This window comes from Lepidochelys kempii, chromosome 2 (genome assembly GCF_965140265.1).
Source record: "Lepidochelys kempii isolate rLepKem1 chromosome 2, rLepKem1.hap2, whole genome shotgun sequence".
NCBI classification, from domain to species: domain Eukaryota; kingdom Metazoa; phylum Chordata; order Testudines; family Cheloniidae; genus Lepidochelys; species Lepidochelys kempii.
This window is the reverse complement of record NC_133257.1, coordinates 265,282,494-265,404,389: the sequence shown is the minus strand read 5'-3', so window position 1 is coordinate 265,404,389 and position 121,896 is coordinate 265,282,494. Positions and strand designations below refer to the sequence as shown.

The 121,896-nt window shown below is 47.7% G+C and overlaps 1 protein-coding gene across 1 annotated transcript; it reads left to right on the top strand.

Moving 5' to 3' along the window:
* Positions 1-1,953: 1,953 nt before the first annotated feature.
* On the top strand, positions 1,954-87,709 carry CCDC12 (coiled-coil domain containing 12). Its single transcript, XM_073334852.1, has 8 exons — positions 1,954-2,143; positions 49,976-50,046; positions 76,123-76,202; positions 82,835-82,896; positions 83,020-83,054; positions 84,575-84,651; positions 86,321-86,404; positions 87,084-87,709. The coding sequence occupies exons 1-7, from the start codon at positions 1,991-1,993 to the stop codon at positions 86,398-86,400; spliced, it is 558 nt and encodes a 185-aa protein (XP_073190953.1). The 5' UTR covers positions 1,954-1,990; the 3' UTR covers positions 86,401-86,404; positions 87,084-87,709.
* Positions 87,710-121,896: the final 34,187 nt, after the last annotated feature.

Genomic DNA, 121,896 nt, shown 5'->3' with positions numbered 1-121,896 from the left:
AATCCATCTGAGCCAATTATACTCACGCCCCCTAAATCCACCTGTCGTTTCAATTGGACGTGGGACTCTTCCCTCTTTCTGCACTAACCTGCTGTCTAGCGCTGTCCATGTGCTGCAGCCTCCTACCCCAGGAGAGGGTGAAATGAACCCATGGTCCCGTTTGTGTCTCCGTTCGCACAGAGCTTTGGGAGAGATGGGGCGAGAGATTCCTAGGGCCAGACTGTCATCCTGTGGATGAAGAAAAGGAGTACTTGTGGCACCTTAGAGACTAACCAATTTATTTGAGCATAAGCTTTAGCTCACGAAAGCTTATGCTCAAATAAATTGGTTAGTCTCTAAGGTGCCACAAGTACTCCTTTTCTTTTTGCGAATACAGACTAACACGGCTGTTACTCTGAAACCTGTCCTGTGGATAGAGAGATCTAGGGGCAAGGTGGAGTTTCCCAGTGACAGGAATCCTAGGTAGCATGCGGGGAGCCAGGGACAGGAGCCTACCAACCCCGGCAAGCCTAGAGACTAGCAGGGAAAGGGAGGCCTACTCCTGAGGGCAGCTGCTGCTGTCCTGTCCCTGATTCTCCCCTGCCTTCTCCTCTCCCCCTCCCTTCTACTTCCCCACTCTCCCCTAGTCCCTTCCTCCTTCTCAGTCCTGTTACCCCCTCTCCCAGCCTGCTCCCCTTCCCCACCCTGCTCAATCCTCCTGCCCCATCCCTACTGCTCCCCTCCCCCATCAGCTCCCTCTTCCTGCCCCATCCCCTCTGCTCTCCTCCCCTCTACCCTGCTCCCACACCTGCTCCCATCCCTCTGCTCCCCTCCCCCACCCCACTCCCTCTTCCTGCCCCATCCCCTCTGCTCCCCTCCCCCACCCCACTCACTCCTCCTGCCCATCCCCTCTGCTCCCCTCCCCCACCCCGCCCCCCTCCTCCTGCCCCATCCCTCTGCTCCCCTCCCCCACCCCGCCCCCTCCTCCTGCCCCATCCCCTCTGCTCCCCTCCCCCACCCCGCCCCCTCCTCCTGCCCCATCCCCTCTGCTCTCCTCCCCCACCCCGCCCCCTCCTCCTGCCCCATCCCCTCTGCTCCCCTCCCCCACCCCGCCCCCTCCTCCTGCCCCATCCCCTCTGCTCCCCTCCCCCACCCCGCCCCCTCCTCCTGCCCCATCCCTCTGCTCCCCTTCCCCACCCCACCCCACCCCGCCCCCTCCTCCTGCCCCATCCCCTCTGCTCCCCTCCCCCACCCCGCCCCCTCCTCCTGCCCCATCCCTCTGCTCCCCACCCCACCCCGCCCCCTCCTCCTGCCCCATCCCCTCTGCTCTCCTCCCCTTTATCCCTCCCCTCTGCTCCCCTTCCCTTCCCCACCCCGCCCCCTCCTCCTGCCCCATCCCTCTGCTCCCCTTCCCTTCCCCACCCCGCCCCCTCCTCCTGCCCCATCCCCTCTGCTCCCCTCCCCCACCCCGCCCCCTCCTCCTGCCCCATCCCTCTGCTCCCCTTCCCCTCCCCACCCCGCCCCGCCCCCTCCTCCTGCCCCATCCCTCTGCTCCCCTTCCCCACCCCGCCCCGCCCCCTCCTCCTGCCCCATCCCTCTGCTCCCCTTCCCCTCCCCACCCCGCCCCCTCCTCCTGCCCCATCCCCTCTGCTCCCCTCCCCCACCCCCGCCCCCTCCTCCTGCCCCATCCCTCTGCTCCCCTTCCCCTCCCCACCCCGCCCCCTCCTCCTGCCCCATCCCCTCTGCTCCCCGCCCCCTCCTCCTGCCCCATCCCCTCTGCTCCCCTCCCCCACCCCGCCCCCCTCCTCCTGCCCCATCCCCTCTGCTCCCCTCCCCCACCCCGTTCCCTCCTCCTGCCCCCCGCCCCGGATCCCCGCCCCCACCCTGGCTCCCGCCCGAAGCGCTCAGGCTCCGATCGATGCGCTCGGGGCTCCCCCTGGCCCCGCGGAGGCCGCTCGATTGGCCGGGCCTGTCCCCTCCCCCGCGCGGTGTCTGCCGGGCGTTGGGGAAAATGGCGGCCCCCGTTGCCAACTCAGGTCCCGGCCCCGACCCCGGCATCGGCCCTGGCCCCGGCCCCGGCCCCGGCGTGGGGCGGCTGCAGGAGGCGGCGCTGCGGCGGAGGGAGCGGCTCAAGGTCTTGCGGAGCCGGACAGCGGCGCATAAGGTGACCCGGCCGGACCCCGGGGTGGGAGCGCGGGGGGGGTCGTCCTGTGGGGGAGGGGCATTGGGAGTGGGGGGGATGGCTGCAGGAGCTGGGGGGGGGCCTGTGGGGGAGGGGGATGGGAGCGGGGGGGATGGCTGGAGGAGCGGGGGGAGGGGGATGGGAGCGGGGGGGATGGCTGGAGGAGCGGGGGGAGGGGGATGGGAGCGGGGGGGATGGCTGGAGGAGCGGGGGGAGGGGGATGGGAGCGGGGGGGATGGCTGGAGGAGCGGGGGGAGGGGGATGGGAGCGGGGGGGATGGCTGGAGGAGCGGGGGGAGGGGGATGGGAGCGGGGGGGATGGCTGGAGGAGCGGGGGGAGGGGGATGGGAGCGGGGGGGATGGCTGGAGGAGCGGGGGGAGGGGGATGGGAGCGGGGGGGATGGCTGGAGGAGCGGGGGGAGGGGGATGGGAGCGGGGGGGATGGCTGGAGGAGCGGGGGGAGGGGGATGGGAGCGGGGGGGATGGCTGGAGGAGCGGGGGGAGGGGGATGGGAGCGGGGGGGATGGCTGGAGGAGCGGGGGGAGGGGGATGGGAGCGGGGGGGATGGCTGGAGGAGCGGGGGGAGGGGGATGGGAGCGGGGGGGATGGCTGGAGGAGCGGGGGGAGGGGGATGGGAGCGGGGGGGATGGCTGGAGGAGCGGGGGGAGGGGGATGGGAGCGGGGGGGATGGCTGGAGGAGCGGGGGGAGGGGGATGGGAGCGGGGGGGATGGCTGGAGGAGCGGGGGGAGGGGGATGGGAGCGGGGGGGATGGCTGGAGGAGCGGGGGGAGGGGGGATGGGAGCGGGGGGGATGGCTGGAGGAGCGGGGGGAGGGGGATGGGAGCGGGGGGGATGGCTGGAGGAGCGGGGGGAGGGGGATGGGAGCGGGGGGGATGGCTGGAGGAGCGGGGGGAGGGGGATGGGAGCGGGGGGGGATGGCTGGAGGAGCGGGGGGAGGGGGATGGGAGCGGGGGGGGGATGGCTGGAGGAGCGGGGGGAGGGGGATGGGAGCGGGGGGGGATGGCTGGAGGAGCGGGGGGAGGGGGATGGGAGCGGGGGGGGGATGGCTGGAGGAGCGGGGGGAGGGGGATGGGAGCGGGGGGGGGATGGCTGGAGGAGCGGGGGGAGGGGGATGGGAGCGGGGGGGGATGGCTGGGGGAGCGGGGGGGGATGGCTGGGGGAGCGGGGGGAGGGGGATGGGAGCGGGGGGGGATGGCTGGGGGAGCGGGGGGGGATGGCTGGGGGAGCGGGGGGGGATGGCTGGGGGAGCGGGGGGAGGGGGATGGGAGCGGGGGGGGGATGGCTGGGGGAGCGGGGGGGGGGATGGCTGGGGGAGCGGGGGGAGGGGGATGGCTGGGGGAGCGGGGGGAGGGGGATGGGAGCGGGGGGGATGGCTGGAGGAGCGGGGGGAGGGGGATGGGAGCGGGGGGGATGGCTGGAGGAGCGGGGGGAGGGGGATGGGAGCGGGGGGGATGGCTGGAGGAGCGGGGGGGAGGGGGATGGGAGCGGGGGGGATGGCTGGAGGAGCGGGGGGGAGGGGGATGGGAGCGGGGGGGGGGATGGCTGGAGGAGCGGGGGGAGGGGGATGGAGCGGGGGGATGGCTGGAGGAGCGGGGGGAGGGGGATGGGAGCGGGGGGGGGATGGCTGGAGGAGCGGGGGGAGGGGGATGGGAGCGGGGGGGATGGCTGGAGGAGCGGGGGGAGGGGGATGGGAGCGGGGGGGATGGCTGGGGTGAGCGGGGGGAGGGGGATGGGAGCGGGGGGGGATGGCTGGGGAAGCGGGGGGAGGGGGATGGGAGCGGGGGGGGATGGCTGGGGGAGCGGGGGGGGATGGCTGGGGGAGCGGGGGGAGGGGGATGGGAGCGGGGGGGGGGATGGCTGGGGGAGCGGGGGGAGGGGGATGGCTGGGGGAGCGGGGGGAGGGGGATGGGAGCGGGGGGAGGGGGATGGCTGGAGGAGCGGGGGGAGGGGGATGGCTGGAGGAGCGGGGGGAGGGGGATGGCTGGAGGAGCGGGGGGAGGGGGATGGGAGCGGGGGGAGGGGGATGGCTGGAGGAGCGGGGGGGAGGGGGATGGCTGGAGGAGGGGGGAATGGGAGTGGGGGCGGATGGCTGGAGGAGCAGGGGGAGGGGGATGGGAGCGGGGGGGATGGCTGGAGGAGCGAGGGCGAGAGGGGAGCTGTGGGTGTAACAGAATTGGGGAGCTCCAAGGGTCACCCAGGGGTGGGTTGCGTGGGGAGGTCTGGGAGCTGCTGGTGTTGGGGGAATGGGGGGGATCTTGTGTGGTGTGAGTGTACACAGTCGGGGGGGAATTAAAGGTGTTTTTGGGGTTGGGGGAGCAAGGGCAGCTGAGGGCAACCAGGGTGAGAGGAGCTGAGGGAGACAGGTGCACTCAGTATTTGTGTGGGGCACAAGGACAGTGGGGGGCACTGAAGAATTGGAGGGGGGCCACAGAGGAGCAGGGTAGTAGGGAGGTGTGCATGGGAGTTGGGAGAAGACTGGGGGATGTCTGGGGGAACCTTTCAAAAGTGGCAGGAAGGGCGTGCGCCCCAATGGACCTGCCTGTGGTATTTAGCTAACCAGTAACCTGCTGATTGAGCCCCGATCCGTAATTGGATATCTGTGGGCAGTCGCCTCCATCTGTGTAGGGTTCCTACTGACTTCATAAAAGCTCTGTAAGGGTTGCAGGGGATCCCCTGTGTGGGTCCAATTGCAGAACCAGAGCCCATCTCTGCTACTTATTAATTCATTGTTATCTTTGCTCCATGGTGCTGTATATTCGCCTTTGCTGAATAACCATGTGCTGATGTACAATTCCATTCCTGCTCTTGGCTGTTGTCATCCACCTTGTTTGTCTTGTGTCTGTTTTAGCTTGTAAGATCCATGGGATCGTGTCTGCTGTCTGTATTGAATGGCACTTAGCTCATTTAGTTTGAGGTGGTGTTAAAATAATAAATAAGCCCCAATATGAAGTGCACAGATGGGAATCGGTGGTCAGAGTTAAGTATAAACTGGGGATTAATTCTGTCATGTTCAAATATTTTGTATTTTTTATAGCAGTTTCTGATTTATTGGGGTGGGGGGAGAGGCTTACAAATCTTAATTAATCCCCCAAACAATCTATCAGAAGGGTGTTACCTGCATGGTACTTCTGGGGAAACTGAGACACGGGATCTGTGATTTACTCAGACCATGCACGTGTCAGTCCCATGATTATGACTTGGGAGTTTCATGGCTCTCAGTCCTGTGTTCATTGCCTGTCACCTTGGTTTCCTAACTTTGTGTTTTGTGATGGTAAATTTGCAATGATAAATGATAGAATACCAGCCCCAGATCAGCTGTGTGGAAACACATAGCATGAGTACAGTAAGTGAAAGAAGGGGTTGGGTTGGGTGAGCGGGGAAAGAGTCCCTTGAAGAAGGAGGAAAGATGGGCATGACTCCTGTGGAGAGGTGAGAAGTTACTCAACAATCACTGGGGAGAAGGCAATGAATGACTCAGATAGCTTGATCTTCATTACAGTGCCTGAACTCTGTGTGTAAAGTAGACCGAGTTACCACCTCGTGGATTTTGTCCTTCAGGGAAAAACCACTTACTGCATGATGCTGAGATATGATATTGTCATATTGTGAGTTTCATTGTGATGTGACTGTACAGCGCTGTAAGTGTACTTATTGCTGTACAGTAGGTGATCTGTACCAAATGGATAACGGATCTCAGCTACAAAAATCAGCCTAAAATCAGTAGCAGGAACATTACAGGGCAGTGCAAAACACAACAGAAAATAGTATATAGTCAACCTACGTGGAACCTTAGATTGTATGCCCTTTGGAATAGGAACTGCCTCTTTGTATAGTACCTAGCACAATGGGTTTCTGGTCCATGACTGCACCTTCTAGACCTTTTTTACTGTATTAATAATAATAATAATGTGGTGTTTTTCTAGGCTGAAATTATTTCTGGGATAGTTAAAAGTGGCTTTGCAATCACTGCTTGCTGAATCACTCTGGATTGAAGTTTAGGTACTAAGGTGGTGGGGTTTGTATAAGTAGCTTGGCAGGTAAATTCAGGGTGACCTTACAAAATGACTTAAGTCAGTTTTGGTCAGGGCATTCTCTTTTCTCCCTCAAAGGTGGAATTGGAAGATTGTTGGAAGGAGGGTTGCAATTGTTAGTCTCATCAGGACAGTTTTATAGTCATTTTGAAGACACATACAGAGTTTGTTTAGCTGCGGCTTCTTGAAAACTATTAGTTCCACTTCTTTTATTATCCTTGGTCTTTAATGGGGGTTGCAGAACATACAACTCTAGTTTGTGTCCTGTATGGACCGGCACACAAGATAAGGAACCAGGTAGCACAGAGCCTTTGTACTTTTTCTAGGTACTTTCAAAAAAGTTGATATATATTTTCCTTCCCTCTATTAAATCCCCTTCCTGTACATGGTACCGTGTGTTGCCATGTTCTTTTGTCTCTTTGCTTTTGGAAGACAGATGAGGCTCAGGCATTCCTTTGTTAGTGGGAGACATTGCTTACACTATGGGAGTCTTGTCACGTCTCTTGGACAGGGGCGGCCAACCTGAGCCTGAGAAGGAACCAGAATTTGAAATGTACATTGCCAAAGAACCACAGTAATACGTCAGCAGCCCCCCATCTGCTCCCCAGTGCCTCTGCCTGCCGGCAGCCCCCTCCAATCAGTGCCTACTCCATCCCACGCCCACCACAATCAGCTATTTCACCTGCGCAGGAGGCTATGGGGAGAGAGGGGAGGAGCGAGGGCATGCAAGGCTTAGGGGAAGGGGCAAGGGCCTTGGGGGGGGGGGGTGGAGTGGGGGCAGAGCAGGGGGTTGAGCAGTGAGAACCCCCAGCAAATTGGCAAGTAATCATCTATTGCTCCTGCCCCGGAATCAGTGCCTCGGTAAGGAGCCGCGTATTAACCTCTGAAGAACCGCATGTGGCTCCGAAGCCACAGGTTGGGCACCCCGCTCTAGGAGTTGTCAGCTACACCTGTAGTGTCCACCTAGTGAGAAAGAGGCTAATTCTGAGACTTCCACTCTGTTTCCTCAGGGGTATCAAGTCACTTCAGGCTGGTTAGAGTCTTTGGAAATTCAGAAGAAATCCATGCAGTTAAGAATTTGGGCTTTTCTTGGAAAACCTGTATTACACTACACATCTGTAGTGCCTTTGATACTGTACACCAGGCGTGAACGTGGCCCACTTTTTCATTCAGTTGCTGGCTTAGACTTCATGATGTAAATCCTTTTCTCGAGCAAACTAAAGAGTGAAAGCCTCCATTGTTGTGCTGCTCAGGAACATGCAAAATAAATGTGTTGACCTCTTTCTGGGTAGGAAACCGTTGCTTCATGCTGGGTAAGTGTAATGTGTAGCTTACTTTGTTTCTTCATTTGGGTAGTTTTCAAAATTAGGTAAACAAATGCAATGTGCGGCAGATAATTTTTTGAGTTCCTGTTGGATGCCACTTAATCATAGTGCTACACCTCAACAAGAGATCAAATAAAGGTGTGCTCTTAAATTTGCCTGTGTTGGTGTCCTTAAGAATTCCTGTAAGTTGGGTTGTATCAGTGCTTGACTTAGTTTCTGCAGTATGTTTATAATAGGTGTGAACCAAATGATGACTTATCACTGTCTTCATTATTGGGGCTTGACCAACTGAGTGTAAATGGTGGATGTTTCTGAAGTAGCTCATAGGAGCATCAAAGTCATCAGCCAGAGCTTGAAACACTTATTGTTATTTGCCACTTTAAATAGCAAAATTGGAAAACATATTCACGTTCTCTATATGTGTATATATCTATCTTCTTACTATATGTTCCATTCTATGCATCCGATGAAGTGGGCTGTGGCCCACGAAAGCTTAAGCTCAAATTTGTTAGTCTCTAAGGTGCCACAAGTACTCCTGTTCATATTCCAAAACAAACTCCCTCTTAAAGAAAGGGATAACATTTGTTGAGATACACAATAGAGACGTGATTGGTGCAATGCACACCGTGATTACCTTATCTGAACTTGGCCTGTACAACATTTGAAAAGCCCATAGTCGTTGCTATGCAATCTGAATTTTGGTTTGAGCTCTTCTTACTCAATTTGTGCCACTGCCAAAGCTGATGTTATTCCCTGTGTGATACCATCAGCTGTCCCAGATTCCAAGTGTACTCTATCACAGAGATAGTACAAGGTTTCCATCCTACACAAAACTGATGTATGCAGACTCTTGGTTCAGCTACAGACCTGTCAGTGGATCCAACAGCACGTATGGTAATAAAACCTAGCTTTCTGATTGTATTTCTGAGAAACTTTTCTAAGACCCTGTATTTGTCTTTGTAAAGCATTTCCCTGTGGATGTTAAATATAGCTTGCTCCAAGAGTAAGGCCATCTGTGGCTTGCAAGTTGCAATGTATTTCAAAATCTCAAACTGAAGTCATGTTTAACTGCTCTATAACCGGTGTTCAACAAGCTCGGCAAGTTTAAGATCTTCTCATGGAGCATTTTATGGAGCAGTCGGTAATGGGAGCTTCTTGGGGACAAAGTGATGCGTTTCCTGCTTCCATGCATTTCACATGAGCAACAGAGTGGTTGTGTATGTTTAGGAACCCAATTCTAATGGTCTTATACCCAGTTACAAGCAGAGTGTCCTGATGACCAAGCTTTTCATGCTTTCGGCAAAGTACACAAGATTTTATCTTTCTGACGTGAAAATGATAGCCACTTTCCGACCGTAACCTTTAGCGTGCAAGCTTTATTCTCCCTCTTAAAATCAAATCAAAGTCTGCCTGGCCAAAGCTTCTGCTGCTAAACTTACATGGCTTTAGAAGTTGCTTTGTAGCCTATTTCAGCTTGGCTGGAATATTAAACATTTGCTTGCCTTTGAATTACCTGAGTGTAACTGAAAAGCCTAAACCACATCTCTTGGTTCTCCACTCACCATAGACTCCTGATCAGTGCACTAAAAAACACATTCAAGCTGAGGCCCAGCAGACGTTCTTTCCAGGATGCTATCACCTTCTCCCAAAGCATTGTATGTAGTTGGCACCAACGAGGCCCATTCATCACCCCTCTGACTAGCAGCTCAGTAGTTCTGCTCTGCTCAGCCCCTACTCCCCTTACCACTAAATTCTTTGGTTCGCTACCACTCAGCCCTCCTGGTCACCCTCACCTCTAACTGACAGCTCAGTTTGCTGCTGTTCAGATCCTGCACCCATCCTCCCCTGTTCTCATCCAATGGGCAGGAAACCTGACCCTCTTATTTACTCAGAGGGTGCTATGTCTTGCCTTGGGCTCCTAGGCAAAGGGGGTTTCCCTAGCTGGGTTGGAAGATCACTTCAAGCTAAGTGACTAGCATGCATGGAAGGTGCTTTTAACCCTGTATGATTATTTGTGTTATGCTGGTACCTAAGGGAGCCCCGGTCATGGACCAGCACCTGATTGTGCCACACCAATTTCCTAAAAGCTGATATATTTGCGAGTAACTGGGGAAGATGTAAAACTGACAAAAGTTCAAATAGTCTTTTATCTAGTATCCAACAGAAATCCATATGAAGGGACAACATGGGAGCAATGCTTTCTGAAGAATAAACTTCCCCTCTTTTTGTTTCTTTGTAGAAGAGGAAACGTGCCGGACAGTGTCTTAATGTTTAATATGGCCTTGCACATTTTTCTGCAGGCTTAGGATATTTAAATATCTTTGATAGAGGTTGGTTATATAATTGGCACTTAGCTGATGTTTTTGGTGCCACGTCCAATTAAGAGGAAAGCAGCACCGGGTTTTCTGATGCCAGCCTTGGTAACGCTCACATGATGATGTCGATCAGTCTTTTTAACTTTTAAGAATTTTAATTTTGAAACAGAGTGAGAAGTGCTTCCAGCTTTTGGGGGAAAAACGGGGGTGGTTGTTCTAAGTAACTGAGTGTGCGTCATATCTATAAGAGCAAGCCTCTCTCAAATGGAGAGCATAAGAGAGAATGCTTGGGGGGCAGTTTATCACTTAGTCATTCGGCACAGCAGTGGGGCGGAAGAATCTGACACTGCATGCGTTTTATACAAAAGTGTAAAACCGCATAATAAGTACTAGAAGCAGCAGCTGTATTTGTACTGTAGGTGCATCATAATGTTCTCAGCTTGCTTGAATCTTCTTACGTTAATTCTAATTAACATAGTAACGTTTTTCTTATCGTACCATGTAGTCCAGCCCACTTATTGTCTGCTGCTTTCACATGACCTATCTTTTTTCCATTAAATAGCTGAAAATCAAATAATTAAACAGAATGCTGCTTTTCACACATTAACAGTTATTATTGCTAAAGAATTAAGTTAGGCTCATTTTAAAGCTTAATACTACATGCCTGGTTGTTTTTAGTGCCCATCACTTAGCTACCAAGTGCAGCATCACTATCTGATTATAAATTTTGGAACACAGAGAATGTGGTCTCTTAGATTTATTTAAAGCTTTTAGGCACGTGATTACCTGACTTCTCATGACTCCTAGCTTGCTTAGGCTCCGGTCCTTCCAACATTTAAACACATACTTAACTTCATGCACTTCAGCAGTCTCATTGTCAATGGGACTACTCTCATGTAAGTGTTTGCAGGATTGGGGCAGTAAAGCATAACCTCAACATCATTCATTTACAGTAAATGAAAATAAGATGGAGGGTAGTTGTATCATTCCTCGTGGAAAATTGAAAACCCACTTGTACTACAGGCCTCAGTTGACTCTTAGATCCCAGCACTGCAGTTCCTAATTGAAATTATTGGTGAGCTTTGCCTACATAAGAAATGCAGGATTGGGTCCAAAGGGCTCTTTGGAGCAGGGAAAACTGTTTTACAATTAACCCCAAATCAGAAATTGGCCACTGGTATTAAATGGGCACACTTGCATGGAATCAACATCAAAACATTTAGGGTTGGACTTCCTAAGTGACTTAAGAGCACAAGCTGTGTTGAATGTCAATGGGACTTGTAAATCTACATCATGTAAGCACTTAAAAATTCCACCCTTAGTACATAGAGAATCTTATTCCCGTTTACCACAATTTTCCATTAAGCTAGTTGACATTACAAACTGTTAGCTTTATCTTTTTCTGTTGCAAATGTTTGTTTAAGAGTTTTTATGTAGTGATGTTATAACCATTTTGGTCCTGGGATATTAGAGAGACAAGGTGGGTGAAGTAATATCTTTAAATGGACCAAATTCTATTGATGAGAGAGACAAACACAAAGCTCTTCTTGAGGCCTGGGAAATGGAATATGTCAGAGCTAAATACAAGGTGGAACAGATTGTTTAGCGCAAGTAGTTAACACATATTTCAAGGGACCATTCAAGGTGAAGTGGCCTGTTAACTCCCGTCCAATCATAGGGGGAAAGGAAGGGTGGGAGGGAGGAAAAAGGCAGTTTGGGGGGTGATCGCTAGTGGGTTACAGATTGTTGTAATAAGATGGAAATCCAGTGTCTCTCTCTATTAGTCCATGATTTTTAATATCTAACTGAGTTAAGAATTTAAGCTCCCAGGCTCGTGTTTTGAAGGCATTGTGCTGGTTTCCTTGGAGAACAAGGACTGAGTGGTCAGCTATAGAGTGATCATTTTGTGAAAAGTGTTCACCCACAGGTGACTGGGTGGTTTTGTCTTTTATCATTTTTCTGTGAGAGTTTATTCAAGGGTGTAGCGATTGTCTAGTTTCATTGACATAGTTGTTACTGGGGCATTTAGTGCACTGGGTGAGGTCTCATCTTTGGCTGTCCCTCGATGCGAGGATGATGTCTGCCAAGGGGGTTCATTGGTGGCTTTTTAAGTGGTTGAGGAGCCCAGTTCGTGCCCTGCAAATTTTCCCACAGAAGTGACAGATGTAATCTTGGAGGAGACAGAGTTGCTGGCTGGACTTTTGTGTCCTTTCTTTCCTCCTTTGTCCCTAGCCTCTGTTTGCCAGAAGCTGGGATTGGGTGACAGGGTACGGATCACTTGATGATAACCTGTCTGTTCATTCCCTTTGGGGCACCTGGCATTGGCCACTGTCAGAGGACAGGATACTGGGCTTGATGAACCTTTGGTCTGACCCAGTATGACCGTTCTTATGTTCTCTGTCTCATGAGCACATCTGTTCTCCTCAAAGTGAGCTGTGGCTTGGTGTATGGTGTGACGCCACCGTGTTCTCCCAGTTTGTTGCATTGATGCCTCACTTTTTAAGATGTACTTTCAGTATGTCTTTGAAATGCTTCTGCTGCCCTCCTTCCCTGATTTAACTGAGAGAAGAGTACTTGCTTTGGGAGGCGAGCGTCAGGCATACGTACAAAGCGTCCAGCTCAGTGGAGTTGGTGTTTCATGGCCTGTGCTTCTATACTGCTGCTGATGGCTGCAGAGACAACCCTGATGTTACTACGTCAGTCTTCCCAGCTGATCCTGAGAATCCTCCTGAGGCAGCGCTACTGGAATGCTAGAGATGTTGTCGATAGGTTACCCAGGTCTCTCACTCCTAGAGAAAGGTGTGGATAACAACTGTCTTGTAAACCAAGATCTTGGTGCCAGTTTGCAGACCCCTGTCATTGAAGATTTGTTTGAGTAGTCTTCCAAAGGATGTGCTGGCACAGCGGATCCTGTATTCAATTTCTGTATTAATGCTGACTGTTTGGGAGAGGTGGCTGCCAAGGTAAGGAAAATGGTCCACGTTTTCCAGGGGTTCTCCACTGATGGTGGTTTGTAGAGTATGAAGAGTAGTTTGTGCAGGTGAGGGCTGATAGAATACCTTGGTTTTCCTGATGTTGAGATAGTGACCCAGGCTGTGATAGGCATCTGCAAAAAGGTTTAGGGTACTTTGCATGTTGGCCTCTGTGTGTGTGAGAGAATGACGCTGTCATCTTCATACTGAAGTCAGTGATGCCAATTCTCGTGATCTTAGATTTTGTTTGGAGACGTTGAAGATTGAAGAGTTGACCATCCATACGATATTCAGTCCTGATTCCATCAGGAATATGGTCATGGATGAGAGTTAGGATCACGGCAAGGTAAGTGGAGAAGAGTGTTGGAGCAATGATGCTTGACACCAGTGTGAATGATGAATGGTTCGGTCTCTGAGCCGTTACACAGCATGGTGGCAGTCATCCCATCATGGAGTAGTCTGATGATGGAAATGAATATTTGTGGCCAGCCAAACCTGCACAGCACCTTCCATAGGGCATCACGTTTGATAGCCAAAGGCCTTGGTTAGATCGATGAATGCTATGAACAGTTCCTGGTGTTGCTGTCTGCACTTCTCCTGAATCTGTTGTGCCACGAAGATCATGTCAGTTGTGCCTCGGGATGGCCTGAATCCACAATGTGATTCAGGGAGGAGTTCCTCGGCAAGGGGGAGGAGACGGTTTAGTAGGATCTGGGCAAGGGTCTTCCCTGTGATGGAGAGGAAGGCAATACCTCGGTAGTTCCCGCACAAAGATTTGTCCCCTTTCTTAAATATTGTAACAATGTTGGCCTTCTTAAAGTCAGGTGGAATTTCTTCACAGGTCAAGATTTTGTCAAGGAGTTGGCAAAGTTTGTGCTGGAGCATTGTTTCACTGGCTTTAAAAACCTCAGCTGGGAAGCTGTCTGGGCCTGATGTCTTGTGTTTTTTTTTTGTTTGGGTGATAGCACACCCAGACTTCCTCAGAAGATGGGGGGGATCAGCAAGGGGTTCCATTGCAGAGCCTTGTGGAATGGTGTCTTTAGAGACTGTGGATTCGCGGTTTAGTAGGCTCTCAAAGCGCTCCTTCCAGCGTTGTTTAGTGGCCGCATTGTTCTTGAGGAGGGTGGAGCCATCCTGGGAACTTAAGGGGGTTGGGCCTTTGGAGCTTGGCCCATACGTAGCTTTTGTTGCTCGAAAGAAGCTTCTCATGTCATCCTGATCTACGAAACCCTGGATCTCAGAGGCCTTCTCGTGCCACCACTTATTTTTGATGTCACGTAACCTCCTTTGGACTTTGAGCAAGTGGTAGGCCTCATGTTATCGTTGGTTAGAGGAATCATTTTGCCAATTACAGAATGCAGTTCTTTTCTGTTGAATTAATACTAGGATTTCCTTGTTGTTTTTGTTAAACCAGTCATGGTGCGGATAAGTGGAATATTCTATAGTTTCAGCACATGCACTGTGAATGGTATTTTTTAAGCTCTTGAATGTCACTGATGTTATCAGGCAAGTTAGAGTTTCTCAGATAGCTGTTGCTGGAACGTCTCGCAGCTAGCTTGGTCTTGAAGTGCTTTGACGTTCTACTGTTTTTGCTTAGTCTTTGGGTGTTTGTGGTGTGGTGGAGCGAGCTGCAGGTACATGAGTGATCTTACCAATCGATGGTCTGTCCAACAGTGATCTGTACCTCTAATGGCTCATCTTATATGGAGTCAAATCTCAGGCTCTGACTATAACATAGTCAAGGAGGTGCCGGTGTTTGGACTGAGGCTGTTTCTAGGTGGTCTTAAATTTGTTACTCTGCCTAACGATGGTATTTGTGATGAGCAGGTCATGCTCCACACATTTGCTGAAGAGGAGAATACCATTGGGGCTTACATTTCCCACCCCTTCTTTGCCTATTGTGCTGCTCCAGAGTTGGGAGTCCCATCTGATTCTGGCATTGAAATTTCCCAGGAGGATGAATTTGTCTGCTTTAGGTGTGGCTGTGAAGACTGCATTGAGAGCACTATAAAACTGCTCCTTGTTGTCTTCCTCATCATCAAGTGTTGGGGCGTATACACTGATGACTGTGGCATATTGGTTGTTGCTGAGCTTGAGCCGAAGTGTCATGAGATGCTCCTTGATCCCCACAGGAAGCTCCAAAAGCTGACTGGTGATCTTATTTTTGATGGCAAAGCCAATCCCGTGAAAGCCTCTCTTCAGGTGGTGAATGAAGAAGGTGAGTGAGGTACATCATATGTTGTAATAGGCATGTGTAGGCCCCATGGATATTGAAAGGTGTGTTGTGCGGGGTGTTGGTCATCGTAGCAGTGGAGATATGTCTACAGGTTTTGCATCTGTTGTTCTGGCAGAGTCTGGTGCTGTTCTGAGTTGGTATGTCCTGATCTGTGTGGAGCTTGCTTCTAACAATGAGCTTGGAGAGGTTGGGGATTGTTTGAAGGCCGGAAGAGGGGGTTCAGGAAAGATTTCTTTCAGGATGTGGTCCCCATTAAGTATGGATTGCAGTTATTTAATGATACTCCGTGTAGATTCCAGTGTGGGGTGGTATGTGACAACTAGGGGTGTGCGTTCGGAGGTGGTTTCATTTCTGTATTGAAGCAGGTTCTCTCAGGGTGTTTGGGTGGCTTCTTTCGTGATGCAGTCTACTTCTCTGGTGAAGTATCCTTGTTTGGTAAAGGCAGTTTTAAGTGTGTTAAGGTGTATATATCCTGGACTTTTTACTCCGAGCATAGTTTGTGGTATCTGAGTGCCTGGCTGTAGATAACAAATGTCTTGATGTGTTTTGGGTGGTTATTGGATCTGTCCAAATAGGTGTGGTGGTCTGTGCGTTTCTTGTTTATATTTGTCTGTAGGGTTCCATTGTTAAAGCTGATTGTGGTGTCCAGGAAGTTGATGCTAGTGTGGGAGTGTTCTAGAGTGAGTTTAACGGACGAGTGATGGTTTCTGAAGTTGGGTGGAAATCTATGAGGGAATTAAGGTCATCTATCCAGAGCATGAAAATATAATTGATGTATCTCAGGTATTTCATGGGTTTTGTGGTGCATTTATCCAGAAATTCTTCTTCAAGGTGACCCATGAAGAGGTTGGCATACTGGGGAGCCATTGTAGTACCCACCGCTATTATCATGGTTTGGACAAAATGTTTGCTGAATGTAAAATTGTTGTGGTGAGGATGAAATGGATGAGTTTGATGTGTTTTAGGGAGTATAGCTGAGGGTTGCCCATTATCTTGTACATATCTGAGGCAGGCAATACTTGTTGGTGTATAGGGAGGTGAAATCCATGGTCGCGAGGATGGTGTCTAAGAGATTGGCTCTTGAGAAAAGACCTTATTTGTACATCTGCATCTGTCTACTTTAGGGTTTTGACCTTCTGCCGGTCACTGGAGTATTTGAGTGCTTTCTCTGTAGGAAATGTATAGGGTTTCAAAACCAGAAAAATGTCATGTGATACGGATTCTTCAAAGGGCTACTTTGTGGGCGTGTACTGGGGTACATCCGTAAGTAGACGAAAACACCGTGTACACTGGAGTGTGCATTCATTAGAATTGCTGATGCCTCAATGTATTTTAAGCAGAGATTTTGGAATCCATCTACCATAGACTGTTTTGAAAACCGAGCATGTAAAATGGGGAAAACCTAGTTTTTCTTAGTTGCTGTTGGATACCACAGATGTGTCAATGTGTGACCCAAATAGTTAGTTTCACTGTAGGGTGGTATGAAGTTTCCTTCCCCACTCTGAACTCTAGGGTACAGATGTGGGGACCTGCATGAAAGACCCCCTAAGCTTATTTTTACCAGCTTAGGTTAAAACTTCCCCAAGGTACAAACTTTGCCTTGTCCTTGAACCCTATGCTGCCACCACCAAGCGTGTTAACAAAGAACAGGGAAAGAGCCCACTTGGAGACGTCTTCCCCCAAAATATCCCCCCCCCAAGCCCTACACCCCCTTTCATGGGAAAGGCTTCATAATAATCCTCACCAATTGGTACAGGTGAACACAGACCCAAACCCTTGGATCTTAAGAACAATGAAAAAGCAATCAGGTTCTTAAAAGAAGAATTTTATTTAAACAAAAGGTAAAAGAATCACCTCTGTAAAATCAGAATGGTAAATACCTTACAGGGTAATCAGATTCAAAACATAGAGAATCCCTCTAGGCAAAACCTTAAGTTACAAAAAGACACAAAAACAGGAATATATATTCCATTCAGCACAGCTTATTTTACCAGCCATTAAACAGATGGAAATCTAATGCATTTCTAGCTAGATTACTTGCTAACAGAAGTTCTGAGACTGCATTCCTGATCTGTTCCCGGCAAAAGCATCACACAGACCTACGAACCCTTTGTTCCTCCCTTCCTTCCTCCTCCTCTTCCCCCCCCCCCCCCGCATATGAAAGTATCTTGTCTCCTCATTGGTCATTTTGGTCAGGTGCCAGCGAGGTTATTTTAGCTTCTTAATCCTTTACAGGTTTTGCCTCTGGCCAGGAGGGATTTTATAGCACTGTATACAGACAGGTGGTTACCCTTCCCTTTATTTTTATGACAGGAGGCATTTTGATTGTAATTACAATACATAGCAAAGTATTCTTTAGCTCTTTCCTCGCGGCTAGTGCTGTAATGAAGCTGTGGGTCTGTGAATTATCCATATAAAAGAATCAACTGAGCTGTTTTGCCTTTCTTGCCAGCTGAGCCCTTTTCACACAACCAGTTACTTAGTAATGTTGTTAGCAATATATTTTCGAACAGTGCAGTTGCCTTAAACACTGCTTTGTCACCTGGGGTTTGCTTTTTAATCTCTAATGTGGAAATAATTGTGTGTGTAACCTTTAGATTTTGAAATGGGGGAGGAAATGTTCATTGGCCACTGCTGGTGTGATAGTCTGTGGCTTGCTCTTGCTAGGGGAGGAAGCTGCTACTGTATTGTTAATTCAGAGTACATGAGAGCGGGAGGATGTTTATTTAACAAGAAAATTTGAGCATTAAAATCAAGTGTTGAAAATTGTGAGGCCTCACTGTGTGGTGAATTACTGAGTATTTGCATCTGCTTACTACTTGTTGGTTCCTTCTAAAAGATTTGGAGGACAGGAGGGTTGGAATAGAGAGAAAAAGCTTTGAGTGCAGAGATCAAACTCTCCATACGAATATACAGATACAAGGCTTGGGCAGTGCAGCACAAATGATGAGCACAAAAGTAGTAATCTGTTTTGAAGGGTGCTGTTAACTTGTAAGATCAGTTTAAAACAAAGTTAAAACCAGTTTTAGGTTCTACACTTGTCCTGTTTCCCCTGCCAGTCTTTATGGTTTTTAATTTTTTTCTTCCATTTTCTAAAATGTTATTCTCTGCCATTGCTGTATGAAAGACCCACACAAATGGGGAAAAAGACTATATAGGGGAAACAGTGAAAATGACTGGACACGGTGCTCCTAAATGCACAAAGTAAATAAATGGGGGATATTTTCCAGTGGTCTGTCAATTTACAGTAGTCTGGGGTGTTACTTTAACAAAAGTAGGTAAAATTTCAGGCAGAAGTGGTTGTTTTTACGTACTTGTTTCTTTGTCTTTGAATCATATCTAGCTTGTATGTTGTGTTTTCCACTTAGGAAGACATAGTCAAACTAGACCGAGGAACAGTGGGTCTTCCATCACTTCCTTTGAGAGACAAATGCAGTGTAGAGCAGTGGCTCTCAACCTTTCCAGACTACTGCACCCCTTTCAGGAGTCTGGTTTGTCTTGCGTACCCCCAAGTTTCACCTCACTTAAAAACTACTTGCTAACACAATCAGACATAAAAATACAAAAGTGTCACAGCACACTGTTACTGAAAAATTGCTGATTTTCTCATTTTTACAATGTAATTATAAAATAAATCAATTGGAATATAAATATTGCACTTACATTTCAGTGTATAGTATATAGAGCAGTATAAACAAGTCACTGTATGAAATTTTAGCTTGTGCTGACTTTGCTAGTGCTGTTTTATGTAACAGTGTTGTAAACTAGGTAAATATCTAGATGAGTTGATGTACCCCCTGGAAGACCTCTGCATAACCCCAGAGGTATGCATACCCCTGGTTGAGAACCACTGGTGCAGAGCACAGGAAAACCAAGGAGAGGCTGGTTCACATCCTCATTTCCTACTGATGAGCAAACTGAAGCTGAGAGGTTGTCACCTGCCTGTGGTCACATGACAAGTGAATGTCAAACTCAGAAGTCCCTGGCTCCTAGTTCTACGTTTAGACTACAAGTCCATACCTCTCCAAGGTGGCTGTCTCCTTCCTTATGTATGGCAGCACGTGACCACATTTCATTCCTATTTCTTGCTATCTAGGTGTTTTCACGCTCTTTGCTTTTTAATTTTTAAAGCAGCTTTGTTGTTGGTTGAGGTGAATATTTAACAGAACTTGGCTGGTACAAATAGATGCTAACTGCAAACTAAACATGACTAGCACTTTTTCTGTGTTGTTGCTTTTTTGCAATTTCCGTAAGATGCTGCTTTCCATTTTTGCATAAAAGCAGCAAAGCAATCTAACACACTGGCATTTAGAGGCAAATCTTTGAAAACTGCTGCAAACTCACTTGGACATCTTCCTCTCCCCAGTATAAAAACATTGTAATATAATAAAACCCGGTGAGATCTCATATTTATGTTGTAAATGAGGATTAATTTTCACATGAGAAACTGGCAATAAGTTTATGGGATCTGATTGTCATGATGCTCATTATCTTGACTTATTTTTGCATTGCCATGGTAATGGGCAGAGAGTTTTTACTTTTTCCTTTTTTCTATTTGTACCCATAAAAAAGATTAACTGCTCCTTTTCAACACAAACTGTGCTGTGCTAAACCCGTGGCTCCTTTAATCTGCCGCTCAGTGGTCCCAGCTGTGCAGTCTGACTCTTCTTTCTGCTGGAGCTTTTGAGTGGGCTCCATGGAAATAGATGACTGACAGGCATCTTTTCATCGGTAGCTGGTGGTATGCACGCAGTGAATGGATACAAGCTCTAGACGGTAGTGCAAAGGCAGACAAGTTATGATACTAATACTGCACATGGGGGGTGGGAGGGGAAGAGAGCATGACAGCTCTCCTGTGGTATACATCCTCTACCCCTTTGCTTCAAATGAAACTTCCGATGTCACCTTCTTCCGGCCCATCAGAAATTTTTGTTCAGTTTGTTTAAATAGCCCACAATGGGAGAATCAGGGCACCTTTTTTCCACTGGAATTTGAGCTACCATCTATTGTTTTTGAAGGAAGTGAGCAATAAATTTGGGGGCAGCATCAACGTGGTCTTGAGCTCTTGCTCTTAATGGCCTGAAGTTGACTCACTTGAATAGCTTGCTGTCTGTTGGAAAATAATGTGGCTAGAACTTGATCCGAGCCCCTCCCGCCCACACACTTGTTTGACTCTCTTTTTCTAACACCTTCTTTGAAACTTGAAAATGTGTTTGCCTTCAGATTTGGTTGGGTTCCATTTAACAACCCACTATCTCTTTTTAATGGGGCTTGACATTTGTTTTCTTTAAAATCTTAGTTCCCTAAATATAGCCAACGCACATCATTCTGCTATTCGAAATGTCTCGCACACAGCATGAATGTTTCAAAGGTGATGTATTTACAGCCATAGAAAAAAAAATATGAAACACAGATATTCAGTGGCTGGAAGGTGTGTGTGTGTACTTTCAAAAGCCTCCTTCAGTTTGAAAGTGGTACTGAAAATTGGGAACCAAAACTGATTATCCTAAGCGGTGAATACCATCTAAATGGATTTAGGAAACTTACAGTGGGTGTTCCATAGAAGAATTACCCTCCTTGGATAGAGCAATATGAGGGATGTCATGGGCGGGCAAAGCAATATAATGAAGAGGTGCAATGGAGTGCCCATAGAGAGACTCCATGAGCATGACATGAGATGCCTGACGTGACAGGCTGGGTCTGAGACGTACCGCTTTGTAAAGGGTCATAGCGGAAGGGACAAACTGGATGGAATAGGAGGTCCCATTGTCCAGAAATATAAGATTTTGTTTATTCACTGTAACCAGTGGTGAGCTGGAGCTGGTTCGCATGAACTGGTTGTTAAATTTTAAACAGTTTTAGAACAGTTTGTTGACCCGCTTCCCTGCAGGGGACGCTGAGGCTTTGATGGGCTCCGGCTGGGAAGTGATGTAATTCCTCCTCCGGCCACCGGGGGCGCTGCACTGGGGGAGCCATGTGGGCTGTCGCCTGGCCCTGGGCACGAGGCCTGGTGGTGCTGCTGCTGCTGCTCCCCTGGCCCTGAGGCTCCCGCTGTTGCCTGGTGGGTCCCCAGCTGCTCTGCTGGGCCTGGGCTGCATCCTGCTGCTCCCCCCGTGAGCACCCACCACCCTGCCCGCAGCCAGCCCGTGCCTCCAGCCACCCCCTCACCCCCTGCCTTGCCTGCAGCCAGCCCCTGCCGCACCCCCTTCCCTGCCTCCAGCCACCCCCGCACCACTTGCCTGCAGCCAGCCCCCATCTCCAGCCAGCCCCTGCCCTGCCTCCAGCCAGCCCCACACCTCCTGCCTGCAGCCAGCCCCTGCCACACCCCCTGCCCTGTCTCCAGCCAGCCCCTGCCACACCCCCTGCCCTGCCCGCAGCCAGCCCCTGTCTCCAGCCAGCCCCGCACCCCCCTGCCACACGCTCCTGTCTGCAGCTGGCCCCACGTCCACTGGTGCCCTGCAGTTCCCAGGGCAGTAACCCTGCACACCTGCTTCAATGAGGGGGGCAGGGAGCACCTGGGACCCACACATGTGCACACCCTAGGGTGACCAGACAGCAAGTGTGAAAAATCACACGGGGGTGGGGGGTAATAGGAGCCTATATAAGAAAAAGACCCCAAAATCGGGACTGTCCCTATAAAATCAGGCCATCTGGTCACCCTAGCACTCCCCCAGGGAGTGGCGGGGACCCACACATGTGAAACGGAGCCCATTTCTAGTTCAGGCCCATTTTTTTAAAAAAGAACTTTAGGCAGGGTTAACACACACCCGTATTTTCCTGGACAGGTCAGGCTTTTTGGTTTTTAAATCGCCGTCCAGGGAAAATACGGACGTAGGGTAACCCTGTTGGTACAAAAAATACATACTGGGGCACATCCCTTAAATCAGAACTTTTTATAGGGAACCGGTTGTTAAGATTTTGGCAGCTCATCACTGACTGTAACACAAATGGTACCTGTCTAGATCAGCTTTTGCAGCAGTTAAAATGAGGTGTGTGTACTGGTTCTTTTGTTTTATCTACCATTGCTGTCGTTCCTTTGTGCATCATGGGCACGAATGGATTTATTCTTGCAACTCCTCTGTGAGGCATTACCCTGTTGTATAGAGGGGGACTTGAGGCACAGAGGAAAGTCACACAAGAAGTCTATGGCAGAGCTGGTAAGAAAACTGGGACCTTCTGAGTCCCAATTAGTGCCTTAGCCACCAGACCTTCCTTCCTTCTAATAAGATTTTCTCTTATTAAATAAATCTTGTCTTATTAGCCCCAAACCACTCAGAGTTTATCTGGGAATTTCATAGTTGCTGTCTGAGATGAAACAACTGTCAAAGCCTCTAAGAAAAGGTCGGGAAATAAGGCTGTTTGGCCCCAGCCCTTTTGGGATTCTCTGTCAAAGGGCACAGACTAAGGATTCCGCTCCAGTAATGTGTCACTTTCATGGTCCTCTTCCACATGCACAGAGGATGTACTCAGTGACCACAGACTAGAGTTGCATTTAAGGAAGTAAGGTGACGGGGTACAGACAACTAGGGGAAAGCGGGGCTTAATATTGGGGAAAATTTTTTCCGTACAATGCACTATTTTAAGTATTAGAGACTCATTGCTTTGGTATCTAATCACATCTCCACTGGCTGTGGAATACTCTTCCAAGAGAATGGTGGAAGCCCCATTATTCATCCAGTCTAGTTTTAAACGTACCGTAACAGTAGCAAATAGTGCAAAAGGGAACAATTCTGCACTGGCAGCGCAAAGGACTACATAACTTATTAGATCCCTTCCATCTCCAGCATCTGATTCAGTTTCTGAGTTAGTGTGAGTGAGAGTATATAAAATGTGCATATATAAGCATAATATTGTAAGTCTTAAGAGACATGATCTAGTGAACTATGCATGTGAGCTGGGAATTTGTGGGTTCAAATTCCAGCTCTGGCTTGCTGCATGGCCTTAAAGCAAACTGCCCAGCTCCAGTTTCCCCACCTGTAAAATGGAGATGAGAATGCTTTTTTCATAGTTATTGAGGGTATAGTTGTATGGAAAATGCTGTGTAAGTGCTATGTATTACTGACACAACAGGATAGTGTATTATAGACAGACACTTCTTGTGCAGGGATATTCCAAATGTAGTGTTTCTTATTTGGGCACCAGCATTGCTCCCATCCAACCCTCTGGGAGCAGTGTTAAACTGCAGTTACAGAGCCAGCTGAATACTAGAGAGGGACTTTTTCCACATTGTGTACAGTAAATAAATCCCATGCTCTGAACCTGTTCAGGGGAGAAGGAGCTGGTTTGCTGGGAGGGGAAGTCTCCCAGCTCCAGTCCAAAAGCAGCTGCCACTGGTATCACAGACAGAGGTTGTGAAATCAAGGTGGGGAGAGAGTAGCAGGAACGTGTATGCTCTTTAACCGCTACTCATACCATGGCGATGGGCGGGGTGTTACAACCTGAGTAGAACAGAACCAAATTCCCAGCACTGAGTGCAAGTAACGGAAGAATGCAAAGAGCACACATGGTAGGAACATGATGCTAGCTTGTTTTTGTCTAGAAAATATCAACCGGCAAAGGGAACTAGGAGCTGTCCATGTGCTGTGACAGGTTCCCAGCTGAGTTCTCTTTCTCCGGCCACTTTATTTGCTACATCGCACTTTCACTGCAGTTCTAAACAGACAGGAAATCTGCAGTAGTTGAAAACTCTAACTAAACCAACCTAAGCTCTAACCAGGGGATCTCTCCACATTGAAGAGAGATGCACAGCATGGTGACTGGGCAGCATGCCTTCTTCAAATGTGTTTTTTCCCTTAGTTTTATTTTAGAAGAAAGAGAGTATCAGCAGCTTGTGTTCTTGAAAGCAGAGAACAAAGTGGCTGAGAACATAGTTGCTGTGGTAACAACACAGCATAGGAAAGTTACATTACATGGAGACAAAAATGTACACTTCAGGGCTAGCCAAGGCTCTTTCTATTTAGGGCTTATCAAGAAAATAATATGCTATCACCGCAAAGCTCAAGTGTTTGGATGTGGAAACCTGCAGACAAAATTATTTCCCCAGCAATGTACAAGACAATTCGCAATGAAAAATTATTAGTCATCTAATCCATGAAGAAATGTTACTTAGCTGTTCTATCTCACTGGTCAATTTAGATAGTGCCATTTGCAGGCAGAGTGTTTATAGTAGTTAATCCTTTCAAGACTGGGCATGTCTGCCAAAGCATTTATTTGACAGTTAAGCAAATGTCCATATTCCAAGAGTTCATACACAGCAAAAGCAACCTGGCAAAAGAGCTAACATAAAAAGTAAAAAGGTCTATTCTAAGTAAAACATATTTTGCATCTCTGTAGCGCCTTTGACCTAAGGCTTTCAAAGTGCTTTATAAATATTAAATTTCACGACTTCCCTGTGATGTAAGTAAGTAGCAGTCCCATTTATAGACTGGTAAACTGAGGCATAGGCAAGTTCTTTGGTCTCTCTAAGGTCACGCTATATCAGTGGCAGAATTGGAGGTAGAACCTAGGACTCCTAACTCCAAGTCCCTTGGAGTAACCGCTAGACCAGTGACTCTCTGTACCCCTTTCAGGAGTCTTGTCCGTCTTGCCTACTCCCAAATTTCACATTACTTAAAAACTATTGTATTTTTATGTCTGATTTTGTAAGCAAAAAGTGTCCCAGCACACGATTAATGAAAATTTGTTTACTTTCTCATTTTTACCATATAATTATAAAATAAATCAATTGGAATATAAATATTGTACTTACAGTTCAGTGTATAGTATACAGAGCAGTATAAATAAGTCACTGTATGAAAATTTAGTTTGTACTGACTTTGCTAGTGCTTTTTATGTAGCCAGTAGTAAAACTAGGCAAATATTCGATGAGTTGATGTACCCCCTGGAAGACCTCTGTGTACCCCCAGGCATATGACCCCTGGCTGAGAACCACTGCACTAGACTCACTCCAGTAGTGATGGCTGCCCAGCCATGCAGGGCAAATTCTACTAAATGGAGCCAGATGAATAGAAGTGCACTACTTGGAGAGAGGTTTCCAAGTGGCAGCCGTGTTAGTCTGTATCAGCAAAAACAACGAGGAGTCCTTGTGGCACCTCAGAGACTAACAAATTTATTTGGGCACAAGCTTTTGTGGGCTTGAACCCACTTCGTCAGATGCATGGAGTGGAAAATACAGTAAGCGGGTATAAATACACGGCACATGAGAAGATGGGAGTTGTCTTACCGAGTGGGGGGGTCAGTGCTAACGAGACCAATTCAATTAGGGTGGATGTGGCCCATTTCCAACAGTTGATAAGGTGTGAGTATCAACAGAGGGAAAATAATTTTTTGTAGTGACCCAGCCACTCCCATTCTTTATTCAGGCCTAATTTGATGGTGTTAAGTTTGCAAATTAATTCCAGTTTTGCAGTTTCTCTTTGAAGTCTGTTTTTGAAGTTTTTTTGTTGAAGAGTGACCACTTTTAAGTTTGTTATTGAGTGTCCAGGGAGATTGAAGTGCTTTCCTACTGGTTTTTGAATATTACAGTTCTTGATGTCTGATTTGTGTCCATTTATTCTTTTGTGTAGAGGCTGTTTCGTTTGTCCAATGTACATGGCAGAGGGGCATTGCTGGCACATGATGGCATATATCACATTGGTAGATGTGCAGGTGAACTAGCCTCTGATGGTGTGGCTGATGTGGTTAGGTCCTATGATGGTGTCCCTTGAATAGATATGCGGACACAGTTGGCAACGCGGTTTGTTGCAGGGATTGCCTCCTGTACCAGCAATGCCCCTCTGCCATGTACAACAGAGGAAATGTTCTCCTTCTGAATCGGGCAATTCTGTGCCTAGCTACCAACTAACAAGATTTGCACAAAAGTAATTAAATCTTTAACCAGATGTTCTGGCCTCTCCAGAAGACAGCAGTAAGTGGATGGCATAATTGTTCTCTTATGCAAAACTTAAATATTCCAGAATTTAAAATAACTAAAAAGAAAAGGAGTACTTGTGGCACCTTAGAGACTAACCAATTTATTTGAGCATGAGCTTTCGTGAGCTACAGCTCACTTCATCAGATGTTTACCGTGGAAACTGCAGCAGACTTTATATACACACAGAAATCATGAAACAATACCTCCTCCCACCCCACTGTCCTGCTGGTTACCATCATGTAACCTGCTGGTAACCTGCTGGTTACCAGCAGGACAGTGGGGTGGGAGGAGGTATTGTTTCATGATTTCTGTGTGTATATAAAGTCTGCTGCAGTTTCCACGGTAAACATCTGATGAAGTGAGCTGTAGCTCACGAAAGCTCATGCTCAAATAAATTGGTTAGTCTCTAAGGTGCCACAAGTACTCCTTTTCTTTTTGCGAATACAGACTAACACGGCTGTTCCTCTGAAACCTGTTAAAATAACTAGTGATGGAAGCTGGATTCTTGGTTAATATGTCAGATACTGTAAATAATGGTCTTTTTTTAAAAGTTTCTTTTAAATCAGCATAACAATTGCAGTGGATGCGTTAGAGAAATATCAGTCAAATCTACTGCCACTTCCTTTTGAGAATACACACATACTGTTTACCAGTTCTTTCCCCTAAAATTCACAGATTCCTTTCCCATCTGCTTTAACATTTATAAAAATACAGCTATAAATCCTTTCTACATTCCTTCCTATTGTAACTCTATTTCTCTGGCTGGTTCATGAGTTTTGACTAAAGATTTTTTTCTGGATTAGCCCTGTCTTATTACCTAATTATTTCTTTTCAAATGGAACATGCAGTACTTCATCTGCATTCAGAACAAAGCTACGTTCACACCTTCCCTCCTCAAGACTTACAACATGTGGAAATTGTCCCCTGTTCTGAGGAAATATGCTTAGTAAGGTCAAAACTGCAGAGCCTTCATCCAAACCTTGGTTTCTGCAGTCAGAGCCCTTCACAGTGTGAATTCATCCAGCTTCATAAGATAAGGTAGCATTGATATGTACTTGATTAGGAGACCTAGAAAAAACCCAAATGCTGTAAGCAATGGTGTTGGGGATTCGCAGAGGACCCACTTCCCCTAGAAGTATCATAGCTGTGCCCCAGCATGTCAGGGAGTGCTGTGTTCCTGAGGGCTGGTCTTTCTGATGAGATGAAAAGCCTAATGTTCTTGCAGACCTCTTGTGGTCTTTGCAGATCCCATGACTCTCTCTTTGCAAGACAAGGAGTGCTAATTTCAGTATGTGAGCCAAATTCTGTGTTGTATAATTATACTCTGCCTCCCTAATGCTGCGTTTGTTCTATGCACAATTCATTTTTGTCCTTAAACTTGTGTGCTGTTGCCACCAGGTCACTACTGATATGTAGCTGGCAAAGTAATGCTATCATGTGATGTTTGAATATTTATTTGATCATCTGTTAAGGATGTTAAGCTCTTTAGAGAATCACATCCAAATTTAGGAGAGTTCTCATTTTGGGCATTTTTTTTTTTTTTTTTTTACAAATAAGTAGCTTTGTAACTCTGAACTTTGAACTTCAGCCCAAATTGTGCAATTTTATATTTTTATATATAGCTCCTTTCATTTAATACTGTTGCATTGCGGTTATGTAGCAGCTTTCATCAGTAAATCTCAAAGCACTTTGCAAAGGTGAGTAAGTATTATCCCTGTGTTTTATAGATTTGTAAACTGCAGCACAGAAAGCAACTTGTCCGAAGTCACAGAGCGAGGAATAGAACCCAGGTCTCCGGACTCCTTTGCCCTCCCCGTTACACTATGCTCACCTCAAGTTTTATTCGCTGCTGGGGTTGACCGAAGATTTTCCATCTATACTATTTTTTTGACAGAAAGTTGGGCTTTTGATGCAATGAAATGTTTCATAAAAAGCATCTGGTTTCTGTGGAAGTGTTCTGGTTTTTTTTTTTCCACTGAAAAACTGCAAAGTGAAGTTTTCAACCAAAATTCTAAATATTTTTGATTTAGATTGGCCTCGTGGGAGGTGGTGTTCAGTTCCCTCATTTCCCCATTCTCCTTAGTTAGTGAGCTAGGCTTCCGCTCCCACGGTGCACTGTCCTATAAAGGAGAATGGGATCATGAGGCACTGCGGCGGTATTTCTGAATTTAACTATTTTGGTTTTTCATTTTTTCCTGAAAAGTAGAAATTTTCTGCTGGGACAGGGAACCCCATTTTCCAAACAGCTGTATTTCCTACCCTATTGCTGACTTGCACAGTGGCTTTGGGCAAGTCACTTAACACTCAAGAGATGTACAGAGAGGCTGTATAATTAAAACATTGTTCTTCAGTAACATCCAGTTACTAAAACGATTTAATCTTTCTAAACACATTGGATAAATGTCAGGCCTTCCATCCAAACACTTGACTTGCTTTTCAGGCATGGTGCTCATTTAATATCCAAACATTTCTGTTAGGTAGATATGTACTATCCCTATTTCACATACGGGACACTGAGCAATCCTATTACTACTGTCATAGGAGTGCTAGATGAACAGATCCCCATGTACAAAGATGAGTTATGGTTGCAGACCTCTGGGCCCAAGATGAGTTTCTCCCATTGATTTGTATGATGGGATGATGATTGATATGACAATATTTCGCTATTTCCTATCCCCTTCGCTAAAGCTACGTCTACACTGCAGACCATACGGTGGCACAGCTGTACCGCTACAGTTGTGTCGCTGGAAGGTCTCCTGTGTAGCTGCTCTTTGCCTGTAGGAGAGAGTTCTCCTGTCGGCATAGCACTGTCCACACCAGCACTTCTGTTGGTGAAATTTACATCAGTCAGGGATGTGTGTTTTTTTTCTTTTCTTTTTTTTTTGAGCCCTGTCCTACAAAAGTGCTAGTGTAGACAAAGCCTAAGCATTCAATTGGTAAAGTGATTTGAGATCCATTTAGCTAGATAACTGCTAGATGATTCTTACTGTAGGCTTTTCGATTTAAGTTTAGTTCCTGTATTGCTTCAGAGCTCAGAGTTATGTGTAGATCATGACCACATGAGAAGATCTTAACTCTCTTTTTGTGAACAAACAGGTTTCTCCAGAAATGTTCTGCCTGGAAGAACAAGGTTGAATGCATACGAGTGTGTTAAGGGAAAGAAAAACCCATGTGTGCGTAGCTGGGGAAGTAGGCTCCTGTTCTTGCATGGCTGACTGGCACTGCCTTTCAACAGGCTTTTTTGTTTAATTTGTGAAGGGAAAAAAAAACCCTCCAGAAAATAGGTTAATCATCAGCTGCAAAAATGCAGAATTAGATCTGTCTTGCACCCAAGTGCAATACTTAATTAGTGTGTGCAAAGCTGTGAAATTCTCCCCGTATGGTTTGAGACTAACCTGTTTTGTAAATATAGGGGTGGGGAGGGGAAAGTTCATCTGCCGAGAGAAGTTTCTGCTTGGTTCTAGCTAAAATGTTTATCTTTTAACAGGTCCTTGCATGTAAAACCAAACCTCCCTGGTTTTTTTTCTGATGGAGAAGTGAAACCGGCTATGTGTGGCTTTTATTTTTGTTTGTGTCCTAAGACAGCAAAGGTACCAGTCTAGCTGAAATGTTTCTAAAAACTGAACAAGCCACCTTTCCCAACCCTCGGAAAGAGAACAGTTCTCATCATCAAAGATCATTTAAAAACGGTCCTGGGTTTAGTAAAATTTGCCCTGGGGTTCTTGGCAACTAACAGTTTCTTGTTGCTTGTTTGCTCAGTGTGAAGCGTGAGGGACAGTTTCTGTTCTGGGTGATGGAAAGGAAGTGTGCAATCTGGATGGTGGTGATCTGGGACCACAGCAATCAAATTGTTTCCAAGTTCTTTAAAATACAGCACTGAGGATTATTTCTTGGTTTTATAAATTTTGTTGAACGATGCAGAGATTGTCGTAGAGCATGATGTACTGTAAATTGGTTACCATATATTGGAAGGAATGCATCTTGCAAGCTATTAGTTTCATAGAATCATAGAATATCAGGGTTGGAAGGGACCCCAGAAGGTCATCTAGTCCAACCCCCTGCTCGAAGCAGGACCAATTCCCAGTTAAATCATCCCAGCCAGGGCTTTGTCAAGCCTGACCTTAAAAACCTCTAAGGAAGGAGATTCTACCACCTCCCCAGGGTAACGCATTCCAGTGTTTCACCACCCTCTTAGTGAAAAAGTTTTTCCTAATATCCAATCTAAACCTCCCCCACTGCAACTTGAGACCATTACTCCTCGTTCTGTCATCTGCTACCATTGAGAACAGTCTAGAGCCATCCTCTTTGGAACCCCCTTTCAGGTAGTTGAAAGCAGCTATCAAATCCCCCCTCATTCTTCTCTTCTGCAGGCTAAACAATCCCAGCTCCCTCAGCCTCTCCTCATAACTCATGTGTTCCAGTCCCCTAATCATTTTTGTTGCCCTTCGCTGGACTCTCTCCAATTTATCCACATCCTGCTTGAAGTGTGGGGCCCAAAACTGGACACAGTACTCCAGATGAGGCCTCACCAATGTCGAATAGAGGGGAACGATCACGTCCCTCGATCTGCTCGCTATGCCCCTACTTATACATCCCAAAATGCCATTGGCCTTCTTGGCAACAAGGGCACACTGCTGACTCATATCCAGCTTCTCGTCCACTGTCACCCCTAGGTCCTTTTCCGCAGAACTGCTGCCTAGCCATTCGGTCCCTAGTCTGTAGCTGTGCATTGGGTTCTTCCGTCCTAAGTGCAGGACCCTGCACTTATCCTTATTGAACCTCATCAGATTCCTTTTGGCCCAATCTTCCAATTGGTCTAGGTCCTTCTGTATCCTATCCCTCCCCTCCAGCGTATCTACCACTCCTCCCAGTTTAGTATCATCCGCAAATTTGCTGAGAGTGCAATCCACACCATCCTCCAGATCATTTATGAAGATATTGAATAAAACCGGCCCCAGGACCGACCCTTGGGGCACTCCACTTGATACCGGCTGCCAACTAGACATGGAGCCATTGATCATTACCCGTTGAGCCCGACAATCTAGCCAGCTTTCTACCCACCTTATAGTGCATTCATCCAGCCCATACTTCCTTAACTTGCTGACGGAGTTTGTCAAACTCCGAAGATAAGTCTTCACTGTCTATTTAACGAGTTACTTTAGTTTTGTCCTCCCACGGTGTCTATGCGCCACTGCCCGATTGGATGGAAGGTCAGGCCCACTCAAATGTGGGAACCCGTTTCTATTTAGTGGCTGCACCCTATAGAGAATATATGCTATGCTAGAATGAATGTATTTCAGGAACCGATACTGATTTACGTTTTAAGAGAGCTGATGCATGTTCTTAATTGCATAAATCATTTTGAGATGATTGTACGTGCCAGGTTCTACTATTCATCCAGGTTGAGTCATGGGATGTGGAATGGTTTTCTGCTATCTGCAGATGTCAAGAGCATTAGGTAGTCCCTTATGGGTGCTTGTTTCATTTAAGGCATAAGCCATGGTAGAGGGGATTTCCTCAGGGAAAGTATCCAGACTCAGATGCAAGAAAACACTAGTTTACCTCTGACATACTACACATTTGTTTTTTGATGCTCTTGCAAATTGGCAGCTGTGTCCATGTTCATGTGAGAGTACTTTCCTAACAGCAAAGACAAATCTCCCTGCTGGCTCCTGCTGTGAAGGGTGCATCACATTTCTCAGCAGCATTCTGGGTCGACCTAAACAAGGCTGTTTCATTATGGGATCACGATCCTGAAGGTGTTGGAAAAACCTCATGGGAACACTTGCAGTAATAAGAAAAGAGAATATTAAAAACACCTGCAAAAGAGATTCTGTTAATGGAAGTCCCCTCTCAACACATTTGAAGGAAGTGCCAGCTTCTAATGCCACAGAATAGTACACTAGCATTGATCAATACAAGTGAAATCTATACAAATCACTTGCTGGGAAAGGGAACTGTGTTAGAGTAGTGTCCCACACACTCAGGAACCCTAGTTGTTCCGTAATGACTGGATCTGGAGGCTTGGCATTTGGAAAAACATTTTGAAAAATTAAGTACTTAAAATAAAACGATAACCTATCGAGGGATCATTAAGGACTTTACTTAAGATGACAGCGCAAGTTTGGAATTAAAATTGTGGATTGGTTCTTGGCTAACTCATTGTACCAAAGTCTTGGACTATTACAGAGAGATTCTTGCCTCTGCATAGTTAAGGTTGAACCATTGTAATGTGCTATTTTTACACCTTCCACCCCCTTATAACTTTGGTCTGGCCTAGATAATGCCACACTTTCTTGGATGGTAAAGGGTAATGTTTCTGAAGCATTGGTGGAAAGTTCACTAATCTATTTAAAAACAATAAAAGAACCCTGATTTTAAATCTTCATTTTTGTTTATCTCCCTCTGGCTCAAAAGTGGCTTGTTTCTGCCCCTTCACATGTTTCATGTAGTTAAATCTCATTGAAAGCTCATGTGACTGCACCCTGGTTTCTGCAGCTGTAGCTAGTAAATAAAACTATTAAGCTCTGTGTATAGCTTTGGTTTCCGTGGAATTTCTGTGCCATTAATTTCAGTTGTGATAGCAACTGTACTGTCAGTTGCAAAATATATCCACTGATACTTCACCTTTAACAGTAGTTGCTGAAAGAAAATACTCAGGCACTGACATTTGGATAATGCAAGTATATTTAAAATAGCAAACCCACTATTTCATGAATTTAAGGTTATTGTGATGAAAAAATGTATTTCTTTATACGTGAATGATAAGTGTGTTCATGCTGATTAGGTAGGACATGTAAAAATTGGTGCCTGTAGTTATTGGCTTAGGATTTTTAGAGGCATTGATGGGAAAACAGGATATTTAGTTTTCAGAGCCTGTTCCGTTCCTTCTGATTGTTCCTTATGTGAAGTCACAATGTTTTGTCTGTGATTTAATCATTTCCATAGCAACCAACTGTGATTGAACAGGGTTTATGACTTCAGTAAGAAATAAGCACCAGGAACACAGAGGTTCTTAAAAACAATCACGTTTTCATACTCTAATAAATAGGGTGGCTATAAGAAAATTGTTTCTAAATAGTGGTTTGTCACAAAGTACCAATGGATCTTTAAGACCTGAATATGTATTTATGAATTTTTATGTTTTCCTGGCTCTCCTCTGTAAATGTTAAAATGAAGCTTTTTTACTGCTTGCTTTTATTCATATTAACTACCCAGTCAGGGAATTAAAACTGCTTGATCCTTTGGAATTTGTGTAAAAATTTGGTAATGGAAACTCAGCTACCCAATGATGTTGTAAAGTGGATGGCACTTAATGATGCTCTTGTGTTTTCCATTCGTGGTACTAAGATAATTAAATGTCCCAAAACTTGTGTTAACACAGAATTAAGGTTACCTAGTGGTGCCTCGTGCCCTTCCCGAATGTGGAGAGTGACTATGTTTCTGAAAACCAGGCAATACAGAGTTAGGGTACAGGCCACCTCCTTCAATACAACCTTACCTCTGCCTTCTCTAAGTGAAGACCCACCATGCCAATAACACACAGACTAGTACGCTACCCTCACAGATGCTACAGAAGACTCCAGGAACAGAGCATATAAGCACTGTAGGACATGGTCTAACTGTGACACCTTCTCTTTGTGAAGGCAAAACTTGGAGTGTAGCAAACAGGAGCTACCTTTACCTGGCCTGCACTCAAACTCTGGCCTACTCCATACAAACCACCCAAGTCCTGCTAATTGTTACCAAATCTTCAACCTTGGCTAGAGGATTTTGTCCGAGACATTGCCTTCACTTACCCCTCACTGTGCCCCACAGACCTCTGTCATCTGTGCCACCAGAATGCTATGGCAAGAAGACACCCCTTCATGCACCTCTACTGAGACAGCCTACAAAATTCGGCCCTGAAATGAGGCATACCTGCTCTCTCAAGGTACACATGCCCCTCTTCTCATCTCATGGAGACAGCTCTGCCAAGCTGTTACAACTAATCCCTCCACTATTCAGTACAGCTTCAGCTACCACAGGGGACGCAGCTGGACCACATGCAGAGAAAAGCTGAAATTCAAATCTGTGGAATACCAACAACGGGACAGTCTGAGTCCTTCCTCGTAGCTACTTACTATAGATTCATATATTTAATACCAGAAGGGACCACTAGATCATGTCGTTTGACCTCTTGTATAACACAAACCAGAGAATTTTATCTAGTTCCTCCTGTATTGAGCCTAATAATTTGTGATTGACTAAAGCATCTTCTAATAAGGCATCTAGTCTTGATTTGAAGATGACAAGAAATGGAGAACCTGCCACTTTTCTTGGCTGTTTAATATTTGCACCACCCTTGCTGAACAATTCCCAACTCGGGGGGCTGTGTGGGGGCAGTGTTAAGGTTGCATTGAGGAGCTGGCTTGTTCTTTAACTTTTTATCTCTTAATTTTTAGAGATTTAAAAGTTAGGCATGCTTCACATTAGGGAAGAGCACGAGGCACCACTGGGCAACCATAACTTCATATTAACGAAGTTTTAGAGCATTTAATTTCCTTTGTTTAAAAAAAAAATTTCTTCATCCGCATGTACTATAGCTCTGTTCCCCCCCCCCCCACTGCTTGTGGGAAGTGTCAGGCAGCACGTCCCTGCAGCCCACACCACTTCCCCCAGCTCCCATTGACCGGGAATGGTGAACCATGGCCACTGGGAGCTGCGGGCGGCTGTGTCTGCGGACGGTCAATGTAAACAAATTGTCTCGCAGCCTGCCAGCAGATTACCCTGACGGGCCACAGGTTGCCCACCACTGTTGTTGATAGAACAGTCTTAGACTTTTGTAAGGCATTTGACTTAATACTTTACAACATTCTCATTAGAAAATTAGCACAATACAATATCAAAAAATCGCACATTAAATGGATTAAAAACTGGCTAACTGACAGATCTCAAAGTAGTTGTCAATGGGGAGTTGTCGAATGGGGATGTTTCTAGTGGGGTTCTGCAACAGTCAGTATTAGGTCTGACACCATTCAATATTGTTGCAGTGATATGGAAGTAAATATAAAATCACTGCTGATATTAAAAATTTTCTGGATGACACAGAGATCGGTGGAGTGGTAAATGAAGAGGGCAGGGCAGTCATACAGAGTAATCTGGATTGCTTGGTAAAATGGGCCATTGAAACAAAATTAATACAGCCAAATACAAGTTACACATCCGGGAAAAAGGGATGCAGGCCATACTTACAGAATGTTGGAATGTATCCTGGAAAGCAGGGACTCAAAGGATTTAGGGGTTGTAGTAGACAAGAACGTAGTAGACGACGTTACCTTGCATTGGCAAAAAGGGCCAGTTTGATCCTTTGATGTATAAGGAAGAGGAGAGAGGTGAGTTTTCCTCTGGGTATGGCATTGGTGAGATCAGTAATGCAGTACTCCATCTGGTTCTGGTGGCCATCTTTTAAAATGGAAGTTGAAAAATTGGACAGGGTGCAGAAAACAGCACCACAAAAATGATTCGAAGACTGGAGAAAAAGCTTCACAGTGAGAGACTTAGAGCTGTATGAGCTTCGTTTATCAGAAGGAAGATTGAGAGGTGACTTGACTGCAGAGCATGAATACCTTTGTGGGGAGAAAGTACTGGGCACTAAAGGGCTCTTTAAACTAACCAAGAAAGGCATATCAAGAAGTGATGGCTGGAAGTTTAAACCAGACAAATTCAGATTAAAAATGAGGCACAAATTTTTAACAGAGAGGGTGATTAACCACTGGAACAAAGAGAAGTGGTGGATTCTTCATTTCCTTATATCTTCATGTCAAGAGTAGATGTCTTTCTGGAAGATCTGCTTTAGTCAGACACAAGTTATTGGACTTAATACAGGGGTGTCTGGATGAAATTCTGTGTCCTGTGACCGACAGGTGGTCAGGCTAGATGACTTAAGTTCCTCTTGGCTTTATTGTATTTATCTATAAATGAAAATGCAAAGAGATGGCTCTTCTCTAGTTCTTAAGGGGATAGGATTGTATAGTTAATTGATTAGGTCCTGCTGTTGAAAAAGCCTTATAGCCTTGCCTTAGTTCTATTCATTTTGTATTTCTCATGACCGTGCTGGTCTGTACTCATGATGACAAGCACAATATCCTCAGGTAGTCGAGGCCTGCTCCACTGAGGCCTTTGTAGATTGGTACCAGGACACTGAAGTACCTTGGTACTGAACTGTGGCCCAGAGAAACATGTGGAGTCCTGGGGTGATGTGCTCCTGTTACTCTGCTCTAGTTGGAAGGTGCACGGCTGCACGCTGAACTAAATGGAGGTGCTTTGCAACCTTCACCTTCCCCCAGTTTTAGGACCTTACAGTAATCCATCTGGGAGGTGATAAACCCACAGTTTACTGCTGCATCTGACAGGATCAAGCTCAGTCTGCTGATCAGCTGATACCTGTGAAAGATACCTGTGTTGCATGGCGCACGATCTCAGATGTAATACTAAACTGTATAAAGGGGAAAACCAGGAGGTTGAAATGCCTTCTGTGACAACATTCCCTCCTGCTGACCAACAGGGCGTACTCTCCCTTACTGTTCATGCTTGAGCTCAGGAAGCTGCTATCGTACATAACCTGGTGGTTTCCTCAGTAATGCTGCAGGTATTTGGGAGCATTGATACTGCGATGGAGCGTACAGACCTTGTGATCTGAGCAAAGTCCTTTAGATGCTACCAATAATCCTGAGCATGGAAAGGCAGCTCTTTGGGTGTACATGGTGAGTGCTGGGACAGCAATGGCTGGAAGAAAAGTAGGGGGTGGTTTCTTGCTGACAGTTGACTACACCCACCAGATGTATTTTTCTGCAGTGTCGCCATCTGGCATTTGCTTACTGTACTGCGGCCAAATGTATCTTTATCACCATCTGGCACTTGCTAAGAGAATAAGAAGATAACACATGGACACTGACTATACCCTAAGTTGCATCAAAGGTTCTTGCAGGGCCCAGATTCTGCAGTCTTATGTGTCCACATATATGCTGTTAAGTTGGGCTATTACCAGTTTGTTCTTTGTGAATCTTTGCCACTGGCATTGTTTAACATTGGGATGCTAGTCCTCTTTGAATAATTCAGTGTCAGCCTTCTGGGGGATTTTGTGTCTATATCAGGAAATGCTTTAAAGTCCCCTTTAGCGTTTTTGTAAAACAAAGTCCTTTTTATCTTAAACCTCTTTGCTTTATTAACTCCCTACCTTATCCACCCGGAAGTAATTTTCATTCTGATGGCTTCAAGCCAAAAGTAGTGGATGAGGATTGCGATGTTTGAGACCTAAGTAACCACCAGATTGTAAATGAGCAGCATATATATATATTTTATCCTGGCAGTTCATCCAAGGGCTGTCTATGCCCAGCAGACTGAGATATGGGAAAGACTTTCATTTGCAGGCAGCTAGCATGCAGTTTTGTAGGCTTTAGCAATACAGCTACCTCCAGTGGTGTGACTTACTGTTGCTAATAACCAGCATTGTTGGAGTCTCACCACAGGGCATATCAGAAAGAGGATGTGCTAGAAATAAGAGCAGGGCAGAGCAATACAAGGGTTGTTTTCAGCTCCCCCTGTTGCTTTCAGTTTAAATAGAAGAAAACAAAATTGAAGCCTATTTGGCTAGTGCCTTGAACTGACTTATTGCTCTGTAGACCTGTGGAAATTGACCACCTCCAAGGAGGGAAGATGACGGAAGCATTTGAAATGTGGAGCTGTTACTGGAAATAGAAGCCAATAGCTGGGCAATGCAGTATTGTGAAGAGAAATGTTTCCTCTCCTGGAGCTTGAGAAATGAAAGATACAGTATTGCACATGACCACTAAGCAGAAGTGGAGACCATCTGGAGAAGATGATGGTGGAAGGCAGCTTGCCAAGGAAGAAGCTGAAGGGAAGGCCGAGGGGGGAAGTAGCCGACAACAGGGCTACAATGAATTATACTGTATTAATTGTATGGTCGCTGTGTTAGAAAATGCACATGTTCAGATAGGAATCCCAGATGGTTGGCAGAACTTAGAGTATGCTGGAAAGGACAGAGAGGTGGCTGCACAAAACAGAACAGAACCATAAGCTGGGCTAAAATGGCACAACGAAGGGCCGCTTTCCCCGTCTCAGTAAATGATCAGGATAGTCAGTGCTGTCTGGTGATTCCAGCACAGCACTGCTGGCAGCGAAGAGAGGTGTTCTGCTTCTCACGCCATCTCGCTGCGTGGCCTTGGGTTCTCTGTGCCCTAGTTTCCTTACCTGTAGAATGGCGCTATTGCCACCTGCTCCAGCGCTTGAGAACCTCAGACAGACAAGTTTCAGAGTAGCAGCCGTGTTAGTCTGTATCCGCAAAAAGAAAAGGAGGACTTGTGGCACCTTAATGTAATAACCCATCCACTCCCAGTCTTTATTCAAGCCTAAGTTAATTGTATCCAGTTTGCAAATTAATTCCAATTCAGCAGTCTCTCGTTGGAGTCTGTTTGTGAAGTTTTTTTGTTGAAGAATTGCAACTTTTAGGTCTCTAATCTAGTGACCAGAGAGATTGAAGTGTTCTCTGACTGGTTTTTGAATGTTATAATTCTTGACATCTGATTTGTGTCCATTTATTCTTTGACGTATGGACTGTCCAGTTTGACCAATGTACATGGCAGAGGGGCATTGCTGGCACATGATGGCATATATCACATTGGTAGATGTGCAGGTGAACGAGCCTCTGATAGTGTGGCTGATGTGATTAGGCCCTATGATGGTGTCCCCTGAATAGATATGTGGACACAGTTGGCAACGGGCTTTGTTGCAAGGATAGGTTCCTGGGTTAGTGGTTCTGTTGTGTGGTGTTTGGTTGCTGTTGAGTATTTGCTTCAGGTTGGGGCGCTGTCTGTAGGCAAGGACTGGCCTGTCTCCCAAGATCTGTGTACCTACTACAGGACAGGCCCAACAAAGAAAATAACAGAACGCCACTAGCCATCACCTTCAGCCCCCAACTAAACCTTCAGCTCTCCAACGCATCATCAAGGATCTACAACCTATCCTGAAGGATGACCCATCAGTCTTACAGATCAAATACATGTTGGGAGTGGATGGGTCATTACACAAAATAAAACTATTTCCCTATGTTTATTCCCCCCCGCGCCCACCGTTCCTCAGATGTTCTTGTAAACTGCTGGAAATGGGCCCACCTTGATTATCACTACAAAAGGTTGTCCCCTCTCCTCCGCCCCCCCACCGCTCTCCTGCTAGTAATAGCTCACGTTACCTGATCACTTTCCTTACAGTGTGTATGGTAACACCCATTGTTTCATGGTCTCTGTGTATATAAATCTCCACACTGTATTTTCCACTGAATGCATCCGATGAAGTAAGCTGTAGCTCACGAAAGCTTATGCTCAAATAAATTTGTTAGTCTCTAAGGTGCCACAAGTCCTCCTTTTTCTTTTTTCAGATAGACAAAGTATCACTGCAAGCTCTCCGACTTACATACAGGTTCTGTCTTACTGTGCATCTTAGCCCTGTTGGAATAGCTCAACGGAAAACTCTCCTACTAGTCTCATAGTCTGCAGTAGACTCTAGCAATGCTAACTAGAAATGCTGATCAGGTAGCTTCTGCTAGTACACAAGCAACAGCCCAATGGGTTACAGGTTTAACTGGCCCAAGGAAGAATATTTCAGAAACAAACATTGCCTTTGTTTGAAAGGACAGCAGCTAACACCTTCAGAAATGAAAAGGAGTACTTGTGGCACCTTAGAGACTAACCAATTTATTTGAGCATGAGCTTTCGTGAGCTACAGCTCACTTCATCGGATGCATACCGTGGAAACTGCAGCAGACTTTATATACACACAGAGAATATGAAACAATACCTCCTCCCACCCCACTGTCCTGCTGGTAATAGCTTATCTAAAGTGATCATCAAGTTGGGCCATTTCCAGCACAAATCCAGGTTTTCTCACCCTCCACCCCCCCCCCCCCCCACACACAAATTCACTCTCCTGCTGGTGATAGCCCATCCGAAGTGACAACTCTCCACACAATGTGCATGATAATCAAGTTGGGCCATTTCCTGCACAAATCCAGGTTCTCTCACCCCCTCACCCCCCTCCCAAAAACCACACACACAAACTCACTATCCTGCTGGTAATAGCTCATCCAAAGTGACCACTCTCCCTACAATGTGCATGATAATCAAGGTGGGCCATTTCCAGCACAAATCCAGGTAGTCTCTAAGGTGCCACAAGTACTCCTTTTCTTTTTGCGAATACAGACTAACACGGCTGTTACTCTGAAACCTTCAGAAATGTGAAAGACTCTTGGAATTCCTGCAAGAATCTGCTGGTGTTTCACCTTCTGACCTAAGCTGTTGTGTAGGTAGATCCCAGCTTGTACTGTGTGTCTGAAGTGATTTTCTGTTTTGGGGAGTATGTGTAAAGAGCCATGGTGTGCCAAGAGGTTGCCGTCCGCAGGCAAAGATGATGGTTACTGACATAATATGCAGTGCATCCTACCTTTTTGGAGGGGGAAAACAGCTGAGGCAAACTACTGACTTACATCACACACTGCTGTGAGCGATTGTTTATCCTTCCCCTCTGTGCTGTTGTCTTTGTGGGCTATTATTCTATGGGGCTACAGGCATTTTCAGGGCCCTTTTCTGTTGCAGTGATCCAATATTTTGCTTTCCTATGCAACAGAGTCCTGAAGCTCCAGTCCTGTGGCGGTGGGAGGTGGGTGGGAAATAAATATAAAGCGTCTTCAAAGCTCAGCTTCCTAGGCATTACTCAATAGGCAGTCCTCTTGCCGTCAATCTTTTGACATGCTCTGGTATGAAATTGACGAGGAGTACTATGAATCAGCTACATGTTGGAAGACAGAGTTTATATTTTTTAGAAACACATAACCTTCTCCCAGTGCACCTCCGTAACCCACTACTAACTGGTAACTCTGCTTCTCTCAGCTAGCATGTATTGCTAAACTGTTCAAGACCAACACTGAAAGCCCTAGTTTATAATTTGCAGGGTGACTGGAAATGGAATTGAGGGAAATACAAGGATTTCTCCTTGCAGTCTAAAGGAAGTATGATCCACACATTGATCTATTGATTAAGCAGCCATGGGGCTATGAGAAAACTGACTGAACAAAGGCCCTTCTGTAAAAGGCTCAGTGACAAAAGAACACTTCACTGTAAAGCCATGACTATTTCTTACCTAGCTTGGTTTCAGAGAGGCTGTGCTGCTCAGCATTTCCTGGCTTTTCAGGCTGACTCTGGGAACTGGAAAAATTAGCACTTGGTTTGAATGATCCTGCTAATGAAACCTGAAAACTTGTTTAACAGCCATTGTTGCAAAGAAGGAACCAGCATTAATTTCTCTTGGGAGAGAGAGACCTAAATTTTAAGACACCGGTTTCAGATCTCCTCTGTTTTTGTTCTGTCTGGTGCAACCATATTAGAAGCAGATAATCAGAAGGAAGGGAATGTAGTTTACAGGTATTTATGCTAGTGATGGGCAACTTGTAGCTGCTTACGCACAGGTTCTGAGGCTTTTCTTCTGTAACCCATAACTCCATGATAGCAGTCTCTGAAATGTTTCCCGTTCCAAGCAGAGAGTCAGGAAGACCGGCAGAACTGCAGCATCTCAATGTGTGGATGACATGATGGTGTAGGGAGGAGTGTGTTACGTTTATTAGTAACTGAGGAACCTTTTGGGAAAGGAGGAGCCTATAAATAAAGGATGGGCTCCACAAAAACCAAAATGGAACCAGATTTCTGGAATTTAAAATTAAAAAGGTTGTAGAGGATTTTTTGAACTAAGCGCTGTGGGAAAGCTGACCCATGTGGAGAAGAATACAGTTTGGGTAGAGACATCCCTTAGGAATGAAATTATTAAAGGGGAAACTCTATATCCTAGTAAAGATAGGAAAGAAGTCAGTAGAGTACAGGTAGGAGGTAGTGAGGAATAGTCAAATGTAAGAGTCTCACTGAAATATAACATATGAAGGCAAGCAACTGAATATTGAGAAATTGTACAAGTGTTTATATACAAATGCTAGAAATCTAAATACTAAGATGGGTGAACTAGAGTGCCTGGCATTAAATGAGGATATTGCTATAATAGGCATCATGGAAAGTTGGTGGAAGGAGGATAATCAGTGAGACAGGGTGATACTAGGGTACAAGTTTATATAGGAATGACAGAGTAGGTTGTGCTGGATTGGAGTGGCACTGTATGTGAAAGAAAGCAGCAGGTCAAATAAAGTAAAAATCTTAAATGAATCAAACTGTGCCATGGAATCTCTATGGAGAGAAATCCCATGCTTGAATAATAGAGTATAGCATGAGGAATATATACTCTTATAAAGCTGCTGTCAGCTGGGTCATACATCACTATGCATAATTTTCCAGATACAGAGAAGTTGTCCCTCCAGAAAACATTTGGGTACAAATGGGCAACAAATTCCATAAGATACTTTGGAATTTAATCTCAAACAACCTAAAACAGCTGTAAGATGTAAAATCTTTGTTCGGGAACTATAGAGGTATTGCTCTCCTCTCCATCGCAGGGAAGATTCTTGCCTGGATGCTACTAAACCGCCTCCTCCCCCTTGCTGAGGAACTCCTCACTGAATCACAGCGTGGCTTCAGGTCATCCCGAGGCACAACTGACATGATCTTCGTGTCACGACAGATTCAGGAGTAGTGCAGAGAGCAACACCTGGAACTATTCATGGCATTCATTGACCTAACGAAGGCCTTTGTCTCTATAAACTGTGATGCCCTATGAAAGGTGCTGTGTAGGTTTGCCTGTCCACAGAAATTCATTTCCGCTATCAGACTACTCCATGATGGGATGACTGCCACCATTTTGTGCAACGGCTCAGAGACCGAATCATTCAGCATTCGCCCTGGTGTCAAGCAGGGCTTTGTCATTGCTCCAGCACTCTTCTCCATTTACGTTGTCGTGATCCTGATTCTCATTCGTGACTGCTTTCCTGATGCAATTGGGATTCAGTATTGTATGGATAGTCAACTCTTCAATCTTCAACGTCTGTCTGCAAACAAAATCTAAGATCACGAGAATTGGCATCACTGACTTCAGTATGAAAATGACTGTCATTCTTGCACACACACACAGGCCAACCTGCAAAGCACCCTAAATCTTTTTGCTGATGCCTATCACAACCTGGGTGTCTCTCTCAACATCAGGAAAACCAAGGTACTCTAGCAGCCCTCATCTGCACAAACTACTCTTCGTACTCCACAAATCACCATCAGTGGAGAACCCCTGGAAAATGTAGACCATTTTCTGTACCTTGGCAGCCATCTCTCCCAAACAGCCAGCACTGACACAGAAATTGAATATAGGATCTGCTTTGCCAGTGAATCATAGAATATCAGGGTTGGAAGGGACCTCAGGAGGTCATCTAGTCCAACCCCCTGCTCAAAGCAGGACCAATCCCCAACTAAATCATCCCAGCCAGGGCTTTCTCAAGCCTGACCTTAAAAACTTCTAAGGAAGGAGATTCCACCACCTCCCTAGGTAACGCATTCAAGTGTTTCACCACCCTCCTAGTGAAAAAGGTTTTCCTAATATCCAACGTAAACCTCCCCCACTGCAACTTGAGACCATTACTCCTTGTTCTGTCATCAGCTACCACTGAGAACAGTCTAGATCCATCCACTTTGGAACCCCCTTTCAGGTAGTTGAAAGCAGCTATCAAATCCCCCTCATTCTTCTCTTCCGTAGACTAAACAATCCCAGTTTCCTCAGCCTCTCCTCATAAGTCATGTGTTCCAGACTCCTAATCATTTTTGTTGCTCTCTGCTGGACGTTTTCCAATTTTTCCACACCCTTCTTGTAGCATGGGCCCAAAACTGGACACAGTACTCCAGATGAGGCCTCACCAATGTCGAATAGAGGGGAATGATTACGTCCCTCGATCTGCTGGCAATGCCCCTATGTATACATCCCAAAATGCCATTGGCCTTCTTGGCAACAAGGGCACGCAACAAGGGCACATCCTTTGGAAGACTATTCCAATGAGTCTTCAATGTTAGGAATCTATAGACAGGTACCAAGATCTTGGTTTATAAGGCAGTTGTCATTCCCACCCTTCTCTGTGGGTGTGAGACCTGGGTAACCTTCCGAGAACGTCTCAAGCAGCTGGAGTGGTTCCAGCAGCGCTACCTCAGGAGGATTCTCAGGATCAGCTGTGAAGACCGACGCAGTAACATCAGGGTTCTCTCTGCAGCCAACATAGTATAGAAACACAGGTATAGAAGTATACAGGCACAGTATAGAAGCATAGGTCATGAAATACCAACTCCGCTGGGCTGGCCACTGTGTACATATGCCGACACTCTACTTCCGAAGCAAGTACTCTTCTCTCAGTTAAGTCAGGGAAGAAGGGCTCGCGGAGGACAGCGGAAATGTTTCAAAGACATACTGAAAGTACATCTTAAAAAGGGAGACATCAACCCAAGAAACTGGGAGGACTTGGCGCAGAACAGAACCCAGTGGTGCCACACCATACACCAAGCCACAGCTCACTTTGAGGAGAACAGACGTGCTCATGAGACAGAGAAGCAACAAAGGAGGAAAGAAAGGGCACAACACTCTAGCCAACAACTCTGTCTCCTCCAAGATTACATCTGTCACTTCTGTGGGAAAATCTGCAGGGACGAATTGGGCTCCTCAGCCACTTAAATACTCACCAGGGAACCCCCTTGGCAGATGTCATCCTTGCATTGAGCGATAGCAGAAGAAGTCAAACCGCTACTTCAGCAAATGAACAAAGGTTGCATGCTGAGGGAAATACGCAGTTTCTTGGTGAGGAAGAATAGCTACAGTCAAATTGAATATTTTGTCAAGGATATCCTCCTTGTTTCAAAATCTTCTGGGAAAGCTCTAGCAAGAATACAAGGAATGTTAGAATTCATATAGAATAAGAAAAGAGAGAGTGCAGATACTTTACAGGTCCATTAAATAGGGTGAACTAGTTGTTCCAAATTTTACATGGTACTATCAAGCCAGCCAGCTCAAGCAAACACTGGGTCTTTATTGAACAGGAAAATTATGGCAATCTAAATATTGCTAGGATAGCACGGATTAAAACAAACCAAATCCACCTATGCATATGTCTTCGTGCAATCTGTGTAAATCAAGGGTGGCCAACCTGTGGTTCTTCAGAAGATAATATGCAGCTCCTTGTCTAGGCACCAACTCTCGGGCTGGAGCTACAGGCGCCAACTTTCCAATGTGCTGGGGGGTGCTCACTGCTCAACCCCTGGCTCTGCCACAGGCCCTGCCCCCTCCCCTGAGCCTGCTGTGCCCTCGCTCCTCCCCCTTTCCTCCAGAGTCTCCTGCACACCACGAAACAGCTGATGTGGAGGGAAGGGGAGGCAGTGATTGGTGGGGCTGCTGGTGGGTGGGAGACGCTGGGAACAGGGCAGGAGCTGATGCAGGGGCTGCTGACGTATTACTGTGGCTCTTTGGCAATGTACATTGATAAATTCTGGCTTCTTCTCAGGTTCAGGTTGGCCACACCTGATATAGATTCTTTAGCAAAGACTACTGTATGGGTTTGGGATAGAACCAGAGATAAGACGTTCCATTTCTTTGCTAATTACACCCATTGCAAATAATCCAAATCATACAGCAGAGTTTTAAACTTTTGGAGAGCAATGAAATTCATGTGTTTGGCCAGCTGTTCACCAAAGAACCTTTTCTAACTCATTTAGAAATCAAAACCTGCTTTAACTGGCCTACTCTCCTGTAGTCCCAGTACTTTCAAGTTAGGCATTATGTTTCCCAATTTCCTAGGAAACTTTTCCATAGAAAGCCAACTTTAGTAGAAATGATGGCTTCTTGTTGATTAGAAAATAAAAAATTATAACTAATTTATGTCAATCTTTGCTGATGACTTTCCTAACAAAGAAACATATTCACAAAGAAAAAAAGAATTGGATAGATAAATTACCCCAGAGGAATTAGAGTAACAGCCGTGTTAGTCTGTATTCGCAAAAAGAAAAGGAGTACTTGTGGCACCTTAGAGACTAACCAATTTATTTGAGCATGAGCTTTCGTGAGCTACTGCTCACTTCATCGGATGCATGAAGTGAGCTGTAGCTCACGAAAGCTCATGCTCAAATAAATTGGTTAGTCTCTAAGGTGCCACAAGTACTCCTTTTCTTTTTCCCAGAGGAATTGGCTTTGATCTGTGGGGGAAAAAGCCAGCAACCTCAGTCTGTAGCAAAATAAAAGAAAATTCCTTAATATCTATTTCGGTGGTACCTCACATCAGTCAGGTTTAAAAAAATATAGTGTGTGAATTGGGATAAAAGTTGGTGAAATTGTGGTGAAAGAGGTACAGTGCACCTGTCCGGTTATTAGAGAATTTTGGGATGTGCTCCATAATGAAATATTATAAATTGTTGGATATTTATTACTGTGACCAGAGTCCCAGGGGAGCCAACTGAGGTCACTCAATTAGGGTGAGCTGCAAAGAATGGGGCAGACAATCCCCAAAGCTGGTGGATATGCCAATACTTAGATTTACCAAGCCAGAACAAAACAGCTTCTATACTACCTCACTGGTTACCAAGAAGCCAACAACACAGTTCCCTTAAAGTAACCCAGCCTTAGGCCTCCACCCAGACACCCAAGTCAAATATGATGAGGATTATTGAAAATCTTGTTTATCATAAAAGAAAGTTCTACCAATCCCTAAAGATTGGACACATTACCTCCCAGCTTAACGAATATTCCAGGTCTTACCCAAATACAAGCTTACAGCCAATTCTTCTTAACTAAACTAAAATTTATTAAAAAAGAAGAGAGAGCGAGTATTGGTTAAAAGATCAGTATACATACAGGCATGAGCTCAATTCTTGAGACTGAATTCACAGCAGAGATGGTGAGCTTTGTTGTTGCAAAGAGTTCTTTCAGAAATAGTTCATAGGTTATAGTCCAAATGTTTATATTCAGGGTGGTCCAGTCAGGACTGGGATCTCAGCCTTACGGCTTAAGCTTCCCTTGCATGAAGCATCAGGCAGGTCTGAGATAAAAAGGATTGGAACCCAAGGCATCTTTATACAGTTTGGAGTCCTTAGGCAAACAGTAGGCAATCATGGATACTTTGAAGTGGACCTGTTTCCTAAGTGTCATTGGTAATTAGCTACATGGATTTACATAAGGTAATTTATTCATTAGGCAGTCTATCAAACTTTTAGTGACATATAGACAATGACATTATTTCACCCAAGTTTCATCTAAATGTTACTATTCCCCTTTGATCTCTGAATTAATAGCTATAGTGACAGACAGGAACTGTCTGTTTACATGGCTAATCATTAAACAAGATATAAGTAAACACATACAATTAGTAAAAAGAAAAGGAGTACTAGCGGCACCTTAGAGACTAACCAATTTATTTGAGCATAAGCTTTCATGAGCTACAGCTCACTTCATCGGATGCATTCAGTGGAAAATACAGTGAGGAGATGATTTATAAACACACAGAACATGAAAAAATGGGTGTTGTCATACACATTGTAAGGAGAGTGATCACTTAAGATGAGCTATTACCAGCAGGAGAGTGGGGTGGGGAGGCGGAGGGGGAACCTTTTGTAGTGATAATCAAGGTGGGTCATTGCCAGCAGTTAACAGGAACGTTTGAGGAGCGGTGGGGGGAAATAAACATGGGGAAATAGTTTTACTTTGTGTAATGACACATCCACTCCCAGTGTCTATTCAAGCCTAAGTTAATTGTATCCAATTTGCAAATTAATTCAAATTCAGCAGTCTCTCATTGGAGTCTGTTATTGAAGTCTTTTTGTTGTAATGTTGCGACCTTTAGGTCTGTAATCGAGTGACCAGAGAGATTGAAGTGTTCTCCGACTGGTTTATGAATGTTATAATTCTTGACATCTGATCTGTGTCCATTTATTCTTTTACGTAGAGACTGTCCAGTTTGACCAATGTACATGGCAGAGGGGCATTGCTGGCACATGATGGCATATATCACATTGGTAGATGTGCAGGTGAATGAGCCTCTGATAGTGTAGCTGATGTGATTAGGCCCTATGATGGTGTCCCCTGAATAGATATGTGGACACAGTTGGCAACGGGTTTTGTTGCAAGGATAGGTTCCTGGGTTAGTGGTTCTGTTGTGTGGTGTGTGGTTGCTGTTGAGTATTTGCTTCAGGTTGGGGCGCTGTCTGTAGGCAAGGACTGGCCTGTCTCCCAAGATTTGTGAGAGTGATGGACAGGCCCAACAAAGAAAATAACAGAACGCCACTAGCCATCACCTTCAGCCCCCAACTAAACCTTCAGCTCTCCAACGCATCATCAAGGATCTACAACCTATCCTGAAGGACGAGCCATCACTCTCACAAATCTTGATTTGCATGATTTCAATTAGATAATGTCACAATTACCAAATGATTACCAAAAAGCCCAGGAGGATTACCAGATGATCGTTCGATAATCCTCCTGGCGGAATTGGTCAGGTTCAAAGAATTAATTTCACATCTGCTAATAGCCGCTAGGTTACTCATAGCGCCTCATTGAAGGGGGGGGAAAGCCCCACATTAAAGGAATGGCTCCAAAAAATATGGGCATTGTTATGGAAAGAATAATGCATCAATATCATACTCAACAAAACAGAGGGGCCAATAAATACTTAGATGTTTGGTTACCATTTATTGATTTTTTAAAGTACATTCCCCTGCAAATAAATCCTAGCACACGAATCCAATTTTTTAATATTAAGGTTGATGGACATGGCTGGTTTGATAAATGAGTAGATTCAGTAGTTGCACTCGCTACAATCACCAGAAAACACAGCATGGCTAGTGGAAGGTGACTCATTCTAATATGGTAACATCCTACTAAATAGAAGCATAGAATCTCAGGGTTGGAAGGGACCTCAGGAGGTCATCTAGTCCAACCCCCTGCTCAAAGCAGGACCAATCCCCAATTTTTGCCCCAAATGGCCCCCTCAAGGATTGAACTCTCAATCCTGGGTTTAGCAGGCCAATGCTCAAACCACTGAGCTATCCCTCCACCTGCACTGAGATTTGATTATTCCATTACTGTGTGATGTTTCTCTAAAAAAGATAAGCTCAGTGTTGTAATCATTAATGCTTTGTTTCTGATTTACGTAGTAATGATTTGTAAACCTGTTGGAACTTCCTACGTTGTTATTTTAAATGATAAAGAAGTCCACAGCTGCCTGGAGCCCTGTCTAAAAGCAGTGCACTCCCATTGTTGCTTTCACTGGTGTAGCTGACCCATTGCTAGCACACGTGGGATATGTTTCAGAAAGCAGGCTAGTGTAAACACAGCCTGGTTGTATGCTAGGGAATAATCCTGCACTCACAGGGAGATGGATGTAATCAGACTCTTCCTATCAACATGTAGCTCCCTTCAGATCCAGTCACTATCACTTCACTTATTGGCCAGAATAGAATTCAGCCTTCCCTCCTAGCCAGGGGAGCTCAGGATCCAAACTCAGATCTCCTCCCCAACCTTGTGACTTGGTGAAGCCGTACACAGCTGTTACCAGTTTACTGCATTGTCCTTTGCCCTACAATGCCCTACAATCAACATTACTCTGTTGTTTGAAACAAGGTTTCTACTGCAGACCAGGTCTCTGAGCTTAGAATTTACCGTGGCTTGCTGTTCGCTCACTGAATTGGCTTGGACAGCCAGAAATAAGGAGAATATTCGTGAATTTTCCTTGTCTTTGTTGCAAACTAGACACAGTGAAAATTGCAGCTATCTTTGCCTAAAAGCAAGTCAGATTTAAATTATTGAGAACACTGTTATGCATATCTGTCCTGTGTCCTCTCTTCAATGTGGCTCTGAAGTGAGCTGTAGCTCACGAAAACTTATGCTCAAATAAATTGGTTAGTCTCTAAGGTGCCACTAGTACTCCTTTTCTTTTTACTCCATTCTTTTGTTACTGTGCATAATTCTGGAAAGTAGAAGTTTGACAGAAACTTTTTCCTTTTCCAGAATAAGGACAATGGTGAACCTGAGAATAAGCACTTGAGAGAAGATGACGAAGAGGATGCCACCAAACACAAGTAATTTGTTTATTTTTCAGAGGGATGTCTCTGACTATGTGTTCTCTTTGTGCTGCTTTCCGTGGTTTGCTAATTAGGATCTTTCCTTGGCTTCCAGTGCCCAGATATCTTAGTGTGAATTTACTCTCTCTCAGTGAAGATTATCTGACATTGAGGGACTACAGTGAAAAACCACAGACAGTGTAGCCCTAGCAAAAAAGAAATTATCAGTAAGAAATTTTCAGTTTCAGACACTTTAGGAAATGCAAACAGCCCTTCTGTTTGGGAATAACTCTCTGGGTATGTCTACACACCAAAGGAAAACCCATGGCTCGCCAGTGCCTGCTGGCTCGGGTGCTGCGCTGTTTCATGGCTGTGTAGACTTCCGGGCTCCAGCTGGAGCCCTGGGACCCTCCCGCTTCACAGGGTCCTAGAGCTTGGGTGCCACCCTGAGTCCAGACATCTGCACAGCAGTGAAACAGCCCCACCGCCCAAGCCCTGCAAGCCCAAGTCAGTTGGCACGGGCCAACCATGGGTGTCTAGTTGCTGTGTAGACATACCCTTCGGGACTGACACACAAGGGGAAGGCCATCCCAAACAGAGGATTATCAGAATCTGAACACAATGTAGCCTTCTTCCATGGTTATGTCTTTGTCTTCTCCTGACATGCCTTAAACATGGAGTTATTTTTGGCACCCATGAGTGAAGGCCCAGAGGCCAAATGGGGCTCACATTAATTGTGGCCTGCTGCTGCGCTTTCCTTGTAACTACACGGTGTAAAGACAAAGTTGATCAACTACAGGCTTTTCTTGATGGCAAAATCCACTAACTCTGTCGTTGGTTTTGCCACCAATAAGTATTTGTAGGTCCCAACAGAGGACTCGGGGAGGGGGCGCTTTGAATTTAGTGCGATCAAGGGAGTTTTACGTTCTTCCTCACCATCTGGCAGTGCAGAAATCCCCCTGCTGGGGAGCTGCATTTGAACTGCTGCCTCTGCACATGAGCACTTGCTCAATGGTGCTGACAGGAGCAGAGTGACACTACTGTGTCCCTGGTCTATTTCAATTCTGCTGCGGAAGTGCGGTGTGCAAGGACCGCCCGGGTGTCATTCTGCACTGGGGCTGAGAGCGGCTCTTGGGATGGAACATGGCGAAGAGGCAGACTTGTGTATCAAACTGTTCTTCTACCTGAAAGGGTAGAGGGGCCCTGCAGAAGGTAAGTGAGCTGACAGGCCAAGAGTTGAAGGTATAGAGCTTGGTGAATAATGAATGAGCTGCTATTACTTTCCAGCCCTCTGCCACTTGATATACTGAGTGAGCGACAAGATGATGCAGCATATTGTGACGCTGTGACTAGACGTGTCAGACCTGTGGCATCTCTGCCATACGAGATGGCATTATTGTGCCATCAGTGATGCATTCTGACATCCACTCCCTGGTTTCTAATGATATTAATGTTCTCTTTGGAGAGCCCTAACAGTGACGTAAAAACAGCCTCTCTTGACTTTCAGCCCTATGGTTCCTCCCTTTTAAATGTTGATGTCTTGTCAGGCAGCGCAATGAGGTGCCAGAAGTCACATTGTTTCATACCAAACCTTCAGCCTGTGTACTTTGGAGTTGGCAAACCACCTTCTCCTCCAGGGACTATTGGAAACTCCTGTCATCTCCTGACCTTTGGCTGGTGCCATAAAGGCCAAAGGGGTTTTCCACTTGTGTATAGTGTCCGTGAAACTTCAGAGTAGCTGTACAAGAGAAGAAAGCTTTAAGTGTGACACCAGCTGCTCCCTGTCAGAAGTCCGTTTTGTATCAATGGGCCTAACTCTGCCCCTGGGTGCATGCTTGGGGCTAGGTCAGTGGGAGTCGCATGCTTTTGAAGGCACAATTTGTTGTAAAAAGAGTAAAGTTTGCTTTCTGTAGCTATTACGATCCAATAGATTGCAAGACCCTTGTGTGTGTCTCTCCAACTACTCTCTGTGTTGTCAGGATCCAAATGTAACTTTGCAAGGCAAATTAGAACAGTCTCTTCTCTGTAGTGGATGTTTGAATCTCAAATTCAGGTTTAAGTGTTCAGCTGATAGAGATATTAGCTTTGCAATTAAACTTCTTTGATGTACTTAAGAATTTCACTATTGGCTCACTCCTTTACCAGACAAATATTCTTTGGAATTCTTAGGAAACTGATACCTTGCTTTCATTCTAGATTTGCATCTTCCAGTAGTGTCTCTGAACTACCCCAGCCCCTTGAAACAGGGACTAGTGTATGTACTGCCATAGTGCTTGTGAGTCTGGCTCGTCAAGAAAGGTAGGCTGATCAGGTTGATCCTGAACTTGAGAAGCAGTAGTCTCTAGAAATCAACGCTTATGGGACAGCTGCTAGCTGTACCATAGTTAAGGTTGTAGGAGCATTTCTGTAGCACTGTAGAGGCTATGCAGCAGGCTAAGAAAAATCCTGTTGTCTGGAGTTGAAGACAACCAAAAACTTGATCCAGGCAAGTGAATTGTAATTGTCCACTAAATAATCTTATGACCTACACTTACACCCTGGATGTATTGTCTAACCAACGTGACTGACCTGAGTCTGAAAAAAGAGAACCGAGCCACCAGCTTTGGTTTCCTTGTGAAAACCATTGGAAGAAAATGATTTAGTTGCCTGCCTCCTCACCAAGCTTTGCTAAGCTCCTTCTGGCTGTCTTTGGCCAGGCGTACCTCCGGCTGCACTTGTGGTTGAGAGAGAGGATTACGTGATGCCAGTAGTGTAGCTACTGGCATGCTATGTGGCTGAATTAATAAATGCAAAGTAATGCACGTTGGACAGCATAATCCCAACGAAGCACACAAAATGATAGTGTCTAAATTAGCTGTAAACACTCCAAGAAAGAGTGGATAATTCTCTGAAAACATCGCCTCAATGAGCAGCAGTAGTTAAAAAAAAAAAAAAAAAAAAAAAAAAAAAAGGTAACAGTGTTAGGGGCCGTTAGGAAAGGGCTACATAATAAAACAGAAAATATCATCATGCCACTGTATAAATCCATGATATACATACACCTTGAGTACTGCATACAGTTCTGGTTGCCTCATCTGAAATAAGATACTTTAGAATTGGGAAAAGTACAGAGAAGAGCAGCAAAACTGATTCGGGGTCTGGAACCGCTTCCACAGGGAGAAATTAAAAAGACGGGGACTGTTCAGATTGGCAGAGAGATGACTAAGGAGGGATGTGAGAGAGGTCTATAAAACCATGACTGGTGGGGAGAAAGTGACTAGGGAAGTGTTATTTACCCCTTCACACAACACAAGAACCAGGGATCACCTGATGAAATTACTGGGAAGCAGGTCTAAAACAAACAAAAGGCAGTACTTCTTCACACAACACACAGTCAACCTCTGGAACTCATTGCCAGGGGATATTGTGAAGGCCAAACATTGTAACTGGGTTAAAAAAAGAATTAGATAAGTTCTTGGAGGATCGGTCCATCAATGGCTATTAGCCAAGATGGTCAGGGATACAACTCAGTGCTCTGGGTGTCCCTAAGCCTCTGACTGCCAGAAGCTGGGACTTGATGACAGGGGATGGATCACTTGTTAATTGACCTGTTCAGTTCATTTCCTTTGAAGCATCTGTCATTGGCCACCGTCGGAAGACAGGATTCTGGGCTAGATGGACCATTGGTCTGACAGTATGGTCGTTTTTATATACCACAAAGAATGTGGCAATTATCTTTTTGTTGAATAACTCTGTTTAAAATCCAGGTGATCATTAGATAAGTTGCTTTAAAGAGAATTTTTCTAGCCCATTGGATAACTGTTGCACATGTGCTACAAACCTTGGAGAACCTGAACCGAGAAGATGGTTCCCGGGCTACAAGGCATTCGCCTAGGACTTGGGTGACCCAGGTTCAAGTCCCTCCTTGTTCACAGACTTCCTTCCTTGTGACCTTGGGCAAGTCATTTAGTTTCTATGCCTCAGTTCCCCATCTATAAAATTGGAGATGACAGCACTGCCCTACCCACATGGGTGCTGTGTGGATAAATACATTAAAGATACTGAGGCACTCACGTGGTACTGGGGTCAGATGAATACCAAAAGGAAAAAGATACTTCTGCGTTAGTCTACAAATCCCACCACACTGACCCTCCTGGCTGGGACCATTCTGGAGTTGTCACTGTGGTTTAAATAGCACGGAAGACTTTTTTTAAAGCTACACATACAGTGCTTCAAACCCTGGTGAATTCTTGCTGGGTTTTCTTACCGTATTAATGGGGCTACTTTCAAGGAATCTCTTCTTTGTATATCCCTCAACGCAAGGATGATGTCTGCCAAAGGGGTTTATTGGCGGATTTTTAGGTGGCTGAGGTGCCCAATTCGTGCCCTGCAGATTTTCAGGTGTGGTCTTAGAGGAGACAGAGTTGTTGGCTGGAGTGTTGGGCCCTTTCTTTCCTCCTTTGTCACTTCTCTGTCTCATGAGCACGTCTGTTCTCCTCGAAGTGGGCTGTGGCGTGGTGCATGGTGCATATTCCCAAGGACGGCTGGGATCTCAAGATTGCATCTGTAAAGCCAAAATGCAACATTTTACAGAGGCACCGTTGTTCACACTTGACAGAGCAACGATTCTGCCGATCTTGAAGACAAGCACAGTGCACACAATAGCACAAACTGCCTGTCTCAAGGCAAGTGCACATAACCCACAAGAGCCCCAAAATGGTGAGTAACCACAGGGGCAGGGGGGACTGATTGTTCCAGGGCCATATTGTCCTCTGGGATTCTGTGCCTTGGGGAGAGCCAACAGCTGCAGGGGGCCCCTATACTCACTGTCCCCACGTTTTCCACAGGCTGAGTTCGTCCTGGAAGATATCTGGCTGCTGAGGGTGACCTGGGAAGCAAGGGAGGGTCTTCTGCAACAATGCGGCTTCTGCCCTGGCCCTTATGCGGCTTGCCTGTGTGCAGCAATGGTCTCTCTCTCTCTCCCCCCATCCCCATGGCACAGTGGCGAGCATATGTTACCCTTACTGGGACAAGGAGCACAGTGGCTCTGCCAGGGAACCTACGCAAGCGGATTACCCAGCTTCTGCATGACACCTTCGATGAGATTACTGAGGCCGATTACTGCCATGTGAGAGAGCATGTCAATGGCCTATTCTGCATCTAGGCATGCACGCAGCCCTAACCCTTCCTTTTTTCTGCAACCCTTCTTGCCACAACAGCCCGCACCCAACAACTCCCTTCTCAAAATTAAAAGCTGCTTACTGGGCACCTCCTCTGCTGTTTGTTCTTCCCCAAGCACCGTCCGCTGCGACTGGCTACCTTCCTCCTACCTTCCTCCACTCCTGGCTGCATGCACCCGGCCATCCTCTGGCTCTGCCCCCCCCCACCTCCTTGGCACCCTTGCTCCTGCTTTCCTCCTCTTGCCTTGTTGCACTCTGGGCTGCCACAGCCTCTCAAGTGTCCATGGTGCTCTTTGGCATGGAGGTGGGGTCGCCCCCAGTATCTCGTCCAGCTCTTTGTAGAACTGGCAGGTCGTGGGGGCAGCACCGGAGTGGCGGTTTGCCTCCCGCACTTTGTGGTACGCTTTCTACAGCTCCTTCACTTTAACCCTGCACTGCACCTCGGTCATGGCCCCTTTCTATCACGGCCCTTGATATCTGCCCGTAGGTATTGTAATTCCTAGGGCTGGAGCGCAGCTGGGATTGGACAGTTTCCTCCCTCCAAGCGCTGATGAGGTCTAGCACCTCGCCATTACTCCATACTGGGGATCGCCTGGCGCGTGGAGGCATGGTCACATGGAAAGATGCGCTGAGAGCACTTCACGCCTGGCTGAGCAAACAGGAAGGGGACTTTCAAAATTCCCAGAGAATTTAAAGGGCAGGTCTGACGGTTGGTCCCCTGAGGGCAGGGCAGTAGACTTCAAAGTGATGGCCAGAGTGGCTAGAACAGGCATTGAGAGACACGTCCTGGAGGCCGATCAGAGCACTTTAATAGACCAAGACGTCCACACTGGCGCTGCGGCGCTCCAGCTGGGGTGCAGCAAGCTCTATGCTTCTCATGGAGGTGGATTGCCAGGGGCGCTCCAGCCCCGGAGTCCAGGCGCTCTACAAGCCTTGCCAGTGTGAACACCTCAGGAGTTAGGATGCCCGGGTCTGATTTAATGCGCGCCAACTCGCAAGTGTAGCCAAGACCTAAGAAACCTATTTCTCCTCTCTCCTCAAGCTTTTGTGCTGCAAGATACCACCACAAAAGTGAGTGCTGAATAGGCCTCTATACAAAAGTGTCAAACCCATGGCAATTCTTGCTCCCATGCATCTTTAATCACCAAACTTGACTCTGGTGATTCACCTTGAACATAGTGGCAAGGAACTTGTGTGTTTTATTTCCCACTTTCTCCAGACTGTTGATCAGGAAACAGTGAGGATCAATTGTGTGCTGTCACTCACGTGGTCAATGTCCTGCAATTGCAAAGGATGGGTGTGGGTGGGGACTTTGGCCCTTCCTATCTATCACTTTCTGTGATTTGGAGAAAGCAGAAGGTAGGGGCTGTTCTTGCAACTATTGATCTAATGCCTCAGATTTCCATAAACTATCATTCACTGATGATTTAAATCTCCACCCCATGAAGGAAATGCTCTGAGCTTGGAAATTATACTGCAGTTCTGCAAACTGGGCTTGTGGCTCGTCAGGAATGTCAAAGAATGCATGGCGGGGAGGAGAGTGAAAGGAGTGACCTGTGACTTAACCAGACATGCTAGCAATTAAACTTCACAAGGCTGTAATTAATCCGCTGCTGGCATTTCAGCACTTAGTCATCCTTAAGAATTACAACTCCCCACAGTGCTGCTTGCACAGAATTATTTCCTGGGAGGAGTTTCAGGAAGCCAGGGCTGTGAACGTGCCCTCTCCCCTGGTTTATGGCAGGATGTCATGAGTCAGGTCAAAACAACCAGTCTTCAGATTCCGTACGCAAAAAATAAGATGGCAAACCTGCCTAGCCATAGATTGGAAAGGAGGAACAACAAGGCAATACCAGGAACAACTTCTATGCAAATACGGTTCCTTTGTGCTTTGGAAGGTGGTACCTATTTCTTGACTATTGGAGTTACTTTTCTACAGGGGAGACCACTGTTACTATATGCAGGGGTAACATCTGACCGTTAATGATGGTATGTGTTTGTTACCCCTGTGGACACATTGTTAGTGATCGGTTGTCCTGGTAGTGAGAGTTGAGCCTGTTAATGTCATCCTGACGTGGCCTAGTGTGGGGTCCTTGACTGATATCTTGACATCATCTTCGTCCTTTCGTTGCCAGGGTCCGAGCATGTGCCGCCTCCACAGTGCTCCCACCTGCTGCCGTTCCTGGAAGTGAGGACAGACTCCAGTCTAAATTCCACTTACGCAGTTGTCCCAGTGCCTGAGTGGCTAGATAGGGGGATAAAAAGCAGCTGACTCTTCCCAACCTGGGTAAAACCAAAGTGAGGCTGGCAAAGAGGAGAAGCATTTTTAGGAACTGTCAGGAGCTTTGATCCCTCCCTCTGAGGATGCCTATCCTCTGGTGGTCAAGGTGGGGTTTGGCCTTCATGTCCTACAGGATTCAGTGCTACTCCTTGATGCCCCAATAGCAGTAACCAGCAGTGCTGCTTCACTTTTGAGGCTAGCCGGATGTGCCCCCTTCCCTCAGCTGAGCACCGAGTCCTAGCGATACAGGCCTCCGTCCAGGAGAGATTATTGCAACAGGCTCTACCTGGGTTTTATGGCTAAGGCCCCACAGAAGTATTAGCTGGTCCGACACACAGTATGTCACCTGCTAAACAGAGGCTGACTGCACATTGCGCTGGTTCTTCACACTGTATTAGTTCCCTGTGCAATTCCAAACCTGTCCTTGCTGTGCCAAGGCAGTCTTTCTTAGAGCCCTCTCCCCACCATGACAGCTGCGATCAGCAGGGACAATGCAGCTGTAAGACCCTAGTGTGAAAGCATTCTCGGCCAGCACTGCAAATTCTTGACAGCAGACTCTTGGCTATCGCATTCCCTAGCAGCACAGTTCATGATCTGCCGGTCTTGTCACGGCTGGGGTGCTACTCGAGTTCCACGGCAGCAGTCTCTTTGCACAGAGGTTCCCTCCATGCCTGCAGAATGGTTGGTAGCATGTGTCTGAGACAACCAAGCAACGAAGCTGTTGTAAGGGATGGAGGATATGTGATCCTTTTCAGATGTGGTCCTTTTCAGTTATGTGATTCATAACTTGGGAATATGGCCCCTAGATGCAGTGCTGATTGCATGCGTTAGTGAGGGTCAGGTTTTGGATTTTGTCTATCAGGGCAGCTCATTCTGTTGTGCCATGAAGCTGCCAGGCTGGCTCCAGTTTTTGCCATTCTTTGGATAGTTCTAAATCTGTTTGGTAATTGGTGGTTAGATTATTTGTATCCAGTTGGAATGTGCTCAGTAATCTGGCCAGGCATAATGTGGCACCTTGGTGGACACGTGGCACCTGCATGTGCTTGAAGCTCTTCTACTTCAGCCGTGTGCAGCAGCAGTATCCAGAAATGGCCATCTCCCCCTTGCTCACGTGGTCTTGAGGAGTCCCTAAACTAGACACCTCTCTAGCCTGTGGTGTTTTGGGGTCTGGCAGGCTAATGATGTGTTTTTTTTTTTTGTTGACATTCCACAGGTGCCTAAAGGAGCCCTAGGCAGAAGCTTGGGGAAGAGAGAATGTGCTTCAACACGCTCAGTTATTTTAGTGAAAGCAGCCAACCTGCAATGCATGGCAACACACTGGTTCTGAAGTTAAATTGTCTTCGAGAAGGAGGCGATGGGAAGCTACTCTTCCCTCTCTTTGTTTCTCGTTCCTTTTCTGCCCTTCGTTGATTAAGGAATCCAGGCATGACAGGAAAGAACTGCACAATTGTAAGCAGACAGTAGTTTCTGGACTTCTGTGTTAGCAGGTCCTTTAGAGATACATCTGCCTCCTGCCCCGGGAGGTGGTAATGTGGTATAGCTCTTCTCTTTGTGATTGGACAAGAGGTGATCTCAGCCAGAGGAGAGATCTTTTATTTTATTTTTAACGGTGGTGTAATATACTTTCAGAAAAAAATTCTTGGTTGCTATGTCAACAACAGAGCAAATACAGCAAATTCCCTGCATGAGAATATAAAAGGTGATAGAGTAGCTTGAAAATGTAAGAACCCTTCATTCCAAGCCAGTCCACTGAGAATGAGGGTCAAGGATGGATGGATGGCTGCTAGACCCAGAAATACCAAAGGAAGTAGATGGTGGTAGATATGAAAGTGTAATCTTGAAAACGATGTGGGAAATGGGTTATAAAATCAGGCTGAACGGGAAAGTTCAGTAACAGGTAGGGAGGAAAATCTTGGCACCTTCCATGCTACGACCTACAAACAGCACCCCAAGAGATAGTAACATAGTATTCCTATTTTATACATGGGTAAGCTGAACCACAGAGAGGTAAATTGACTTGCCCAAGATCACACAGCAGGTTAGTGTTGAAACTGTCTGTAGAAATAGACAAAAGCAGAAAAATTCAAGACTGTAAGGTTACAAATTCTTCTTTCAGAAATACAGAAATCTTTGTCCAAATGCCATTGACGTATTAAACAACTGTGCCTGTAAAGGTTCAAATCGGAAGTGTAAAAAAAAAAAAAAAAAAAAAGTGGGGTTTAAAGAGACTCCAGGAGAACCAGGTAAAGAGATCAAGGCAACTTCCATAATTTCTTTACGTGTTGAAGCAGAGAGTCTGTGTGTGTGACTGTGGGCTACCTAGACCAGGGGTTCTCAACCTTTTGCTTTCTGAGACACGCACCCCCTCTCTACCCCCCCCGCCAACATGCTATAGAAACTTCATGGCCCACCTGTGCCACAGTAGCTGGCTTTCGGCATATAAAAGCCAGGGCTGGCGTTAGGGGTAGCAAGCAGGGCAATGGCCTGGGGCCCCATGCCCCAGGGGTGACCACGAAGCTACATTGCTCAGGCTCAGGGACCTGGGCTTCAGCCCCATGCGATGGGGCTTCGGCTTTCTGCCCTGGGCCCCAGCGAGTCTAATGCTGGCCCTGCTTGGAGCCCCCCTTGAAACCTGCTTGAGGCCTGGACCCCTGGTTGAGAGCTACTGGCCTAGACCAGCCAGAGATAAGTGATCGTTGAAATACCAGAGGAGTATTCTTTTATATCAGTCTCTGTTTAGAGGACAATGAGGAGTTTCCATTTCAAGGGCACTTTTTTTAAAGCAAATTGGAGTGGCTATAACAGAAATTGAAGACTATAAAAATGAAGCTACCGAGCAGCTTGGGAAGTTAAAGTGCGGTGAATAATCAAAACCAGATGGTACTTCTCTGAGGCTTCTGACGGAAATGACCTGAAACAGCTGAGATACTTAGGAGGACATGCAGGACTTCCTTAAACATAGCAACTGTTTCCCAAGAACAGAAAGCCACTAACATGGCACTTGTGCTTCAAAATAGGAGACAGCTGGCATCTTGAGCATTATGAACCATTGAGCTTTGGCTGTGGCTTGGGGCAGCCGATGCACCATCTTGTTTGTAGTCTTTAGCTGGCACCTAGAGCAGTAAGACTTGAGGGAGTGTGTGTGTGGAAAGAATCTAGAAATGTCTAAAGTTTTGTGAGCTTTCAGAATTGGAGGAAGATGGGTGGTTGGCAGGAAGACGAGCCAGTGGGGGATGGCTTCTAAACTACGCAGGAGCAGCGCCCTTGCAATATTTAGAAGGTCGAAATAACTGCTACCTCATGGCACGCAACACTCAACGCCGTTAGAGTGAAAAGCAAACAAACTGGAGAAAGCACTTTGTAAGTATCCTCTGTTTGCATCAAGCTAGTCCTTCACATCTTATAGGAATTACTCTTCAAACTCTGTATTGGTTGCAAATGCCAACTGCGTTTTTGCGGATCAGTTCCAAGTACCAGCTGCATCACACCTGGGTGATGCTCGATTGATGCCTCAAAATGAGGTTTTGACCCCCTAAGGAAATTCTTCCCCAGTGGAGGTGCCAGTAGAACCAGTGCTAGATGTAGGGACTTGTAGTGGAAAGTTGGTCTGAGGCTTAACTGCGGTTCCATGACTCTGCTCTGTAGTGCAGATAAATGTAATGGGCATATTTGTTGCCTGTAACCAAGTGATCTAGACCTGTGCTTTCAGAAATACCATGCCATGTGCTATTGCCCCATTAATTACTGTGCTGGTCATTTGGATGCTCAATTACTGCAGTTGCGCATGCAGTCGTCGTAGCTCCCCTGTGCATTCCCAAATGTGGGGTTTATGAAGTCGTGAGGTAAGAAGCTGTGTTCTCCGGATAATGCTGTATTTCTGTTGAACTACAAAACCATTTGTACAAAAAATGGTAAAATATTAAAAACAGAGATGTAATTAAAAGGACAGTACTTCACTGTGGATTCTATTAGACCCTAGGTGACAGTCGTGCCGTAAATTCAGTAAGAGCTTGCCTTACCCAGCTGCACCTTGTTTGGTGTGAGTGATGGAGGCCCTGGGCCAGTCTTGCTGATACGCCTCCACTCTGGTACTAAGGTGTCTTATGTTGTATCTGAGAAATACGTGATCACATTTATTAAATGTATCCCAGTGCATGGGCCTATGGGGGAAGGGGTAAAGATAAGGAGATTCATTCAGTCTAAACATCCTTATTGTCTGACTTTGATTCCTTAACACTGCAGCCTTAACATTGCATTAACAGGGTTTTCTTTTTTTAGTGACTGGCAGAATGAATGATAACTTTTTTCTAGCATCTAAATGGCCATGTAGCATTGCTGGGTGCTCTTAAACCGGTGTTACCTTTTACCCCAGAAGAGGCTGCAGTTCATTGGAGTGCCTCCTAAATATAGGGCGTGATCCAAATCCCACTGACGTCAGTGGGCGTCTTTCTGTTGACTTCAGCCAGATTTGGATCAAACTCGTAGTCTGTGAAGTGCTTTGTGATCTGTTTTTGGGGATGAAAGAGTGCTAGAGAAATCAGTTACCTTGACTTTGCTCTCTCCAGCCTCTGTAAGCCTTTGCTTTTCAAGGTAGCCCATTAAATCCCACCTCTCCTAGTCTATTAATTTCCTACAATAAATTACTAGGTTTGATTTGTTTCAGAGTAACAGCCGTGTTAGTCTGTATTCGCAAAAAGAAAAGGAGTACTTGTGGCACCTTAGAGACTAACCAATTTATTAGAGCATAAGCTTTCGTGAGCTACAGCTCACTTCATCAGATGCATATCGTGGAAACTGCAGCAGACTGTATATATACAGAGAGAATGTCACCTTCAGCCCCCAACTAAAACCCCTCCAACGCATTATTAAGGATCTACAACCTATCCTAAAGGATGACCCAACACTCTCACAAATCTTGGGAGACAGGCCAGTCCTTGCTTACAGACAGCCCCGCAACCTGAAGCAAATACTCACCAACAACCACATACCACACAACAGAACCACTAACCCAGGAACTTATCCTTGCAACAAAGCCCATTGCCAATTGTGCCCACATATCTATTCAGGGGACACCATCACAGGGCCTAATAACATCAGCCACACTATCAGAGGCTCGTTCACCTGCACATCCACCAATGTGATATATGCCATCATGTGCCAGCAATGCCCCTCTGCCATGTACATTGGTCAAACTGGACAGTCTCTACGTAAAAGAATAAATGGACACAAATCAGATGTCAAGAATTATAACATTCATAAACCAGTCAGAGAACACTTCAATCTCTCTGGTCACGCAATCACAGACATGAAGGTCGCTATCTTAAAACAAAAAAAACTTCAAATCCAGACTCCAGCGAGAAACTGCTGAATTGGAATTCATTTGCAAATTGGATACTATTAATTTAGGCTTAAATAGAGACTTGGAGTGGCTAAGTCATTATGCAGGGTAGCCTGTTTCCTCTTGTTTTTTCCTTACCCCCCCCCCCCCCCCCCAGATGTTCTGGTTTAACTTGGATTTAAACTTGAAGAGTGGTCAGTTTGGATGAGCTATTACCAGCAGGAGAGTGAGTTTGTGTGTGTATGGGGGTGGGGGGGATGTGTGAGAACCTGGATTTGTGCAGGAAATAGCCCAACTTGATTGTCATGCACATTGTGTAAAGAGTTGTCACTTTGGATGGGCTATCACCAGCAGGAGAGTGAATTTGTGTGGGGGGGTGGAGGGTGAGAAAACCTGGATTTGTGCTGGAAATGGCCCACCTGATGATCACTTTAGATAAGCTATTACCAGCAGGACAGTGGGGTGGGAGGAGGTATTGGTTCATATTCTCTCTGTATATATAAAGTCTGCTGCAGTTTCCACGATATGCATCTGATGAAGTGAGCTGTAGCTCACGAAAGCTTATGCTCTAATAAATGTGTTGGTCTCTAAGGTGCCACAAGTACTCCTATTCTTTTTGCGGATACAGACTAACACGGCTGCTACTCTGAAACCTAGGTTTGATTTGGCATCACGCTACCTCTTTGCCGTAAAACATTACAGATCATCAACAAGGAGCCACGAGGTGAGGGTGGGCAAGAAGTCGGAGAGTGGGAAAGACTAACATAAACCAGCTCTGTCTCTTCCTGATGAGCGCTGGAGCCTTGGGGATTAAGTCCATAATCCATGAGCACTTCTGGGAGGCAGCTGCCAGGAACAGTGGGCACTGATAATTACAGGAGGCAGGTGCGTGGCATTGTCTTACATTGAACAATTAAAGGGATCCTTTTTTGTTTGTTTCAAACAGTTGTGAGTGAATTTAGTGAGGAACTAAAAGCCATGGCTAGAATTGGGTGTAGTACATCTAGGCACTGAATAGTTTTCTGCACCTGCAGCATCACTGCTGCCCTTATCCCAGGCCCCTTACGTGGCTCTCTCTGCTGGTGCACCTCAGTCCTGACCCACGGCGTTGTTGCTATCTCAGTCCTGAGCAGCACCAAACAAATTCTGCACTTGCTGTTTTGTCTCATGGATAAATCTCCATCGGAGGCTGACGGTGATAAAACCCCTGTGTTTTTGTTTGCAGTCTGACATGGGATTTGAATCCAGCTTAGCGTCAATGGGCAAAAAGCTGTTTTATTACTAAATTGCGTTCCTGCCTGTTGGGGAATCGGATTTAAACCTTATTATCTTTACTATGCTAGAGCCTCCTCCCTACCTGGTCCATGTGCTGCGTATCCCCAGATGGAGGGTGGGTTTAAGGCTGCCAAAGCCTTGCAACACTGAGGGCTGCAGGGGCTACTTGCCAGGAGCCCAGTTGGCTCTGCCTTGTCTGCAGATCAGTTCACTTAACACACAACCCTGCAGCCCTGGGTTGATATCAGTATTAATAGAAATGGTTTGTGTAAACTTCACCAGCAGTAAAACCCTACAGGCTGATCACTGTGGTCTTCACTCTGTGTTCACAAGGCATGGGGCAGCCAGAAGCCAGGCTGAAGTTCTCCTGGACACGGCTGGAAAAGGTCTGTTTTTCTCCAGGATCCCCCCTCTTACTTTGGGGTCTCAAACTCCTCCATTGGAGAGGGCCAAATGAGGGTTTTAACACTTTTAAGTGGGAGGTGGGGCCTACAAAATTAGGGTCACAGAGGCCTCTTGAAATCTAGCAGCGAATAGGTGGTTTGCACAAGGATCATAGAACGTGGCCTTCATGTAGCTTCTGCAAGTTGCTTTGCGTAGGTTGACCCTTTCACTTGCCTAGAGAAGCTTGCAGAATGGGGGCCTTAGGAAGTGAAGCGCAGGGGGCAAATACTATGTTGAGTGCTTTTAGGACCGCTGCTGTTTTCTGCCCTTTGTTTGGCCACTTGTCCAAGCAGTTTCCCAGTCTGAGCACCCGGCTGTGGCATCTGCATACGCAACCAGGCACAAAATTCTGCATGGTTATTTGGAAATCTGGCTTGCCAGTGTCACAGTTAGGCTTAATGGTACCACCCTATTGACTTGTTTGCTCTGAGCTATTGTTTTGGAGTGGCTGAACTCCTTAAGTCTGCAGTGGCTTACACTCAGTTAACAGGAAAACCTTCTTGACATGAACTAAAGTGACTAAAAACTTTTAAATGAATGCTTCCATTCTGCAGAGTCTGACTCTACTGGGTTAGTGAGAGAAACCCCTTCAGCGTACTAGATCCGGTCTCCCGGCCAAGTGTCTAACAGCACTGCCTGACATCCAATTACCTTCTGGAGGAATTAGTTACTGATGGTTTCTCCAGGCTGGCAACAAAATTCTGCTTAGTGGGGACTGTTAATAAAAACATAAATAAACCTGAGATGTTTGTGTGAAGAGCACTGCGGCCTTGTTCTGAAAAAAAAAAATTGATCAATCATTTGGGACCAGAAGGAATGAAAGGAGCATGCCAGCTAGCAGTTGCTGAAAGGAATTGGCTCTCCTGGTAGGACTCGATGATAGTAAATTAACCTCTATTGATTAAATTCCTCTTCCCACGCAGGCACAAAAAGATACATTGCAATGGAGAGAGATGGGGTTCAGTGGGCTGAGAATAAGATGGGAAGCTAGGTGCTCTCGATCCCTATTCCGATGTCTGACACCACCCTTGTGACCTTGGGTAATACATTTCACCTCTCTGTTTCGGTTTTCCCCACCTATACACAGTATACTCCTGTTTATCTGAAACCCGATTATCTGAACTTCTGTGTTATCTGAATCTGTTTCTTGTCTGCACTCCCCTCCCCCAAAAAACAACTGCCCATGTGCTACCCTGCCCAGCTGCTGGCGTGCAAACCCCTAGTGAAAGCCCCTGGCCAGCTGCTGGCGTGCAAACCCCACTGCCACCTATGCATGCACATCCCCACTCATTGCTCTCTGCCCTCCTCCCCACCCCTTCGCCACGGAGTTGCTCTTCACCTGGTCGGCGTTGTAGCTCTCGTCCTAGCTTATGCAGAACCGAGGTGCTCAGCTCTCTCTTCGACGCAGCCTCTGTGCTGCTCCCTGGGCGGCCCGAAGGAGCCAATGCTGGGGCATGCGTGCCCCGAGCCAAGCAGCCGCAGGAGCCTGGGTGCCGGGGAGTCTGCTGCCGTGAGGTTACTGTACATGCATAATGACAACAGCTAAGTCTGTACCCTGTCCAGCTGTTTCTGACTGAGGGAGAGGACTGGGATGAAGGGCTGCTTTCTCCATTATCCAAATGGAATCCATCTTGCCTGTGCTATTTGGATAAATAGCAGTGTATTGTAATGGGGCTAAAATTCCCCTGGCCTTGGGGGCGGGGGAGGGGGAATTAAAGATTGGAAAGCCCTCTGGGAGGTGATCAGTCAACCATGATAACTGCTGTTAGTGATTGCTACTCTGCAGCACAAAGGGCTGGTTCTTGTGGGGCGTGGGGTACCTGGCCACTCCTGCTGACTTCATTAAGTATTAAGTATCCTGACCCTCCTGGACCAGAGCAATCAGCCAGTGCTGCCTTCATTTTAACCTTAGAAATCTCGGTAAACTCACTAATCACTCCAGGCCCTGGGACTGTGGCCTTGGGAGTCCCCAAGATGCTGCCCGGGGGAGTAGTTCTTGTCGTCATAACACACCTGGCCCCGTAAGGTTGATCAGTCGCTTCCCATCCCCCCCTCAGTAAAGTCTTTCCTTCATAAAACCAGCTTAGCGAACAGTTTCTCCCCAGCAGCTCTCCCAGCGCCAACCGCATCCAGACACGTCTAAAGGTGAATCCCATAAACTCTGACCTGCATTTGACTCAAAGGGAGAAATGTTTGGCTTCCCTTTGTATTTCAGGCCCATGCCAGTCTCTGTTGGAATCTGTTTCTTTTCATCATCCTTGTTCTACCAGCGTCTGCCCAACTGTGGGAAAGTCGGTCTGGTTCTTGGTGTTATGTTGGGGGCGGGGGGGAACTTGAGATCTGGGCTCAGTTCCAGGCTCGGTCACAAACGTCTTGGCTAAGTCACTGAATCGCTCTGGGGCTTGGTTCCCTCTCCTGCTTATTTTAGATATTTCTGTGGCCCCCTCCTCGTAGTATCTGGGCACTGCAAACTTTCATTTATCTCCCCAATCCCCTTGCAAGTCCTGTGATCTCCATACAGTTGGGGAACTGAGGCATGGAAAGATCAAGTGGCACACACAAAGTCTGTGGCAGAGGTGGGAATTTAACCTAGGTCGCCTAGGTCCCAGGCTAGCACCCAAAACTCTGGACTGTCTTTCCTGTCGCTGTGGGGGAAGGGGGTAGATTCTCTCCCTTTCTCTTTCTCTGTGCAGTGCAGCTGATTTAGTGGGATCTGTTTCGGTTCTACTAAAAACACGGGAAATTGGTTCCCAGTATCAGAACTGGCAGACCAACACTGTTGCCCGCTGGCTGGGTGGAGGAATTCATACAGTAGCAAGTGAAATGCTGCCCCTTTTTGTGTGACCAGAATGATTTCAGATTAAAACTGGCAATGGTGGCTGTCATAAATATAAAGGGAAGGGTAAACACCTTTTAAAATCCCTCCTGGCCAGAGGAAAAACCTTTTCACCTGCAAAGGGTTAAGAAGCTAGGATAACCTCGCTGGCACCTGACCAAAATGACCAATGAGGAGACAAGATACTTTCAAAAGCTGGGGGGAGGGAGAAACAAAGCCCCTCTCTCTCTGTCTGTGTGATGCTTTGGCTGGGGACAGAACAGGAATGGAGTCTTAGAACTTAGTAAGTAATCTAGCTAGGTATGCGTTAGATTATGATTTCTTTAAATGGCTGAGAAAATAAGCTGTGCTGAATGGAATGGATATTCCTGTTTTTGTGTCTTTTTGTAACTTAAGGTTTTGTCTAGAGGGATTCTCTGTTTTGAATCTAATTACCCTGTAAGGAGTTTACCATCCTGATTTTACAGAGGTGATTCTTTTTCTTCTATTAAAATTCTTCTTTTAAGAAACTGAATGCTTTTTCATTTTTCTGAAGATCCAAGGGTTTGGGTCTGTGGTCACCTATGCAAGTTGGTGAGGATTTTTATCAAACCTTTCCCAGGAAAGGGGGTGTAACGTTGTCAAGGTTCCTCCCCCACTCTGAACTCTAGGGTACAGATGTGGGGACCTGCATGAAAAACCTCCTAAGCTTATCTTTACCAGCTTAGGTCAAAACTTCCCCAAGGTACAAAATATTACCCCCGTTATCCTTGGAATGGCCGCTACCACCACCAAACTAATACTGGTTACTGGGGAAGAGCTGTTTGGACGCGTCCTTCCCCCCAAAATACTTCCCAAAACCTTGCACCCTACTTCCTGGACAAGGTTTGGTAAAAAGCCTCACCAATTCGCCTAGGTGACTACAGACCCAGACCCTTGGATCTTAAGAACAATGAACAATCCTCCCAACACTTGCACCCCCCGTTTCCTGGGAAATGTTGGATAAAAAGCCTCACCAATTTGCATAGGTGACCACAGACCCAAACCCTTGGATCTGAGAACAATGAAAAAGCATTCAGTGTTTTACAAGAAGACTTTTAATAAAAAATAGAAGTAAATAGAAATAAAGAAATCCCCCCTGTAAAATCAGGATGGTAGATATCTTACAGGGTAATTAGATTCAAAAACATAGAGAACCCCTCTAGGCAAAACCTTAAGTTACAAAAAAGATACACAGACAGAAATAGTTATTCTATTCAGCACAATTCTTTTCTCAGCCATTTAAAGAAATCATAATCTAACACATACCTAGCTAGATTACTTACTAAAAGTTCTAAGGCTCCATTCCTGTTCTGTCCCTGGCCAAGACGACTACAGACAGACACACAAACCCTTTGTTTCTCTCCCTCCTCCCAGCTTTTGAAAGTATCTTGTCTCCTCATTGGTCATTTTGGTCAGGTGCCAGCGAGGTTACCTTTAGCTTCTTAACCCTTTACAGGTGAGAGGAGCTTTCCCCTGGCCAGGAGGGATTTCAAAGGGGTTTACCCTTCCCTTTATATTTATGACACGCCCCCCAAATCTCAGCTAGGGTGAAACACTGGCTGGGATTTCTTCCTGGAGCTCTAGGAAAACAGAGTTAATAAGACACATGCATCTCTAAATATACTACCAAGTACATAAAGACTAACAATATTTTCCACATCTCAAGGACGATTTTAACCAGTTGATTCTGGGAAACTTTCACGGGAGAGTGCATCAGCCACTTTGTTAGAAGCTCCTGAGATGTGTTGGATGTCGAAATCAAAATCTTGGAGAGCTAAACTCCACCGAAGAAGTTTTCTGTTAGTTTCTTTGACGGTGTGAAGCCACTTTAGTGCAGCATGGTCGGTTTGCAGGTGGAAACGCCGTCCCCAAACATATGGGCGTAGCTTTTCCAGAGCGTAGACAATGGCATAACATTCTTTTTCAGTGACTGACCAGTTGCTTTCCCTCTCAGACAGTTTTTTGCTGAGAAACACTACAGGGTGGAATTCTTGATCAGGTCCTTTCTGCATTAAAACTGCTCCCACACCACGCTCGGATGCATCTGTGGTTACTAGGAACGGTTTGTCAAAGTCTGGGGCCCTTAGTACAGGGTCAGACATGAGTGTCGCTTTAAGCTTGTTAAAGGCCTTCTGACACTTTCCGGTCCACTGAACAGCATTTGGCTGTTTCTTTTTGGTTAGGTCTGTCAGTGGGGCAGCGATTTGGCTGTAGTGCGGTACAAATCGTCTGTAATAACCGGCCAAGCCTAAGAAGGATTGAACCTGTTTCTTTGACTTTGGGACAGGCCACTTTTGGATAGCATCCACTTTGGCCTGTAGGGGGCTGATAGTTCCTTGACCCACCTGGTGTCCAAGGTAAGTCACTCTGTTTAGGCCTATTTGACACTTCTTAGCCTTAACAGTTAGTCCTGCCTCCCTTATGCGCTCAAGGACTTTTTGTAGATGTTCCAGGTGGTCTGCCCAGGAATCCGAAAATATGGCCACATCGTCAAGGTAGGCGACTGCATATTCTCCTAATCCCGCTAGGAGACCATCTACAAGTCTTTGGAAAGTGGCGGGTGCATTTCGCAGCCCGAAAGGGAGTACATTAAATTCATACAGCCCGAGATGTGTGATGAAGGCTGACCTTTCCTTGGCAGATTCATCTAGCGGTACCTGCCAGTACCCCTTGGTTAAGTCCAAGGTAGAGATGAACTGGGCCCTTCCCAGTTTCTCTAATAGTTCATCTGTGCGTGGCATGGGATAGTTGTCTGGGCGAGTTACAGCATTTAGCTTACGGTAGTCCACGCAAAAACGTATTTCCCCATCTGGTTTGGGAACTAGAACCACTGGAGATGCCCATGCACTTTCAGAGGGGCGGATTACACCCATCTGTAACATATCCTGGATCTCCCGTTCTATAGCAGTTTTAGCTTGAGGAGACACCCGGTAAGGGTGGACCCTAATTGGGTGAGCATTACCTGTGTCAATGGAGTGGTATGCCCGTTCAGTCAGTCCTGGGGTGGCTGAGAACGTTGGCGCGTAGCTAGTGCACAGCTCCTGGATCTGCTGTCGCTGCATACGCCCAAGGGTCATGGAGAGGTTCACCTCTTCCACACCACCAGCACATTTCCCTTCGTAGTAAACACCTTCAGGCCACTCAGCGTCGTCTCCTCCCTGGGCTGTAAACTGACAAACCTTTAATTCTCTGGAATAAAAGGGCTTTAGAGAATTAATATGGTACACCTTAGGCTTTCGGTTGGAGGTGGGGAATGCTATGAGATAATTAACAGCTCCCAGGCGCTCCTGGACCACGAATGGCCCTTCCCACGATGCTTCCATTTTATGGGCCTGGAGCGCCTTTAAGACCATGACCTGGTCTCCTACTTTGAAGGAACGCTCTCTGGCATGTTTATCATACCAGGCTTTTTGCTCTTTTTGAGCATCCTGTAAGTTTTCTCTAGCAAGGGCTAAAGAGGTTCGGAGGGTGTTTTGTAGGTTGGTTACAAAGTCCAGAATGTTAGTTCCTGGAGAAGGTGTAAATCCCTCCCATTGCTGCTTCACCAACTGCAATGGCCCCTTAACCTCACGGCCATATACAAGTTCAAATGGGGAAAACCCTAAACTGGGATGTGGTACAGCTCTGTAGGCAAAGAGCAACTGCTGCAATACTAGGTCCCAATCATTGGAGTGCTCATTTACGAATTTACGTATCATGGCCCCCAAAGTTCCATTAAACTTCTCCACCATGCCATTTGTTTGATGATGGTAAGGAGTGGCAACCAAGTGATTTACCCCATGAGCTTCCCAAAGGTTTTTCATAGTTCCTGCCAGGAAATTAGTCCCTGCATCTGTGAGGATGTCGGAGGGCCAACCTACCCTGGCAAAAATGTCTGCTAGTGCCTGGCACACACTTTTAGCCCTGGTGTTGCTTAGAGCTACTGCTTCCGGCCATCGGGTGGCAAAATCCATGAAAGTCAGTATGTACTGCTTTCCTCTGGGTGTCTTTTCCGGAAAAGGACCCAGAATATCCACAGCTACTCGCTGAAATGGAACTTCAATGATGGGGAGTGGCTGGAGAGGAGCTTTGACCTGGTCTTGGGGTTTTCCCACTCTTTGGCACACCTCACAAGACTGGACATAGGTAGAAACATCCTTGCCCATTCCCTCCCAGTGGAATGACCCCCCCAAACGGTCTTTGGTCCTGTTCACCCCAGCATGGCCACTAGGGTGATCATGGGCTAAGCTCAAGAGCTTGGCCCGGTATTTAGTTGGAACTACCAACTGTCTCTGAGGATGCCAGTCTTCCTGGTGTCCCCCAGAAAGAGTTTCCTTGTATAAAAGTCCTCTTTCTACAACAAACCTGGATCGATTAGAAGAGCTGAGAGGCGGTGGGTTGCTCCGTGCCGCCGTCCAAGCTCTCTGGAGGCTTTCATCTGCTTCTTGTTCGGTCTGGAACTGTTCCCTTGATGCTGGAGACATCAGTTCCTCATGGGATTGTGGACCTAGGCTTGGTCCCTCTGGAAGCGATATAGGGGATGGAGCTGTTTCTGTTGACTGTGAACCGCTCTCCGCTGGTGCACTATGTTGGGATTCAGGCTCCGGCTGAGCCTCTTGTGTAGGGTTATCGGCTGCTGCCAGTTCAGGTTTGGTGGGGCCCTCTGGTGTTGAGGTTGCAAGTACTGGATTCAGTGCTGACACGGGGTCTGGTGTTGGTTGTTCGGCTGGTTCCGGTTCTGGGACTGGTTCCGTCTGGGTCTCTGGATCCACTACTGCTGTTGCAGACATTGGCCTGGGGTCCAGGTCCATCACCTCTGACTGGGTCCTGATAGAAGTTTCCGGAACAGAGCTAGGCCTCACGGCTTGTTTAGCCTGGTTGCGGGTGACCATTCCCACCCTCTTGGCCTGCTTCACATGATTGGCCAAGTCTTCCCCCAACAGCATGGGGATGGGATAATCATCATAGACTGCAAAAGTCCACATTCCTGACCAGCCCTTGTACTGGACAGGCAACTTGGCTGTAGGCAAATTGAAAGAGTTGGACTTGAAGGGTTGAATCGTCACTTGGATCTCTGGGTTGATTAAATTGGGGTCCACTAAGGAAGCATGGATAGCTGACACTTGTGCTCCGGTGTCCCTCCACGCGGTGACCTTCTTCCCGCCCACACTCACAGTTTCCCTCCGCTCCAAGGGTATCTGGGAGGTATCTGGGCCTGTGGACCTCTGGTGTGATTCCGGTGCAATGAACTGTAATCTGTTGGGGTTCTTGGGGCAGTTGGCCTTTACATGCCCCAGCTCGTTACACTTAAAACATCGTCCAGCTGACGGGTCACTGGGACGAGGAGGGTTGCTGGAGAACGGGGTGGTGGGACGATAAGGGGTCTGGAGGGTTCTTTGGGAGGTAGGTGGGGCTTTGGGCGGCCCCCGGTAATAGGGTGTGGTCTGGGGTGGTCCCTTCTGGTCTCCGCTCCAACTGCGACCAGTTTTCTTCTTCTCTGCCACCTCCACCCATCTGGCTCCAATCTCTCCTGCCTCGATTACGGTTTTGGGTTTCCCATCTAGGATGTATCTTTCTATTTCCTCAGGAACACCCTCTAAGAATTGTTCCATTTGCATTAGGAAGGGCAAATTTACTGGAGATTCAACACTTGCTCCTGATATCCAGGCATCCCAATGTTTCACAATGTGGTAGGCATGTCGGGTAAATGACATGTCTGGTTTCCACCTTAGGGCTCTGAACCTCCGACGAGACTGCTCGGGTGTTATCCCCATTCTGACTCTCGCCTTGGATTTAAACAGTTCATACTTGTTCATGTGTTCTTTAGGCATTTCAGCTGCCACCTCAGCTAAGGGTCCACTGAGCTGCGGCCTCAGCTCTACCATGTATTGGTCAGTAGAGATGTTGTACCCAAGGCAGGCCCTTTCGAAGTTTTCTAAGAAGGTCTCAGTATCATCACCTGCCTTGTAGGTGGGGAACTTTCTGGGATGGGAAGTGGTACCTGGAGAAGGATTGCTAGGGTTTGTTGGTATATTCTGCTGGGCCTTTATCCTCTCCACCTCCTCCACATGCTTCCTCTCTTTTTCCTTCTCCTCCTCCACATGCTTCCTCTCTTTTTCCTTCTCCTCCTCCACATGCTTCCTTGCCTCCATTTCCCTCTTGTGGGCAGCCTCCTGTACCTCCTTCTCCAGCCGCATGAGTTCTATCTGTCTTTCATGTTCCCTTTGTTTTTCCTCAGCCTGAAATTTGGCTAATTCCAGCTGTAGTCGAGCTGAGGATTTGGTCATTCTAACCTCTCTGTTTTTAACTAACTTTACACTAAAAGTTCTAAGGCTCCATTCCTGTTCTGTCCCTGGCCAAGACGACTACAGACAGACACACAAACCCTTTGTTTCTCTCCCTCCTCCCAGCTTTTGAAAGTATCTTGTCTCCTCATTGGTCATTTTGGTCAGGTGCCAGCGAGGTTACCTTTAGCTTCTTAACCCTTTACAGGTGAGAGGAGCTTTCCCCTGGCCAGGAGGGATTTCAAAGGGGTTTACCCTTCCCTTTATATTTATGACAAACGTTTGGGAGGATTTTGGGGGGAAAGACATTTCCAAATGGACTCTTTCCTAGTAATATACTGGTTAGATGTTTGGTGGTGGCAGCGAAAGTCCAAGGGCAAAAGGTAAAATAGTTTGTACCTTGGGGAAGTTTTAACCTAAGATGGTAAAAATAAGCTTAAGAGGTTTTCATGCAGGTCCCCACATCTGTACCCTAGAGTTCAGAGTGGGGAAGAAACCTTGACAATGGCATACCTCACATATAACTTGCCTTTAAAGACAGAGGCCCTAGCATCCAGTGGGAAATGGCCTCTGTGTTAAAACTGGCCATTAAAAGTTGAAAAATCCCAAATTGCTCCATCACTGATTTTTTTTTTTTTTAAAGGGAAAAAAACAATTCAGTACTTACGCAGGATCTAGATGAAAAAGTGTTGTCATCCAATAAGCTGCCCAGCAGCAGTCAAATGCTCTTCCAGGGCTGTTCTGACTGATGCAAGTGCCTAACCAAAAAGTGAGTTAATTTCAAGGTTCATTACAAATAGAAGAGCCTGCAGCCCCTTAGGTATCGCAGGGTAGGTATGAATTTCTGGGTATGAATTACTCTCCAGTGCATCATTTAAGAAATGGTTTTTAGAACAGCGTGATTGGCTCCCACCCCTTGGCTTTTTCTCTAAGCCTCTTGTCCATCTCCCCTCCCCCACAATTTTTAATGCATTTTGCAGTTTAAACTGAGGGCCTTAAAGATGCATTAACAATTTAAACCAATCGAAAGCTTTAGAGCATCTTGAACAGATAAACCAATCTAAAGTGTTGGATTGTTTTAATCTTCTTAATTTGCCTTATGGGCTAAAATACTATTCTATAGCACCAGCTGTTGCTTAGCATTGTTCACAAGCACATGAGACATGGTCTTGCCTTCCAAGGCCCTGATCTTGCAAAAGCATGTGCAGATGCTTGCTTATTATTATTATTTGTCTGACTGTGGCACCAGGGACCCCTACTGTGCGAGATGATGTACAAGTAATCCCACTGAAGTAATGAGGTTACACACATGAATAAAGTTACATATGTGCAGGGTCAGGACCTCCATTAGTATTGAAACACCTAAAAAAATAGACTTAAACCGGAAAAAGATTATGAAAAGGACCAAAAAATGGACCCAATAGGAGAGGGGTTCGGCAGCATCTCTGGAACTCTTCACATCTGGGCCTGGAAAGAATTGGAAGGGTTAACGAACACACATCTCGATGCTGAGCATAGTTTCCCTCTGCCTGCCCACACAGCCCGAGTGGAAGAACTCTGCACAGAAATCCACATTGCGTTCTCTTTGCATGTTCCTTTGCGCTCACCTTCCATAAATAGCTGGGTTTAAACACTCTGGATATGAGGCAAACAAGGGCTGTTCAATTCCAATTAACCTTTAAATGATCTCTTACCTTGAAATATGCCATTATTTTCTTGCACCTTGACCTGATACCAGTTCTGTGGCTCTGTTGGCTTCAGTCACGTCAGCAATGGCATTATGCCACAGGTGAATGGACCCCATTGTGGCTTTCCTGCTGGGAGAATCAAACCCGCTTGTTTCAGTGTAATGCCATGTGTATCGAAGCAGTGAAATATGGACCCCTCCACAGCCAGGACTTCCCTATAGATGCACTGTTTGCCACAGAGAAAATGCTTGAGTAGGTGGCTGGTCTGTCGAATTTGCCTCTCTTCAAGGGGCAACCAGCCTTAATTGTGTCCATCTAGTTCAAAGTCTCTCTTCTTATTTATTGATTATAGGGATGGAGCTAGGCTGTCCTCAATGGTGGCAGATGACGGAACAAGAAGCAATGGTCTCAAGTTGCAGTGGGGGCAGTCTAGGTTGGATATTAGGAAACAGTATTTCACTAGGAGGGTGATGAAGCACTGGAATGGGTTACCTAGGGAGGTGGTGGAATCTCCATCCTTAGAGGTTTTTAAGGTCTGGCTTGACTAAGGTCTGGCTTGACAAAGCCCTGGCTGGGATGATTTAGTTGGTGTTGGCCCTGCTTTGAGCAGGGGTTGGACTAGATGACCTTCTGAGGTCTCTTCCAACTCTAATATTCTATGATTGGAGAAAGTGAGAACTTTGGCTTCTGCATTTCTGTTCTTATGCATGACAGTTAAGATGGTGGCAGCCTGGTGAGGGGGATGTGCATGTGTTTATGCTTCTCCTGCTTTCTCCCCTTCCTTTCTAGGGAGCTCAAGCTGCGAAATTACGTTCCTGAGGATGAAGATCTCAAGAAAAGGAAGGTGCCTCAGGCCAAGCCAGCCTCAGGTAGGTGCTGGAGAGGGAGTTTTTGAGAGCTTGGGAAGGTCGTAACGATGCCTTCCCCCATTCTCCCAGGCAGGATCCCCTGGGAGAATAACGTGAGGGGGAAAGGAGGGCAGGAGAGCTGGCTGTATTTTAAAGAATCCTTATTGAGGTTACAGGGACAAACCATCCCAATGTGTAGAAAGAATAGTAAATATGACAGGCGACCAGCTTGGCTTAACAGTGAAATCCTTGCTGACCTTAAACACAAAAAAGAAGCTTACAAGAAGTGGAAGACTGGACAAATGAGCAGGGAGGAATGTAAAAAATATTGCCCAGGCATGCAGGAGTGAAATCAGGAAGGTCAAATCACATTTGGAGTTGCAGCTAGCAAGAGATGTTAAGAGTAACAAGAAGGGTTTCTTCAGGTATGTTAGCAACAAGAAGAAATTCAAGGAAAGTGTGGGCCCCTTACTGAATGAAGGAGACAACCTAGTGACAGAGGATGTGGAAAAAGCTAATGTACTCAGTGCTTTTTTTGCCTCTGTCTTCACGAACAAGGTCAGCTCCCAGACTACTGCACTGGGCAGCACAGCATGGGGAGCGAGGTGACCAGCCCTTTGTGGAGAAAGAAGTGGTTCGGGACTATTTAGAAAAGCTGGACGAGCACAAGTTCATGGGGCTGGATGTGCTGCATCCGAGAGTGCTAAAGGAGTTGGCAGATGTGATTGCAGAGCCATTGGCCATTATCTTTGAAAACTCATGGTGATTAGGGGAGGTCCCAGAAGACTGGAAAAAGGCTAATGTCGTGCCCATCTTTTAAAAAAGGAAAGGAGGAGGATCCTGGGAACTACAGACCAGTCAGCTTCACCTCAGTCCCTGGAAAAATCATGGAGCAGGTCCTCAAGGAATCAATTCTGAAGCACTTAGAGGAGAGGAAAGTGATCAGGAACAGTCAGCATGGATTCACCAAGGGCAAGTCATGCCTGACTAATCTAATTGCCTTCTATGACGAGATAACTGGCTCTGTGGATGAGGGGAAAGCAGTGGACGTGTTGTTCCTTGACTTTAGCAAAGCTTTTGACACGGTCTCCCACAGTATTCTTGCCAGCAAGTTAAAGAAGTATGGGCTGGATGAATGGACTATAAGGTGGATAGAAAGCTGGCTAGATCATCCGGTTCAATGGGTAGTGATCAATGGCTCCATGTCTAGTTGGCCACGTGTATCAAGCGGAGTGCCCCAAGGGTTGGTCCTGGAGCTAGTTTTGTTCAATATCTTCATTAATGATCTGGAGGATGGTGTGGATTGCACCCTCAGCAAGTTTGCCGATGACACTAGACTGGGAGGAAAGCTAGATACGCTGGAGGGTAGGGATAGGATACAGAGGGACTTAGACAAATTGGAGGATTGGGCCAAAAGAAATCTGATGAGGTTCAACAAGGACAAGTGCAGAGTCCTGCACTTAGGATGGAAGAATCCCATGCACCGCTACAGACTAGGGACCGAATGGCTCGGCAACAGTTCTGCAGAATAGGACCTAGGAGTTACAGTGGACAAGAAGCTGGATATGAGTCAACAATGTGCCCTTGTTGCCAAGAAGGCCAGTGGCATTTTGGGGTGTATAAGTAGGGGCATTGCCAGCAGATCGAGGGATTTGATTGTTCCCCTCTGTTCGACATTGGTGAGGCCTCATCTGGAGTACTGTGTCCAGTTTTGGACCCCACGCTACAAGAAGGATGTGGAAAAATTGGAAAGCGTCCAGCGGAGGGCAACAGAAATGATTAGGGGACTGGAACGCATGACTTACGAGGAGAGGCTGAGGGAATTGGGATTGTTTAGTCTGCGGGAGAGAAGAATGAGGGGGGATTTGATAGCTGTTTTCAACTACCTGAAAGGGGGTTCCAAAGAGGATGGATCTAGACTGTTCTCCGTAGTAGCAGATGACAGAACAAGGAGTAATAGTCTCAAGTTGCAGTGGGGGAGGTTTAGGTTGGATATTAGGAAAACCTTTTTCACTAGGAGGGTGGTGAAACACTGGAATGCATTACCTAGGGAGGTGGTGGAATCTTCTTCCTTAGAAGTTTTTAAGGTCAGGCTTGACAAAGTTCTGGCTGGGATGATTTAGTTGGTGTTGGTCCTGCTTTGAGCAGGTGGTTGGACTAGATGACCTCCTGAGGTCCCTTCCAACCCTGATATTCTATGATATTTAAAAAACAAAACGTAGAAGATGTGAAAGATACTGGATTGATCACCCTGGAGAGTGAAGTCCTCTGCCTATAAGACAGGGTCAGCAGCAGGCCCAATTTCCTGCACCTTGCCCTATCTGGAGAGACCACCTCTGCTAGTGCTGTAGCAGGAATGCTTCAATCCTTGGCCTCTGCTCTACCTGCCAACAAGGGCCCCGTTACAGTTTTCATCTAGATCCTTTCCACTCGTCACTGGGAGGAGATCCACTATACTCATTTGATGCTGGCTGCCAAGCAGCTGTCCATCCGTTAAGCCACTGACCTTCGCTACCTTTGACCCTGTGACCTTGAGGGGAAAGGTTCCATATCACCAGTACTTTCTTTTTTAATTCAAACCAAGTGTTGGAAACCTGCCTAACTTTTTTTTTTCAGTCTGATTTATTATGATAAACCAGGTGGCGCTGGGCATGTGCCTACCACTCTGGGAATTTAGTACCAGCTGCACTCCCCGCTCTGAAGAGATTAGTCTAACCGAGTCTCTCTCCAGTATTTACACTGTTATTGCTCCTCCCACGTCGGTCAGTCTTAATGTCAAACTTGGTCCAACTCAGCTGTGTGGTACCCAGTGCCCGGTTGGGGAATCTCGAATGGCTCGGAGAGTGAATGAAATCATCGTTCCCAGCAGTATCTGAGAATTGAGCAAATAGTCCCTGCATCCTAGACACCATCTGAGTGTGACAGTGAATTGGCCCTACAGAGACTAGACTAGAGTGGTTCAGTTCCCATGTCTGGGTTTTTATACTTCATATAAACCTCTCCCACAGACTGTGGCGATTACTAGCGGGAAATGAGCAGGAGTTGGGACGGCATAGGCAGGAACAACAGCGTGGCTTCACCTCCCAGCAGATGTAGCTGCCACGTCATTTATGCTTATGTTTCCAAAGAATGGGCCAGAGGCTTCTCAACAGGGCAATCAATCCTTTCTTCTCTGGCTCATGGGTTTGACTCCAGCTTGGGTTAGAAGTGATGGAAAGGGCTTTCCTGCTTATCGGCAGTGTGAGATGGCCTGTGTGAAATGAGTCTGTGAGGTTCAGAACCAATTCTGTTACACCGGAGTCTGTCTCTCACTAACAGGCTCCGTTGAGCGGCTCGGCAGATGTGCCAAGGATCGAAGGAGCATGGAGGCCGCCCTCCAGTGGTGGTTCCCTTGAGGTCGGGGTTGAGGCACATCAGTGTGACCGTGTGGAGGAGATTATATTGTGACTGCCCTTGCCGAAGCTTTTCTGTGGGCCCACAGCATTGGGCCAAAGGTTCCCAACGTGGGTGCCTAAAATTAGCTATGGAAAGCCAAATTCAGGCCTGTAAAGTAGTCATTTGATTTTCAGAGGAGCAGGGCTCTCCTGGAAGTCAGTGAGAGCTGTGAGTGCCCAGCACCCTCCGAGAATCAGGCCACTTCTATTCAGGTACCTAACTTTTTAAACAACTATGTTTGAAACTATTAGCCATAACTTCAGGGATTTCAATCTGGCACCGTTCTCCAGCTTGAAAATTCATGTACCCTTAATTAATGTAAAACAAAAATCCCGATTTGTCTTGCTGCCAGCATGGTGGTGGTAAACCCTCACAGAAGAGAGCTCTTTAAAATATGTGCCAAACAATGGGAGTGGCAGGAATGAGTTCGGGGTATTCCTCTTCATCCTTTCCAGAGTGCTGAGTGCGGGAGTGGTGGCTATAATTAGAAATACTGGGGCCTCTGTGGATCTCAGCTATGGGCAGAATCTCATAGTTTGCCCTCCTGGGAAACAATAACGGCATTTTCCCACAGTCATCAGAGTGGGAAGGGGGCATAGCTGCCTCAATTGTTTCCAGGGATGTCTGAGAACCGGTCGTCTTTACCAGCCTCTCGACAGAGCTATGACCTCCTTTAAAGAGAACACCAGCGGCTTGTAATAGACCAACGCTGCCTTCAGGAGCCTTGCCTCTGAAAGCGTGTGGTGCTGTATGTCTTGGGAGAGGAGTTGCTCTGTAGCTAAAGCATGGAAATTTGGGGTTTAGGCTTGTTTAAAATCATTGATTTGGTTGCGGGGGGGGGGGGGGGGGGGGCAGAGATAAGTCAGGAATCCTGATGTGTATCAAAACAGGGTGTATTCATTTAAAACCACATAAGTAAATTAGTTTGACGTAGAGGTCAGGTAACAAAATGGAGAGGACCTCTCTACTGCAAGTCCTCCCATGTCACAGCCTGATCTTACAGTATGGAGCAGTGATTCTCGACCTATTTACTATTGTGGGCTGCATGTGCAGCTCTCTGTGTTATGTGGGCCGCATCCACACACTATATATACTTCCTGTATGGCCCTGACGATGTCACATGGGCTGCAGCTGTAGTGGGCTGCTAGGAGCCCGCGAGCCACAGGTTGAGAACCACTGGTATAGAGAGAGCTCCTTCCTGTCGCCTGAACTGAACCACGCTCTAAGCAGAGTCGGTATCTAACCATATTATAGTCCTAGCCTGAGTTTGCCAAGGGAGTAGAGCAGGTTCTGCTCTGTGACAGCCCCCTTCACTAATCCTACTTCATCTTTTCCGTGTTTCTGTGTTTTTGTTTCCATCATTCAAATCCATTTCCTCTCTGGCCAGGAGCATCCATGGAAGCACAAAACAGGCACAAATTAAACCAACAGGCTAGAGTTTCCCACTCCTCAATGGGCATCTGCAGTCTGCATTTCTAACACCCGGGGGAGGGAGCATGGGATAGAAATAGCACTCGCAAGTGCAGAGTCATGGCCACCAGTAAATATTGCTGTGCTCGGAGTGTCCGGGCCTCTCCCTCTTGCAATGTCTGAGCAGAAAGAAAGATGGAATTCTGCCGTTGGTTTCTCCCTGTCTCTTGTTCCACTTGAGGCTTTACATTAGTTTTGAAGCAGGGATTTTAATCTAGTTTGGGTACTTCTCTGAGTTCAGAGTTCTCCCGGTCGGGGTGTTTCATTCTCAGTGGTGGATGTGCCCATCACAGGAGGGAAGGAGGTATCATATGCTGTGTGTAAGTCTGAGTTCTGGGATGGATAATGTAAAGAATTACGATAAGGAGTTTAAAAGTAACTTGCCACAGAGCTGTGGAGTGGGAAGTCTCCCATGATTACTCTAAATACAGTAATAGCTGGGAATAAAGTTTGCCAATCATCTTTTCAGTGCTTCAGATTGTGGGGCTCTGTCCTTCCACTAAGACAGTGTTTCTCAGCGACCAGTGGACTGGTGCCAGTCCCTGAGATCCCCCTACCGCAGTCTAGGAAGGCAGCAAGCTGGTCCCTGTTGAGAGGGACGGCTCTAGAAAATGCTACTCCTGCAGGAAGGCTCTGTCCTGTGCATCCCTACTTGCTTTAAATTGACATAGTCAACTCAAGTCATATGTTATAAGCAAATCCATTTCCTTTCCAATGTTACAGCAGCAGAGGTTGGACTCAAACCGGGTTTTAATATAGTTGACTTCAGGACTGCTGCTGTTCACTTCTTGCATTTCTCTCGGTTCGGACGATGGACATCAGTTTCACGGTCTGTTTTGCTTCTGGAGTGCAGTGTTTGGGTTGCAAAAGTTGCAGGGGAATGTTTTTGTAGAGAAGCATGCCTGTTGGGGTTAGGTTTTGTAAAAGCTTCTTAAATACCAAAGTGAAGCATCGTCTTCATGCTGGCTTTCTTATAAGTCACTTTGTTAACATCACATCAGCCATGCTATCAGAGGCTCGTTCACCTGCACATCTACCAATGTGATATATGCCATCATGTGCCAGCAATGCCCCTCTGCCATGTACATCGGTCAAACTGGACAGTCTCTACGTAAAAGAATAAATGGACACAAATCAGACGTCAAGAATTATAACATTCAAAAACCTGTCGGAGAACACTTCAATCTCTCAGATCACTAGATTAGAGATCTAAAAGTCGCAATTCTTCAACAAAAAAACTTCAAAAACAGACTCCAATGAGAGACTGCTGAATTGGAATTAATTTGCAAACTGGACACTATTAAATTAGGCTTGAAAAAGACTGGGAGTGGATGGGTCATTACACAAAGTAAAACTATTTCCCCATGTTTAGTCCATATGTGACACCCCTCCCCCCCCCGTTCCTCACACGTTCTTGTCAACTGCTGGAAATGGCCCATCTTGATTATCATTACAAAAGGTTTCTTTTCTCTCTTCCTGGTAATAGCTCACCTTAACGGATTACTCTCGTTACAGTGTGTATGGTAACACCCATTGTTTCATGTTCTCTGTGTATATAAAATCGTCCTAATGTATTTTCCACTGCATGCATCTGATGAAGTGGGCAGTAGCCAATGAAAGCTTATGCTCAAATAAATTTGTTGGTCTCTAAGGTGCCACAAGTCCTCCTGTTCTTTTTGCGGATACAGAGTAACACGGCTGCTACTCCTGAAATTTGTTAACATTTGTTGTTCTGTTGTTCCCTCTAGTGGAAGATAAGGTGAAAGACCAACTGGAAGCAGCGAAGCCAGAGCCTATTATTGAAGAAGTGGTATGTGTCTTGGTCTTCAGTACCTGCTTTGAAATATAATTGTGCACACTTGTAAACTCACTCTTTTCCATTACATGAGTTTGGTTGATCTTAATCAGAATTCCTTTGTTCCTTTTCCCCTAGGATTTGGCAAACCTCGCCCCCAGAAAGCCAGACTGGTAAGCGCGATTTTAGGAATCAGCTTGCATAGATTCAGTCCTTTTAGTCCTAAACATCCGTGTGTGTGTTCATGGTCACAGGGACGCTCTCCAGCTATTTCCATAACTTTAACCCTGTTAAGGTTGTACCACCTGGGATTACAAAAAATTGGGAAACTTATGTTCAGTATCAAGGGAAACTTCCCAGTAGCGAGATCTGAGCATAGAACAGTCTCCTAAGGAGAGAAATAAAATCCCCATCCCTGGACATCACAAAAGTTAGACTGCAGAAAACCCTAGTAAATGTCCTGTAGAGAATGAACAAGCTCTGGCTTTTGGGATTAGCTAGATGGGACAGATAAGTGGTGCTGATCTCCACCTTCTGGGAGTTTCTAGGATGGATACAATTTGTCTTGTTTCTATTTGCCTAATGATGAAAGGATCTGGTGAAGCTTGTATTCTTTGCATTGCCGTTGCATGTGGAGGCTCGATTGGGGTCAAGGCCCTGGTGTGCTTGATACTGTACAAACACACTGTGAACGATGGTCCCACAGCATGACAGCACCCTGATTTCAGCATGTGGACAGGCACCAGGCTTCACGCACACAGCTGGAACAGCATGTGCAGGATAACAAGCTAAGGAATATGTTACTGACAGGGCCTTCCGAAGCCAAGAGCATCTGTGTTCAAAGAGTGTGGGACAGGTTTCTGATGGAAGTGAGGGGCACAGAAGGGCCTGGCCCAATGTTCTCCTCAGCTGGATTTTCACATCCTCCTGTTCTGAAGCCCGATAGATGGAGGTGGCCTGTGTGGCCGCTCAGCAGTGGGTGCGTTAGACCGTTTCTCCCCAAGGGGTCCTCACTGGTTGAGTGTTGGTGTTTTGGGCTCAGCTGGTGAGTTGGCTTCTCTTTGAGTTTGACTGTTGTTGTGCCACATGGATCGCTGGGCACGGGCGTTGAGGAGGGACTAATGTGAGTTGTGGGTCTTGCGAAGTGTCAGCAATTCAGAGACACTTGTGGCCACCAGGAATCTCATGGAATCCTCGGTCTTGTAGATGGTCTCTTCTCACACTTAGGAAGGGCAAGAATTGCCCTGTGGGGAGGGGCAGAGGCCAAAGATTTCTTCATTCCCCTTCTTCCCCCAGTGAGGTGAAACTCCCCCGCGCCCCCATGAAGCTGGCACTTTTCTTACCCTTTCCATCTAATTCCTGTTTTAAGGGAATGCCGCTGCTCCCCTGCTCTGGTGGTGGTATTTAGGGACCACCAGTGGCAGGGGTATTCCATCCGACTGGTCTGCATGGCTCTTGCATTGGCTCTGATGATGATTAAAGTGCTGGCAGCTTGCTCTGCAAGACACAGTCTCTGCCCCCAAGGAGCTTACACTGTAGATGCGGTGTTTGTGGCTGTTCTTCATTTGAGACCCCAGACTGGCTCTGAATAGACTCATGGATCCCTTCTGCTGGGCTAGCTGGTGGGCTAGCTTTGTGTCTGGGTGTGCTTGTGTGTTGGGCTTTTTTGCTAAATTACAATCCTCTCCCCCAGGGATTTAAAGCGAGACGTAGCCAAGAAACTGGAAAAACTGGAGAAGAGAACGCAAAGGGCAATTGCTGAATTGATAAGTAAGTGCACTGCTGCTGTTGAACTAACGTGGAAATGGTTATAGACTTGGAAGGACTGGGGCCAAGATTTTTCAAAGGCAGGAGACAAAAATTAGGCTCTTTAATTGATCTGTATGAATCTGTATAAGTGCTCCCAGCAGTTGCTTCTGAGCTCAGAAGGATCTCCGGGGGAGCTCAGCTCTTTGAGAAGCAGACTATTTACTTAGGTGCCTCCATATTTATCTTTGAAAATCGTGGCCTCATTTTCAGGCAGTAAATATTGTTGATGGTCCGTGACGCACTTCAGGGTGCAATTCAGACCAGTGGGAGGTTGGGTCACCACTTGTATTACAACCCTGAATGCCCCGAAGTGCTGCTTTTGCTCCCTGCCTGGATCTCCTCCAGAACCCAAAGGGCTGGTTCCTTTGTCATTTTAGGTGAGAGAGAGAATTTGGGTTTTCTGCCCCTTTCTTTTATAGTCCAGTGAACCTTTGAAATGGATTCTTCTGAAGGTTACCCTCAAAGTACGGTTCCTTCAAGCTGTGAGGAAGGCAACATTGAGTCTGGTGGAGAAGGAAGTTCCCTGCTCTTTCTTCCCTCCCAGGTGTTTGCTAAAATGCAAAGTGTTCTCTTTCCTGTGATCTCCTCCCCTTCTTAGTTTGATGGCCCCATTTACTGCTTATATGTCAATTGAGGTAAACGCCCATTCCTTTCTTTAGGACAGACCAGTTTACCAAATCCCCGGGACATGCCTGGTTTAAACACACGTTAGTCATAATTCCAGCATGTACTCAGAACTCTTTACACACTACACAAGCCTAGTAATGATCAGTGACTTATTAGTTTTCAAATCATTCTGCACAAGGTGTGTTTTGTATAAAGAGTATTACAGTTGTGTGTAGCGTGTGAACAGAGAGGTGCGTAGGGTCACAGCCAGTTTCTCACTCAGTCTAGAAAGCAACAGAAAGGACTTTACAACACGAGTGGAAATGAACAGAGAGAGTGTTTTAAACATGTTGGACTTGTAGAGAGCTGGAGCTCTCTGGACAACGCTTAGCACCGATGCTGTAACTTTATTTCCAGTTCTGCTCTGAATCTTCATGGCTGAGAACGATCTCCAGTGCAAGCTCAGTGGAACTCGGCAGAACTTTTTAAAACGAAAGGCTGTGGAATAGTGTCAGGAATGAGCCCCCCAGGTGCCCTCTCTCTAGAGGCATTGAGGTGGTCTCTGGAGTGAAGAGTAATGCTGCCTTCCTCTGGTAGTCAGCCAGCCAGATTGTGTTGGTCCTCAGACCATGTTTCCAGCCAAGCCCTCACCGGATATGTCTAAACCATTGTTAGTTCCCCTTGATTGCTTCCCTGATGGGTGGGTGGCTGGTTCGGGGAGGGGTAATACGGCTGCCCACCGTGGGCAGATAGACATGTCTATGGGATGTGCCCCGAGGCTACAGTGGTACAGGTTGCACAGTAGAATCCAGATTCGCCCAGCCAGTTGGGTGACACCCACATCCACTCCAGAAATAACTGGGACCTGAGCCAATTCAGAGTCAATGGAGCAGGGAGACTTGCTGGCAAGGTTGGTGGACATCCTGGAAGTTTGGGTAGCACAGTTCAGATCACCCCCTTAACGTGCCGTTCTAAACTCTGGTTACACAATGATTGCTGACTGGCTTTTCTGTTGCCCGCACAGGAGAGCGATTGAGAGGCCAAGAGGAAGAACTGGCATCAGCTGTTGGATCAGCAAAGCAGGAAGGAAGTGATTCTGATTAAGGAGGTCTGGTTAGCTGTCTCAGAGCACAGACGCATTGGGACTTGTCAGATTGGTCTTGTCACTCTTGCTTACAGAATCCTTAACTCCCTTGGACTTGGGTAGAGGGTAGTGTCTCTCTGAGACTTGAATGCTTTAGCCACAGCTCCTAAAGGGGCAGGTATGGGGAGCCCTGTCTAGACCCACAAGCATGTGGCTTGCTGTGTGTGAGCATTTCACACGGGAATGCTCCATGCAACGTGCATGTTGCACGCTGCGTTCTCATCCCCCGGTGAGCGTGCCTGGCTCTCTGGCTCAGCTTCACAGGGGGTGATCGTTGCAGTATGTGGTTTGGGATTGCTGGGGGGAGGGTGTCCAATGGAGCTTTTCTGGACTTTTGATGAAGGAAAAGTTCTCGGATAAAGCACTGGATCAGATTAAAGGAGCAAATGGCTCATGAGTGGCATGCGGGACACCACATAGCCCTGTGCTTAGCTATCATCCCTGGGAACTTCACCTGAGAATTGTGGCCCCTACCTACACTGGTCAGGGAATAGTGGAGCATCTTTCTAGCCCAAGCCGTGTTTAAGAGCAGTGTGCTAGAGAAGTGCGAACGCTTTCTTTGGCCAGTGCAGACACTGTGTTTCTATGCTGTGTGTGTGCATATAGAGCCAATTCCTTTGCTGACCTCTTATCTCTCCTGCAGACAGCTGAGCACATGGCATAACTGTGTAATATACAAGAGGGGCTGGTGAGCTGTCGTCACTTAAACGGATGAGGGATGAAGCCTCTCCTTGCATGGGCGACTTTGCTGAGGGCAAGAAAAGACCAATGACTGTACAAAAGAATCCCGAAATGGCCTTGCAGCTGGAAAGCTTTCTGCGTGGTCACTAAAAGCGGCCTTGCCTGCAGTCTAGAAGAGATTCATGTACGATTCATATTGTTCCCTTTTGCTTTTTACACACACCCACACCCACACCCCCCCCCCCCCAGGAGGTTGTGGAGCATGTGCCGTATCGGTGGGCTTTGTTACGGATAAAACTGGGCTGCCACATAAAAAAAAAAAAATTTTTTTATAATAAAATGATCCGGCAACGGTGCAAAATGTCCCGTTCCTGCGCTGGGCGCATCAGTTCAGCGGGGAGGGCACGAGAGCATGTGCCGCAGAGGTAGTTAATTTCACATTGGGTTTAGTCTGTGGGCCGGCTGCATCTGCTTTGTGGGGGAGGAAGTGTTCCCTGGGCAGCATCAGCTCAGGAGCGCACAGCTGAGGAGCCGCAGCTGTGAACACGCCCCATTCAGTGTCAGATTATTCCTATGACTTTCTAAAACCTGTGTTGATATTCACAGCTCTGCAGGAGCTTGGGCCTTTGGCTCTTTTTGAATAATGAATCCTTTTCAGTGGCCCTAACTTCACGGGGAGCATCAGGGTGCGTTCCTAGGTCCCCTTTGTGAGAGCGGGGTCCCCTTTGCCCTGGGATGTGGACCAGGCTAGCCAACTCCTGATTGAATCACTGTTGTGGTAGCAGCATTCCCATAAGTGTGGGATTTATTTAAAAGCTCACTTTGTGTGGTACAAATGCAAATCACTCTGAAGACATTGTAAAGGATAGACCTGTCGTAGAGAGCAGCTAGTGATGAAGGTTGTAAACACTTTGAGGAAGACGGATGTGAAAAACAGGTGGAAAAAAGGGCCAAGGATTATGCCAACTCCTCAGTGGGAGCCTGCACTTTCCTATGTGACATCAGTTCATGACCTGATCTATTCACTGATCAGACTATACAGCCACAAGAGAACAGACCAGATGCTTTGACGTCACCATGGGATATGCTGGACAGCCTATATACATTTAAAAGCTTTGGAGTTCCTGAGATGCAACATCTGATGTGTAAGAATTTGACAGGGATCTTTCGAGCAGAGTTTACACAGAATACAAATAAATGTCCCAGCTAGCAGATACATACTGCTAGTTAGCTTGTTGAAAGCTGGGGAAAGGTGTTGGGTTAAACATCTCTAGATCAGTCTTCTGTCCACAATTCAGGAGCAGAACAGGCCACAGGGATTCACGTTTCTTCTGGGCTGTCCTATGGACGTGCCTTGGCGCTGACCTGCAGCGGGGAGGAGGGGTTGCTCTCACAGCAAAGCAGTGTAAGACACCCCTGCTTGGAAAACTGAGGGAACACAGCTCGCCAGATTGTACCCTGGGGAATGTCACAGGGAGCCACCCTCAACTGGGCTGCCCTTGCTAAACAGGGGGTAGGATTACCAAATCCCACTGGAAATAAGAGGGGGTGGGAACAGGTGTTTTTATCTGGTGGCAGGGCACCATGACCTTATCACTTTTTACCTGTCTTAAGGATGAGTGAGGTGGTAGAAAGGAGTGAGTGGGGAGTGGGTCCTCGGAGGGGGGGAAGAGACGAAGCAGGGGGTGCCTTGGGGGAAGAGGAAGAGCGGGGGCAGGGCCTGGTGAAGGAGGGGCAGAGCTGCCAGTGGTCCACTGAGAGTCGTGGCTTTTATTCAGCAATTCCTAGAGCTGAAATCACAGATGACCAGGCCCAGGGGCTGGGGACAACCGTCCCACACTACCCAGTGAAATCATTCAGAGCTGGGCCGGGGGACCTCCAGACACGGCAGTGGGAGCGAGTGGCAAGCAGCGACAGCGGCAGATAGACCAATGACAGCAGCCATGGAGGCATTGTTCTTTGCCGTCCTCCCACCCCCTGCCCTGGGGTGGTGGTGGGTGGACCCATGTGAACGTACCTCTGAACTCTGGATCTTCACTAACCAGGGACAGCCAGCTGTGAGCGGGGCGCAGTGGAGGGAGCAGGGAGTGGCATGTTAAAGGGATTTTGGTTCATTGGACTTTCATGACACAAAATGGGAAACTGAGGCAAAGGACACTGCCCAACACGCTGCGGGGTGGGCGTTTGCGGGGTGGGCATGTGCTTTCAACTCATGCTTGTGGAGTTTTCCCAAATTCATGCTGGGTCCCCTTTTCCCTTCTCATCAACATTTTATTTTGTGGCACTGACTCAGTGCTTGTGCGTGGGGAAGGAAGTAGGGCTTCTGAGAGGTGGTGGTGAATTTTCCCACATTACTGGGTGGGAGCTCCAGCCAGTTCTGGGTCATATGGTTAAGAGGAACCCCTAGATATCAAACCCACCCCTGGTCGCTGCCAGCTCCATTTGGTGGAAGAGTTACACCAGAGTCATACAAAACTCAGCAAGAGCTGGTCCAGATACTTCAGTCGAAGCATTTCCCAGCTGAAATAGGGGGTTAGGCCCAAAATTGGTGAGAAAAGATCCCTTGATTTAATGGTAGGATTTTCTGACAGGAAATTTTGACTTTGTTTAGTTTCTAATTGTCAAAAACTAAAAATTCAATCAGAACGTTTTCATTTTAGGGGTTTTGTCACCCCACTTTCTCCCCTTTTTACTTTTCCACTGACAAAGGGGGAGAAAAAAAAGAAACAAACAATTTTGGGGTTTTTCTTAAAATAGACTAGAGCTAGAATTTCCTGTTCATTCCTCCTTCCCTGCCCTGAGGTGCATGCGCGCACTCCCCCGCCCCCCCCCCAGTGCCACATGTGTCTGGGTGGTGGTGGTAATTGCTCAACGGTCCTGTTGGCTGTGTCTCTGAGTGACAGATTGCGCCGTCAGAGATTTATCCACACGAATAAATCACTAAATCTCCAAAATATCGACACTGGCTGCAGTTGCCATGGGATGGAAACTGGGACTTTAGTTTCCCATGCTGGGATCCCCAGGAGCTTCTTGGGTGCATGACACATCTTTTCTTCAAACACTGATTCCCTAGTGGCCTCTATTTTTGTAGCCAATAGCCCCAGAAAGGGGCTCTCTAAGGTGGAGGGGAGACCCCCCAAGTTCTCTTACCCTCAGGCCTGACAGAGGCTGAGAACAAAAGAAGATGCTGACAAGAAACTGAGACCGACTTGCCCACCCCAAACATTCCAAAATCACGAGTCAGGCTCCAGAAAATCTTGTCACCTCATCACAGGCCTCCAGGAGCTGGCGCTTTAAGAAAAACGCCAAATATCGCAGGAGTCACGATAAAAGCGTGAGAGCTGGCGACACTGCTGAGAACTGGTGCTTTCATCTCAGGAATGGAACTGAGCCGTGTTTTCCTGCCAAAAATGGGAGAGTCTTTCCACAGATCATGGAGGCCTTTCAAGGCTCAGGCAAGGGTTTGGGCCGAGCCGAGCACTTGGGGAGCTGCAGTGACTGGGAGCATGGACAAGCCAGTGGGGATGGAGGGATCGGAGGTTAGGGGTTGGCTGAGCAGGGGGGAAGCCTGAGGCTTGTTTGGGATAGGGGTTGCAGCCTGGGGGTGCTGCTTTTGAGGTGCTGTTGTGGGTCAGATGGTTTGGACTATCTCAGGACGGTTTGGACTATCAGGGCAGAATAACTGAATAAGAAGACAGAGAGCCCCAGAGTTACTGTGTGCAGCCCTGAGAGACTTTTGGGGAAATAGCAGATGACTACCTCTCTGCTCCCCTTTGGGATTACAGATGGTGACTCACCTGTACATAGATTTTACCTGCTTTGACCTCTCAAAAACTCTCTTCTTTTTTGTAAGCTAATAAACCTTTAGTTAGATTATTACAGAATTGGCTGCCAGCTTTGTCTTTGGTCTGAGATGGAGGATGCAACTCAATGTGGGTGAGGGACTGGGCTTTTGGGCCTTGGAGTAACCTGGAATATTTGTGATTTTTGGTGTACGTGACCATTTATTACATAGTCCAGTTTGCCGGGGTTGCAAGACAGGCTGGAGTGCCAGAGGGGACTGTCTGTGACTCCGTGGTAAGACGACTGTAGTACTTTGGGAGTTCGCATTTGGCACGGGGTTGGTGAAATCTAATTACAGACCATACCACCGGGTGTGTGTGTCTGCCCTGCTTTTGACAGTCATCCCTGAGTTAGGCACTCACCGTAATGAGCTGCTCCAGACAGCATGACAAAGGCCATCTCCTCCCGCTCGCTGCCTCTCCAGGCCCAGGGGCTGAGGAAGGACAGGTGGGGAGGCTGGGTCATGCTGAGTCACATCTGGGAGGAGAGGTTTTCTGCTCGGGTGGGCTGGGCAGGGCACAGGCTATGCCATCCCCTGGAGTCCTCATCCAGCCTTACATCACCATGAGCACAGCCCCCTCCTGGCAGTGCGCCTCCTCGTGGCCTGGCTGGGAACCGGCCACTCCCTTTGCTGTTAGGGCATGGGCTAGGTCCCAGCTGTCAGAGTGGAGGCTGGGGCAGGGCCTAGTGCTACCCATGGGCAGGTGCGAGGAGACCTGGCTCCACGGGTCTTGCTCCAGGTGTGCTGGGGACGCAGCCTTGCTCCCCACTGGAGAGGAGCGGGGATGGGGTTACTGCAGCGGCTGGGAGCTCTGGGCTGCCTACGGGACCTTGCCCTGCGCCCCTTCGAGCCAGGGCTGTTAGGAATGAGGGCGACAAGTTACCGCTCCTCCGGGCTCAGAGGTTCCTGCTTTTATTGGTGCAAGTGAATAAATGCAAAACACACAGGAAACTCCAGGCTCAGCAAAGTGGGTTCATCGCCCAGCATGGAGGGAATGAGCCTCCCACAACCGACAGGGCCCAGTCATGGCCTCTGCCCGCAGCGCTCACCAGGGGCTGGGAGCTTCTATACCCAGCAGCAAGCGCACTCCTGACGTGTCACCTTGGCCGACAGCTCAGCAGTGCCGGGGAACAGGTGGGGGCAGGGAGGCCGGCTGGGCCCAGCCAGAGCGAAGGTGCCGTCCCCTCCCCAGCCATGGCGCCTGTTCAGCCTTTCTGGATTCCACATCTGAAAGGCTTGAGGAAGCCTCTGAGTCTGGTGCTGCCTGGCAACCCTGGCTTGCGCTTCCTTCTGCGGCCGTGCGGCCCGTCTCACTGAAACACACACGGGCGAGACACAGCGCTGGGGGCCGGAGGAGCTGGAGGCACCGGCCCACTCCATGGCTGCCCCCTCCAGGCTCACGCTGGGGAGGCCCTGGGTGTGGGTCGCAGCCCGCCCAGGCTGGGAGGCAGCGAGTCTGAGAGAAGCCCAGGGACGGTCAGTGTCCAGCAGCCTCAGCCCAGAATCCCCTTTGCATTGGTCCCAGCCGAGCCCCGTCCCCTCCCCACGAGACTCGTCAGCCCTCAGGGGGCCGCCCCCACTGATCTGCTGTGCCCAGGCCCTGTCTGTATTGCAGTGGGGGCGTCCAAAGCGGGCCCTGCCCTGCCTGGCTCAGCCATGGGCCCTGCTCGGCCTCTGTCCCCTGCAGGCGTGAGGGGCCCTGGGCGTTGTCTGGGCTCCCAGCATGTAGGAGCCTGGGGGCAAAGCAGGAACCTCCCAGCCAGGGCTGGGCAAGAGAGACATGAGCCGGAGCCGCCCCAGCTCCGTGCAGGGAGCGTGACGGAGGCGTTACATCGCCACGGCAAACTCTCGTTGGCCGAGCAGGCGGGGAGGCGAGCTGGGTGCTGATGCTCCACAGGGACCGAGAGCGAATTACCCCTGTGGTGGGGTGACGCTCACCGCACGTCCAGCAGGGGGTGCTCTGCAGCCGGGACATCTCACACTCCCCCTGGCTTTTCCGGGCAGGCTTCTCCCCATGTTCTCCCTCTGTCATCCCTTTGCCCCCTGCCCCCTAACGCTCAGCCCTGAATCGGAGCCAGGCCATGGGGCCCGGCTCGCATTTCCTGCTCTGAAAGGAGCCCCTTTGCCCAGAGCTGAGGAGGAGCTGGCGGCTGATCCACCGGCTCAGCCCTCCCCAGCTACAGGGTGGGGAGAAAGCAGGGTGCAGGGGCCGGGTCTGCCCCATACGGAAGGTTTGGCTGGTCAGGGCAGGGGTCAGTGAGAATCTCCCACGGGGCAGGGTCATTTCTGGGGAGCCCGTGGATCCCCTGGGTGGGGAGATGTAATTCCCACAGTCGGGACGGGGGCAGGGAGGGTCCCTGGCTCCACATGGCACATCCTGCCAGAGCGACCCGGTATCCGATACCATCCCACCCCCCAGGGATCCCCAGGAAGGGGAACGAGGCAAAGAGCCTCCCTGCAGGGACGTGCTCAGGGCCCCGGGTGCAGGACTCACCAGCGGCTGCTGTTGGGCTCCGTCCACCTGGGCTGACGCCCCATCACGTGCTGCCACCGTGCCGGGACCCTCCACGCCCAGCGGCTGCTGCAGGACGGGCCCAGCCAGGGCAGCCCCGGCCAGTGCCAGAACCAGCCACAGACGCCTCATCGTCCCCTCGGGCTGCGTCTCCTCACGGGACTGTCGAGCTCTGCTACCAATTCCCCTGGGAGAGGGGCCTCGGCCTCGTGTCGTCCTCGGCCTCTTGTGTGCACGAGAGGATTTTAACCAGCTCGTCTCTCCTCAGAAACTCCTCCCTGCCCCAGGGAAACAGAAAGGGCCTTAGTGCCATATGCTGAAATCCCTTCTGGGTTTCCTCACCCCACAGAAGCCTGAAGCAAGTCAGTTACCAGCACTGACCCTGGCCTCTGCCCAGAACAGCCCTTTGTGGGGTTTTTGTATGGCACAAGTGGGGAACGAAGGATAGCGGGACAGGAAACATTCACAAGCTGTTACACTGGATCCTGCCTTTCCAACTGGCCTATGTCTGACCCTACACCCACCCAGCACCTCTGCTCTGAGATCTTCCCTTTTTGTCCACTGAAAGGCATCAGAGTGGGCAGTCAAAACACTCGGGGCAACCATTAAGATGTAGCTTGAGAATGGGACACGGGCCTTTTATATCCACGCCACAGGCCCAAGTATGGTCAAGCTCAAGTGACCAGAAGTTTCCAGTGGATGGATAACTGTGGTAGCCTAAGCGAAGTGAGTTGGGGGGCCCAGTAGAGTTTCCCCAAGAACAGATGGCCACATCCCAATGACACTGTTGGTAATTCTGTTTGACAGGTGTCACCAGGTGGTGCTGTCACATAGTATTCTAAGATTCCTTTCTTGGTGTGTGAGCAAGTTTTCAGCCTTGGGAAGACATACTGTGTGTGAATTTTGTGTTATGTTAGGTTGTGGTGTAAAAGGGAGCTGTGAGAGCCGCAGGAGAGTTTGCTCTCTGCCTTGGACTCTGATTAGAATCAATTCTGGAGATAGAGTGGCTATCTGGCCATCTCCATTCCAGGATTGGGGGTGTGTGTGTGTGTGTGTGTGTAAATAAAGCAAGTTACACTTAGAATATACCTCGATTGTCTGATTTCTCCTTCACTGGGAAGCCAACCTGCAAAGCCCCACACAGCTGCTATTGCTCAGCTAAGGTGTTAGAAGAAGGGGCAAAAGTACTTCGAGATCCTTGGATCAAAGGCCCCAAGAAGCGCCTCAGTGTTTTACAAACATCAACCATGTAGGTAGCTAGAGCATAGTTACCAGTTTGGGAAGTTAGCCAGGATTTTGGATTCACGCATCTTTTGTACAGCGTCATGGGTATTTTAGTGGCCCCAAGTGGTCAAGAACTTGGTTTTAATCCTCATTGGAAAGGCAGCGACTCCACCAGCCTCTCACCACCAAGTGTGGCATTTCCACAACTGACGAGAGAAGGAGCCCCACGGACTGAACCAGAACCGATTTCGTGTTCCGTGGAGGTTTGCTATCCGAGCCAACGCTGGTTAGCTTGTGACCGGAGACAGGACCACAGCACAAAGTTCTGTGACTGGGCTCAGAGTAATCAGGGATCCAGTGGGCATGAATGCTGAGCCTCTTGCCAGTAAAAGTGGCCTGCTCACACTCAGCCTGCAAATCACCCCCCAGCGAGGCTGCGAGAATTAGGATCGTCGCCCATCTGGGTTTTACCCACACAGTCCTGTTTTTGGCATCTGTATCTGGGTGTCATTTAGGGTTGACAAGTTTTCGACTGGAAAATCCAGTAGAAAAGGGGACCTGACCACCCTAAATGACACCTGAACCAAAAGCCCAGTTACCGTGGAGCGGGGCAGGTGCCTAGCCATTAACCCGTGCCAGCCCCTGCTCAGCTGGGGCCACCTCCTACCAACAGGCAGGCTCCTTGGAACGATCCAGCGAGCAATTGGGTGTTGGGGGCAGGGGGCGGGGGGGGAGAAGTGAGGTGGGTGGGACCTCGAGGGGCAAGGAGGAGCCACAGCGACCAGTGCTGGAAGTTTAAGAGATTAACTTTTGGAGTCTCAATCAAGCTAGTCAAAAGAAAGAGTCTTCTTGTCTCACCAAGTGGGTCAGCTGTCGCTCATCTTCTGGGACCATCATCTCCTCGAAGTGCACAGGGGACAGGTGGTGTGAAAATAATCAGTGACCGCGGGGTGGAGAGAGACCTGGTGGACCCTCTTTGGAAAACAGGTATTGTTAATGCAGCAGAAGCTGGAGCTTGATGCAATGTAGCCGGGGAACGGATTCAAAGAGGGGGAGTAAAGCCGTTGGACCAAGGCAAAGTCCCTAGTAGCTGAGTGCTGTGTGGTTTAGAGAGGAGCAGCCTGGGTGTTGTGATTTGGATGTGATGCAGTGTGTATGTGTAACCCCTGTCTGCTCGGTGTGGCGTTCTGTCCCCCTCTAGTGGCAGCTAGACCAGCTAGAGAGGCTCATGCATTGAGGTCCCGCGGTCATAGAATCATAGACTATCAGGGTTGGAAGGGACCTCAGGAGGTCATCTAGTCCAACCCCCTGCTCAAAGCAGGACCAATCCCCAATTTTTGCCCTAGATCCCTAAATGGCCCCCTCAAGGATTGAACTCACAACCCTGGGTTTAGCAGGCCAATGCTCAAACCACTGAGCTATCCCTCCCCCCTCAGGTCTCAGGTTTGCTCCCAGCCGCTGCCACCTGGGGTCTGTCGGCGGTTGGGGGAAGAAGGCGACTCACAGTCCTGGGCATCCTGAGAACCCATCACACTCCTTAAGACTCTCACCATGAAGAGTTTAACATCCTGTTGAATGGGGAGGGTCCAGGTTGTATTTCTATCTTAAACTCGATTTAAATCCACAGATGATGTGCTTGAGAAAAGGAGATGGTAAAATGCAGAATGGCGGAGACCCTTGGGAGGAAGCGGATGTGTTTGCATTATCTATGGCAAGGGGCTTTGTCACTATATGTATTGTGTTTGGAGAATTTCATATACAGTGATGGAGCAGAGAAGACACCAACCAGTGGATATATGGATGCGTTTCAAGCACTATTTCTCACAACTTGGCACTGGACCCCTCTCTGGACAGACACCGGTCTGTTGTGAGTGGACCCAACTGCTGGATCCCACAAGCTTCTGAGCCCCTGGGCTCTGACTATTCCCTGTTCCTAGCTCTGGACCTCTCGGGCACACTCCCAGGTGCAGACCCTCTGTCTGTCTGTCACCCTTTCTGGGCCATGGGACCATGCAGTCTGGCCATCTTAGACCCCCAAACCAGTGACCCAGTCCTTCCAAGCCCACTGTTGCTATGATACTTTCCCTCAGAGTTCCACTTTGCTGTGGGGGCTCTGAGCTTTAAGATCAACCCCTTCAGGGATGACATGGTGGGCCAGCAAGGAATACAGGCTTAGCAAAGAAATTCCTTAATACTGACCCTTTACTCTTAGCAAAGCACACTGAAGAGTTACAGATATTTGGCAACCAACAAAACCCTGAACGCAGTCCCTCTATGTCTGAACTCTCCCCTCCAATGAGTCCTGGGTTTGGTCAATGTCTTTACGCTAGGCAGCCAAAACTTCATGCCTTCCTTAGCCTGGTCTTCTTGCACGTCTGATCACCATATTTGTGGTCAGGAAGGAATTTTCCCCCAGGTCAGATTGGCAGAGAGTCTCTGGGGGGTTTTCGCCTTCCTCTGCAGCATGGGACAAAGGTCACTTGCAGGTTTAAACTAGTGTAAATGGTGAATTCTCTGGAACTTGAAGTCTTTAAACTATGATTTGAGGACTTTGATAACTCAACCCAAAGTTAGGGGTCTATTACAGGAGCGGGTGGGTGAGATCGTCTGGCCTGCAGTGTGCAGGAGGTCAGACTAGATGATCACAATGGTCCCTTCTGACCTCAGAGTCTGAGTCTATGTTGTGGTGCTCTTGGTACAGAGAAACATCTTCCTTTTAAAGCAGCCTCTGTCCCCCTTTTGCCCACGTGCTTCAGCTGGGGGCGTTCCTGTCTCCAGCCCCTGTCAGTGTCCTTGTAGAGAGACATTAAAGTCAATGGCGTCCACTGGTAGAAAACCCATTTTCCAAGGAGGGGGAGCGTCATTCAGTGATGATGGCCCTTGAGGGCTCTGTCATCACTTTCCAGACACAGATAGTCTTGCCACTAGGTATCGAGACCTGCCACAAAATGGAGGCTGTAGACCACAAAGGAGGGTTCAATCCAGGATGAAGGTCACATTCTAACACAGACATACCTCCCAGTCTGTCACCCTGTTCATTCCCTGCAGCTTGCTCATTGTCAGGTGGGTTCTTCAAGTGTTGAGCGTTTTTTAAAAAGTAATTTTTGATTAGTTGTAACTTTAGTTTGCTTGGAGGACAGCTGCCTGGCAATTCCCCCCAGTAATGGCCATGGGGGTAACCATCTGGTTACAGAAAACTCTTGTGCTTGTGAAGTCTGCCTGGGATTTCCCTGTTGTTTTCAGAGTTTCATGGAGAGGAATCTTGACGCTCCCCCAATGAATTGGTTCGAACACCAAAATTTCTAAAGGGTTCCTCTGGTGTGAAGTTGATTGCTATCAAGAATGTCATAAATATGATGTTTTCTATTCTACGTCCAGGGTGTAAAACTGTTATTTTCAATGTGGATTTCCCATAAGCGCTTGCTAGATAATCCGCTAAGTTTTATCTCTCTGGGGGACTGGTAGAGAGATGCCTGCATGTCAGCAGCTGGCACAAATGGGGTGCTCTGTTTCTGAAGCCAGAAAAGGGCTTCCTTCATCCTTTCTGCTTCATTGCCCTGACTATAAGTTAATTACATTGTTATATGCCTTAAGCATTGGAGACTCCCTGTCCTGAGTGCGCTAAACAGAATTAAATCTGCGCGCAACAGAGGGAAGGACTGCGAGCCCTCTCCTATCCAGCTGAAAACAATTACTGCCTTTGTTTTCTTTTGTGTGTCTGCTCCAAAGCAAGACAACCAAAGACACCAGGAGCTCTGATTCCATCCAGGAGAGAGCAGTGGCGCAAGTTACTTGCTATTTTAGCACAACTTCTGCCAGTGAGGGAGCGGGTGCATCAGCAAATGATTTCCCGATCAGTTCGCATCGGAGTAGCTGTGCTCATAACGTCCCTGCTATGACCGAGTATGATGCAGGAATCAGATGTTTGCAGAGGCCTGAGCAGACTCTGCAAGAAATAACAAAGTCAGTGACTTCTCGCCAACCTTCTCATCTGCCTCCCAGATGCCTGCTAAACATTACACAGCCCCCCAGTAGATAATCTCCCAGACATCACGGCTTGGGGGGTCTTTGTTCTTGATCTGTTTGTTCTTAGCATTGCACAATGTACACTGTGTGGGCTGGGGTGTGGGGAAATGATTGGTCAGATGGAGACTCTCTGGGATGGAGCCAAAGAAGGTCTTTGTGTAAAGAAACCCTTTCAATTGGATCATCTGTTCAAACAACCCTTCTTCCCAGTTACAGCCAGCAGAAGAGACTCTTGTGATTCCTCCCAGACCAACTGAGATTGTGAGCAGAGAGTTGGTGCATTCCCCAGGGGGAGACTGAGACCATGATGAGAAGCCTGCTGCTTCTAATGGCTTTTGCGGTGCTTGCTGCAGCCACCATGGCTAGGCCCACCAGGCAGGAGTTGCTGGCTGTGGAAGATCTGGGCGCAGTAGGACCACATGCCAGAACAATAACCCAGGAGAATGGATTCCAGACACAGCTGAAGGTATGTTTTGCAGGAGGGATAAGGAAGGGAGGGGAAGTTGTTTGCATTGTGTCTGTCCTTTCTGGGGTCTGCTGGGAGATGTGGGCGGGGGGACATTCAGGATGAGATCCACTGTGTAATCTCGCTGATGAAAAGTTGAGCTTGGAGAAGAAAGTGGAGTGGGTCATTCCCCTTCTCCTGTCTTTTTGCTGTGGGGTTGTGTGGACTAAGCATGGGGCTGGGAGCCAGGAATTATATTCCTGGCTCTGCCAGTGTCTTGTTGTGTGATCTTGAGCACATCACTTTGCCTCTCTTTGCCTCAGTTTCCCTATCTACAAAACAGGGACAATGACTGGGACTTGCCTGAAGGTGGTCAGGCGGCTACATCACTCCTGTTTCTGTGAAGGGCTATTGTGAAATGCTAACGAAGCTTTGCTGGCAAAATACCGTTCACTAAAAGGCTTTTCCCCCAGGATCTCTGGTGGAGTGAGAATTCCCGTGCGGCTCACCAGAGCACAGAACACCCATCAGATCACTGTATCTGCAGAGGGGCGGATCACTTGGGAAGCGAATGCAGGGATCATGCAGGGGCTTCAGGCAGAGGGGAGGTGGGACTCACTCTGGATAAAAGTTGTGATCTGCTGCTGCCAGACACGCTCCCCTATTCCCAGACTAACATCTCCAGACTTCCCAGTATCCAAACTCTCTGCCCGGTGCATCTTGCTCTTGGTGTCGCACTGACCTACAGGTAACCTGAACAGACAGGCTTCTTCTCCCCTGGGGGCAGCACCAAAGAATAATCACGCCTGTGGCATCTCTGTGAGAGCATTGTCCGGTGACTTCAGTGGAGGCTGGCCTGGCCTGCTCCAAAGCTGAATTGTGTTCAGCGTATAGGCATTGTGTTCCTATTCATAGGCCGTGCCTGGTGATTAAAGGCAAGAGGAGAAGGAGTCTGGTGTCATCGGTTCTGTTCCTGCCTCTGCCTTGCTGTGTTACCTTAGACTGGTTAACCTCTCTGTGCCTGTTTGCAGTTGGGCGAAGTGGGGAAATACCGCTTGTCTATCCCAGAGGGGTGTTTTGAAGCTTAATTCATTCATGTTGGATGGTCTAGATAATAGATAGACCAGCCATGAGTGCAGGAGACTGGACTAGATGACCTCTTGAGGTCCCTTCCAGTCCTCTGATTCTGTTTGTAAAGCGCTTTGAGATCCCTGGTTTTAAGGCACTAGATAATGCAGGGGCAGGGGATTACATGATAACAGTCTGTACAGTGGCTCTAGACCCATTAAAGGCCACACACCACACCATAAACGAATACAGTCTCTTTCTTGGTCTTTGCTAGGACACTTTACAGTTCAGCCCAGCCACGTAGGGGAAAGAATGAGGCAGGTAAAGCCAGGTAAAGCTGAAGATGCAAACAGGGGAACATCTCAGCCCTCTAGTCAGCTGGCTTCGGTCTATCTCCAGTGCAAACATTTAACTCTTAGCTGGTAGCCCATTAATCCATTAAGGGTCAAGCAGCTTGCACTATATTTCTAATTTCAAGCATAATTTATCCTATGCTGAGATTTACAAATATTAACTAAGCCTGTGAAATAGGTTAGTGCCATCTCTGTTTTACAGATAGGGAAACAGAGGCACGAAGGACTTAAGTGACTTGCCCAAGGTCACTGAACAAATCCGTGTCCTGGGCTTAGAACTGGTTCACCGCGTTGAGCTCAATCCATGACACCGGGCTGGCCCGCAAATTAGAAATCTACTAAAAGCCTAACAGAGGATGGGAGAGGCCTGGGCGAGGGGCCTGAGCTATGGCCTAGGAGCCAGGAGTTCTAATACCACCCTCCATCACTGGCTCCCTCTGGGGCCTGCTAATTTAGGATGCCTCAATTTTGTGTGTGTCTTTCAGACACCTCGGGCCAGTTTTTAATGGTAGTTAGGTGCCTAAAGATGTACCTAGGGCCTAACTCCCACTCAGTGTCTATCTGCATCATTCAGTGCCTAAATACCTTTACAAATCTGGCCCCTGCAGCTTGATTTTCTGAAGCACTGAATACCCATAACTCCAGCTGACCTCCCCCAGAGCTGTGGGCGATTAGTCCAGCCGACCATCAAGCCATAGGGGTCTGCAATTTGGGGTGCCCAATTTTTGACCAGTTTTGAAAACTTGGGCTTTAACCGCTGTCTCTTGGGCGCAGCGATCCCTGCCTCAGAGGTGCTATCAGCATTGATTACGTAGGTCCCAATCCTGCCGCCCTCTCTTGCGTGAATTCAGTGGTCTACTTCACTGAATCACGGTGGCAGCATCAGGCCCTTCATGTTTATCAAGTGCTGTGAAGATGTAGAAGTGATTTTTATTTAGTTAAGATTAAAGCAGAACAGATCACGTTACAACAGGGCCCTCATTATTGTCGCAGGCTGGCTGGCCCCGTCAATGAAGCAAGTCCAGTGGATTTGTGCCAGAACACATGCACGCAGTTTGGCCAATTAAGAGGGCAGGTCAGCACCTGGGGCTGTAAAGGATGAAGGAGAAGGTGAGGGGGAAGAGACCTGGTGAATCAGGACTGCCTGAGAGCACTGGCTGGAGGATTAAGGAAAAGGGGCAGGGGAGAGACAGAGTCTACAGAAAGTGGGAAGCTCTGTAGGCCCATCCTGGAAAGAGAGATGAATTGGCTAGGAGGCCAGGCAGAGGGGCTAGTCAGCAAACTAGAGCTAGAGAACCAGTGCTGGGAGGGTGAAAGGGGTTGAGCGGTTGGATTGTGTTTGAGCAGAGAAAAGGAACTGGGCACTGAGTGCTGGTGGATCACGGGTGAGGAGCTTGGAAAATTGTCATGTGTTTCACTGTGGCAATGGGCAGGGGTGGGCAGGGAACCAGGTCGGTGTGCCTGTCATGCTGGGGGGCCTGCTGCAGTTTGATGACAATTACATTGAACTGGGACCCTCCCTTTCTCCCTCTTCACATCTGAGGCAAGGGGGAGAGAGGAAACAAAATCTAGTGAGATGTAGAAGTTGTACAGCCGTGCATTTCCTGTGCCCTAAACTCAGGCAATCTGCTGCCATTGCTGAGGTCTGGACTTAAAAACGGTACCTTGTGGCATCCCTTGCTCTGCTCCCGTGAGATAAGGACCATGTCCCCAGGAGTGACGTGATGGCTGATTAAGCAGGGCAGCCACTCTCCTGACCTGCTTAACAAACACTCTGTTCATTACAAGAACCCCCCTGAAAGAACTAATTTAGAGTCCCTTCCTGGTACCTTCAAGCAGCCCCAGAACAACCCCGCTCTCTTTCCCAGCACTCCTTGCCCCTCTGCTGGAATTTGAATGAACGCTCCTAGCGATCAAAAGGCCCCTGCAGGATCCTCACCTGTTACGTCAGTGCCTCACGACCAACCCCAGGTTTTACTTCCCATAACCCCCATTGGACACACTAACAATCTCCACAAGAAGTTTGAAAATGAAGGAACCTCCCCGCATAAAAACACAATTCAGAGCCGGTGGGTTTTGTATAGTTGTCTCTCCTCAAATTAACCTTTTGGTTCCTTATCTCCTGCCAGTGGTGCTGAGGAACTGAAGATGGGGTCTAGTCATTCTTTGCTCCAACATCTCCCCCTCACGTCTACCTCTGGCTCTCCCTGTGTGTCTACAAGAGACCTGACCCCTCCCTTTGCTCCTTTGCTCTCCTCAAAACACTCAGGTGATGGGAGTGTGGGACACTGGAGAGAAGGGGAGGGGAACCACCTCTCTACAGCCGTTCAGGACAGAAAGTGAAGAACGGTGGATCTGAAGAATGCGGGACTTTTGGAAGGCATAACTGTGACAAGCCCTGGGAAGGCTGCCCCCACTGAGACCCTTTTCCAGTCCCCTGAGTGCACCCCTGCCTCTGTTTCTTTTTCAGGGTTAAAATCTTGCCATCCAGCCACTTTCTGACTGGCTCTCTGGGTTACACCTCTCAGGCTGTCAGCAGTTTACCTCTGCCCGTCCCAGCCCCCTCACGCATCCCATCTGCCTTCGGGGGCCTGGCCAGTCCCTGGAGTCAGTGACACACGAGCAGCATCTCCAGAACAAAGGATGACTTACTTGGCCTCAAAGGCTTAGTGAAGTGGATGTAAAATAACAAAGCCACCTACACAAAGGTTGCCTTAGCCACGCTTGGCATTCCCCTTGAGCCCCGTAGCCTTGGTGTCTCCTTTCTCCCGGGGGACTCCAGTTACGGCTTGCTTGCTACAGCCCCTGACTCCCAGTCAGCCTGTCTGTCAGTCTCAGAGGTGTGTTGACCATTCTGCCCCCACTCTCGCTCTGGAGGGCAGGTCTTTTAACCGGTCACTGTCTTTTGATCTCTCCTCAGCCAAACAGCCCTGGCGCCAGGCTTGGGGCTGAGGATTCCCTCTTCAGACATCATGGCCAGGTTTATGGCCCTGAAGGGATGCTCCTTACCTAGGCCACTGTTCTGCTTTTCCTGACTAGTTTCTTGAACAACTACTTTTGATCTAACTATGTGTATCCAGGCAGGGACGTATCACATAGATGCACTGAGGGCCTATGATAGTCATCAAAATATGAATATTTCCCAGGTCGCCACAATAACCTCTCTGGTCACTTGGTCAGGACACCAGGGATAACAGATGAGCTATGCCATGGGGTATTTAATGACCACCGGTGGTCAGGCCCTCACTTCTATTCTGCTGAAACATGGCACCTTTAACAGCCACTATCCCTAAAACTAAAGTGGGGCATTGGTTCAGGGCTGACCCAGAGGGAAGAATGCCCGATGTTGAATCATCAACGGTACACCACTTCCTGTTGGGCTTTGAAGGCTCCCATCCATGTTCTGACCTAGCCTGTTCCTGCTTAGGTGGGAGATCTGTTAAGTTTTATATTAAAACCAAACCCAACCCTGTAGATCAGAGGTTCTCAACCAGGGGTCTGGCTGTGAGTAGGTTTCAGGGGGGTCTCCAAAATAAACCAGAGAGCAAAGCCAGCGTTAGACTTGCAGGAGACCAGGGCAGAAAGCCCAAGCCCAAGCCCTGCCATGCGAGGCTGAAGCCGAAGGCTGGGCAACTTAGATCCCCTGTGGCCCCTGCCCTGCTTGCTACCCCCTCACGCTGGCCCCAGCTTATAATCTACTGGATATGTAGAAAACCAGTTGTTGTGGCACAGGTGGGCTGTGAAGTTTTTATAGCATGGGGGCGAGGGGGGGGGGCGCTCAGAAAGAAAGAGGTTGAGAGCCCCTGCTGTTGATTGCACAAAGCTACCCACTGCTCTGCGGATCCCGATGGCTCAGTTTGGCCTCCTGCTGCACAGCAATAAAACTGCCTGGAGCAAACCCAAATTCAGACCCGGGCTCTCACTGATCCAGTTCTTTCCCTTGTCTCTAAATCTCCTGTTTGTCTATTTTAGGGAGGAAGAGTGCGGAGGTCTAGGAAGGGGAAAAAGAAGGGCAGGTGGAATGCAAGCTCTCTCGCTACTCTCGGAGCAGCCGTACCCAAAGGCTGGAGAGGACGAGGCAGCATCTCGGCCAAGGAGTAGGTGGCCATCCTGCTAGCCACGTTCGCTTGGTCTTGAAAGCTCTTGCGGGTGATGGGAGGGAGTCAGGGAAGAGCCCCTCCTACTCCAGCTGTCCCAGGCGTTAGTGGAAGGCATGCTTTATGATGGCTACGTGAGGATGAGGTTGTCTGTTCCTCCTAGATGCTGCTGGGCTCAGGCCATGACTAGCCTCAGTGCTGCCTGGGACATGGAAAAATAATCATCTTTTTTCTGTAACAGAATAAAACCAGCCTGTGAAATCTATAGTGGCCTGTGTCTTGTGCATTTATCCCCCGGCGTCCGCGTGCACTAGTGTCGGAGAGGAATACTCTGTGGGTTATATTGCAGCCGCGCCTGGAGGTGTTGGACAGGAGCGGGGCCCGGCGTGTTTGGGTGCGTACGCGTAGTAAGAGACAGCTCCTGTCCAAAAGAGCTTTCAACCCACGGGTACGTCCACAGTGCAGCTGGAGACACGACTGCGGCACGGGCAGGTGCAGACAGGCCCTCTGATGGGGCGGGAAATTGCCCAGGGGCCCCCAGCCACCGCCGCTGCCACAGCCAGGAGCCCTGGGCCCTTTTAAATCTCCCTTTAAATCACCCTGGGCCCTTTTAAACTGTAGGGCTCCTAGGCGTGTGCAGGCTGGTACCACCGGCGGTGGCCATCCCTCTCCAGGGGGCCCATTGACTGTTCCGCCCTGGGGCCCGGAACTGCTGTCGGCGGGCCTGGGGGTAGCTCTTGCTAGCTTTTCTCGAGCTAGCATGGCCGATAGAAGCAGGGAAGATGTGGTGACCAGTGGGCTGCACAAACCTGCCCGGGACCCTGGCTACGCACTCGTGTTGCTCACCGGGGCTGAGACCTGTGTGGCTGAGTCATCACTGCTGATTTTAGCCTTGCTCGTGGGAGTAAAGCCGGTGCAGGCATGGCAGCCTGTGCCGCAGTCAGCCCTTCGGTGGCAGGCTAGACCTACCCTAAAAGAGAAGAGGTGGCGGGCCCGGGAGACCAAGGGAGTCGGTAGGGTGGGCTAGAACAGCAGAGCTGCCTTGGCTGCTGTGGTCAATATGCCGCCATGAGGAGTGTGAAGTCTGTAAGGCCTATTTCCATGACTTCCCGTGGCAGCCAAGTGGTTTGGGAGCTGATCCCGCAAGGAGCGGAGCACCACGCCTGCCCTCACCGTAGAGCCTGGAGGGACAGCTACATGTAACTTGGAGTCAAACCTCGGAGGCTCTGAGTACCTAAAGCCTGGTCTGCGCACAGGCTTTGTACCGGGAGAACTGTCGGTTGAGGTGTGTGGCTTGGTGATTTTTTAAGCCAATCAGGCTATACTGGTACATCTATAGCGTGGACACAGTTGTAATGGTGCCTTACCCGGAAATTGCTTATTCTCCTTCTTGTATGGGAGCAGCTGTGCCAGGGTAAAGCACCGGAGGGAGGCACCAGTACAGTTAAAGCAGTACAACTCCGGTGCGTAGCAAAACGCTGATTTTTAAAAATCCAGACGGAACCACTAGGTGTCACTAATACGCTATTTTATAATCCAGCCTGGATGCTGGCTCTGAAGCAACCTAAGCGGTCATGGGCTAAGAGGGAAGGTCCTATGGTGGATCAGTAACTGGTTACAAGACAGGAAACAAAGGGTAGGAATAATGGGTCAGCTCTCAGAAGAGAGAGAGGCAAATAGTGGTGTCCCTCAGGGGTCTGTACTGGGGACCAGTCCTATTTAACATATTCATGAATGGTCTGGAGAACGGGGTAAACTGTGAGGAGGCAAAATTTGCAGACGATACAAAATTACTCAAGATAGTTAAGTCCAAAGCTGACTGTGAAGAATGACAAAGGGATCTCACAAAACTGGGTGACTAAGAGGAAACAAAATGGCAGATGAAATGCAAAGTCATGGACACTGGAAAACATAATCCCAACTATACATATCAAATGAGGGGGTCTAAATTAGCTGTTACCACTCAAGAGAGAGATCTCGGCGTCGCTGTGGGTAGTTCTCTGAAAACATCCTCTCAATGAGCAGCGGCTGTCAAAAAAGCAAATAGAATGTTGGGCATCATTAGGAAAGCGATCGATAATAAAACATAAAATATCATGTTGCCTCTATATAAATCCAGGGTACGCCCACAGCTTGAATACTGACTGCGTGCAGATGCGGTCACCCCATCTCAAAAAAGATATATTCGAATTGGAAAAGGTTCAGAAAAGGGCAACAAAAATGATTAGGGGTATGGAACGGCTTCTGTGTGAGGAGAAATTAAAAAGAGTGGGACTTTTCAGTGTGTAAAAAAGACAACTAAGAGGGGATATGACAGAGGTCTATAAAATCTTGACTGGTGGGGAGAAAGTGACTAGGGAAGTGTTATTTACTCCTTCACGTAACACAAGAACTAGAGGTCACCCGATGAAATTAATAGGTCTCAGGTTTAAAACAAACAAGTCATACTCTGCACAGTCAACCTGTGGAACTGTTGCCAGGGGATGTTGTGAAGGCCAAAACTATGACGGGTTTAAAAAACAATTGTATAAATTCACGGAGGAGAGGTCCATCAATGGCTATTAGCCAGGATGGTCAGGGATGCAACCCCATGCTCTGAGTATTGCTAGCTTCTGTTTGCCAAAAGCTGGAAATGGGAGACAGGAGATGGATCACTCGATGATTGCCTGTTCATTCTCTCTGGGGCACCGGGCACTGGCCACTGTCGGAAGACAGGATCCTGGGCTAGATGGACCTTTGGTCTGACCCAGTGTGGCCGTTCTTATGTTACCTAGCATCTTCAAATGCTGAGAAGAGGGTCTGGAACATTACCATGTATTCACTTTAAACTTATACGTGTGATTAAGTAGAATATCCTGGAGATGTCGCCAGTTCTGTATGCAGAAGACTGAATTCTGAAGAGGGGCAGCTGGGGAGAATTTGGAATCTTTTCCCCTGGCTGTCATATCATTATCCATATTGACATGCTCCAATAAATCTATTTACTCACTCTAGGTGTGCAGTTAAACCAGCTTCCTCTTCTGACCAGGGCTGACCTTCAGGCAGTAGACGGACACTTTCACAAGCTGGTAACCTCAGGATTTTAAATGCACGGAAGTGTTATATAAATAAATTCATACCTCTGCTCTGAGATTCCAAATTCACATGCAGTAGGCTAAATTCACTGCTTTTTCACTGGTGCAATCCCATTGAGGTCAAAGGGTTTGCCATTGTCTAAATGAGAGATGAATATGGTTCATTGACTTAAAAAGGTTAGATTAATATACTGAAATTCCAATCTGCTCTAAAAAGTGTCTGAATAGCTAGCCCCTTTGTATTCTGCATATCTGTTCCCACCATGTATTTACAGTCATAAATGCATTACCATAATGACAAAAATAGTTTTTTTTATTTTTGTTTTTTTAAATTTCTTACTCCTATTCAATTTATAGAGCTCTGAGCGGAGGAGCTGGATTCTCCTCTGACTCATACAGCATCAGCAGACTAGTTAATTAAGTTATGAATTCAGGGTCTGTCTTGGATGCAAATTCATCCTCTTTAATGGCATTGCCCAATTGTCACCCAGGGTTTAATTTGCACTGCAAAATCTTCATTACTGGTGATGATTCTGAGTCACTCAAGGACTGGCAGGTGTAGGTTCTAGACCTTGTCAATTAGGGGCATGGAAAAACTCTCTTGTGCAGAGATTGAGGATTGTTATTTTAGAAAAGAAATGACGAAGGTAAGATGTGATAAGAATATATAAAATAATAGTCAAGAGACGGTAAATCTGGAGTTTCTGTTCTCCCTCCCTAAGAACAAAGGACAGTCAATCAAATTAATAAGTGGCAGAATCAGAACAAGAAAATATCCTTTCATACAACATGTGATTGGAGTGTGGCACTCATGACCACACTATGTCATTGAGACCAACAATGTAGCAAGATTCTACAATGGGTTTAAGAATAGCCCAAGTTGTTATAAATAATGATGATAAAAATTTTGGAAGGGCTATTAAACCTTGTGCTTCAGCTCTAACTATCAGCAACCAGGAGGAGACATAATATGGGGAGCAGATTATTCTACATCTGCTTTTCTTGATGTTTCTACACTGTCAGGCTTTCATGCACAGTGGCCATTCAAGAACCTTTTGCCTCTTTAAGGGCTTGTCTGCAGGGGAAGTTTGCCTGTGTAGTTATACCCGTGTAACTCCCATGTGAATACTCTTATTCTGGAATAAGCATGGCCTTTTTTGGCTTCGTTTAAACCACTTTCATAGTGAAATAAGCTAGCCTGGAATAAAGGCTGTTTAATACCAGAACAATCACTTGGGGTTCATAGAATATCAGGGTTGGAAGGGACCACAGGAGGTCATCTAGTCCAACCCCCTGCTCAAAGCAGGACCAATCCCCAATTTTGCCCCAGAACCCCCTAAATGGCCCCCTCAAGGATTGAACTCACAACCTTGGGTTTAGCAGGCCAGTGCTCAAACCACTGAGCTATCCCTCCCTCCAATATATATATTGGTTATATTTGTCTGATTCAGAGATTCCAAGGCCAGAAGGGACCACTGTGATCATCTAGTCGACCTCATGTGTAACCCAGGCCAGAGAACTTCCCCCAAATAATTCCTAGAGCAGATCTTTTAGAAAACAGCTAATCTTGATTTAAAAATTGTCAGGAATGGAGAATCCACCATGAGCCTTGCTAAGTTGCCCAGTGGTTAATTACTCTGTTAAAAATGAATGCCTATAACTATAGAGGTATTGTCATAAACATACAGCTAAGCATAAAATCCCGCCTTTACCTGTAAGGGATTAAGAAGCTCAAATAACCTGGTTGGCACCTGACCAAAAGGACCAATAAGGGAAGAAGATCCTTTCAAATCTGTGGGGGGAGGTTTTTGTTTGTGCTCTCTTTGTTGTTCTCTATCGGACAGAGAGGGACCAGGACAGGAAAAAAACATCTCCTAAAACCCTACCTGAAATAAGCATAGAAGATTACAAAAATTGTAAGTAATAGCAAGGAAATGCGTTAGATTATCTTTTGTTTTAGCTTGTGAATTTTCCCTATGTTAAGAGGGAGGTTTATTCCTGCTTTTTGTAACTTTGAAGTTGAGCCTAGAGGGGAATCCTCTGTGTTTTAAATCTTATTACCCTGTAAAATTACCTTCCATCCTGATTTTACAGAGTTGCTTCTTTTACTTTATTATAAAGAAAAAAATTCCTCTTTTAAGAACCTGATTGGTTTTTAGTGTCCTAAAAACCTGTCTGGTCTGTGCTCACTTGGTTAACCTATTGGTTGGTATATTATTTTCAAGCCTTCCCAGGAAAGGGGGTGAAGGAGTTTGGGGGGATATTTTGGGGAAATAGGAACTCCAAGTGCTCCTTTTCCTGAATCTTTGTCTACCTCACTCGGTGGTGGCAGCAATACTGTCCAAGGACAAGGAAAGGATTTGTGCCTTGGGGAAGTTTTTAACCTAAGCTGGTAGAAATAAGCTTAAGGGGTCTTTCATGCAGGTCCCCACATCTGTACCCCAGTGTTCAGAGTGGGGAGGGAACCTTGACAGGTATAAAGTCAAACTTTACCTTCTACTGGTATATCTTCTTGTATAGGCAAAACCACAGTCCTTCCCTTGTTCCCATCTACTGCCTTCTGAATTCCGTAGTTTTGAATTAACACCATGCACAGAGCTGTTGGAAGTGATTTATCCTATAGTAAAGGATATCGCCAAGCAAATACCTGCTCCAAGGGGGGCGGCACCATATTAAAAAGAGCTGCACAATGCACCCCAGACAGTTCAAACGGTAGAAGGATTTCTGCTGATGCTGAAAAAATTCCATGGCTGAGTAGCAGGTAGAAAAATATCGCAGGAGTAATTGATGCCTAGAAGGAGTTCTCTTAGAAAAATCTAGGAGAGTATAGATAGGCCGAATTCACGGATACCTAAGAGAAAAAAGATGTTTTGGGGCTAGGGCTAGAGAGAGGGAGGCTCAATTAGTGGCAGTTTAATGTTTGGTTCTTTCCAATCAAACTAATTTTTACAGACATTTGCTTAGATTCTGATCTGACTTACATCAGTGTAAAACCATCGGGCCAGACCTGCAGCTTGTGTGAATCAGCGTGGCTGCAGGGGCTGACCAGACGTCCTGATGTTGTCAGGACTGTCCAGAGCGACAGAGGGAGGGGGGATGGAGCGAGTGGGGGACGGGGCCTCGGGAAGGGGCAGGGAGCGGGGCAAGGGTGTTTAGTTTTCTGCAATTAGAAAGTTGGCAACCGTCTGGGTTTGCCTCCTCAGTTATGAAAGTAAAAATATTGCCTGATCCCCGGCAATTTTTTCATTACAAATTCAGCCCTGCCTGTAAGAACCTATTTGAAGGGTTATTAAGGAGGAAAAAGTAGTAATAGACACCTTTACAGGTTAAAGCCAGCAACATGCACACAAATGAGTTGCAATCTAAATCCTAAATCCTTTAAGGTCAGGCTTGACAAAGCCCTGGCTGGGATGATTTAACTGGGAATTGGTCCTGCTTCGAGCAGGGGGTTGGACTAGATGACCTTCAGGGGTCCCTTCCAACCCTGATATTCTATGATTCTAAGAGTCACAGAGTTGTAGTGATCTGTCAATTCAAAATGTCTTTCAGGGAGGACCCTGGGGTAACTCATGGGGATCTCTGCTTTACTTTAATGTCGCTGGCCCTGTGAGAGTTCAGACAGGAAAGGGATGAAAAACCTTCATGTCAACTATTTGTATATCCCTCTTCCAGCATTCAAGCCAATGGGATGAGGCCTTCTGCCTGTACTTCTCCATGGGTGGATGGGGCAATTATCAAAGGTTTTATCTGATAATGGCCCACTTAATTTTTGATAGTCCCCCAGGATAGGCGGGGTGAGGGTCAAGGGGGTGATTCCCGTGCCTGGGTTCACCCGGTCAGAGCACACACTGTCAAAGTTATGAGGCAAAAATTAAATATTTCCTTATAGCGCGGAATCCAGACACTACAGGGGAGATGAGTGCATGCAGCAACTAAATACGTCCTTATAACACGAATACCTGTTTCCAACAAACCTAACGTACAGGTGAGCTGGTTTGGTTTCCAGCTGTGAGTTTGTCAGTTGCCTAAGAACTGGCCCTTAGTTAGCCAGCATGGGGTGGTGGGGAAACGCCGGCTCCCCACAGCCACCCTGCTGAATTGGCTGGCTCCTCCGTCAGATGCTAGTGAACGGAAAGGATAAGAGGGGCAAAGCTCAGAGAGACCGTCCCCCACCCAGCTCCTTTGCTGACCTAGCAGGGCCCACAGACGGATGCACCACAGTTGGATTGAGCTCACCCACAGCCTCCCGCCAGGGTCTCTGCCCAGTGCGGGGAAAGAGGAGAGGAGTAACTCCTGCGCTGTCTGGCCCCTTTTCCTGACTTCTGGGTGGCTGAGCTGCCTGAGGGAAGCTGTATCTCCAGAACTGCTTCCCACACCGACGAGATCCAGAGATCCCAAGGCCAGAGCTGGCACTTAGTTAACCCGGGTCGTGGGGTGGTGATGGTGCGTCAGCCCCTCGCCAGTGCGGCGGGGGACTCGGGCTGGAGCGGGGCCGTTCGCGCTGTTTATCGGGTTAGAGTTCTTCTATCAGCGAGGCCTGGGGAATGTATTGCTGTGCACCCTACAGTCATACTGCCGGGGTTAGCAGGGGCGTGGGGGTGACTCCTTATCTGGCTCTTTAATAAGAGGCTGATTCTGTCCATGCTCACTAGCCGGCTGGGGACGACTCCCCAAGGCTTCTCCATCACAAGGCGACAAGGATGGGAATTGGGCACAACCTAATGGAAAGATGCCCCCGCCACACTTGAGTGGCATGTAACTGTAGCATAAATGAAGCCTACAAAAGAGACCTTCAAGGTCCAAAGGAGAAGAAGGCCCCCTACTGTCACTGACCATCACTGAGAGTTAGGCACCTAATCGCAGTTTGTGCCTTTGAAAGCCTGCCTCTTATTGTTTTCTAAAAGCTACGCTCTAGCTGCAACTAGGGTTGCCAACTTTCTAATCTCACAAAACCGAACACCCTTGCCCCGCCCCTGCCCTGCCCCTTCTCTGAGGCTCCACCCCACTCACTCCATCCCCCCTCTGTCCGTTGCTAGCTCTTCCCCACCCTTACTTACTTTCACTGGGCTGGGGCAGGGCATTGGGGTGTGGGAGGGGTTGAGGGCTCTGGGGTGGGGCCAGAAATAAGAGGTTCAGTATGTGGGAGGGGGCTCCAGGCTGGGGCAGGAGGTTGGGGGTGCGGGCTCTGGGAGGGGACGTAGGGCTATGGCAGGAGGTTGGGGTGTGGGAGGGGGTGAGGGCTTTGGCTGGTGGTGCAAGCTCTGGGGTGGGGCTGGGCATGAGGGGATTGGGGTGTAGGAGGGGGGCTCTGGGCTGGTACTGAGGGGTTTGGAGTGCTGGAGCAGGCTCAGGGCTGGGGAAGGGGGTTGGAGTGCGGGCTTTGGGAGGGGGGTTCAGTGTTGGGGCAGGGAGTTGGGGTGCAGGAAGGGGTTCGGGCTCCAGCCGTGAGGCGCTTACCTCAGGCGGTTCCCGGTTGGCAGTGCAGCGGGGCTAAGGCAGGCTTCCTGCCTGCCCTGGATCTGTGCAGTTCTCAGAAGCGGCTGGCATGTCTGGCTCCTAGGGGGAGGCACGGCCAGGCGGCTCTGTGAACTGCTCGCACCCACAGGTGCCACGCCCGCAGCTCCCATTGGCTGTGGTTCCCTGGCCGATGGGTGCTGCGGTGCTGGGGCTCGGGGCAGGGGCAGGGCGTGGAGCTTCTCTGATCACCCCTGCGCCTAGGGTCCGCAGGCACATGCCGGCGACTTCTGGGAGCTGCACGGAGCTAGAGCTTAGCCCTGCTGCACCGCCGACCGGACTTTTAACGGCTGACCGGCACGGCCAGGGTCCCTTTTTGACCGGGCGCCTGGCAACCCTCGCTGCAAGAGGAATGAAGTTAGAGAACTCCTACGGCCTGGGTTATGCAGGAGATCAGACTAGATGATCACAATGGTCCCTTCTGGCTTTATCATCGATGCCTCTATTGTCTCTCTCTACATGCACAGACCGTTTGTGAGTGGCAGACAGCACAGCTCGGCGTCAGGATCTGAGCAGCTGTAAAAGATGCCCAGGAGGTCTGGGGTGGGATGGGTTTGGAGGGAGGAGACTGGCGGGTCCAGGCCAAAAGATGAAATGTTTGTAAACAGTCTGCTAGTGCTGCTAAAAGCTTGGTTGCATTTCATTCCCATCTGTGAGCGAGTGCCTCCCAGCCAGAAGGATTTCAGAGCACCAGCTGGTGCTGTCAGGGGCAGGAACTGAGCATATATTCAGACCCAAACCAGCCCACTCCAAGAGCACTCTGGGGCTCTTTGTTCTTTTTCCAGCCACTCGCTCTGCAGGTGATCTGCTGCTTCGGGCAGTTTAATTTTGCAAAGTGTTTTACGATGGGTTCTGCGTGCATGAGGCTATAAAAGTCAGCTGGGGTCTGATTGCTTTTCTTCAGGGTCCTCCATGTTGAGCAGGGCTGTTTCTCTCTCTGTGCGACGTGGCTCTGGAAGTGGGCTAGAGCGTCGCTTGCAGGGGTGATCCCAAATCTTGACCTCTCATTGCTACCTGCCTCTCTGGGAGGTGGAATGAGGGTGTGAGCGCTGGTGAGAGAGTGATTTTGTTTCCTAGTTGCAGTCATGGGACAGGGATCAAGGTTAGCTGCCAAGAGGCTGCAGGAAAGATGATTATGGTGACGTCTCTGGCCTGGGACTTGGGAATAGAACCCGGGACTCCCAGTTTTGCGGCAGGCTTTTTGTATGGCCTTGGGCACGTTACTTAACCTCTCAGTGTCTCAGTTCTCCATCTGTAAAGTGGGGATAATAATACTGCCTTTCTCTCTTCTATTGAGAAGGTAAGCTGTTTGGGGCAGGAACCAACTCTCGCTACATGTCCAGCACCTAGTGCAGTGGGGCCCTGGTCTTGGCAGGAACCTCTTGGTGCTATGGGAATGAAAATAATAATAAAGGGGTCATTATCCACAGACTCCAGTGGCTCCTGTTACAGGCCCCAGGCCGCATGCGTCTCTTGAGACCTCCAAGGTCTAACTTCAGAAGCAAACAGCACCGTTTCAAGTGTCCAGAGCGAAGAAGCCAACCCTGGGTTTTGTGGGTTTAAGCCAGTGCTGAGCTCAGCTCTGAGGGCTGGGCAGAGCCAGACGGGCTGGGTCTCAGCACAAATAGGAGCTCTGCTACTAGTAAAGGCCACGGTACATGACCGCTCCCTAGTGCATGAGCTTCGGTGGAAGCCAGGCATGTTCGGTCCCTCAAAATGGAGGCCATTTTAGGTGTCTAAATGTGGATTTGGGTGGATTTGGACTTGAGTTTGAAAATGTTGGCCTTTGTTGTCCGTAAATGTTGTGCATGCCTGGGAGAGGCTACAGCACCGGATGGCTTTACTCCTAAAGCGTTAGACAGAGCAGCATGTTCAGTGCAAGCAGGAGGGAACGTGACAGGTGCTTTAAAGCATTGCCCCACCCAGGAGCTGTGCAGAAAAGGAGCTGGGGGTTACAGCGGGTCACAAATTGAATATGAGCCATCAATGTGATGCGGCTGCAAAAAAGACTGATATTCTTAGGTGTATTAACAGGAGTTTTATAGGTAAGACACGGGAGGTGATTGTCCCACTCTGCTCAGCACGGGTGAGGCCCCCGCTGGAGAACTGTGTCCAATTCTGTGTGCCACGCTTTAAGAAAGATGTGGACAAATTGGAGAGAGTCCAGAGGAGAACAACAAAAATGGTAAACGATGACAAGAGCTACATAAATGCTAGGGTAGTATTACTATTATATTTAATGGCTTAGAACGCAGAAGACAAATAAAAAGAACCCCAACATTGGCTTAAAATCATGAGATTTTAAAAATAAATCTCAAGATTCGGGGGGGGGGGGTGCTGATTCAAGATTTTGAATGCTTGGCTCTGACAATACTGGCTGCGTATTTCCGCCTCCCGTCTGTGAGTCTGGGATTGCTCTGGAGGAGACGAAGAGCTTTGCTGCCAGGGTGGGAGCTGCCTGAAATGCTCCCATAGTTGCTTCTGCCTTTACTAGAAGTTCCTGATTAGCCCGGGCCCTGGCCTGTGACTATAACATTGACAACTGTGTAGAACCCTTCAGAAGAGGGACACAGGTCCCTGCCCAGAGAGGGCTGAAGGCTGGAGGCCTGAGACCTCAGGGGCATTCCTGGAGTGGACCACAGAGGTTAAAGGTGCGGTTACTGTGAAGCTGACAAATAGCAGTGCCCTACCTCACAGGGGGGTTGTGAGTTGTCAAGGTTCCTCCCCCACTCTGAACTCTAGGGTACAGATGTGGGGACCTGCATGAAAAACCTCCTAAGCTTATCTTTACCAGCTTAGGTCAAAACTTCCCCAAGGTACAAAATATTACCCCCGTTATCCTTGGAATGGCCGCTACCACCACCAAACTAATACTGGTTACTGGGGAAGAGCTGTTTGGACGCGTCCTTCCCCCCAAAATACTTCCCAAAACCTTGCACCCCACTTCCTGGACAAGGTTTGGTAAAAAGCCTCACCAATTTGCCTAGGTGACTACAGACCCAGACCCTTGGATCTTAAGAACAATGAACAATCCTCCCAACACTTGCACCCCCCCTTTCCTGGGAAATGTTGGATAAAAAGCCTCACCAATTTGCATAGGTGACCACAAACCCAAACCCTTGGATCTGAGAACAATGAAAAAGCATTCAGTGTTTTACAAGAAGACTTTTAATAAAAAATAGAAGTAAATAGAAATAAAGAAATCCCCCCTGTAAAATCAGGATGGTATATATCTTACAGGGTAATTAGATTCAAAAACATAGAGAACCCCTCTAGGCAAAACCTTAAGTTACAAAAAAGATACACAGACAGAAATAGTTATTCTATTCAGCACAATTCTTTTCTCAGCCATTTAAAGAAATCATAATCTAACACATACCTAGCTAGATTACTTACTAAAAGTTCTAAGACTCCATTCCTGTTCTGTCCCTGGCAAGCGCAGCACACAGACAGACACACAGACCCTTTGTTTCTCTCCCTCCTCCCAGCTTTTGAAAGTATCTTGTCTCCTCATTGGTCATTTTGGTCAGGTGCCAGCGAGGTTACCTTTAGCTTCTTAACCCTTTACAGGTGAGAGGAGCTTTCCCCTGGCCAGGAGGGATTTCAAAGGGGTTTACCCTTCCCTTTATATTTATGACACGCCCCCCAAATCTCAGCTAGGGTGAAACACTGGCTGGGATTTCTTCCTGGAGCTCTAGGAAAACAGAGTTAATAAGACACATGCATCTCTAAATATACTACCAAGTACATAAAGACTAACAATATTTTCCACATCTCAAGGACGATTTTAACCAGTTGATTCTGGGAAACTTTCACGGGAGAGTGCATCAGCCACTTTGTTAGAAGCTCCTGAGATGTGTTGGATGTCGAAATCAAAATCTTGGAGAGCTAAACTCCACCGAAGAAGTTTTTTGTTAGTTTCTTTGACGGTGTGAAGCCACTTTAGTGCAGCATGGTCGGTTTGCAGGTGGAAACGCCGTCCCCAAACATATGGGCGTAGCTTTTCCAGAGCGTAGACAATGGCATAACATTCTTTTTCAGTGACTGACCAGTTGCTTTCCCTCTCAGACAGTTTTTTGCTGAGAAACACTACAGGGTGGAATTCTTGATCAGGTCCTTTCTGCATTAAAACTGCTCCCACACCACGCTCGGACGCATCTGTGGTTACTAGGAACGGTTTGTCAAAGTCTGGGGCCCTTAGTACAGGGTCAGACATGAGTGTCGCTTTAAGCTTGTTAAAGGCCTTCTGACACTTTCCGGTCCACTGAACAGCATTTGGCTGTTTCTTTTTGGTTAGGTCTGTCAGTGGGGCAGCGATTTGGCTGTAGTGCGGTACAAATCGTCTGTAATAACCGGCCAAGCCTAAGAAGGATTGAACCTGTTTCTTTGACTTTGGGACAGGCCACTTTTGGATAGCATCCACTTTGGCCTGTAGGGGGCTGATAGTTCCTTGACCCATCTGGTGTCCAAGGTAAGTCACTCTGTTTAGGCCTATTTGACACTTCTTAGCCTTAACAGTTAGTCCTGCCTCCCTTATGCGCTCAAGGACTTTTTGTAGATGTTCCAGGTGGTCTGCCCAGGAATCCGAAAATATGGCCACATCGTCAAGGTAGGCGACTGCATATTCTCCTAATCCCGCTAGGAGACCATCTACAAGTCTTTGGAAAGTGGCGGGTGCATTTCGCAGCCCGAAAGGGAGTACATTAAATTCATACAGCCCGAGATGTGTGATGAAGGCTGACCTTTCCTTGGCAGATTCATCTAGCGGTACCTGCCAGTACCCCTTGGTTAAGTCCAAGGTAGAGATGAACTGGGCCCTTCCCAGTTTCTCTAATAGTTCATCTGTGCGTGGCATGGGATAGTTGTCTGGGCGAGTTACAGCATTTAGCTTACGGTAGTCCACGCAAAAACGTATTTCCCCATCTGGTTTGGGAACTAGAACCACTGGAGATGCCCATGCACTTTCAGAGGGGCGGATTACACCCATCTGTAACATATCCTGGATCTCCCGTTCTATAGCAGTTTTAGCTTGAGGAGACACCCGGTAAGGTTGGACCCTAATTGGGTGAGCATTACCTGTGTCAATGGAGTGGTATGCCCGTTCAGTCAGTCCTGGGGTGGCTGAGAACGTTGGCGCGTAGCTAGTGCACAGCTCCTGGATCTGCTGTCGCTGCATACGCCCAAGGGTCATGGAGAGGTTCACCTCTTCCACACCACCAGCACATTTCCCTTCGTAGTAGACACCTTCAGGCCACTCAGCGTCGTCTCCTCCCTGGGCTGTAAACTGACAAACCTTTAATTCTCTGGAATAAAAGGGCTTTAGAGAATTAATATGATACACCTTAGGCTTTCGGTTGGAGGTGGGGAATGCTATGAGATAATTAACAGCTCCCAGGCGCTCCTGGACCACGAATGGCCCTTCCCACGATGCTTCCATTTTATGGGCCTGGAGCGCCTTTAAGACCATGACCTGGTCTCCTACTTTGAAGGAACACTCTCTGGCATGTTTATCATACCAGGCTTTTTGCTCTTTTTGAGCATCCTGTAAGTTTTCTCTAGCAAGGGCTAAAGAGGTTCGGAGGGTGTTTTGTAGGTTGGTTACAAAGTCCAGAATGTTAGTTCCTGGAGAAGGTGTAAATCCCTCCCATTGCTGCTTCACCAACTGCAATGGCCCCTTAACCTCACGGCCATATACAAGTTCAAATGGGGAAAACCCTAAACTGGGATGTGGTACAGCTCTGTAGGCAAAGAGCAACTGCTGCAATACTAGGTCCCAATCATTGGAGTGCTCATTTACGAATTTACGTATCATGGCCCCCAAAGTTCCATTAAACTTCTCCACCATGCCATTTGTTTGATGATGGTAAGGAGTGGCAACCAAGTGATTTACCCCATGAGCTTCCCAAAGGTTTTTCATAGTTCCTTCCAGGAAATTAGTCCCTGCATCTGTGAGGATGTCGGAGGGCCAACCTACCCTGGCAAAAATGTCTGCTAGTGCCTGGCACACACTTTTAGCCCTGGTGTTGCTTAGAGCTACTGCTTCCGGCCATCGGGTGGCAAAATCCATGAAAGTCAGTATGTACTGCTTTCCTCTGGGTGTCTTTTTCGGAAAAGGACCCAGAATATCCACAGCTACTCGCTGAAATGGAACTTCAATGATGGGGAGTGGCTGGAGAGGAGCTTTGACCTGGTCTTGGGGTTTTCCCACTCTTTGGCACACCTCACAAGACTGGACATAGGTAGAAACATCCTTGCCCATTCCCTCCCAGTGGAATGACCCCCCCAAACGGTCTTTGGTCCTGTTCACCCCAGCATGGCCACTAGGGTGATCATGGGCTAAGCTCAAGAGCTTGGCCCGGTATTTAGTTGGAACTACCAACTGTCTCTGAGGATGCCAGTCTTCCTGGTGTCCCCCAGAAAGAGTTTCCTTGTATAAAAGTCCTCTTTCTACAACAAACCTGGATCGATTAGAAGAGCTGAGAGGCGGTGGGTTGCTCCGTGCCGCCGTCCAAGCTCTCTGGAGGCTTTCATCTGCTTCCTGTTCGGTCTGGAACTGTTCCCTTGATGCTGGAGACATCAGTTCCTCATGGGATTGTGGACCTAGGCTTGGTCCCTCTGGAAGCGATATAGGGGATGGAGCTGTTTCTGTTGACTGTGAACCGCTCTCCGCTGGTGCACTATGTTGGGATTCCGGCTCCGGCTGAGCCTCTTGTGTAGGGTTATCGGCTGCTGCCAGTTCAGGTTCGGTGGGGCCCTCTGGTGTTGAGGTTGCAAGTACTGGATTCAGTGCTGACACGGGGTCTGGTGTTGGTTGTTCGGCTGGTTCCGGTTCTGGGACTGGTTCCGTCTGGGTCTCTGGGACTGGATCCACTACTGCTGTTGCAGACATTGGCCTGGGGTCCAGGTCCATCACCTCTGACTGGGTCCTGATAGAAGTTTCCGGAACAGAGCTAGGCCTCACGGCTTGTTTAGCCTGGTTGCGGGTGACCATTCCCACCCTCTTGGCCTGCTTCACATGATTGGCCAAGTCTTCCCCCAACAGCATGGGGATGGGATAATCATCATAGACTGCAAAAGTCCACATTCCTGACCAGCCCTTGTACTGGACAGGCAACTTGGCTGTAGGCAAATTGAAAGAGTTGGACTTGAAGGGTTGAATCGTCACTTGGATCTCTGGGTTGATTAAATTGGGGTCCACTAAGGAAGCATGGATAGCTGACATTTGTGCTCCGGTGTCCCTCCACGCGGTGACCTTCTTCCCACCCACACTCACAGTTTCCCTCCGCTCCAAGGGTATCTGGGAGGTATCTGGGCCTGTGGACCTCTGGTGTGATTCCGGTGCAATGAACTGTAATCTGTTGGGGTTCTTGGGGCAGTTGGCCTTTACATGCCCCAGCTCGTTACACTTAAAACATCGTCCAGCTGACGGGTCACTGGGGCGAGGAGGGTTGCTGGAGAACGGGGTGGTGGGACGATAAGGGGTCTGGAGGGTTCTTTGGGAGGTAGGTGGGGCTTTGGGCGGCCCCCGGTAATAGGGTGTGGTCTGGGGTGGTCCCTTCTGGTCTCCGCTCCAACTGCGACCAGTTTTCTTCTTCTCTGCCACCTCCACCCATCTGGCTCCAATCTCTCCTGCCTCAATTACAGTTTTGGGTTTCCCATCTAGGATGTATCTTTCTATTTCCTCAGGAACACCCTCTAAGAATTGTTCCATTTGCATTAGGAAGGGCAAATTTACTGGAGATTCAACACTTGCTCCTGATATCCAGGCATCCCAATGTTTTACAATGTGGTAGGCATGTCGGGTAAATGACATGTCTGGTTTCCACCTTAGGGCTCTGAACCTCCGACGAGACTGCTCGGGTGTTATCCCCATTCTGACTCTCGCCTTGGATTTAAACAGTTCATACTTGTTCATGTGTTCTTTAGGCATTTCAGCTGCCACCTCAGCTAAGGGTCCACTGAGCTGCGGCCTCAGTTCTACCATGTATTGGTCAGTAGAGATGTTGTACCCAAGGCAGGCCCTTTCGAAGTTTTCTAAGAAGGCCTCAGTATCATCACCTGCCTTGTAGGTGGGGAACTTTCTGGGATGGGAAGTGGTACCTGGAGAAGGATTGCTGGGGTTTGTTGGTATATTCTGCTGGGCCTTTATCCTCTCCATCTCCTCCACATGCTTCCTCTCTTTTTCCTTCTCCTCCTCCTTCAGCCGCATGAGTTCTATCTGTCTTTCATGTTCCCTTTGTTTTTCCTCAGCCTGAAATTTGGCTAATTCCAGCTGTAGTCGAGCTGAGGATTTGGCCATTCTAACCTCTCTGTTTTTAACTAACTTTACACCCGAGGTTTAGAAATAAACAAACAAAACTTGGCTGTAAAATTTTGCTGTGCTGGAATAGAATACCTATTCTCTGATAGTGATTGTCAGCCTACAGAAAAAGACAATTCCCTTGTCTCTGCTCTGGGCCCAAATTAAAGCAAAAAACCTCCAACTACTTGGAAACCTGCTTACCCAGCCCAAAGAAGAAAAAAAATTTCTTTTCAAACCTGTGCTCCTTGTAAAACAAAAAAAAAAAAATCAAAATCCTAAAAAAAACCCTGCCACTTTTGTCTCCAGGCAAATGGGT

Excerpts from the sequence above, each read along its gene's own strand:
- CCDC12 (XM_073334852.1), top strand. The coding sequence starts at position 1,991 with ATGGCGGCCCCCGTTGCCAACTCAGGTCCCGGCCCCGACCCCGGCATC. Across the intron at positions 2,144-49,975 it reads GCCGGACAGCGGCGCATAAG|AATAAGGACAATGGTGAACC; the intron begins GTGACCCGGCCG and ends TTCCTTTTCCAG. Across the intron at positions 83,055-84,574 it reads GCCCCCAGAAAGCCAGACTG|GGATTTAAAGCGAGACGTAG; the intron begins GTAAGCGCGATT and ends CCTCTCCCCCAG.